At 41.7% G+C, this 121,896-nt stretch overlaps 1 protein-coding gene across 2 annotated transcripts; it reads left to right on the top strand.

The window, feature by feature from the left end:
• Nucleotides 1-9,399: 9,399 nt before the first annotated feature.
• On the top strand, nt 9,400-57,013 carry THBS2 (thrombospondin 2). Of its 2 annotated transcripts, XM_005303951.4 has the most exons (22): nt 9,400-9,926; nt 11,369-11,443; nt 12,348-12,904; nt 14,173-14,257; nt 25,947-26,143; nt 26,974-27,114; nt 27,509-27,605; nt 28,817-28,987; nt 29,841-30,017; nt 32,471-32,644; nt 33,113-33,240; nt 33,364-33,516; nt 34,817-35,035; nt 38,376-38,483; nt 40,444-40,603; nt 42,817-42,935; nt 45,346-45,580; nt 47,504-47,731; nt 48,859-49,130; nt 51,108-51,205; nt 52,663-52,802; nt 55,002-57,013. In XM_005303951.4, exons 1-22 carry the CDS (start codon nt 9,920-9,922, stop codon nt 55,007-55,009), a joined length of 3,549 nt encoding a protein of 1,182 aa, XP_005304008.1. In that variant the 5' UTR covers nt 9,400-9,919; the 3' UTR covers nt 55,010-57,013. The 2 variants fall into 2 exon arrangements, with proteins under 2 accessions (XP_005304008.1, XP_042704231.1); XM_042848297.2 differs by lacking the exon at nt 12,348-12,904 and having other exon boundaries at nt 9,623-9,926.
• The last annotated feature ends 64,883 nt before the right edge of the window (nt 57,014-121,896 follow it).

Below are 121,896 nucleotides of genomic sequence, written 5' to 3'. Positions count from 1 at the left end.
AAAGACTACAGTATAGTGATGGACACTGCCATCAACGGATATAATTGAATACAGCACACTGTCTTAATGGTAGAGTGAGGACCTATGTAGCAAAAGTATAATAAAAATATGAATTGGAATAATAAAACCACTCAAACTAATGGAAAATATGTTGTAGAATCCACAGCAACAATGTGGGATCCATTGAGCCTTTCCAATACGCATATGCATAGCATGCTCTCTCAGCGGGGGAGTATTCCTTATTGTATGCTGAAAATTTTTGGCATCCCTGCTGTGTTCTGTGGTGCAGACTTGGTGGAAAAAAAATCTGAAAAATCCAACAAAGAGGATAAGAAAATATTTAACTATTTGTTTGTGGGTAAATATTCATTATTATGTGTACTTTAAGGAAGGGAGACAGGATAGTCTGGAGGTTAAAGCATGGGACTTGGAGTCGGGTGTTCTGAGCTCTGTTCCTGGCTCCTCCAGTGACTTATTGTGTGGTCTTAGTCAAGTCACTTATGGCTAAATACCCAAAGGAGACTTAGGCGCCATGTTGCAACACCTAACATTTAGGTCCAGTGGAATTCACAGTGCTGAATTCCCTAAACAATGCATGGGGAAAGTTCGGTGCCTAAGAAAGGGATTCACAGAAACCAGCGAAGTGAGTAGAGAGCTGTTGAAGTTAGCCAGTAGGAAATTCTGAGGTGATAGGTGATGCCTCAAAGGAGCTTAGGCACCTAATTCTGGGCTAGAGGGTGCTGCTTATCTCTACTCCAGAGTCACAGCCATAAAATCTATGTTGGAGTTAGGTGCGTAAGCCAGGTCAGCCTTTCCTTGCGAAAAGCCAAGGTGCGCCCTCCTCTTAAAATACTTATTCATTGGGTCCGAGAGCGAATGAGAACGATAGCCTAGTGGTTAGCATATGTATCTGGGTGACCCAGATTCCAATTTCTGCTCTATTGGCTCATTAGGTATTTTATACAAAGTGGAACAGCTCCAACATGAGAGATTGAGAGAGGCTCATTGCAGAATACCCCATAAACTAGTGGTTAGGGCACTCAGGTGGGAGATGGGAAACCTATGTTATAATCTTTGCTTCAGCTCAGATAAAGTAAGGAATGGAACCTGGGTCTCCTACATCATCGGTGAGTGCTCTAGCCACTAGGTTATTGGGTATAACATAATAAGATGGAGTGTGGGTTAGACATGCTCAGAAAAGGCTTACTAGGTCGGGCTCTACAGGTGAGATAGGCAGGGGAGCGCCTCATTTGTGAATCCAGCCAAGACTTAAGCATAAGCTGGCTGCCAAGCAGTTTGGTGATGTCAGGACTTAGGTGGCTTTGTGTATGCCCACCAGCAGAAATTTAGGCATGGGGACTTTACTGGCAATTACCTTGGTGCCTAAGTGATTTATGTACCTACAGAGTTAGGCAGCAGCTGAGTAGGGGTTTTGAAGACTAGATTTTGGACTTAGGTGCCTAAAGTGACAATTAGGTGCCTACATCTTTTTGTGTCTAGCCTTTAGGCCCCCTCGGTCCAGCAAAGCACTCAGGCATATGCTTAATTTTAAGCACATGAGCAGTCTTGTTGACTTCAATGGCATTACTTATGCACTTAAGTGTTTGTTGGACTGAGGCCTTGATCTGTCTCTGACACAATTTTCTCATTTGTAAAACGGGGGGTAATATGATTTCTTGCTGACAAGGGTGTGGTTAGGATATGCTAGCTGATGTTTGTAAAGCACATTGTGATCCTCTGCTGGAAGGTGTTATACAAGTTCACAGAGTTACTATTTTAACTCATGGCTGGATACATTTAGCTTCCAGAAATAGTTTAGAGAGAGTTGGAAATGAAATACTTCTCTCTATGTGTCAAAGAAAGACAAACATGGAAATCTGTTTAGGTTTGTAACGTTTAGCCTCCCCCTGCTCCTCCGGTACCAGAGGGTAAATTAATCATATACCCCACTTTAGTAAAAACAACTTCCATCCTCATCAAGGGCAAAGACCCCTAGCATGTAAAATAATCTACTCCAGTAATCCAAAATCCACATTAATCTTTTAACTGGAGTAGTTGCAGAGGGACATCTGAAGAACACCTACCCTTCCCCTCAAATATTGCTGGATAGCAGCACAAACTCATTCAGAAACTGTATAGCTGTGTCACAGTCTGCTCTGTAGTCAGATATCTTAGTTTTGTGGCCCAGATTGACACTGGATTGTGGAAATTAAATCTCGCTTGACAATCCCCTCCTCCCACATTTTATCTAGTTTATTTGTTCTTATTTTGTAAAGCCAAACAAATTAACATTTTAACACCTAAGCCCCAGATCTGAAATGTGGCAGTGGTACTAAAGCATAAATCCTCAGCTGTTGCTGTACCATTTGGAGAGGATGTTTTTATATTAGTAGATTTTTAAAGCCAGAAGGGACCATTAGATCATCTAGTCTGACTTGACAGGCCATACAATTTTACTCAGTTACCAATATATTGAGTTCAGTCATTTGTTTTTTGAAATGACCAATAGCTCCGAAGACCATACTTCAATGACCTTTGATCTGGTGAAGATTAAATTGCATGAGCCAGATTAATTCTTGGTATAACAACACGGGATGTCAGCGGTATTACACTCTGGATTAATTTCATCCAGGCTGCAGAAGGTTCGTGTTTACCATACCGGGCAGCTCATGACCTTTAAGATCAATAGTAGGAGAGCTGGTGTAGAAGAAGCTCTTTTAAACCTGCTCAGAGCATATCTAGATGAGATGGTGGTAAAAACACCTCTGCCAAATCTAGAGTAATGCTGTTACTGTTGTTACCTATGGTAGAACTGCAATGGTGAGAGATTTCTCAAAAACCTGTGGTGCGGACAAGGCTAAAGTCTCAGCCAGTGGATGTTGTGAAGGCCAAGACTATACCACAGTTCAAAAAAGAACTATATAAGTTCATGGAGAATAGGTCCATCAATGGCTATTAGCCAGGTGGGGCAGGGATGGTGTCCCTAGCCTCTGTTTGCCAGAAGCTGGGAATAGGCAACAGGGGATGGATCACTTGATGATTACCTGTTCTGTTAATTCCCTCTGAAGCACCGGGCATTGGCCACTGTCAGAAGACAGGATACTGGGCTAGATGGACCGTTGGTCTGACCCAGTATGGCCATTCTTATGTTCTGTTAAATCGTCTCTTTGGGCATGTTATTGCATAATTGTCCTTTTTATGGAAGTTTTGCATCCTCCTTTGAAGCATGTGGTATGGACAAATGTTGGAGACTGATGTGGGACTGTGATATAAGATGAGGGAAGGCAATGTGGTGTAGTGAAGAGAGCATTGGACTGGGACTCAGGAAACCTGCATTCTATTCCTAGCACAGCCACAACTTTCTAGGTGACTTGGGCAAGCCGTTTTAACCTCTCTGTACCTCAGTTTCCCCATATGTAACATGGAGATAATGATTCTGGCTTCCTTTGTAAGCACTTTGAGTACTAAAGATGAAAAAAGGCTATATAAGAGCTAGGTTTTGTTGCTCTGTGGTTGTTTTTTGTTTATTATATGTCAGATCAATTGTGGCCAATTCCTATCGTCTATGTATTAAGCATGATGCTGAAAATCAAGTAAAGTAACCTTTGGACCTCAAGAACTCCTATGAAATGCATTGTTTCTGCTTAATACTGGGTCCAATTCTGCAACTTTTACTCAGAAAAGGAGTCCCACTGAAGCCAAAAGAATTACTTTGTGAGTAAGTCCTAATTCATATGAGTAAAGGTTGCAGAATCAGGCCCACCGTTATTATGAATTTGTAGTGGGCAGTAAAAAATAAGGTGGAGTGAGACCTGTTTATCCCCTTGGCATTCTAACCATAAGCATAATATCATTGACAGCTAATTAAAAATCTCTACTTGCATCCAGCGCACTAATGCCATTTCATAATACATTTCACAATGGGCGATATCCTGACTTCACTGAAGTCACTGGGAAAACTGCCATTGGCTTCAGTGGGCCAGGATCTTTATTCACTAACTTTCATGAGTATTTTCTGAGGTCGAGGAGGCTAGAATCTAGTCTTAAATGTGCACCTATAGCACCCAGTCCTGTAAGCCCTCCCTGTGTGTACCTCCCATATGTAACAGGTTTTCCCTTCACATTCTTAGGGCCTGATCCAATGATCATTGAAGTTAGTGCTGGAGCTGAAGCATTTTTCTATTCCATTTTCCACCAACCTTTCCATTTTATTTCTATGCTCACAAAACTACTAAATTGTAAAAAGACCTTTATTTTGTTGCACGTCACATTGTTCCTTGTGTTTTTATTTGTTGTAACCCTCTGCCATGTGTACTCTCATAGGATAACCTTATAAACATGATGAAGCAACTCAAGGGATCTGTCATGGAAAATATTTATTGACCAAATCATTATTAAAATTATCCCCAAAAGAGGAACAAAAATAGCCGAGACACAATAACCACCTGTGATCGGCGTCGGCCCACCTACCCGCTAGGGGGCGGTGGGGAGCTACGAGGTCACTGGCCGGCCTGGGTCACGCCTCCGTCAGCGGGGAATTAGCGGCAGGGCAGCCGCCAGCCAGAGTCTGTAGCGCACCCCTCAGGCAGGGGAGCGCCGGCTAAGGTCAGTAGCGCGCCCCTCAGGCAGGGGAGCGCCGGCTAAGGTCAGTAGCGCGCCCCTCAGGCAGGGGAGCGCCGGCTAAGGTCCCGGCGTGGCTCTGCCGGGTAGGGGAACGCAGGCCCACCCTACACCACTGCGCTCCAGCCCAGGGCCCTGACAGTGGCAGAACGAGGGTCCCACCACTGGGTCAGCGGGGTCGTCCCGCTACATAGACTCACCACTGTGCATCTCTGTCCCTGGGCTACTTCCTACCCAATTGCTCGCCCGAATCCCTCTGGTCCCGTGAGTGCGTCGGGGTAGTCCGCTGCTGGCAGCTCCGGCTCCCCCTCAGGCTCAGGCTCCTCCAGCTCCTCTGGGTACTCGGCTGCTGGCAGCTCCCGCTCCCCCTCCGGCTCCTCCAGTTCCTCTGGGTACTCGGCAGCAGGCAGTCCTGGCAGCCCCAGTCCGTCCTCCAGGTGAGGTTTCCACGGGTCCAGGGCCTCCCCTGGTGTGGCAGCAGGCTCTGAAGGGAGCAGCCCACGGTCTGTGTCTGCCTCCCTCCCTGGTGCTGCCCTCACTGAGCTAAGGGCCCCGCCCTTTATACTTCCTGTTCCACCCCTCCCCTTCTGGGGGGTGGAGCGAGCTTGGGCTGGCCCCGCCCACTCAGGCTGAGGGAAAGGCACTTTACCCTCAGGGTCGGAGGGAAGCCACCCTGGCTCCCTACACCACCCAAATGACCTTTAATTGTAATTCATTTTAGACTTGCATATTGATGAATTTATTCAATGACAATAATAGCTGATTCCATCTGGAAAGCAGGAAGACATCTAACATAGTGGGAGATACAGTTTTGCCCAAAAGAAAATACCATGTAATACTGAAATAGATTTAGGATGTTGAAATCAAAATTAGTAACTAAATTGGCAGGGCCTTGATTTTTAAAATTGACTAGTTATTTGGAGTGCCTCAATTCACATCTCAAAGGGATCTGATTTTCAGAGGGCAAGTGCTCAGTGCTCTTCTCTCCCTTTCTTGCTATGAGTATAGGGACTGCATTGTAGAGCCCTTGTACCTGACACACAAGGGGATTGGCTTCCTTTAGCACTCCTCCATGTGCACTTCCACATAAGTACCTGTCACAACATGGCCCATGATGAGCCAGCCTGAGCAGGGTCCAGAGTTTACTTGCTGTGCCTATAGCGCTAACTTCAGCACCGTTTTCCTACTCACCATCTTAAGCATTGTTTAATCTTCCATAATCTTTGTCCTTCTGAGTCAGTGCAGGACCAGGGCCCCAGCATAGCCCAGTGCATGTCTCTGTGATACCTTACAGTGATTTGCAGTAATCCATTCTGAATGTCATGATCCTCACCTGATCCAAAATGAAGATGCTCGAATTCTTGGCTGAGCAGAACAAACAAACATAAAACAGCCAATAGAAATAGATTGAAAGGGAGAGACGATGGCTAGTGCTTAGGTTAGAGTTATAAAGGGGAATTGCTGTGATGCGGTAGTTAAGGTTTAAAGCAACACACAAGGAAACCCCAAGGAAATCATTAATATGAGACCTGCTGTTAAATCTCTGATATTCCTAAATATTAGTAGATTTGATTTTGAATCCCTCTCATTGGCATTAGACACTTTCACAATTTACTCAGCAATTGTTTAACACAGACACCCTTTTAAGAAGGCAAGTGGAAAAGGTTTAGCTGTAATCCCTGGTTTTGTGTGCATGTGAGCAGCCAGCAGAGGGTTAGGAGTGTACTGTAGACCCTTTTCTCCAGGAAGAAGCTTCTTGGACTAAAGATGACATTTGCCATTTTGAAGTTGTCAAGCGGAGAATGAATAGTGAATATTTGCAAGGTTGTGGAATAGACAGGAGCCAATCTCTTTTAAATTTAAATAAATTTTCTCAAAGATCATCACCCTATATATAAATGGCTCAGTTTGAAAGAAGATTTTATTAATCCTTGAGTTCTACAAAGGCTACGGAGCCTACTTTGAAAGGAGGCTTTATTACATGGTACTTGGTAAGAAACAATCTGAATGGAATTTATTTCCTTTTTTACCCACCCACTAAAATGTAGTTTTTACACATTTGCAAATTTCTACTGAAAAAAAGTGTTACTATATAAAGGTACCAACAAACAGGCTGTATTATCCCATTTGCTACTAAGGATACTCTGAAGTCACTTGAAACCAATGCTTTTGTCTGTCCTTCGTTTGAAAAAACAGCAGCTTTCTCTCCTCTCCTCTCCCCTTCTCCCCACCCTCGGCTCCTGGGAGAAAAAGAAAGGGGAAGGTTCCCTGGTTTACACTTCTCGCATGGGTCAGTAGAGGGAGCCCAATCTGGGAAGAGGTTCCCTGGCAAAGGGAAAGGCAGGGATCCTTGCTTTGGGGTCTAATTTCAAACACAGATGTTCCTGATTTTTTTTTTAATTTTGAAATTTCAATTTTTTTTCACTGAAATTGAATTTCAACAAAAATAGCTGATGACATATTCATAATTTCTCTCCATATTTTGACCAGTTCTTACTTCTATCATACTATCTCCTATATCATGGTACAGACTGGTGGTTCTCCAACTTATTCATTTTGCACACCACTTTGGACCCGATCCCAGGCCCACTGAAGCCAACAGGAATCTTTCCACTGATTTCAGTGGGCTTTGGATCAGGTGCTCAGTGGCAGAGTCAGTGTCATGGACCCACCCCACCACCTGGCCTCCCCATCTTCCACTTCTTGGTTTTCAAAATGTTGTTCATATTGTTCCCTGGGAAGAGTGCTGAAGACCGCTGACTATTCACTCTATTGTTTGAGAATCAATGTGGATGGTGAGGTGTCTAATAAAAAACCTGTTGCTTAAAGCATGGGGTCTTCTAATCAAAGTGGAGTAGAATAATAGTCATTGTTTGGAGACCACTTTGAGTTGGTCTTTCAAAACAGAAGGTTGCCTAGGAAGGTAGATCTGTGTAGAGATTTCAACTTTCCTGTGAGAGACCCACTTTCAGGAGTGGGTTTCATTTAAAAGCAGATGATGCTTCCATAATGATAATAGGAGATTGGTTGTTGTTGACGTAAATGGGACCTGGAGCAGGGCAGCTATACTGGAGTTGGACTCAGGCTCACATAAGGCAGTGTAGACACTGGAGTGCCAGGTTGGGACTCAAGAGTTCAGCAGTTACAAATGAGTGTAGAGGCTGGGTCTGCTAATTGGAGTTCTACTAACCCATGGCTTACATTACATTACAGGACAGACATACCCTGGATAGCTTAGGGGGTTGTTGACTCAATGGTCTTCAGCAGTGGAGAAGATATCCAATGTCTTGAAAAGTATCACAATGCCTCTGGAAAGAGGAATCAATCGCCCGCAGCATCAAAGGTAAACAATGGCAAAAGGAAAGGTGAATTCCTCCGCCACATTATTCAAGGTACTCAGCTTCATAAAATCAACCCAAAATTGTTACTGGAGGTGGGGGGGAGGGAAAGTGAAGAATGTCCTACTTGTAGCTCCCCCCATGTCCTGGGAGCATGGCTGTGTTTGCACGTTGAGGTATTTTCCCTGGCTTTGTCTCCGCGCTGGATCATGAGCTCGCTGGTGTCACATTGCTCTGCAACTTCCCGGAACGTGCCAGTGTTTCCAGGAGTGAAACATCCATCCATCCCCCCCTTTCTTCGACCCCCATCCACAGCCTGACACTGGAGTTGGAGAGCTGCGGCTTTTGCTGGCTAGCCTCCAGCCATCCACCGACCCAGCTAATGAGGGCCAGGTTTATTCCGCTAGTACGGCTGCCAAGGAGCCAATGTAGCTAGGAGGAGGAAAAGAATTTCACGTCAGACACGACTTTCCCTTTCTTTTTTTAAAAAGTGCATACATTTGGTGTGTGTGTGTGTGTGTGTGTGTGTGTGTGTGTGTGTGTGTGTGTGTGTGTGTGTGTGTGTGTGTGTGTGTGTGAAAGAGAGAGATCTGCTGGGATACATACAATATATAATCATAAATAGCAGTGCAACCCATTAATAAGCACGTGCTACATAACCTCAGACCGGGCTCTCTAACACACACAGCTATATGAAGTGTGTGGATAATTACATTGCATGTACGCAGCTAATTCATATACTAGACAAAATACTTTGGCCATCTAACCGTTTGCTTTGGAAACACACAACCCACTGCTTCAGTCATTCATGCGTAGCGCTCATCTTCTCGTAGATCCGGAAAACAAAGGCTCCCACGTGTGCGGGGACAGGACTGAGGTGTGATAAAAATAAAACGCCGGGCAGCCGTCAATAGAAGTACAACCAGAAAGGACCCCTTAACTTCGCTCCCCCCGCTTTTTTTTTTCAAGGAGGCGAGAGCTGATTCAGTTGCGCGAGTTCTGTCTTTCTTGCCTTCTGTTTTCAAACAGTCCTTTCTCCAGATCAGTTTCAAGTTCGTTTTAAATGACTGAAGGGGCACCCAACTTTTGCAGTGCTCTAAGCCCCCCCCCCTTTAGAGACGTGTGTTTAAAAATGAATGTTCCGGGTAATGCAAAGAAAGGGGGTATTGGCTGGGTGGGAGAGAAGTGTGGTCATTGCACGGGGCGATTCGAGGGGCATTGCAGAGCCAGGCTCATTTCTGGCCGGACTGAGAAGGTTTGCGCTAACTGAGGGATGCTCTTTAGTGCAGGACTAAAGACGTTTAGGGGCGATCAGGGTGAAGGATGCTAGATAACAGGCTCAGCTGCCTTTTGGGGCAGGGCTTTGGGTTCTGGTGTCTTCCCCTGTTCATCACATGGAGCGCGGCTACTGCTACACTCCGTATTCATCACGTTCACACTCATCAGAGCCGGGGCTGGAGGCGCTGGACTCCTCTTCCCAGGAGAGGAGGGAAATGCAGGGCGCTTCTTGTCCTGACAGCAGACTAGGGAAAGTAAGAAAGTGACATCCCTTTTGCTTTGTCTTGCTCCTCCCATGCCCCAATTTAGGACCGTCCCTTGCAGAAAAAGGAGAGGGGCGGGGCGGGATGGTTCTGGGGGGCTGGAGTTGGGATCGCCTTCCAGGTAGACGAGAGCAAATTGTCAGATCAGAAACGGGAATTATGTCATTCCTGCGGAGGAATGAATTCAAAAGCGCTTCCTTGTGTGGCTGATTGACAGCAGTACACGCGATGGAGAGTATATAAAAGCAGAGAGCAGCCCCTCGCAAGCCACTGGAAGAAATCTCAGCCAGACTACAGCAGATTCCGCAGCCCCGAGGAAGCCTGGAGTTTGCACTTCGCTTTTTCAAATAACTCCCGCTCTCTTGCTTTTTGGATTTGATTTGGAGCGTTAACAATAAAAGAGCAGCAGCAGATCCTTTTATGCCGGGTAAGGGGGGACACCTTTTAAGATTTCACAATGCCGCGATTGACAGAAAACTGCTATTATGAGCTATGGGTGATGGATTTGTCTGTCTGCTTATCTGTCTGTCCTCCATCTCCTCTTAGGTCTGCTTAACTCAGTAGTAGAGCATCTGTTATTCAATCCATCTTTCTTTTGGACGACTATCTTTTCAGCTGTCATGATAGCTGGGAATTCTGTCTCCTAAATCCTTCGTGTTAACAAGTATTCATGAATAGTGCACATACAGTACAGATTTATTTTTTGCACAAACAGATTATAGGACATCTTTCCTGGTGATGGTTAGTTAGGTAAATAATATGATTACAGAAGCAGCATTTAGAAATGGGGTGTAAACACGTTTGTTATACTACTGGTCATTGCATCCTATCTACCATAATATGTACATTAGATAGAAAAGGAAATATTTGTAAATGGCTGGTGTTGCATCTGTCAAAAGGTACTTGAAGTAGGATTTTTAGCTAACTGCCCCAGATTTGCAGATAAATAGTTTTTTTAGTAATGTCCTGAGCAGAAAACACTTATAGTTTTATATTGAAAGTTTGACTTTGTGTAAAAGATAATGTCCCTGAAGTTGTTTGGATATTTAGGTTAGACATTTTTAAAGTATTAAGGTAGCATACTGGTATCTTGAAATGTGTGTATCTATACGGTGCAGTTGGCAAACTGGGTTTGCTCTATTTAACAGACATGCGTACACATACACAAGTTTAGATGAAAATGCAGATATACTGCTTACACATCTATATTACCATACAGGAATACCTAAAGGGAATGCTATCTACCTAAAAGTCAGCATTGAAATAAATATTGTGTGTGTAACTTTCTATAATGGCATGTTAAAAAGTTGAATAGAACTCAAGAAATTCCATTATCTTGCAAATAATTCAGCTATATGTTGTGATTCAAAGTGGAGTTAAGATGGAACAACTAGTATACTGTCTATCCTGTCACTTAAAGCCTTGATGATGTCTCATGGAAAAACCTTGAAGAAAATTCTGCTTACATGGTATAGATTTTTTGTATATCTTTTCTTTTTTATTATTAAGGATATGTGGATGAATACAGGATCTTTATTTTTAAGAATTCACTTGAAATCATCATGCTCTGCATTTGATGTCAAAAATCAAGTCCAGAGCATGCAATTGTGATGTCATAAATATAAGAGCATGACCACATATAAGGGATAAGCAGCAGAACTCTTAATCACAAATATCCTGTTTCATCTTAAAATGAACCAACAAGAAAACCACAAACAAACAGGAAGAAAAATACTGTGAATATGTGCTGTTGCATATAAACAGAATTGCTTATGGTCACAGTTTTTTTTTTCAGTACAGTCCATGAGGCATCTGAAGGTCTTATAGACAAAGACCATTTTCCTAACTGATTTTTTTGTTTATTCATAGGAGTTATGCTACAGAGGAGCAGGCTGTTGTGGCTAATTGTCTTGCTAACTTTGTGGGCTTCTTCAAATGCTCAGGGTAAGTCCTGAAACTTCTCAACTTCCTGAAGCTTGAGGCATTTGAAAGCAAGCAAAAATTACAGTAATTTGCAAAGCTAACTGTTGACTTTAAAATGAGATAGCTAAATGACTGGAGACAATACAGTAATAACATAATCTAAGGAAAACCTGATTAAAATAAACAAAGTAAGACAAAAACTTTAAGATAAGTCTTATTACTACTGGCACATTTGGATGATAACATTTATCTATTACTGACAAAATAAATATATAAAAATAGTTTTCCCCTACTGAACATTGACCTAAATTTACCTATTCTTAATTGCTAAGTGATTCCCTTCTGTAATGTGTATGTAATATGAGACTTAAATGGACTGGGTGGATGGGCGCTGCTTTGTCAGAAATTTAAAGAGAAGAAAATCTCTATAAATCGAATTCAGGCTGGGTGTAAAAGGGCACAATGCCAGATATTCATTTCCATGTGGCCTCCTGAGCCAAATTCATATCTGGTGTAACTCTACCCTCTTCTTGAGAGTTAACCTCTTGTAACATGGTGTTCATAATTTGATTCTTCTTTGCTGAGAGTTAGAGTAGGTAGCTTGAAATCCTGTCCTTGTAAAAATAAGCATGGTTATGTATATGGAATTTTGTTCACTTTCACTAAGGATTTTTTTTACATATAAAGTTCCCAAATAGATGAAAGTGCTAAATAGATGGAAATGCTGTTTATTGTGCCATGCCAAATATAGCACATGTGCTTCTATCTTCCAAGCAGATGGAAGTAATGGGCTTATTGTGCCAAACAGGTAGCAAACATGCTAGTGTCTATCAAATCATTAGAATTATTGGGTGTACTATGCATGCTGATTTTCCCTTATGCCCATTTTTGTATTCACATTGCTACATGCCATTGACTTTTGCAGATGGTAACAAGGAAGATGAGACTACGTTTGACTTATTTCAAATCAGTAACATAAGCCGAAAGACAATTGGAGCAAAATTATTTCGGGGTCCAAATCCCACCGTCCCGGCATATCGTTTCATCCGATTTGACCATATACCTCCATTTAATCCAGAGAAATTCAAACAGATTCTCAACCTCATCCGGAAAAATGAGGGCTTTATTCTTTCAGCCACCCTAAGGCAGGACAGGCAATCCAGAGGTACTATCATTGCTTTAGAGGGCCCTGGCATCTCTCAGAGACAGTTTGAGATTATTTCCAATGGCCGAGCCAATACCCTGGACCTTATCTATTGGGCAGATGGCTCCCAGAATGTAATTTCCTTGGAAGATGTGGACCTAGCAGACTCACATTGGAAGAACCTCACAGTGCAAGTAACAGGGGAGAACTACAGCCTCTATGTTGGTTGTGATCTTATTGACAGCTTCATCCTGGAGGAGCCTTTCTATGAGCAGCTGAAAGCAGAGAACAGTAGAATGTATGTGACAAAGGGGTCCATTCGAGAGAACCATTTCAGGGTAGGTAATGTGAAAGCATTAGGGTCTGTGATGAGGTAAATAATTTAGCTACATTTAATATTAGAAGACAATGGGCCCAATTATACTTCCACATGCACTCCAAAGTCAATGGGGAAGCATGGATGAAAGAACAGAATTTGCTCCAATGCGTCTTTTAGTTGATTGCTTGGGGTGAATTATATGAATCTTAGTGCTCATGAAAGTGAAGGACTGATATAGCACAGTCGAGAGCCATACAAAATGCACTCCATCTCTGAATAGGTTTCCGCATGCAACATGTTAATATTCAACAGCCCTTTTCCCCATTTGTGAGGCTTCCCATAGCAGCATGCCATATTTTGCAGTGAATTTTAGAGCTGGTCAAAAATTTTCCAAGAGACCTTTTTCTGTCAGAAAAAACCAGATCAGCGAAAGTGAAACGTTTCATGGAAATTTGTCAATTTTGATGAAATTTCATTTCAAAAGAAAATTAAAAAAAACCCAAACATTTAGACAAGGTTGAAACATTCCATTTCAAACTTTTCAGAACAGGACATTTTGATTTTTTAGTTTTAAGTGACTTTGTTTCCATTTTTAAAAATCTCTTTGATATAAAATAAAATTTTAAAAGTCGAAATTGGAATGAAATGTTTTGATTGACCCAAGATTTATTTGTGTGTGGGGGGCGGGATTTTGTTTCAAGGAAAATTCCAATTTTTTTTATTTTGTTCCATTTCAGAATGCAAAACATTCTGAAATTGTGGATTTTCCTGCAAAATGAAAAATCCAGCTCCTGTCCTGCTCTAGTGATTTGTACAAAGTCCTTTAGGGGCTAGGTTGAGCCACCCAATTCTTTATACCTGAAATCAAACATGAAATCTTGTCTCTGGAGTTGAAAAGCCAGTGCAACCCACTGTGCTACATAGCCTCTACTCTGATAATTGGATCTCTAATTGAATTGTGTGGAAATAGAGATTTGAACTCACAACAAGACAGCAGCATGAAAACAGCTAATCAAATATTACTTTATCATGACTCATTCTGAAAAAAAACCACTTGCTTTTGCACTTCATTAGTATAATAAATAATAATGTAACCAAGTTATCAAAGTTAACTTTTAGTATGTATTTCTCATGGCTTGTACCCTACGTTACTTTTGAGTATTTACCTGTGATTAAATCCAACCAATAAACTGGGGAGGTTGATAGGTGGAGAAGAATACATACAAAAACCCCAATGATATAAATTTAATGCTGAATTGATCTGAAAGTTGTTTTCTTTGATTACAGGGTCTAATTCAAAATATTCATTTAATTTTTGATACTTCAGTAGAGGATGTTTTGCGTAACAAAGGATGTCAGAGGAGCCAGACAAGTACGTATATTTTTTCACACTATCATTGTTCAATTGAGTCCGAAAATGAAGAAGCCCAAGGTCCATATATTAACCTCAAACCATGGCATAGGTTCCATTGAAGCTAGTGTGAATTGGGGCAGAGGTAGAACATGTATCTGGAAGGTTTGGAATTGTTGACAAGCTACTTATGAGCATTTTTTGGGAGTGACAAACAAAGCAAATTGTTGTAAACTTTGCTATGAAGTTGCTGAATAGATATAATAAAATATTGCTTCCGCCAGATAATCTGATCTTTTATCCCTGCTGCTCAGGTTTAGAATTTTGGTTCTTTATGTGTAGGTTGGGGAAAAGCTAATTACCAAGGAGAAAGTTACTGAAATTGGAAAGAAAATTTAATATATGTGAAAATATCCATGTACTTCCATGAAGGAATGTTCTCAAATGATTAAAGCAAGGGATTGGGGATATGTGTACACTACAAATTACTTCGGTGTAATTTACGTTACTCAGAGGTGTGAATAATTCATACCTCTGATTGACATAAATTATGCTGACCTAAGCGCTGGTGTGGACTGTGCTATGCGCTCCCACCAACATAGCTACCACCTCTCCTGGAGGCAGGAGTTGTTAAGCTGACAGGAGAGCTCTCGCTCATCAGCTTAGAGCAGGGATCAGCAACCTTTGGCATGTGGCCCGTCAGGGAAATCTATTGGTGGGCCAGGACGGTTTGTTTACCTGTCGCGTCCACAGGTTGGGCTCATCGCGGCTCCCACTGGCAATGGTTCGCCGCTCCAGGCCAATGGGGGCTGTGGGAAGCGGGGCGGGCCGAGGGATGTGCTGGCTGCCCTTCTTGCAGCCCCCATTGGCCTGGAGTGGCAAACTGCCGCCAGTGGGAGCTGCAATCGGCCGAACCTGCAGACGCTGCAGATAAACAAACCATCCTGGCCCGCCAGCGGATTTCTCTGACAGGCCACGTGCAAAGGTTGCCGTCCCTGGCTTAGAGCATCTTTGCGAATGGTGTAGCTGCATTGGTGCTGCTGTAGTACAGACGCAACCTAGCAGTCATGTGTCAGGGTTCTAATCCTGACTACTTGACTGGCTCATTGTGTGACCTTAGACAAGCTTTAAAAAAGTGAAATTATTAGGTGCCAAATCTATTAGAGATATCATTGAAAGGGGCTTTGTGGATGAATCCTCGTAGGTTATGATTCAAAAAAAGTATGAATTGGGCTGGAGAGTGAGTGTGAATAACACTTTAGCCCAGTCAGTAGGGCACTTAGTCTCTGTCCTGTCGTTATGTTGGTATAACTGTGTCGCTTAGGAGTGTCCCCTCACACCAATGAATATTTAGTTATTTATATGTGGTGGAACAGTTCCATCAAGAGAGGCTAAGAAAGTCCTGCCCTAGAATACCTAGTGGTTAAAGCATTGTATTGAGAGGGGAGAGACCCAAGTTCAAATCCCTATTCCATATGAGGCAGAGGTGGGAATTGAACCCATATGCTGGGTGAGTGCTCTAACCACTAGGCTTAAAGTTATAAAGTGGGCACCAACTCCTCCTGTAGCCACTTTGTGTGGGGTTAGGTATGTTCCTAGAATGCCTAGCTGATTGACCTTGCATGCACCTAGGGAATTTTTGAAACATTTTATTAAGGCAAACTTATGTTAAAACATTAACATAGTACATCATACATTACTTATTAAGGATTAGGTTAATAGTCAAAGAACCTGGCTAAAGATTTTGGCTTGCTGGCTGGGGAGACCTTCTCTACTGAGTACTCTAAAAAAGATGACCAAATGTCTAAAAACCTATCCTCTTTTGGCACTTCTCTTGTATATGAACTTGTTATGAAACTATTCTACTACAAAGACACTCCATATTTGATTAATTCCACAGGAGAAGTCAAAATTTTCCAATAATGTACAATTCAAAGTCTTCACGCTAACAATAAAAAATGAAATTAATTTGTCATTCTGTTTATAAGAGAGATCCTGTATTGGAGCATTAAGTAAGAAGCCCAGGGTATTTCTAGGAAGACAGCATTTTGTCATAAGATTAATCTTTTTAATAATTTCCTCCCTAAACTCTCTAATTCCTGGACATAACCACCATATGTACAAGTATGTTCCCCTTTTCCCAGAACCCCTCTAACAGAGCATCTCCCTAGCAGCAAAAATCTGATGGTTCTTAACTGGAGTCAAAATGCCATTTATACAATAATTTATTAAAATGTTCTTTATGAACCACACAAATTGAAGATATATATCCCCTTTCTCATACAGAGACCTGCTCATCCAGATCAATTTCTTTGTCCAAATCCCTCTCCCATCTTTTCTCTGGGTTGTTTTCTCATCAACATCTTTTTCAATCAGAATTGTATGTATCTTAGAAATTAAAGCTTTTGTTCCAATTTGCTTCTGCATCAACTCCTCAAATATGGTTGAAAGACTAGATAGAGTTGTCCTGTGTCCAGATTTACAATAAAATATTTGGTTTGTAAATAATGAAAATACCAACTGTTTATATTATTTACATCACATATCTGTTGGTATCATTCAAATCAGTACCCTGAAACAGCTGTCCAAATTGAGTAATCTCAGCTGTTACCCACAACAAATAGCCACTTTGAAATTTCCTAAGGATAAATTCCTGATTATTAATGAAAGTAGCTAAGGGAGAGGACCTCAGCAACAGGAATTTAAAAAAATCGTCCAAAGCTGCAGTGGTTTGGATGAACGGGTGATATTTCTTTTTAACCCAACAGTTACTATGAATAGCTATATTTGTCTGCCAGCTTGTTTGAGTTTTACCCAGTGTTTGGATGGTCTATTGTTAACCCAGTCAATCACATCTTTTAATTTCAATCCATAATGATAATTGAGGAATGCTAGTCCACCTCACTTTGTAGGCTTACACAGAACTATAGCACTCACCCTTTGTATTTTCCATTTCCATATACATTTTAATAGTGTATCCGCCCATGTTTTTAATGTCACGTCAGGGATACCAGTAGGGATGCACTGAAACAAAAATAGTAACTTTATGAGGATGTTAATTGTTACCTGTTTAGGTAAGAGATTTCATATTTGTTCCATTCCTCCAAGTCTTTTATTTCTGTATTCCACAGGGACGATAATTTGCCTTAAAAAGATTTTTATGTTTCTCCGCAATATTTATTCCTCAATATTTTAACAATTCCTTTGCCTGTTTACATTTATGTAGCTGACAACAGTTTGTTTTGACCCTCTGGGGAATATTAATTCCTAAAATTTCAGATTGATTGTAGATTATTCTGAAGCCTGATACCTGCCCAAATTCTGGAGTCAACTGTTCTATACATTTTAATGAGGCTTCTGGATCCTGCAAATACAACAAGGCATCATCAGCATACAAAGCTATTTTGTGTTCTAATTCAGAATGCGTTTTAATACCCTTTACCAAGGGGCTGTTTCTTTTCATATTTGTTGCAAATGGTTTCATTGCCAAAGCAAACAACAAGGGAATAAGGAGCAGCCCCCAAGGGAATTGTAATGGTGGAAATTTAGGTGCCTAGGGGCTTTGGCAATCTACAGAGCTAGGTGGCAGCTGAGCAGAGGTTTTGAGGACCTCAGTGGTGCCTAAAGTGTCAGCTAGGTACCTAAGTCCATTTGTGGATCTAGCTCTTAGATACTGTACTGATGGGTGTTTTAAACATTTGTAGACTTGATAGTTGAGTGTCTTACTTTAGGCAGCATAGGCATCAAGGCATACCCTTCTATGGTTTTGGCACATTTCATTTAAGCAGGTTCCTTTGCTCAGGTTAGGCAAGAACTCTACATAAGTCAGATCTATACTTCCCACCATTGCTGAATGGCAAAAGGGAGGAGGGAGTAGGAGGGGAAACATCTCATTGCTAATGTTTCCATTCTGAGTAGAGAGCAAATCCAAACATGTGATCAGTTTTATCCATGGCTCCCTTGTTAGTGGCAGGACGTGTGTGGGTGAAGGGACAGGTATGAGAAAGTGTAAATCTTGTTTTGGTTTATGTCACGGTGCATTCAGAGTAAAACAGAAGGGTGGCATCCAGGATGCCAAAGTTCAGGCATCCCTTCCCTCATTCCCCTGCAAAGAGTGAGCTTTGTAAATATTAAGCCCATGTAGACACCAAGGACCACATTAAACTATCTGATCCACAAGGCAGAGTTCTGAAATCTAGAGTAATTGATGTAATTAAAAGACTGACAGAACCCTCTTCACCTAGATGAGGATATAATGGCATGATCTGTTGTGCCAATACAGAGCAGATCTTCAGATCTTCTCTATTTGTGTTGGAAGATTACCAAGAAGGGAAATAGTGTCAGCAAAAGTAGATTGGATCATGCCAAAACCCATGGAACCATACTATAAAAAGAAAGTAGAAGGAAAATTATGACAGTACTGCCTGCTGATACTAACCTTAGCTAGAATACCTTGCATACTTCAGCATCTGCAGTTGTATAGTCAACTAGGGAGTTGTTTTGCTACAGGTGTTCCCTCCCAACCATGTCCATCAGCTATGTCTGGGGGTCCAAACACAAGAGCTACAAATCAGGTACATTACACAGATTTGGTTTTTTCACCCTCTCTGGAAGAAGGCTGGTCAATAGACCAATTAATAATGTTCTTATTTTTATCTTACAACACTAAATTGAACACAATGGAATGGAAATTCCTCATTCAAATACGTGAGGTGGAGTTGCATCATTTTTGTGGCATGCATGTGAGTAACATGAGACATGCCACACACATGGTTGCAGTTTGCAGCTTCATGGCGCTGCCCATGTAGCTTAATTACCACAGTAGAAAAGCCATTGGTGTTATACTACTAGCTTGGCTAACAAGTTTAACACATACCACACTGTGCTGCATTCCTTAATGCACTGCAACATATTGATGGGGGTGTGTGTGACATTCTGTATTTCAAATAACCTTAATGATCTGATGTTGAGTAAAGACATGAAAGGGAACACTGGATTGCTATTCAGGCCAAACCTGTATATGCCTCTTCCAGTTTAAGGTACATATTGCTGTTCTGGCCCTATTATTACATGGGCATAGGCCACCTTCCCCTTGTGAACTTTTGGCCCATATTTGTGACAGGAAGTGATTGTTTCTGCTGCAGTTCTGGGTTAGCACCTCTCATACTGGCAGGGAATTCTGCAAATGTGCAGGGAGCTGCCTGCAAGCTCAGCAGCACGGTTTCTGTCCAGGCTGGCTTGTGTTCCTGCCCTTCCCCTTGGCTGGATTTCACCCTTCCATGGGAGGTTTGTGAAAGAACAAGGCTAGGGCTTTAACTGAGCATGGTGATGCTAGACACTAGAAGTATTTGGTCAAGTTTGGCAGGTTCAAAACTTGTTTGGGGACAATTTAACCTTTTATTTGAAAACTATTTAAAATACAGGTGGGAGAACTGAGAGGGTTGGGAAGTGGGAAGGTTGAGGGATGTTTTCCTGGAGCCTGGAGAGAGGCAGGAGATGTAGGACATTGGACCAACATGTCCATGGGAACACTGAGCAGGCAGGAGTATAGAATGGCCCTGCTGCTTCCAGGGACTGTTCTGTGCACCCAGGGAGCCCTATATTAGTAGTTCTTGTTGCTTCTTGTGTGGAATTACCATGAAGATAGTCTCAACCTTTGTGACCTGTGATATTCTTGCAAAACACTTTCTGGGATCTATGAAAATCCATCATGGAGTAAACTTTCAGATTATACTTCAGGACCTTGGTATTTCAGCACAAATCTAAATAAGGCTATTCTCTATTTAGACAATTGCTGTACTTTCAGATAAGAAAACAATTACGGTAGTTAATCCTTGGTATGGTTTGATGCCAAGACAAATTACTTTAAATTAACAACACACACCTTGATCAAGCCCCAGATGCTTATCTGGCTGAACATTGACCAAATGTGACTGAAGTATGGATCTGCATTGGGTCTTTCTGGAATCTTAGTTGCCTCTAGATGTTCAGATATCAGTGGCCAAGGAATCTTTGTCCCATCTACACTTGATTAGCTTGCAACCTATTCTTTAGAATTTGGACCGCGAGTTGCCACAGTTATTCATGCCTGTTACTTCCAGATTGGATTACTGCAATCTACACTACTGGAAGCTATATCTAGTGAGCTCTAGCGAACTTCAGCTACTGCATGATGTGGCTGTCTACTTACTAGGAGGAGTTTCTTGCTGGGAGTGTGTGGCAATGTCTTCCACTTTATTCTTGGGTGCAATTCAAGGAGTTAGTTTTGATCTATGAAATATTTAATAGCTCGAGACCTCTATTTTTATTTTTATTATTATTTGTGTTATGGTGGCATCTAGGGAATCCAACCCAGTTCAGGTCTCTATTGTGCTAGGTGCTGTGTAAGCACATAGGAAGAGAGAATCCATGCTCCCATCTAAATAGACAAGACAGACAAAGGATAGGAGAAAGGGAATGTGATTATCCCCATTTTACAGGAAGGGAACTGAGTCACAAATAGATTAAATGATTTGCCCAAGAAAGTCTGTGGCAGGGCTAGGATTTTAATCCAGATCCCCCAAGCTTTAGGACAATGCGTGAAACACAAGGCTGTCCTTCCTTTCTCCTTTGCTGATTACATGGCAGCTGAGCTGAGGTGCGTGAGCTAACTGACTCCAGATTTAAATGTGAGGGGCTAGGGGTGGGGAGCAGGGCAGGCATAGTCAATGAAATGCCCTCAACTCTGGGGTTACTCCTGTTGCTTTTCTGACAGGGGCCTGAATTTGTTGACTTTCAGGGCACAGTGCAAAGCCTATATATTTTAAAACCCTTTCTGAGAGGTAGGCTGACTAGAGAGGTGGTCCAGGAGGGAGGTGTTGGGTTGATGGGTGGGGGAGCCTCACTATAATGTGATCATTGTGTGCATTTTAAAAATGATTTATACATGTGCACAGAGATTTGGAGAGGCATGTTTAAAAAAGCTAAATAAATACATAAAATAAAATCCCACCCATGGCCAGCTCAGAGGAATGAGAGCTGTGTTTGGGAAAAGATGCACATTTTTACCTTTATATCAACATTTATAGTTTCAGCGCCTTTTCCTTCCAAAGCGAGTCATCTAGCCCTTAAGAAATGAGCAGGAAGCCAGCCATATAGAACTGACTCCCCAGAAATACCCAGGTGTCTTCTTTCACCGATTGCCAAGGGGGAGTAGGGAGTATAGATGTAATCAGGGGCGGCTCTATGTTTTTTGCCACCCTAAGCATGGCAGTCATGCGGATTCAGTGGTGTTTCTGTGGGTGATCTGCCAGTCCCGCGGCTTCGGCGTACCCGCCGCTGAATTGCCGCCGAAACCACGTGCCTGACTGCTGCCCTCCCAGTGACCGGCACGCGGCTTGCCGCCCCAGGCATGCGCTTGCTGCGCTGGTGCCTGGAGCCGCCCCTGGATGTAATGCTTCTAACATAGTTTAGGACTGAACTTTGCTGAGATTACAGATTTAATAATGTTCTTAAAATGCTCAGGTCAAGTCAAATTTCTACATTGACTTGGCAGTATGAAATTAATGATCTGAAAAGTACCACATGGGGAATCATAGAAGCCTAATGTTTCCACATAGTAAGAACACGGCATTCATTTCAAGAAATCAAAAGGCAACTGAAGTAAAGGGAGTCACACCACAGATGATTCTGGCCCATGATGCCACATATGTAGTTTCTTTCTGTCCTAGATGCTAAGTTACCAATTTCTTTAAATTTGATAACTGGAAACAATTCAGTGTAGACTGTGGCACAGGGTATTCACAAACAATGGGGTAACTAAAAATAAAATCAGCCTCCCCTCCCCATTTTTTAAATTCCTTTCACCTCGTGTGGCTATTGAGCTGAGAGTGAGGAATGGTGCTGATACATTTGTGATGATATGCTGTATTGCAATCACTGGACGCATTTCTCCTTTGGAATGTTTAAGAAAGGGCAGAGTGGTCAAATCAGTCTCTCTAAGCTACGTTAGACTCTGGTTCACCTTAAGATTGAGGTACTATATTGACACTGAATATGTTGAATGAATCTTTACTGAAAGGCAGGGAAGTAAAGCTTCCCATATAGCTGAGATCAATATTGGGCTACATCCTGTGGCCGTTACTCACACAAAGCTCCCTTTGAAGTCCAAAGGAGCTTTACCTATGTAAGGAGCGACTAGACACTGAGTAAGGACCTCAATGGTGCAGAGAAGGATTTTAGTCCCCGTTTATTATCATTATTGTTTGTTTAAAAAAAACTAGTTTCATTAAATAAAATCTTTCGGCAGAAAGAGAATCCTCTTGCCTCAAAATGTTTGGAAGAATTATTGCTGCTGTTTTCTGTCATGCTGATCTCCAGCAATTTGCTATGTACAGGGAGAACTTTTAAACTGTGACCTCAGAACTCTTCCCAAGCATGTTCAATTATCCCTACATAATGCTCCATTGAGTGCATTTTGTAGAAAATCTGCCTTCTTGGGGGACATTTGAAGTGCCTGGAGCCAATTTATAGCCTGGCCTTAGCTGGGCTTACCTTTCACTCCAGCGTTTCCATGTCAATGTAACAGCTCCTATGAGGGCTGTCACCAGCCATTGCAACTTAGGCTATGGCTACTCTCCAGAGCTTACAGCAGCTCAGCTGCACTGATGCAGCTCTGCTGTTGTAATGCTGCTAGTGCAGATGCTCTAAGCCGACAGGAGAGAGCTCTTCCATCGACTTAATTACTCCAGCCCCCGTGAGTGGCAATAGCTATGTCAGTGGGAGAAGCTCTCCTGCCAACATAGCGCTGTCCATACTGGTGCTTAGGTTGGTGTAACTTATGTCGCTCAGGGTGGTGGTTTATTCACACCCCTGAGCGACGTAACTTATGCCGATGTAAGCTACAGTGTGTACATAGCCTTAGACTAGACTGGAGACTTCTATAAATTGCACTGGGGCCTGAACTAGACTCCAGAAGCACTAGGGCCTGAGGGACAGAAAGTTTGCAAAAGCTGCTTATACTCTCCTTGCCCTTAGAAGTGCATTGCTCTTAAACATCTAAGAGTCTGGCCCTAACCCTTTCAGTAATTTGGGAAGTAAACTGTAATTGGAAGATATCCTTGGGTTCCATTCAGTACGGGACCATGTTGTTCCCTCATTTACTCGGAGGGGGGGACAAAAAAGGCCTGATTCTATAGCCCTCACACTGGCAAAAACCCAGGTGACTTAAATGGGAATTTTGCTTGCACAAAGACTGCAGGATTATGCCAAAAGCCAGTTTTTGCTGTTAATTTTCAGTGATGATATTTAGCTGTCTCCTTTGTTTCTGCCACAATTTTCACTGCAGTTTAATAACCAAGCCTTGGGTTATTTAGACCTCACACTAAGGGCTATCTGTACACTAGCTAAGGGACCTCGGGATGCTCTGACTATCACTGGCGGAATAAGTAGAAGAACAGAGTTTTCACTGCCATCCGTTAGTTAATGTTGCAGCTCAGCTGGTGTCTTAGTGTTTTTGGCAGTTTCACTTTATGCCTGGTTTCACGGCTGAAACTTTGAATAAGCTTCTTGCTAGCGAAACAAAACCTCTCAGTCACACAAATACACAAAGCCGATTGCCATTACAGAGACTAAGGAGAAAAAGAATTAGGGTCAAATACTGCTCCAGCTGAAGATAATGAGAGTTCTGTCATTCTTTTCAACAGAAACAGGCAAGTACATCTACACTGTCGCCAGGAGCATGCTTCCTGGCACGGATAGATAGATGCACTAGCTCTGTGCTAGCTAGTGCATTAAAAGTAGCGGCTTGGGCTAGCGGCTTGATTGCAAACCCACTTGGGCTCCCTGGGTCTGTACTAGCCCAAGCTGCCACCCGTGTTATCCCAGCTACGCTGCTATTTTCAGTGGACTAGCTAGACTAGAGCTACTGCGTGTCGGTCTACCTGTGCTGGGAAACATGCTTCCAGCTGCAGTGTTGATGTGCCCTAAGTGTCCTTGCCTGTTTCTGTTGAAGAGAATGGCAAAACTTCTAACTTCAGCGGGAGCAGTGTTTGGCCTGAATTATTTTTCTCCATAGTCTTTGTAGTAAAGGAGTTTATTCTAAGTTTCACCCATACAATCAGCCACAAGGTGAAGCTGCAAAAACCGCAAAGATACTACATGAGCTGCAGCATTAACTAATGGATGGCGGTGAACACTCTCTGGTCTTCCACTTATTCCACCAGTGATAGTTGTGGTATCTGGACTCTCTTAGCTAGTTGGTGACTTAGGAGAACAGAGCATGGAAAAGAGAGTTTATTGGAGGATATCTATCTCAGGCTAGAGGTAGCCCATTTAATCAGCACTGTATCAAAGGAAGCTGCATGGTTTAAGGGATTTTTGATGGGTTACACAGCTACGTGCTGATTGTGACTGAAAGCTGCTGTATTCTGACAGCTCTCTGGTTGCCTATGTGGAATTGTTGTTGGTCTAAGTTTACTTCCAGTGGATAGTCAAACACCACAATTTCCACCTTTGTTTTCAGTCTCACCAGAGACTTTTTCAGCCTTAAGTAATGTCCTTCCAGATGATTACTGAAGAACATCGGCAGGTCAGTATGGGAGAAACACTCACCATATTGTAGGTATTCGGTAGATAAATAGAGGTTTGGTGCCACAAAGGGGCTGGAAAAGTTACCCAAGCAGAGAAACTATCCAAGTTATCTAAGCAATATTTCCTTGACGTTGGAGCTGGGATGAATTCCTGGCCAGTACAGCTGGCTATACTTCTCCTCTGGATGTAGAGGATTGTACCAGTGGGGAGAGAGGGTTGACTGGATCACTGTGCTTTTTGGTGATTCTGTGGTACAGAAGTGCCACTAAGGGTCTGTCTACACTGTAATTAAGCAGTTACAGCTAGTCCATGTCAGCTGACTCGGGCTTCCGGAACTTGGGCTATGGGGCTGTTTAATTGTAGTATAGACATTTCGGTTCAGGCTGGAGCCCGGGCTCTGGGACCCCCTGTGTGTGTATGTGTGTGTGTGGAGTGGGTCCCAGAGTCCAGAGCCCAAGTTCTAGCCTGGTCCTGACAGTCTACACTGCAATTAAACATCCTTGTAGCTCGAGCCCCTTGAGCCCAAGGCAGCTGACACCAGCCAGCTGCAGGTGTTTAGGTGCAGTGTACACATACCATAAGAAGCTGTTACCAGCTGGTTTAATTTAGAAGAGCCACAGGGCTGCTATGTGCATGGGGCTGAAGAAGGCCTTGGCCATCCCAGAAATTGGGGGAGCACAAAAGTGGCTTAAAAGCCACCTTGGCCTCTTAGTGGTGGCCTCATTAGTAGAAGAGTCCTGTCTCTGTGACCCAAATGAAAAGGATAGCCCTTGTCGTGTCATGAAAAATGCAAAACTTTTCATGGCCTTGAGAGGACTTAATGTGTATGTTTTTATGACGTTCTATGTTTTTATTATCTTTTCTTCATAAATGAGCATTTTACATTGCCAATAGTGCCTTTAAATGATGACTGTGTGAGATGGAGCTGGGCTCTTAATTTTGAAAGGGAATGTCTATAATTGGAAGCAGCTGACATTCAACCCCTCTCTTTTATTCTTGGGTATAATTTAGCATGAAGCTGTTCCAAAAGAGCTGCAGTTAAACCCTGCCTACAGGTGCCAGTCTATAATTCCAGCCGTAAGCTGTAATCAGCAGAAGACTGTTGTATACACAACTGTTTTTTCCCCTCTCTCCTTACCAGCTGAAGTGAACACTATCAATGAGAGTACTGAAATCCTTCACCTTAACCCTGCTGTCACCACGGAGTATGTTGGTGAACAGACAGAGAAGACGATGGAGTTCTGTGACCGCTCCTGTGAAGAGCTGGGAACTATGTTCACTGAGCTCACTGGGTTGCGCATTGTTGTTAACAATTTAGTGGATAACCTTCAAAAAGTGGTAGGTATCTCTGGACTTAAGAATCAAAAGATACAAAAAGTCAATTATAGAATGTTGTCTTCTCTGGCTCCCTCTGTCACTTTGCTTAAACATCTATCAAGATGGCTAGGTTGTTGGGGGAGGGGAATCCTACATTTTCAAAAGTGACTACAAATGATTTTGCGTGCCCGACTATGACACTTTACTTGGGCATGATTTTCAAAGGACAGGTTTAGAACAACATTTCTGAAAATCAGGCCCTTTAAAAATATTTCCGATATGGTAATCAAAATTCAAAGCACCCAAAATCACTAGTCAAATTTGGCCATATGTGTACTGTATACACATATGTCTATATGTGCATATCTATGCATGTGTGTATATAATTTATATGTTTATATTTATAATGACCACATATTATAGCTAAGAGGCAAATGAATGCATGTGAGTTTTATCTTTTTATCTTTCACCATTGCAGTATGATGAAGTGTGTAGTTACTAGTTATAACTCATGTTCATACTTTGTAAACAAAGTTTTAATAATTTACTGCATGTCACGGGATTAGAATTATTTTCCTTTCTGAAGAGGATGAACTACATTGGGAAAAAAAGCCTTTTACAGTAGATTTTATTGAGCACTGGGTAATTATGATCATAATATTAGCTGAAAGAATTGCACTCTGTGGTACAGTAACTGAGTTGTGTTTTTCTTCTTGGCTAATGTACATGAATGCATAAAAGTGTAAGTTTTCAATCATATATTAAAGTCAGGTGATTGAGCGATAGTTTCTCTGGTTTTTGATTTTAAGGCACTTTAGTTATATAATTAATTTATTTGTTTAATCTTTCAGTCTGAGGAGAACCAAATTATGTGGGAATTGATTGGGCCTAACAAAACTCTAAAGAACCAGTCGGTCTGCTGGCAGGATGGTCGTGCCTTTGCAGATAATGAAAACTGGGTTGTGGATAGCTGTACCAAATGTACCTGCGAGGTAAGACTATGGAAGGATTCCCCCTATTTCCAAAATGGACAATGGACTGAATCCAGCTTGGCTACTCAGTGCTGTTCCAGCATCCAACATTTATTCAGGGCTTGATCGAAAGCTCACTGAAATCAATAAAGAGACTCCCCATTGTCTTTGATGGGTTTTGAATTAGGTCCTCAGTTTCTAATGGACAATACTGCAGACTTATACTGGTAACTTGCTTGGTTTAAAAATATTTCCTTTTATAAAGATCCAACCTCACTAAACAAAATATTTTTGTCTTTTAAAATGATGACAAACAAAATCTCTTCGATATATGGGTAGAATTTTCCCTGGATACACAGATTTGCCTGTATTTGAACATAAACATGGGCCAATATGTTGCTTTCTTTGTATGTAGAATTCTAAAACCGTGTGCCATCAAATCACTTGCCCAGCAGTGTTTTGTGCCAATCCATCATTTATTGAAGGTGAATGCTGTCCTGTCTGCTTTCATTGTAAGTATTTAACAAAAGGAAAATCCACCTGTTTGTTAGTTTTTAAAAAAACCTACTTTATTTAAGGGGTGGTAAAGGAAGAGTTGAAAACCAACTGAACCAAAGAAAAATCATTATTTAAGCATCAGGATAATGAGGTTTAACTGCATTTTCCCTGGCTGCACATTCCAATTTCTCATTGTGTATTCTTTGCTTTTCTTTCTTTTTCTTACTATCTGGTTAAAGTAGACTGCAGTCAGAGTGGATTGGTGTGCCTGCCATTCCCCTATAGAATGTGTTTAGCTTCTAGAGACAAATGGGAATTTCCTGTGTTTCAGTATAATAATTGTTGGAAAGGCAAAAAGTCTCTCAAATTTTGTTTTGAATCTTACAATACTTCACTTATATGGAACAGAATAACAACAGGATTCTTCCAAGATAGCACTGCAGTTTGTGGCTTGCATTTGTAGTGAGAATAGTTTTGGAAATATATCTTGTTCTGGGCTGGACAGGCCTATTGCAGAAAAAAAAATTGCAAGACATTTTTAATAGTTTCAGTTTTCTGAAGTGTAATATTTGTTGCATCATATTCAGGTTTTGTGCCTATTCCGATTATATACAGCACATATTTTCATTGTGCTCTCGATCACATTTATGGTTATGTTGTGTTCAGAGATGGGTCCAAGCTTCACATTTTGTATCTGGGTCCCAAAGTATGTGGATGTCTGGAATCAGAGATTGGGTCAGCCCATTACAGCAGTCAGTCCCAGATCTAAATTTACAAAATGTGAGGGTGTTTCAGATCCAGGTATCTGAGTTGGGCCAATCTCTACCTATGTTTCCTTTTAAATAAAGTTCTCTATCTTTTCTGTGATGGATTAAAATAAAAATCAGAAATTGACACCTCCTCATCTATTATTGGGAGTGGACTACATCCACCCTGATTGAATTGGCTCTGTCAACACTGGTTCTCCACTTGTGAAGTAACTCCCTGCTCTCCATGTGTCAGTATATAATGCCTGCATCTGTAACTTTCACTCTATGCATCCGAAGAAGTGAGGTTTTTACTCACGAAAGCTTATGCCCAAATAAATCTGTTAGTCTTTAAGGTGCCACCAGACTCCTTGTTGTTTTTATTAGCACAGGATAAGTTCTAACAAAAAGACATGTGAGAACAAAAATCTTATGACAAAGGAATTGACAGTGTTAAGCAGTTTTTGCTTCTTCTGCAGCCAAAGACAGTGAAGATGGTTGGTCTCCATGGTCGGAGTGGACAGAGTGCTCAGTGACATGTGGCTCTGGAACACAGCAGAGAGGAAGGTCATGTGATGTCACCAGCAACACTTGTGTAGGCCCGTCCATCCAGACAAGAACGTGTAGTCTTGGCAGATGTGACAATCGCAGTGAGTGCTGACATCTCTCTCTCCTTATTAATGTTCTCTCTGCTTCTCCCTTTCTAACCATGAAGCAAACGGAATCCTAGCCTGGATTTCCTATGCACACTTTGATAGAACTGTATATATTTGAACACTAATTTCTGCATTAGTACACTAATTATCAAGACATACTGTATTTTTGTTCCTTTACTCACCCGTCTAATATTCCTCACCTTTATTGTCAATCTAATATGCATGTGTACTGGCCAGTCTAGTTTTTGCTCTGTAAAAGGAAAGATACTAAAAAGTAGGGCCTCTTGCCTTGAGTCAGCATATATGCAGCACTGGCTACTCTGCAGGAGCAACTAATTGCTTGAGTGTCATTGAACCATGATTCTCAGCACAGCCCTTAAGCACAGAAGTGTTTAGGACACGGGGAAGAAATACTGGCATTAAGTAGTTATAGAAAACTTTTGTAAAATACTAAGCGATCTTATATTTATTGTACCTACAAGTCAGACTAAAGGAACACTGGTCATGATCACTTTCAATGACTCCTGAACAACTGTTTAAGACAAATATTTTCTTATGTTCTTACAACACATTTTTTTCTAAATGATCTGTCCTCTAAACTGAGCTTCTCTAACATCCCCTTCAGTCCTGTGTTGGTGGTTGTGTTTCATAAGTAAGAGAGTCTCTGATGTCTGAACCCAAATGCTGGCTTTTGTAACAGATAGTAATAAAGGGTGGGTGGAACACCTATTGTAAAATGGAGAAAGCTTTGTTGCAGGGCTAGGTTCACAAGTTAATTGCTATTATGCCCCCAGATGGGACAAGCACTTCCTTATGTTGTGTGGGTTTTTTTTTCTCCCTCTGTCAGTACGTCAAGATGGTGGCTGGAGTCACTGGTCTCCTTGGTCTTCCTGTTCTGTGACCTGTGGAGTAGGCAATATCACTCGCATCCGTCTCTGCAATTCCCCCATCCCGCAGATGGGTGGGAAAATTTGTAAAGGAAGTGGCCGTGAAACAAAAGAATGTGAGGGAGTCCCATGTCCAGGTAAGTTTGTGGGCTTTACCTCAAATTGAAAGTCAAATAGAACTGTATTGCGTGTTCCAAGAAGGCAGGCTCTAAATGGGGGAACGGGGGAAGAGGTAGCTCAGTGGTTTGAGCATTGGTCTGTTAAACCCAGGGTTGTGAGTTCAATCCTTGAGGGGGCCACTTGGGGATCTGGGGCAAAATCAGTACTTGGTCCTGCTAGTGAAGGCAGGGGGCTGGACTCAATGACCTTTCAAGGTCCCTTCCAGTTCTAGGAGATAGGATATCTCCTTTAAAAAATAAATAAATAAATAAATCAGGGGTTCTCAACCTTTTTCTTTCTGAAGTCCCACAACATGCTATAAAAACTCTATGGCCCACCTGTGCCACAACAACTGTTTTTCTGCATATAAAACCAGGACCAGTGTTAGGGGGTAGCAAGCAGGCTGGGGCCCCAGCCATAGGGGCCCACATGAAGCTACATTGTTCAGGCTTCGGCTTCAGCCCCAGGTGGCAGGACTCAGGGCCTCGGGCTTCAGCCCCGTGCAGTGGGGCTTCGGCTTTCTACCCTGGGCCCCGGTGCGTATAATGTTGGCCCTACTTGGAGGCCCCCTGAAACCTGCTCGCAGCCCCCCAGGGGGCCCTGGGCCCCTCGTTGAGAACCACTGCTCTAAATTATCATGATAGTGATACAGGATCTAACACGTAGCCTTGGAGATGGACTAGTATAAGCCTATGTTATGTGGTCACTTGGCTCTGTTCCCTTGCTTTGATTTTTGTGACTGTGGCATTGGATTCAGAAAAGAAAGTTCAGAAGCAGTATGGTCTTGTGGGTTGATCAGGGGAATGGAAATCAGACATCCAGGGTTCTACTTGTGCCCTTGTATGTAACCTTTTGCAAATCTCAGTGCCTTGGTTTCCTTATTATCATGCTTACCTAGCTCACAGGGATATTTTAAGAAGAGATGGGTGACAATGGTGTTGTGTGAGGCTTTGCAAGCTTCTTAAATTGTTATTTGGGTTTAAAACTTAGAGTTTGGGAACCTTTCCTTCCTGTAACTTAAAGACATATTTTCCAAGGATAATTCAAATATACAACAACAAACAAATAAACATGTTTTCTATCTAAAGGGAAACCTGTGCTATGTATTAGGAACTGAAGTAGAATCCCCCTAAAGCTGGCATAATTATATACCCTATATATAGTATACACATATAATTTATATTTAAAAAAATATATTTCTCCCCCATTGCTTTCTTTTCTCAGAGTCAGTTTAGATTTGTTTTTCATTCTGCCCACTTCCTGCTCAATTTCATCTTATTTTTTACGGTATTTTCTTTCTCTCTGTTTCTCTGTTCGCAATCTCTCCAGTCTATCATGGAATGTGAACCCAAGTATGTTAAAGTGAAAGTTGAACTTCCGAATCCACTGTATATTTGAGTGGATTAAAAAACAGGCAAAATTAATTTACTCATCTCTACCTGTGAGGCCAAGTTACTATAAGTTCCAGTTGTTTTTTATTTATTGAGAGCCATCGGTGTGCTTGATGCTGTACAAAGCATATGGGAAAACACAGTCTGTATTCTGGGAAGTTAGGTCCTGATTCTGTTCTTATACTAATGTAATTCTGGAATAACTATACTGAAATCAGTAAAGTTACACTAGCATAAAATGTGCATGAAATCAAATTAAGGCCCTTATAGTCTGAGTTAGCTAAGCAGTGCAGTTTGGAATACGAAACGAGGGGGAAATCTGCAGGTGGTGTATATGTCACTTTTTGTAAAAATGTCATGTAAGTTAGCAGACTTACTTTCAAGTTTTGATAGAAGTAGTTTCCTTAAGAAGGGATTTGAATGTAAAAAACTGAGGTCATTTGCTACCTATAGAAGGAGATCCCAGAATGCAGTTAATTGCATTGATCTAGATCTTCATCACCAAATATAAACAAAAGAGTCTCAGCACCAAGTGCAAGCTGAGGGTTTTTTCAGCTGTAAATTCTGATTAGAAACAGCTGGTTCAGAATTGGCTACTAACAAAATGACTTCTCAGGACACCTTTATCATGGAAGAAGTCACAGAGCTCAGAGTTGGCGTGCAGGTCATATGCTTGGTGTTCTCCCATATTTCCATAATAGAAGTTGTTTTAATAACAATATCATCAGTGAACTTTGAAAATCCAGGTGCATCAGCCAACATAAACTGCTTCCGATCACTTTAATTGGAAATATACCATATGAAAAGGCATTGCATGCTGTTATGAGTTGTCAACAATAACTAAAATGGCTGAAAAATCCATGTATTTATCTGGAAATATTGTAATCTCAGTTTTCAGTTGTTCAATTTCATTTCTTCCTCTGGGTACAGTTACAAATGGTTTATAGAGCTATCAGAAGGAGGAGTTACCTTTATAGTACTGAATGTTGTCTACAGTATGTTGCTCACACTAATTTTCCCCTTTGTCCTGCATGTTCCAGTTAATGGTAGATGGGGTCCTTGGTCTCCATGGTCCACATGCTCTGTCACCTGTGGAGGAGGGATACGTGAGAGGTCTCGTCTCTGTAACAGCCCAGAGCCACAGTATGGAGGAAAGAAATGTGTGGGAGATGTCATGCAACATGATATATGCAACAAGAATGATTGCCCAATTGGTGTGTATGCACTGAGTGACCAGCAGTGAGCTATGCAGCTTGCAAACTTTGTTATTGCTAGTTATTTATCTCCTGTCACATGGATAGCAACACTAATTGATATTAGAGAGTCTACATGTATGAAATACACTAATTCAGTCCCTGTTTCAGAAAAGCACTTACGTAAATGCTTAAGTCTAATTCACTTCAATGAAACTTTATGCATGTGTGGATTGTTAAGTGTTATCTGGAATAAGAAGATTTCCTGCATCGGGGTCTCAGAATACTATTAAAATAGTCAACTGTTTGTAGCAGTCCACAAACCAAAAAAGAAATGCTTTCATATATAGTTGAAAATTCAAATATTTTTAATTGTCAGTATTCCATCATTTTTATCTATTTCAATGAATGTTTTTCTTTAATAAGGGTTACAGTTCTTTACTTTCTACACTACTACCCTTATTTACATTTTTGCTTGTGTTTTGATAGATGGGTGTTTGTCAAATCCGTGCTTTCCTGGAGCAGAATGCAGCAGTTACCCTGATGGGTCTTGGTCATGTGGCCCATGTCCAGCTGGGTACCTTGGTAATGGAACAGTGTGTGAGGATCTTGATGAGGTATGCGTTGTTTCAGTTGTCAATCAACATGAAACATTTCCTTGAGGCTATTTATAAAGATTTATGGTGATTATACAACAGGCTAACTTGGTTCTTTCATTTTGCTTCTGTGTTTCTCCATAGTGTATAGCTGTGCCAGACGTTTGTTTTAAGGTGAATCAGGTCCATCGCTGTGTGAACGCAAATCCAGGGTTCCACTGCCTGCCCTGCCCTCCACGCTACAAAGGAAATCAGCCTTTCGGGGTGGGCCTGGAGGCTGCCAAGACAGAAAAGCAAGTAAGTGATCTTGAAGAGGGGTCAATGGTTAGGAATGTGATGGAAACTGAAACCTATCTAAGCATTCTCCATAAAAAACAAATTGTGAAAGAATATTTCATAAATTTGGGCAACAAACAAATATAGCCACAAATAGCTAAGCACCAGATTTTCAAATGTATTTAAGCAGCTACAGATATAGATGGACACCTAGTAGGATTTTCACAAGCTCCTAGGTGACTAACTCTCGTTGAAATCAATGGGAGTTAGGTGCCAGAGTGCTTTTGAAAAATCACAGTAGGCATCTATCTGTTTCATAGGTGCCTAAAATACCTTTAAAAATACGGTCCTAAATGTGGATGCAACTTTTCTATTAATACGGTGATGCATTGGGCCTGATTATTCACTGCTTGTCACCTTGTGTAGTCATTTCTACCTGTGCAAAATGAGTGTAAAATGCTACAAGGCTAGAATGGTAGCCTTTTACACCCAGAGTTTGCAATCCCTGTTCACAGGTGTAAAAGACTACATAAGAGGCAATGCAGTGGTGAGCTAGGATGATTATCTTGATAAATACACCAAAGTAAGTCATCAAACATCTGTTTGAAGATCTCACTTTTCTAAATGCCAGTAGGTCAAGATGTATGTGTATGGGGAGGGGTGGGGGAAAGGAGAGGAAATGACACAGAGGAATGTTATCTCATAGAAAATTAAGGCAACTTCTTTAAAACAGCTGCCATGAGACTTCATCAGTCTCTTCTTTTTGAGCCTTGCTGTAGTTAGCTCAACATGTGAAGTCTAAATGTACAACACCTGTTAAAATTAAGCCACTCAGAACTTACCAGGAAAAACAAAAGAAATAAGAGGAACGTGACAGTAAACTTGCTGACAGGATATTAAAATCCATTTGTTTGTCTCTCTGGTTTAAGAAAAAAATGACTACATACCAGCTGGTAGACTAAGACCATTATATCTGGAAGACCAGTACTCTAAAGGAAATGGGTGTGTGCAGTCTTTCCTGTCCATAATGAGAATTAATGGCTCCTAGGGGAATGCACACATAATTCCCCAAAAATTTAACTAATTGTTTAAATTTATTTATTGAGTAATGTCTATTTTTACTAGTGGTTATGCTTTTTTTTTTTATTGCCAGTTATCTACAATTGTGAACTGACAAAATAAAATGTCTTAGACCAACATTTTTTTTAGAAGTGCCTAAATTGAGACATCTAAATAACTGGCCTGGGTTTCAAAAGTGCTGAGGACCTAGAAGCTCCTACTGATGTCATTAAATTTGAATGAGTATGATCTGTTCTTGTAGGTGTGTGAACCTGAAAATCCATGCCTAGATATGACACACAGCTGCCACAAATCTGCAGAGTGCATCTACCTAGGCCATTTCAGTGACCCTATGTACAAGTGTGAATGTAGAACAGGATATGCTGGTGATGGACGCATCTGCGGTGAAGATTCTGACCTGGATGGTTGGCCCAATAGCAACCTGGTCTGTGCTGCCAATGCTACTTACCATTGCATGAAGGTAAGCAAGAAAGGGCAATAAAAAGTTCTTATGTCACAACCAGTTTTCTTTTTTTTAATAGCTAAGGATATTTCTTTTCATTATAAAACTGGTGATGCTTTCTATGCAGACTTGAACTGTTAAGGTATCCACTCTTCCTATGAGATAGTATAGAATGTATATTCACTTACACTTTAATGGAATCCTGTATTTCACTGGCTCACAATTATGCTATTCTGTAAAACACTTCATAGGAAAAAGAGGGATCACTCCTGGATCACTTCTTATCCTAAACTGTCAGTCCCCTCCCTTTTGTAGCAGAATTCCTTTTCTGTTCTGTGAGGTCTTCTGGGGACCACTAGGAAGAGTTCCATGGACCATCATTTGAGAATCACTCAAACATTACTTGCATGAAAAGTTCTTCTCTAAAGAGTTATCTAAGAAGGCTGAAACTATGCAGTCACCAAGATTCAGCAGGAGCTTGTGTATTGGTAGCCAGATATTAATAATGTTCTAAGACAGAATGCTGGTTCTGTGGGGTATTATGCCAAAAGTGTGCAGCCCCATGCAACTTCATCCCCACTTGTGTCCTAGTACACCTCACTCAACAACAAAGGAGGCAATAGGATTACAATGCTCTGGTATTTCTGATTGAGGGGCAGATGGAGCAAGGCTGCTGAGATAGTAGAGAAAGGGTAGATGGTGATTAGGATAGGTGTGTCTGGGACCATGGGTCCTTAAGTGTGTACTCAACTTTAAGCACTTGAGCAGTCCCACTGAAATCACTGCACTATTGACATGCTTACAGTTAAGCATGTGCTTAAGCACTTTGCTGAGTTAGTCTTTATGCAATGACATTGGCTGCATAGGCCTACAGAGGGCACTGTTTTCTTTTGATTGCTCTTTTTCAGTTCTAAATGTGCCCTTCTTAGATTTCTGCTCCTGCTCCATATTAAAAAAAAACATAGGTCCTTAATTTACTTGAGAATGCAACCAACCTGTCCTGAGCGATGGCATCCTCTTCTAGCACTCTCGCAACAAAACCAAAAGAACCTTGTCAAGTTCTGAACTAGCGTAATGGGCAAACAAATGAGAAACTTTACACAGAGACTAACAGTGTTTGAGCTAAGAGTGTTAAATGGAGCAAAAAGTCATCCAGGTGTAATTACATTGAAGTCAATCGCATTACACTAGGAATGAATTTGGGCCAATGCCTTATTAACAGAAAGGGTGTATTAGATAGACCCTTGCTGAACACTAGTCTCAGATGCTGAACTTTCTCACGCTGCCTGCTGTCGGCTCATTGTAGATCTGGCCAACTCAGCATTTGCAGTTCATATATTCTTTTTGGCTCCTGTCATCAGGACATGCAACATATTGACTCAAGATGCAACACAAAAGATCCGCTTTCATTAAGAACATAACATGTTGAACACATTTAGAGGAGACTGTTCCCAAAGGTTCAGTCTTGTCTTTCTGTAAGACATACATTAATTTTATAGAAACAAATGTTTGATTTAAAAGGTCTATTTAAAAAATAGAAAATATTCTCAGGCAGTAGCACTCATTAGAAATTATTCTAGTTTAGTAATTTTCTAAAAAAAAAAAAAAAAAAAAAAAAAAGATATCCTTCTCCTACCCTGTGAAAGTGATTGAAAAATAACTTGTCTAAATAAATTTAATATATTGAATTTAAATTTACTTTTAGTTCTCTCAAAGTTTTCATGTATAGACATTTTTTCCTCCAGAATTCCTGTACTGAAAAATGAAACATTAGCCTAAATATGATACTTTGAAGGCTAACATTGGGTCAGGCATTAAGGAATCATCTGTATATACAAAAAAGGAGTCCTAAAAGTTTGGAGGTTCATTTTGATTTTGATAATTATCTAAAAACTATAATGCTTTTTCCTCAGCTTATCTAGATGAACAGAATCTCTTGAGCTTGAAAATTTGGGCTGGAAATGTCATGAGAATAGATCTTTCCCTGAGATTTCAACATTTTCTTTGCTGATCCTGGACTCAAATATATGTGCTATAAGAAGAATATTTCTGCAGTGGTTTGGCATGTCCAGTCTTGGTTTCAAGCAGAAGTGGAAAGGTGAAAATAAGTGAAAACAGCAATGAGAACAATTTATAACCTCAGAAAAGGTTTTGGTGTAGGAAATAGACAATGGTTTGAGTGGCTTTTTAGATTTTCACCCATTCTTTATCCCAAGGCAGAATGATGACCCAAGGTAAGGCATAAATTTGTAACAGTGAGAGTAATTAACCATTGGAACAATTTACCAAGTATTGTGGTGGATTCTCCATCATTGACAATTAGATGTTTTTCTAAAAGATCTGCTCTAATAATTATTCTGGGGAAGTTCTATGGCCTGTGTTATACCGGAGGTCTGACTAGATCATCACAGTGGTCCCTTCTGGCCTTGGAATCTATGAATCTATTTCTCCACTAGCTATACTATTTTAAAAGAAAATAGCAGTTAAAATGCTGGCTCATTGTTTCACTTTTTTATATTTATATTTCCAATTTAGAAAGCCTATGTAGTTATTGTAAGAAATATTAGGTCCTTCAGTCACCAAATCCTGCTCTTTTTTGCACTATTGTGATGCCATTGGGGTACATTCATGCAACCCCACTGAATTAAATAGGATTCAATGATTGTAAATGAGAACAGAATTTGCCTCCATGTGTTAATCAGAGTGATTGCTTTCTTGAAGTTTTTGAAAATCTGTACTTATTTTTTTGCCTAATCCAGAAAATTGTTCACTTGGAATAATCACCCTTTTCTCAGTTCTGATCTTCAAGGCGAAATAAAAAAGGATACATTTGTCTTTTATTTTCAAAAGTCTTGGAAATCTAACAGTGCAAAAGGACACATGTCTCAAAAATACAGCCCCATGTCTATGTCTCCGTTGCATTAACTTTCCGTATGACAGATTACATCTGAAGATCATCCTTTTAGCTTTCATCTTCATTCTTCTGCTTAAAGGCAGCCAAAGCCAGCCACGTTACGTTGCAGTCTTCAAAGTTCCTTCATGAGCTGTCCATAAGGAGCTGACACTGTGTATGTGTGTTTTTTCCTATCAGATGCTCTCAGTTAAAATACACTCCAAACATTTCTTCTAACAGAAGGAAGTTGGGGAATGTGATTTGCAACTTCATTTAATTTATTTTACAGCATGAAAACTGGATGAACTAATATTTTTGGCAACAAACACAAAGTCTTTAAAATGTACTTGTGACCGATTTTCTCAGCTATGTGTTTTATAGCCTCTTGTGGGCTATATAGTCTTCAAGCCCATGTTACGAGCCTGTGACGTAACAGAAATATAATGTACTGATTTTTCTGGACAGGATAACTGCCCCCATCTGCCTAATTCTGGACAGGAAGACTTTGATAAGGATGGCAAAGGTGATGCCTGTGATGAAGATGATGACAATGATGGGGTAGAGGATGACAAAGTATGAGATTTTATTTAATGGTTGATTTTTTAAAAAATGTCTTTTATCATTTTAATGCAACTCCCTGTGATGGGGTGGGGGGTCCCTGTCCAGTGCGGGGGGAGTACACCCTGTCTCTCAAGCCGCCTTCTGCCTTTAGGCAGTGCGGCCTAAGAGTTTAAGTCCACCACTGGCTCTTTGCTGTAGGGCTGTGTGACCTAGGAGTCAGGGTCTATAGCAGTCCCCTGACTCCCCGGGCTGTAAGGCCTAGTGGCCAGAGTCACTAGCACTACCTTGACCCTGGGGGCAGTGAGGCCCAGAGACCAGCGTCAATAGCACTACCCTGACTCATAGGGCAGTGAGGCATAGTGGCCAGAGTCAATAGGGTTGGGCTGCCTCCCAGGGCGGTAGAGGCTAGGGTAGGGAGTCCCGGGTCCTCCCGGCTCCATCGGGTCTCAGCCCAAGGCCCTGGTAGTGATGAATAGACTTGCCACTTAGTGAGGATCCGCCTGAAACATGCTGACTGCTGTAGGGACAATGACTAGTCCCTCCCTGGGCTACTTCCTACTGTGACTCCTGCAGTCCTGGCCTATGTGTCTTTGGGGTCTCTGTCCTCGGGTTGTGCTGATCCCAGGGGTGCCGACCTCCGAGTGGCGTCCTCAGGTACCTGGGCGCCTGCCTGAGTCTCTGCGTCTCCAGCTCCCACAGTCTGGGGCTCCAGCAGCTCCTGGGCTGGAGCCTGCAGCATGCATCCTTCTTCTCCGGCAGCTAGCCCAGACTGAGCTGGGCTCCTCCCTCTTATACTGGTGTTACACTTCGAGCATGCCCAGGAGGGACATGGGGGCATGGCTTCTCAGCTCACAGTCAGGAGTTAACCCTTCCCTGTCCAGTGAGGGGTAAATGCACCCTGTCACACTCCCTTACAAGAAATAATTAAGGACTGTGTGGATCAGGTCCTCAGTTGCATTAGGGCAGCTTTGAACTGCCCAGTCTTATCTCAATTACCCTTGAAGGTACAGCCTAGTGCAGAGCAGAGTAGGATTTCAGGAGTGCAAAGAGGACCTAATGCCCTTTTTTAAGCCTCCATCCTATCCCGTGCTGTGCTGAGTGCTCTGTAGCGTCACTTAGGGTTTTGGTATATTGACTAGAAGAGGAGCTGGTCCTCTGGTTTAAATAAAAAATGACATTTGATTGCTTTGTCTGCACTGGGTAGAATGTAACAACCAAAGGGAAAAATGAGGTGTATTCTACTGTGTGCCTTCATGTTCTGGATCTGACTCATACAGTCTGTATTTGGAAACTTAAAAAAAAAAGTCAAACAAGCATTTGATCAATAACATTTATGTTGCATGTGCAGTTACAGAAATTATTGCCTTCAGTTACATTGTCCAGTTAGGTGACACTGAAGAGAGTATTCTTCTCTCAGGCACATTTATTTTTTTGTTACCATATGGCAGTATTTGATAAAATAGGACATATTTTGCCTTTCCATGATATCTTTTCCTAGAACGTCCAAAATAGTGAAGTCTGGCTGTTGCATTAAGAAAGTAATTTGTCTTCATGGAAAATGCTTGCACAACAACAAAATAGTGAAAAATATTCTCCAGAGACTTCTCTTAAGGTTCTAGAGACCTAGTTTCCTCTCCACACACATATTTCGGGCCTGCTCCTCCACTGCCTTGCACATTAGGTAGTCATTTACATTTGTACAAAATGGGTATAATATGCCTACCAATCTGCCTTAGTAATTTGCACCCGCTTTGCAGAGGTGTAAATAGCTACACAAGGGAAAGGGCTAAGCTCATCAGTGGAAGGCACACTTGTACATCAATTTATATGACTTAGTTTCATTTTCACTTTCATTTCTTCCTAAGTGGAACATGAGGGATGGGAGAGTGGGGAAATACTTCTTGATAAATGAAATAATGCCTCGAACCAAGCTGTGATTTATATTCTTAAATCCTTTGCTTCTGCTCGCTAGGACAATTGCCCTCTTCTGTTCAACCCCCGTCAGTTTGATTATGACAAGGATGAAGTTGGTGACCGCTGTGATAATTGCCCGTATGTGCACAACCCTGCTCAGATTGACACTGATAATAACGGAGAGGGTGACTCATGTGCTGTGGATATTGATGGTGATGGTATGTTCTTATTCGCTAAACCAAACAGCAACTGGTTACTATTCCAGACCTAATACTTATGGACACTGGGTGGGCTGGTTGCATTTGTATGTAAGATACAATCAGTTCCATTTTATATTTTACAGTCAGAAATATAGAAAAAGAAAGGGAAGACCAAGGTCCACCAATCCCCAAGCTCTGCATTGAACACAGGACATTGATTATAGACTCATAGACTTTAAAGACAGAAGGGACCATCATGATCATCTTGTCTGACCTCCTGCACATTGCAGGCCACAGGTCCTCACCCACCATTCCCGTAATAGGCCCATAACTTTGGCTTTGTATTGCTGAAGTCCTCAAATCTTATGTGAAAATAATGTGAAATGTACCCACATGAATGTAATAGATCACCCATGCCCAATGTTCTAGATAATCACACTTCCCCACCCCATTCTAAGGCCCTTGCAAATACCCCTCAGAGGAGGAGAAGAATTTCTTCCTGACTCCAAAATAATCAGGATGCAATATGCTACTTTTGTTTCCTGTTTGGATACTAGAGGGAAATAAAAGATATCGGTTAAGGCTTTATCTAGAGGATATTAATCGGGGCCAGGTAAAATCAGAATTGACCTGGATAATCATACAAAGCTCAAGCCAATCCAAACTCAAACATCCTCTGAGTTTTGAAAAAGTTTTATTTTGTTTATTTGTACACACCTCTCTAGTCTTGGTTTTGGCCAGAAATGGAAGCAAAAACATTGAAATATCTTTAGAAAGCTTGTTCTTGAAGCATTTCTAGCATGGTTGAAACCCAGAAGTGTTAGAAATTGTAGAAAAAAGTCTGGTCTTGGATTTGCTTCAGTAATCATGCAACTTTTGGACACTTATCTGAATTGAACCTCTGAACCTTTTGAAGTTCTCCCATCACTCACAACATCAGATTCTTACTAGAGCTCGTGGGACTTCTGCATGTGCAATGAGTAGAAAACATAACCCTGTATCTTTGGCTGAGACTCTGTATTTCAAAGTTTATATAAAGCTCCAGAAACCATATAATTGAAGAGATGATCCTAGTGTCATCTTCTGGCACTTGTGCCAACATTGTCTTAACTTTTTTTTGTCACCATGATATAATTTTGGAAGGAGAGGACAATTTGTTGCAAAATGAGAAGGAAGGGTGTCTGAATATTTGGCAACACTGTACAATTAATTATATATATGTTATAATAAGATGAGCTTATTTAGCACTAAAGCATGCGGTCATGCAATGCATTGCTATATAGAATTCCTCAGGAATTCCATTGTGATATAGTATTTATTGCAGAGTATTACTCAAAAATTCTGGGTAGGTAGTTCCAACTCTAAGCAATGAAAATCCAAGTAATTTAAAATGAAAAACTTTTTTTTCTACTTTTTTAGCAATACACATTTTCTTTAGGCTCACAAATATAAAAGGCCAAATTCTTCAAAGCCCATGCAGTCCTTACATAAGCAAAACTTCCATTGAAATATATCTGGGAGTTTTTACATTAGTAAGGAAAGCAGGATTTGGCCCACAGTATGAAATTACAGTAGAACCTCAGAGTTACGAACACATTAGGAATGGAAGTTGTTCGTATGAACAAAACATCATAGTTGTTCTTTCAAAAGTTTACAGCTGAACATTGACTTACTACAGCTTTGAAACTTTACTATGCAGAAGAAAAATGCTACTGTTAATCATCTTAATTTAAACGAAACAAGCATAGAAACAGTTTCCTTACCTGTCAGATCTTTTTTAACTTTCCCTTTATTTTTTTAGTAGTTTATGTTTAACAGAGTACAGTACTGTATTTGCTTTTTTATTTTTTGGTCTCTGCTGCTGCCTGATTGCGTACTTCTGATTCCAAATGAGGTGTGTGGTTGACCGGTCAGTTTGTAACTCTGGGGTTTGTAACTCTGAGGTTCTACTGTGCACCCATTCCTCAGTGGCTCTTTCATTTCTTATTGTGATGTGGTAGTACAATAAAACTGAAGCAGCTTTAATGGAATGGCAAATAAAACGTACCACTTCTGACAGAGGATCAGCATAGGGCTATGAACCTCTTAAGAGCCACTTAAACCCTCAAAATAGGGCTTCAATGGAATTTAAGTGGGGGCCTGACCTCTGCAATGGTATATCTTACTGTATGTGAACCAGCTGTGCTAGATTTCTTATCTGCTTCAGTCACATTATTTTTTTACCCTCACAGACATTTTTAATGAACGAGATAACTGTCCATACGTTTACAACACTGACCAGAGAGATACAGATGGGGATGGAGTAGGTGATCATTGTGATAACTGTCCATTGGTGCACAATCCCGATCAGGTAAACACTAAGCCCATTTGTGTGAGGAGCGATGGGTGGGAGGATTTGCTCTTGATGTGGGAAATCTGAAAGCAACCTTCTAACTGCTTGTATTAATGCTGACCTCAGAGTAGGAGAGAAAGAGAGAGAAAATGTTTAAGGAACTAAACTAAATTATTATTATTATTGTTATGATGATTTGCATTGGAGTCAAGCACAGAGACCTCTACCAAGATCAGGACCCCATTGAGCTAGGCACTGTACAGACACATAGTAAAGGGCAATCCCTGCCTCAGAGAACATATCGCTTAAATAGACAAGAGGTGGAAGGGGAAAGAGTGACAGAGAAGCTAATTAATTCGCCCAAGGACTCAGATCAGCAACAGAACCAGAAATGGAGTCCAGGTCTCCTGACTCTCAGTCCAGTGCCCTGCCCATTAGACCATCTTGCCCTCCTTTATGATCTTTAGCTAGCTGATTGCTCTGTGGGGGTGTGGGAGATACAGTACAGACTCATTGGGTAAAAGGCCAGGAAGCTCTTCTATTATCACAGGATACAGAATAATTTGAATGATGTAATTTTAAAAGTTTGATATCTCACAAGCCACCAGTGCAAAATGCACTAAATTCACTTCTGAACTGGAGAGGCCCATTTCTCCTATCACAGGACATCAGTAACTGCGATTGATTTCAGTGACAGTTACTCAGACCTGTGGTAGGAGAATCATGCCCCTTCCTTCACAGAAGAGACATATCAATGCATGGAAAAGAAAAGGCCGTATTTTGCCCATTTTTCATTTCCACATAAAACATAAAGGCCAATTATGGCAATGATACACTCTCTTTAGTGACAATTCTCTTCTGCCTGCAATCCATCCACTTTACATAAAAAGAAAACTGCCCTGATCGGCAACATAATATATGAACAACTCTTTTATGATATTCATGGTAAATTGCAGGTTCTGGTATGAACTGAAAGCAAAAGTTATGCAAAATAGTTTTGCAAGTTTTCAATGATTTAACACTGAATATTGCCTTGATTCAGGTGAATGCCTTGGAATTTATAATTATGCAAAGTTATTGCACTTAGCTTCACCTCAGGGCTTATAATAACTAAACTTCATTGAGACCAATAGCAGCCACTCATACCTTAAGAACCTTGTCTGGGCAAGACAGTTCATATGAGCACTACACAGCTTGCACAGACTTCAATAATATGCGGTAACACACTCTCATGAGGGACTATCGGGCCAGCTGAAATGCATGATATCATATATGCATCTATTTTGTGCTTGCAATGCTAATTATGTTCCAGGGAAGAATTTTATCATATTGCACTATGTTTTATTAAATGATTACATCTGATTTTTGTCCTGCAATGTATCTAATGAATACTCTAGTGTCCAGCCCAGATTTTTAAATTGTTATAACTGTTGCAGTCAAACCCCAAACAGCTGGCTTTAAGACTGAAAAGTTAGATCTGAATTGTCCATCCTTCTTTTGGACCTTTAACATTTTATATATATAAAAAACCCTCCTCTTCAATGTAGGCATTAAACTTCCTTATATGTGAAAAACAACAGGCCAAGTGCCGCTCCGTGCAGAGCCTGAGGGGTTTGGGGCAAAGATGTCGTTAATCCCACCTTTGCACTCCCTGTATTCCTATGCCATTTGGAGAACAATTTGGCTCCCACTGCAAGTTAGAGAAACCTTAGGTCTGCTTTGAACTTCACTTGGCTCTCCATGGCTCCAAGAGTCCACATGGCAACAAAAATTGCCAGAATGCAGTGGCACTCCAGGCAAACCTCCTATCCTGGCCACACCCCTGGCATGACCCTTATGATGCAGGCAGTGAAGACTCTATGGGCATGTCTACACTGCAGTTAAAACTCCTCAGCTGGCCCATGCCCTGTGAGGGTTCTTGAACCCGGACTCCAGCCTGAACCCAAACATCTACACTGCAGTTAAACAGCCCCTTAGCCCAAGCCCTGCAAGCCTGAGTCAGCATGGCATGGGCTAGTCATGGGTTTTTAATTGCAGTGTAGACATATCCTATGATGCACAGAGAACTCCTTTGCATCAGGGTTATTTCCTGTGGGCTAGATCTGACCAAGGTACAGCAGTGTAAAGGGGATGTATCAGACCTGTGAATTAAGACCAGTAGGTTCCAACCAACAAATTTAAACTAAGAGCCATGTAGGAAAATGTTTGCCCAAGTATTGGTAAGATCTTCATTGACATTCTTCATATTAGAGTGAAAAAAATTGAAATTTTATTACATTTCTACTTCATAGAAATTTGTCACCACAATATAGGAGCTCTTCAGGAAGTTACTGAAAGAGAAATGTAGAGAATAAGGAAACATGTCATCTCAATTCTGTGCTTTGTAACAATCAAGATGCCAATGTTGTTGCCTGTTTTTTTTCTGTAGACTGACATAGATAATGACCTGGTTGGTGACCAGTGTGACAACAATGAGGACATAGATGAAGATGGTCACCAGAACAACCAAGATAACTGCCCCTACATCCCCAATTCTAACCAGGCTGACCACGATAAGGATGGCAAAGGGGATGCATGTGATTCTGACGATGACAATGATGGTGTTCCTGATGACAGGGACAATTGTCGGCTCATGTTCAACCCTGACCAAAAGGACTCTGATGGTAAGAACCAAGTAGCGTGGGTTTGATTCAGTTCTAAGTACATGAAGAACTGGTGCATGTATAGACCAATGCGAAGGATATTTTTTTCCATGGATAAAAGAAATAAGACATTTCAGACCAAATTGAGCCCCGAGGTAACAGGCCTGACATCACTGACCTCAGTGAAGTTTCTCCTGCTTATGCCATGTCTGAACTTGGAACATTGTATTAATGTATTAAAGGGCATCAAACTAGAACTGGTCAAACATATAATATAGTTTTGATTAAAAAATTGACTGTTATTTAAAAAAACAAATTTTCTGGGACAATTTTTCTTTCCTTTTCAAATGTTAATTTTTTGATGAAATATTAAACTAGAATTTTTTTAATTAAAAAAACTGTTTTGGTTTTTGAAAACCAGCACAACCGACAATTTTGGTATTCAACTTCAGTTTTTTATTGAAAGAACCAAAATATTCCATAACATTTAAAAATTAGAAATATTCATTTATTTGTAAATATACATGGAAAATATTTGCCATTTTTCAACCAACTCTACTAAAAATTGTTTCACAGAGGAAATACTTTAGGTATGTGTTGATCATGTACATTAGACAGTTACATAAATGGATGCAGTATTTTCCTTCATTTCTTGTCCTGAATTGTTGCGCTGTAGTCCTGGTCACTGTTAAACAGCTGTAATGGTCTACCACATAGATGGTTGCAGTTCAGTGGTTAATGAACTGTTACCAATATATATATAATATATAAAATATTTTGTGATCCTTTAGGATTAAAAACTGCTATATACGTTTGATATATTTATCAGTAATGATCCACAAAATAAATAAATATGAGTAATTTCTTAGTTACACAAGTGTAAATGAAATTGCTGGAGTTATTCCACATTGATGCTGGTGTAACTGAAAGCAAAATTTAGTTCATATGTTCATAGTGACGATACATTTACAGTGGACCAGTTCTCGATTGCTGCTCTGGTTACTTTGGAAATCCTTGGGTGATATAGAACAGTGATAGCAGTTCCCACACCTCCTCTACTCCCAGTATCCTGGTATAAGGGGGACATGGCTAGGATAAAGAGGGAATGACTTACACAACTCTGTGCCCTGCCAATCTCTAAAAAAAACAGGAGTACTCGTGGCACCTTAGAGACTAACACATTTATTAGAGCATAAGCTTTCGTGGGCTACAGCCCACTTCTTCAGATGCTGTGGCCCACGAAAGCTTATGCTCTAATAAATGTGTTAGTCTCTAAGGTGCCACAAGTACTCCTGTTCTTTTTGCGGATACAGACTAACACGGCTGCTACTCTGAAACCTGCCAATCTCTGTTGCAAACCTGGACAGAGTTTGTGGATGACATGGCTGGTTGGACAAATGCTTTCAATATCTTTTGAAACAAAATCAACTCTGTCAGCAGTCAGGACCACTGGGAACTTCAGCAACATATGCATTGAATAATTAAAATTCTTGTATGGATTCAAGAATTGCTTCTTTGATATTGGCAAAGGGGATAAAGTTGGAAATGCATAGTTTTTATCTTAAGTGTTAAGATAAACAAGTGCGGGAGTGCACAGCTGGTCAGAATTTGGAGTTCTACTTGGCTGTCAGACAGTGGAATGTGGAACCATTTTCCCACCAAGCTGAACTGCAGAAAGTCTTTGAGGTTCCTAAGGTTCATTCTCCTTCTTTCCGTCAGAAAGCCCGTGCTTGAAGAATACAATGGTGATCAAGTGCACTAAAGATATTTTACATCTGCCTCTGATATAAGTCCTTGTTGGTGGCAGGATGGTACACTACATAGACTACTGGTCTCTTCCAGTGTAGTAATTCCTATGTGAACAGCTGTTGACTTATATAAATAGAGAAGGAGAGAGGTACAAAATGCTAACAATTTTTGCCTGTATATGTGTTCTGCTTGTAGGTGATGGCAGAGGTGATATCTGCAAAGACGATTTTGACAACGACAGTGTCCCAGATATTTATGACGTGTGCCCCGAAAATATTGACATCAGTGAAACTGACTTCAGAAAGTTTCAGATGGTCCCCCTGGATCCAAAGGGAACAGCTCAAATTGACCCCAACTGGGTTATTCGCCACCAGGGAAAAGAACTGGTGCAGACTGCCAACTCTGATCCTGGCATAGCAGTAGGTGAGTATCAAAAGAGAAAAGAATTATCTGGATTCTCTGGAACAGTGCTGGCTGAAACACATACAGAATAATACACAGCCCCAGACCTTAGGACAGAGATAGTGCTGTTTATCTTCAAAGCACTTTACTTTAACTACAACACTTTCTTCAACAAATTATTCCCATTTTACAGATAGGGGAAATGAGACAGACGGTTTAAAATACACAGAGTCACTGTCAGAGCTGGGATTAGGACTCTGAATTTTTCATAGTGACCTGAGTGTTCAAGCTGCTAGACCACACTTCTATTATACTTTGGGTAGCACATCAAACAACTTCATAGTCTTGTTTCTCTTTTCATATAGAAGCCCAACATAGCATGGATTTGTTCATTTACTCAAATGGGAGTATATATCCTGAGTGTCTGAGAGTGCCTGTGTGTATATACTTGTCAGAGTTTTTTCCTATTGCTGTTGGCACAACTCTCTGCTCAACTAATGAAGAAAAAGCATTCTGTATTGAGGTTGTATATGAGAAAAAAGCCTATTGAGCTACTTGATTCCATTTCATTTTGGAATGTCAGCTGCTATATGTTAGACCTACCCACATGCATTTTTATAGAGTTAATTCTGATAGGTAAGAGGGAACATAGTTGTTTCACTGATCTGAATAAATCAGGACTGAGGAAGGCTTGCAAACATACATCACATTTGTTGTTCTTCCTGCCAAATGCCTCCTCCTTGCTCCCAATTGGTATTGTAAGGGATCTTAATGTAAGACACTATCAATCTTAGTTTTTTTCTTTAAAAGGGCTATCAAGTCATGTTGTTTCTGTAACAGCAGTATTACAAGAGGGAAAGGGACAGAAAAATGCAAAGACTACACAGAAACAAAGGTAAAAAGAGAGGATGATATCATCTTATCCTCATCCTGGTTTAAGGAATGAGACAGAACAGATATATAAGTACTATATAAACAGTACATATGACTTCATTCTCTCTCTCTCAACCCCTTCCCCCCCACCCACCCCCAAAAAAACTCCTAGAAAGCCCAAAGCAACAAAAATGGTATAACAGTCTGCTTTCAAGCATTCTGAATTTGCACCACATGGAGGAACTGAATATCTTGCACATTTAATCCTCTACCAGGTTTCGATGAGTTCACCTCTGTTGACTTCAGTGGCACATTCTATGTTAACACAGACCGTGATGACGATTATGCCGGGTTTGTGTTTGGTTATCAGTCCAGCAGTCGATTTTATGTCCTGATGTGGAAGCAAGTCACACAAACCTACTGGGAGGACAAGCCCACCAGGGCTTATGGTTATTCAGGGGTATCACTCAAAGTAGTGAACTCCACGACTGGCACTGGTGAGCACTTGAGAAATGCTCTCTGGCACACTGGAAACACACCTGGACAGGTAAGAGAATCAAGTCTTCATACAATTGAGGGGTTACCAATATTGTAAAAAAGAGGCTGACACAAAAACCGGTTACCAATTAAAAAAGGGCACTGAGGCTCAGTATGCCAATAAGAGTAAGGAAAATAGTAAATGACTTTTCAATGTTATTTTAATTTTTGGATAAAATTGCCAGTCTTTTTAGATGCTTTTGTTGTTATTTATTTGTACTGTTTACAAAGTAATGCAAAATGTACATAGATAAAAGAGAATGTACAAAGTAGTTAAAAAGAACCTGCAAAATCAAAGGACAAGGTGTACAGGTAATTCTTCCAGCTTGGAGATAGTATTGGTGTTACAATGGGCTTTATTCTCTTCAGATGGGTGTTCAAACACCCACCTTTGGGGCATCACATATATTTGATGTTTATATTTCTGAACGTGGCTGTGTTCAGAACGTTTGCTGCAAACTCCCAAGTCTTGTAATAACTTCACACGGTGGCCCTTGTGACCCTACGGAAGCCTATTGAAGTCAGTGGGGCACCACACAAGCACAGGGATCCAACTGCATACAGTTCATTCCAGGGTCTGGGCCTTCCTGAAGAGTTTTATTGTGCCAGAGATTTGAAACAATATACAATAAATATTGGGCCAGTCTTGCAGTAGCGCTTACTCGGCTGATTAGTCCCATTTCTTTCAATGTAGCTACTCACATAGGTATGTGTAGCAGGATCAGTTCTGTAGAGTGAATGTTGTGTGAGTGTGTGTGTATATCTGAACATGTACAGAACTCAAAGACAAAATATATTCCCAGGTCTCCACTCCCCTTTACTTTCCTTGCACTTTTTCATCAATTATCAACATTTTCATCAAGTGGTCTGGAAATAAATATAAAATTACTGCTGATAAAATTTTTGGATGACACAAAGCTTACCAGAGTGGTAAATAATGATGACGACATGCCAGTCATATAGCGTGATCTGGATCGCTTGATAAGCTGGGCCCATTCAAAAAAGAAATGTAGGCCATACTTACAGAATGGCAACTATATTCTGGAAAGCAGTGATTCTGAAAAGGATCTAGGGCTCAGAGTGGATGAGCAACTGAACATGAGCTCTTAGTGTGATGCTGTGACAAAAAGAGCTCATGTGCTCCTTGGATGTATAAACAGGGAAATAGTGAATAGGAGGAGGGAGGTTACATCTGTATGCAGCATTGGTGAGACCTGTTCTGGAATGCTGCATCAAGTTCTAGTGCCCATATTTTAAAAAGGATACTAAAAAATTAGAGGGTGAAGTAAAGAGCCAAAAAATGCTTTGAGTAATAAATAAAATGCCTTGGAGGGAGAGACTTAAAGAGCTCAATCTGTTTAATTTATCCAAGAGAAGACTAAGAGATGACTTGATTACAGTATCTAATACCTTCATGGGGAAGGTTGGAGGGAATACTATGCACTAAAGGATTCTTTAATCTAGCAGAGAAAGGCCTAACAAGAACCAATGGCTAGAAGTTGAAGCCAGACAAATTCAAATTAGAAATTAGGTATAATTTTTTGACAGTGAGGGTGGAACAAACTAGCAAGGGAAATGGTGGATTCTCCATCTCTAATATCTTCACATCTTTCTGGGAAGATATTCTTTACCACAAGATATTCTTTAACACAAGTTATTGGGCTCAATACAGTGGTAACTGGGTGAAATTTTATGGCCTGTGATATACAGGAGGTCAAACTAGAAGATCTAATTGTCCCTTCTGGCCTTAAAGTCTATGAATCTAAGAATTAAACTACTTGTTTGAAAGTAACTGATGTATAATTGAAGATGGCAATTTTCATGTTACTTAATATAGGTGACCAGAGTGTGGGGGGAATGGCGTTCAGTATCACTAAATTTTAAAGTGATTTTTAGTTTGGTGATACAAAGAAAATAGGCTGTGATCAGATATCCAGTTGCTGTAGTACAAACTGTTTCTAATGAAGCATTTGTATTCCTACTGTAGGTACGTACCTTGTGGCATGACCCCAAGAATGTTGGCTGGAAAGATTATACTGCCTATAGGTGGCAGTTGATTCACAGGCCTAAAACAGGATTAATAAAGTAAGCGGTATTTCAATGCCTACAAATTTCCTAATAATATAGCTTTCGTTTCTAATGAAGTAGTGGCTTTTAATGGTTTGTTTGTTAATTCCAGTGCTGATGATTCATTCATGGCAGACTGTTTCTCTATTTTTGGAACATTTTATTAGATTTTAAATAACTTCTCTCTCTCCTCACACACACACATCAGATGTGTGCAGTTTCATTAGGACTGTTCAGTATTTACATAAACTAAATATTATTAAATAAAAATATATTGAATTCTTACTAAATAACTGTTTTGTAAAGTAGCCAAGAAAGAGAAATTCCAAAACAATACTCAAAGTAAGATTAAAACTTGACATTTTTTTCCCTATCTAGTTCAGCATTCTGTCTCTGACAGTGGCTTACACCAGGTACTCCAGAAACATCTGTAAACACCTCTGTAATGCACACAAAAATGCACTGCTATGTATTACGTTATGAAGGATATCTTTTCCTAACCCTAATTGGTTATCTTATGCCTTTTAAACATGAGGATTGACAGTGCAGATAATTTTTAACCTGCAGTAAATACTGTAACTGTATATTACATTTTTATTGGGGAAATTATCTCTTGCCTCTTTAGACCTGAATAGCCCAGGACTCATCAGGACTAATACAGTTTTGTTCTGTTGCATGATGTGGGGAGTAGAAAGGATTTGGGGACCACATGGGTCATCCATTACATTAGAAAGAATAAAAGACAGTTTATCTATGTAATATAAGCCATCCTGCTTTAGAGCATAGGCCAGCGATTAATTGACAAAGGATAGAAAGATACTCCTGTTATGGGCAGGTTATTTCACAGTTGTGCACTCACTATGGTGTTTCTTGCACTTTCCTCTGAAGCAGCTGGTACTGGCCACTGTCAGACAGGATACTGCTCTAGTGGGCCCATTGCCCTAATCTAATGTGGCAGGTCCTATGGTCCTTGTACATGAAGCTCCTTCATCCTACTGAGAATTCTAATAGAAAAAGAAAAATTAACTAGGTTTTTGAATAGTCATTAAAATGTATTTATTTGTGAGGAGGTAACAGACTTACTGTGAGTCAATTAAATTATGTGTATATTTCTCAAGCTAACTTCTAAGCATAAAGAGGCATGTGGCTAATCAACATTAAGAACATGACACCACTTCTTGACACTCCAGAAGACTTAGCTGTAATAACACAAGGATTTTGGAAATTCTTTGCAGATGATGTTCATAAAATTACTCATGGAACAGCGCCAGGGCTTCCAATAAATGGGCTATGACTACCAGACAGACTCGGGGAGGTATAACAGAGGAATGACCCATGTAATAAACTTGTACTACATGGCACCTAGTGTTAGAATTCAACATCATATCATCACCTGACAGCTGCTATTACATGTTTCAACCTTGGAATGTTCTGTTGATTCACTATACTAATCTAAAACATGTCTTTCTTTACAGAGTTTTAGTATATGAAGGAAAACAGGTCATGGTAGACTCTGGACCAATCTATGATACGACCTATGCTGGTGGACGATTAGGTCTTTTTGTCTTCTCTCAAGAAATGGTCTACTTTTCTGACCTCAAATATGAATGCAGAGGTTAGTTTTTCAGTGAACTAGGCAATTATGAAAGTTTTATTTATGCCACGATTACTTCAATCTCCCAGCTAAACACGAGGGCAGTGGTTTCAAACTGTGGGTCACGACCCAGAAGTGGGATGCAGAATGTAAGGCACTGGATTGTGGCGGCTCTGGTCAGCACCACTGACCGGGCCATTAGAAGTCCCATCAGTTGTGCTGCCCGGCTAAGGCAAGCTAGTCCCTACCTGTTCTGATACTGCGCTGCACCCCGGAAGTCGCGAGCAGCAGGTCTGAGAACCGGCCAATGGGAGCTGAGGGGGTGGTGACTGCGGGTGAGAGCTGCGCAGAACTGCTTGCATGCCTCTGCTTAGGAGCCGGACCTGCTGCTGGCTACTTCCGGGGTGCAGCAAGGTCCCAATGCCAGGACAGGCAGGAAGCCTGCCTCTGCACCCCTCTTGCACCGCTGACTGGGAGCCGCCCAAGATAAGCCCATGCCCCAATCCCCTGCCCCAGCCCTGAGCCCCCACAAATTTGGAGCCCCTTCCTGCACCCCAAGCTCTTCATCTCTGGCCCCACCCCAGAGCCTGTACCCCCAGCCCAGAGCCCTGACCCCCTCCCACACCTCAACCCCCTGCTACAGTCCTGAGCCCCCTGCATCCCAAACCCCTCATCCCCAGCCCCACCCCAGAGCCTGCACCGCCAGACCAGAGCCCTGACCCCCTCCTGCATTCCAATCCCTTGCCCCAGCCCAGATCCACCTCCCACACCCTGAACCCCTCATTTCCAGCCCCACCCCACATCCCTCACCCCCACACCCCAACCCTCTACCGCAGCTCTGTGCTCCTCCCACACCCCAAACCCCTCATCCCCAGCCCCACCCCAGAGCCTGCACAGCCAGACCAGAGCCCTGACCCCCTCCTGCATTCCAATCCCTTGCCCCAGCCCAGATCCACCTCCCAACCTTGAACCCCTCATTTCCAGCCCCACCCCACAGCCCTCACCCCCACACCCCAAACCTCTACCCCAGCTCTGTGCTCTTCCCACACCCCAAACCCCTCATCCCCAGCTCCATTGCGTCACGGGCATCAACAATTTTCTTCAACTGGGTCGCCAGAAAAAAAGGTTGAAAACCACTGCACTAGGGAGAAAAGATAGAAATAGAAAGTATCTTCCAGTTGTTGAATGGAATCCTTAATCTTTCAATCATTCTGAAATAACTCAATCAATTCTTAACTATGAATGAAACAAGAGGGAGTTTATTCTGAGTTGATCAACATGCTGTCCTGAAACAAGTGGACTTAAGCATGTGCTTAACTGCTTTCCTGAATGAGGGCATGACTGTATAACATACAGCAATAATCCTGATAAATTTCAGCCAGAAGGCATGTTCCAAAGCCATAAGGGACCACAGCATAATTTAGGCACTGATTCATTAAAATAGCTTGGATCCCACTAGTCTTAATGTAAATCTGAATAACCACAAACACATGTTTAATACAATCTGCCTGGAAAAAGAAGATGGAATTATCTGAGGGAGATATTTGTTTGGAACTGTATGTGTATATCCAGCGCATTAGTGTGTGTTGCATGTGTGATGGTCACCTTCATGCCCGACACACTGGGAGTGAAGCAGGGAATCTCTAGAGCTAAAAGTGTGAACTGCTATAGCTTGAGCTAAAGAGCCAATGTTACCTAGCTGGGAGATGTAACAACTCATATCCTCTAATGATCAGAGCAGGACTTGTAACATGTATTCAGTAGTGGGTTACTCATGCACTTGCAGACTTATGGATAGCCCTTCTTTAAGGAGGCATTAAGGATTCAGTGGATATTTTCAATTCCCATTTTATAGAAGTGTAGGACTGGAAGGGACCTCAATAGGTCATCTTGTCCAGTCCTCTGGACTCAAGGCAGGACTAAGTAATAACTAGATCATTCCTCACAGGTGTTTGCCTAACCTATTCTTAAAAACCTCCAAATATGGTGATTCATGCAGTCTCCATTTAAAAAAATATAATGAAACCATCCACAATGTTATAAATGTGAAAATATAGTACTATTAAAAAGAAAATGAACTCAGAACAGGAAAAGTAATCTTTGTATTACGCAGGCTGCTTCCCTTTTACTATAGCACATTTGAGCTCTTGTTCCATTTTTACTGTATTCCAAACCAAATATGCCTCTGCACCAATTAATATCTGTTTTCTTTTACTTTAGATTTCTGAGCTATGGTTGCTACATTACCAGCAAAGTACTGTAGATGCTGTGCAACCTAGACACCTCAGTACATCCTGGTACTCCCAACTTCTCTTTCTGTGTACCTCCTCCTCCTCCGGCCTTCTGTTCAACTAACCTTGTACCTCCCTGCTGCCAAGAGTGGCTTAGCCAATCCTGCGCTCAAGTGCCTTCTGAAAACTAAGACTAATGGGACCTAAATGTGAGCGTCCAACCCACCACTGAAGCAAAAGCAGATTGATACATTAGAACATTTTTGTAGAGTGAAAACTTAGCAAGACTTGTTTGTTTGTTTTTTTACAAAGGAATGACGTTTACATATAAAGTGTAATTACTTAATGTATTTATATATATATGGAGAAAAAGGGGATGCGTATCATCCATTGTCTTAAACTAAGTGGGAAAAAAAGTGTTAAAACCACTTTTTTATGCGTAGGGTTGACACTTCCCTTGCTCCGATCAGGGCTGGACCTCAGTAACACAAAACCTCTGAGCCTAATTTCAGTAAAATAACAAAGGGACCACACCAACAATATCTAGCCTAATAATGAAGAAGCCATTGGAGAATAAAGTGAAGGCCACATAATATGAAGATGGCTTGATGCAAAAAGATCTTTCAGCTGATAAGGATGCTTTTACTAACTCTTCAAAAATACCTTTTAAGATTAGAAGTTGCTGAAACTTCAGATTTTTAGTTTCAAATAATGTCTAACTAGAAATAACAATGCATGTTATTTGTATGGACTTAAATCAGGACAAATACAATTGAACCAGCTCTTAAACTTCAACATAAGAAAGCATAGCAATTCAGTTAAGCACATAAGGCCATCCACTGTGGCTTTTATAAAATGGTTTCCAGTTGGCCAGTGTACATCTTTTTTTGCATTCCCTCTTGCTAAACATATTTCATGACCATCTGGAACAAGTTGAACCTGAACCACTTTTCCATCTCTGCTGCAAAAAGCACTTTGACATCCTGAATCCTGATCTAGGATTTTGAAAAGGTAGCCACACTACCATTACCTAATTTGGAAATTCGGAAATTAAGGTTCCAGTTATAAATATTTTGTTAATATTTATCATGATTACACATACTGCTACCTTCTCTGATAATTTATTTTTAAAGCCTGTCATACAGTGCATTAGTAATGCATTATTAACAAATAATGCTAGAACAATCTGTTAAAAAAGCATATCACAACATGAAGATATCATTGAAGCAATGTACACCCTTGTTTAAACATGCGGTTTTATGTCATTACAATCCAGCATGCTCTAAAGTAGCACATGATTAAATAAATAATAATGAGGAATTTATAAATGGAACCTTAATATATATATACGGTTATCCTAATTTTAGTATTTTGTATTGTTACCTATGTCTGCTGTATATAGAACTGTTTTATTTTTTAAATAATGCTGAAGGGATACCAGTGTTTATTCTAACCAGATACAACAGTTATTCAGTTATACAATAGTATGCAAGTATTTAACACTTTTTTGTTTTGTTTAAGATGTATGAGCTTTGTTCACAAAAAAAACCTCTTGCTGGTGTAATTTTAATCACAGATGAGGTTTACTAAGGGAATACAGTATCTCTTGCCTTATCATAGGGCATGGTGAGCCAAATGTTGACTCAGCTCATTTTTTCCTTTTAAATAGATTTTACTGCTATATTCATTAGAAAGAATTCACAGTTTGGGGCTTTATCGCACATTTTACAGTCTCTTTATATTAACAAACCCTTTTTTTTAAAAAAAATCCTCCTTATGAGGTTTTTTGAGTTTGTTGCAATTCATACTTTTGTTGTTTCAAATTGTATCCCCAAGTCCCAATGAGAAAGTGGGGAGATTTCATTAAATGTAATGATTGTGATGGACGTGTAGGGTTTTTTGGTTTGGTTTTGTGAAAGCATGACATCAGTGTGGGGATGAAGATGTTAATATTTAGATTGTACCATAATTTTCCTATTCTATGTAAATTATTTATGAAGATTTTCTTTTTTCTTTTTCTTTTTTTCTTTGCAAGGGTGTGTGTGCATGTGAGAGAAAAAAGGAGGGAGAGAATGAGATCAATGAAACTTCACTTTGTTTTGCCAAAGATTGTAAATAATTATTTATTTGTTTACACAGACAAAATTCACCATTTAACATCCTGCTTCATTTAGTCAGATCATCATTTTTTATATTTTAACAATTAATGATAGGAAATAAACTGTAAAAAGGTTTTATAAAAAAAAATCTCTTTACCTTTTTTATAGTTAAAAATGTTTCTTAAAAAAGAAAAAAAGAAAGAGCTACCAGGCCCTGAAACTCTCTGGTAACTAAACAAACCTGTTGCTTGGTTATAAATCATTTCATGTCAAACGGATCTGTTGGTTAGTTACAAATCATTGAGTATATTTTAAGGATGTAACAGCAGGCTTCCTGGTCTCATTGAAAAGAGCCATAATTCCACTTGAGCCACTTAATCTCTTGATGAACCACCCAAAATTGTTTTATTTCTGACACTATAATTGAGAAATTCACTCCTGCTTCTTGTCATTGCCAGACAAATGCACAGGTTTCTGCACTGGATCTTGGCCAGCGTAACTGAACAGATGTATAGTTTGCTCCTGTAATCCTTACTCCCACACATCCTATTGAAGTCAATGGGATATATTAGTGTGAATAAAGATTACCCACACAATCAAGGGTTTCAGGAATGAGCGCTTTGGGATGGTTCACACAGAACAAGAAATGAGAAAAAAAATCTCAAAACAACATGATGATAAGATGGTGGTAGATGATAAACTGCAATCATTTGGAGAGGGGGCAGGTGAATTGGTTTAGAAAAAACAAGAACACCCATCATGCCAAAACTTTGCACACTTTGCAAAATGAACCTGAACCAAACATTTCTTTAAATGTCTGAATAGGCCTGCACACCCCCAACTTTAATTTTCATGTGCCTTTCCAATTTGGTGTTCCAATGGGGATTGGAAACAAAAGTTTGTTCAGGTGACACTTCTAGATATGATCTGAAGTATGAGAAACGTCACACAAGAAAGCCATAGAATCTTTTGATAAAACCCCAAAATCTTTCGAAAGCATATCTGAACTGATTCCGATCTCCAGGCTTGTGGAGAGTTATCCATCACTAGCTTTGACTGCCATTTGGGCTGCAGAGGCAAAGGCTGTTTTGACATACTGTGGCAGATAGTCTCAGAGAAAGGAAAAGTCTAATAATAACAGCATGACAAAAATACAGGGTGTCTGAAGAAAATAGGGATGAAAATGCCTGAAAAGAAGGTACTGCTACGAGTTAATGCATTCATATAAAACAATAACATACTCTGACCTTCCTTCATATTTCTAGCTAAATTAGAACTGATGACCTTGAAGAAGTTCAGAAATATTTGGTTAATATTTGAAAAAAAAACATTTTTTTTTGCAGCCTCTGAACTTCTTTTTTCAAGATGGAAATGAAAAGAAAAGTGTTGAAAGAGACCAAAAAGCAGACTATTTCTTCAGTGTGGTGGGAGCAGTGGGCCAGTGACTAGACTTGAGTTCTGGTTCTGACACTGATTTGTTTTGTCCACTGTCACACATCACTTACAGTCTCTGGGCCTCAGTTGCCCTGTGTATAGAACAGGAATGATAAAATTTGCCCTCCATTGCAAAGTGCTTTGAGATCTGTGGGTGAAAAGTGCTATGTAAGTGCCATGTATTATTATTTCTGGACCAACCAAACCAATCAGTACTGAAAATCCCATGAAAGCAAGTTGTGACTAGATTTCCAGTCCAATTTTGCAGCAGTTTAGCTATTTTAGATAAGCTTCAGCTAGGCCTCTGAATTTTAGAGTGTTTATCTGAACTGAGCTACTGAATCTTTAAAGGTTTGTTCAGCACCAGGTTAAAATATCTACAAGGGTTTTCATCCATGAGGAAGACAAAAGCAAGAGTCAGACCTGTGACCTCTCATGTTAAACAGCCTGAAAAGTAGCATAAGTAATGTTAACATCTGTGTCTACAATAGGTGTTGGAAGTAGGAGTGCTGGAGGTGCTGCCGCACCCCCTGGCTTGAAGTGGTTTCCCTCATATACAGCGTTTACAATTTGGTTCAATGGTTCTCAGCACTATATAAATTGTTCCAGCACCCCTGATGTCTACTGCTTGCTAGTTTCATTCTGGGACAGCAGTTGAACAGAATGTAAGTCAGTGAGCCAAATTCTGATCTTGGTGAACTCGGTGGGAGTTTTGCCATTGACTTCAATGGGATCTGGGTTAGGTTCAGTGTTCAATTTTCACAGCAAAAGTCAGTAAAAGAAAAGCTAATGCTCACATGGGAACATCTGCTGTACAAAGCCATTTGAAAAATAAATAACTATGTAATAACTTGGCAGAGATTTGTTCCCAACACGGAGGGGACCACCCCTGTAGAGCAGGAAGGGAGACCTTGAAACAAAAGGAACATAGAACCACTCAAACCAAAGGGCCATCTGATTCAGTATCCTGTCTCTTGACAGGGGCCAAAATCAAATGCTTCAGCGGAAGGTGTAGAACCCATATGATTAAAAATAATACATTAACATGCCTATGGGGGAAGTGTTCTTCCTAGCCCCATGCATTAAAGGCTAGTAGTTGGCTTATGTCCTGAAGCATGAGTGTTGTTTACTTTAGCAAGCTAATATAATTGCAGATAATCTTATTATTCCTGTTTGTGTCTAATTTATTTGAATGCCACTTCTTGGCCTCAGTAAACTCCAACAGTGAGTCCCACAGTTTGATCATGCATGACATAAAATATATATTTCCTCTTATCAGTTGTAAATGTATTACCTTTTCCTTTCATTGGATGGCCTTTTTTTCTTGCCTTATGAGAGAGGGTAAATAATATATACCTCTATCATGTCAGTTCTGAATCGTTTCCTTCCCAAACCAATTTGTTCTTTGTAAAGCTATGTAACTGGGAGGAGATGCTATCATTCTGTGTGTGTGTGTGTGTGTGTGTGGTGTGTGTGTGTGTGTGTGTGTGTGTGTGTATATTGTGTGTGTGTGGGGGCACCCTGCCTGCTGATGGGGGAAAGCTTTACAACAGCTGCCATTTTGGATTTCAGTACAGATACAGAGACACTCACTGTAGTCACTCTCTCTCTCTCACATGGAGACTCTGTAGTTTGTTGTTTTTCTTAATCTGAAATAAATCATCTAGACTGAAAAATACTTGTTTTATCTGCCCCAACATTGTCTCCTCCTAATTTCTAACTGGTAGCGATTGGTTTAAACCCTGAAACATGAGGCTTAATATCCCTTCCATAGTTTATTGGCATTAACTATAGCAGTGTTAGACATTCTTGTTATTTATATAAATGTCCAATCCCTTGAATCTTGCCAAATGTTTGGCCTCAATGACATTTTGTAGTAGTGAGTTCAACACTAATTATACGTTGTCTGGAAAAATTATTTCCCATCAGTTTTGAATTTGCCACCTTTTAATTTAATTGACTGCCCATTTGTTTTTGTATTGTGAGACACAGAGAACAGAAGGTTTCAATCTACCTTTGCTATCCCATTCAGTATTTTATAAACTTTTATCGTGTCCCTGCTTATTTTTCTCCTTTCTTCCTACAAGAACTTTTCTATGCCCCTAATCGTTTACAATATTCTTTTGGGGGGTTGGAGCATATAATATTCTAGATGAGACAGTATTATTGATATATATAATGGTAATATAATATTTACCATGTTATTTTCCATCCTGTCCCTTATACATTGTACCTTCTTGTTTGCTTTCCAGACTGCAGCCACACATTGAGCAGACATCTTCATTCAGTCATGTACAATTTTACCCTTTCCTGAGTTGATACAGTTAATTTAGAACCCTGTAAGGTGTATGAGTCATACATATGTTTCTTTCCAATGTATATTGCATGTGGGAGTGGGGTCACAGTGCAGGGGTGGGGCCACAGGGGCAGAGTCACATGGGGCCTTATGTCACACTATGCATAAGGAACTGGATTGCCTTACTTCACCCTTGAAATATCTGTTCTAATGAGATCCTTTTCTATTGCTGGGAATTCAAGCTCAGCTATTTTTGCCTTTAATCTTTTTGTACTAGCACATAGACATGTGTAGACTTTATTCCTGGGTGTACTTTCTTAATATAACATGCTTATCGGCACTGTTATCATTTTGGATTGTACCTCAATGACTTCAACTTCTGCTTCCTGCAGTGCTGTTGTAATTCTTTCCTCTACTGCTAGATGCATAGTTTCTTGTGTTACTGACATCACTAGCAGATGTCTTTGTCTAACCTAAATGTTTCTAAGAACCCGTCAGTCTTTCCCTTACCACCTATTTAAATAATCCCCCAAATCTTCCCAATTTTCTGTGCCAGCAATCTGGCTCCACTTTGTTTAAAACGGAGTCAATTCTTTCTGTAAAGAATCTTCCTCAAAGGAGTCCCCAGTGCAGAGGTGAAAGTTAGCCGGTATGCCCCGGTATGGCATAGCGGCAAGAGCCGGTGCGCCATACTGGGGCAGCCCGGCTTCCCAGTCAACAATTTAAAGGGCCTGGGGCTCCCAGCAGCGGCTGGAGCCCCAGGCCCTTTAAATTGCTGCCAGAGCCCTGCTGCTGGAGCCCTGGCATAGCCCAGTGAGGCTCCAGGGGTTATTTAAAGGGCCGAGTTCCTGCTGCCTCTACTGCCCTGAGCCCTTTAAATAGCTGCTGGAGCCCTGCTGCTGCTACCCCAGGGCTCCGGGGGCTATTTAAAGGGCTGGGGCAGTAGAAGCAGGGGGTTCCTGGGCCCTTTAAATAGCCCCCAGAGCCCTGGAGTAGCGGCGGGGCTCCAGGGGCTATTTAAAGGGCCTGGGGCTCCTGTTGCCTCTACGGCCCTGGGCCCTTTAAATAGCCCCCTGAGCCCTGCTGCCAGAGCCCTGGGGTAGCAGTGGCAGCCGGGGGCTCTGGCAGCGGTCTAAAGGGCCCTGGGCAGTAGCAGCGGCTGAGCCCTGGGCCCTTTAAATTGCTGCCGGAGCCCCCGGCTGCCGCTGCTATCCGGGCAAGGGAGGGTACAGGGCAGGCCAGGGCTGGCTCTGACCTCCCCCATCCCCGCCCGAGGCCCCACTCCTTCCGGGGGCCAGAGCCGGCCCCAACCCAGCCCCGTACTGGAAGTACCTATTTCTACTTTCACCCCTGCCCCAGTGCCTCATAAATTTGCATCCCTCCCTCCTAAACCATCTTCTTATCCATAGATTGAAACCCTGTAGTTGCACCTGTTCTCTGCATGAAGCCAGAAGCATTTCAGGGAAAGCGACCCAAGAAAAAGAAAGGGACAACTAGAACGTGATACATAAGAATGGGAGAGATGAATGCTATAATTTCCCTGTATTAAAGTGGTGATATGCAACAGGCAGAAACAACCACTTCTCAGGAACACCGTCCTTTGCATTTGCATGGTCTCTGCTAAGCCTACTTAGTGCAAAGTTTCTCTCTTACAAGAACTTTTCCCCCCAGCATGCCTTTCTTTAGCTGTTCCTTTAAATTTGGCAGAGCCAAACAGCTGCATCCTAATACGACCATTCTTCAACTGGCTGCTGCTTGTGGCATCTTTCTCCCTTCCAGCTGCTAAATATTCTTAACTCCTATAATGTTTTACCTTTTTTTCCCTATGGAAAAAAATCAAATTTCTTCAAAAATTTGTGGCTCAAATGACAAATATTGTTACTGTAAGCCTGTCTGGAATAGGATTTTTTGCTTTGGTGAAAAATCCTCCCCCTGCTAATTAAATAAGATGAGCTCAAAGAATGGGATACTTGAGTCCCGCTACCTGGGGGCATATTATCCCTGGCCCTTGAGTGGGTACGCTGAAAACCAAAAGAAAGGGAGTCTTCAATGCTGCTAAGCAGCCTGCTCAACAACCAGGGACAATGCTGTAGCCGCTACCCACCGGGGAGCATGGGAAGCTGAGGGTCATATGGCGCCTCAAAAGGTGGAGGGGAAGAGAGTAGTCAGGACCATGGTCCACTCCTGTCCTGTCCTCCTTTCACTGGCCTACAGAGTGACTGGCATACACAGTGCAGAGCAGGCTGGATTATCCTAGTAAGATGGACTAATGTGTGTGTACCCTTCTCATAGACTCATAGACTCTAAGGTCAGAAGGGACCATTATGATCATCTAGTCTGACCTCCCGCATGATGAGGGCCACAAAAGCTGACCCACCCACTTCTCTACAATCCCTCAACAAACCCTTCCAGAAGAAATGCAGTTCCTAACTTCCCCTCTGCCCCCCTTTTCAAGGCTGTGATTGATACTACACAGCCAAACCCCCAATGTGGGTGACGACACAGGTTAACTTAAATGAGGTGTAAAACTAAACAGTTGTACAGCTTTTCCCTTGAAATTGGGTGGGTTGGCAGTTTGAATTAAATAAATAAAAGCTGTGAAACTTACAGCAGATGGAGACACAGTTAGGAATACATTCTTGTAAAGTCTCTCCCTCCCCCCAAAAGTTGCTTAAATGTGTGCTGGTTTATTACATGAGTGCCATTTTTCTTAACTGTCCTTTTTTCTCCTTCTCATAATTTTTGGATTTATATCCTCCATAGCTAAGGAAGAACTACATGCTGCAATGCATCCACATAGAAAGTATGTAAACCCAGAAAACCCCACACCTTATGGGCCAGACTCTGTCTGAATAAGTCCCATGAAATCCCAAGGAACTCCAGTGATTTCAATGGACTCAGACGATGACCATATCAGCGCAACTAAGATCAGAATCTGGCTCATAAAATCCAGAAGTTTCTGCTTTACTGTATAAAATCAAACCATCCATGTTGGTACATGGTATATTGTGGAGCAGTATCCAGGCAATACTTTTTAGTTGTCATGGGGCTTCTGTAATGCCTTTTCTTCTTCAGTGAGAAAAAGGAGAGAAGTTTTTATCTACCATAGCTGTATGTTCTCTGTAGCTGCCCTGTTCTCCAAGGATGCTTCTCTCTGCCTATCAAACCAGCGCCTGCTATTTTATTAAGTGAAGTGGGGTGGGTACTGTATAATGTATCAGGAACTAGTGCTCATATTTGCTACATCAGTGTGTTGCAATCACAAATAATCTGGGTGGAAAGTGGTTTTCCTTCCCCTAGCCCCCCCCCCCCCCCAATGTCAAGATTTTGAAAAATGTTCCTCTCTGCAATCAGGACAAAAAGTTAAAAATCTCAAAGATTTTCACAAATAAAAAGACAGGGGTGGGGAAGGAAGGTGAGGAAAGAAAGAAAAGACAGGTTTGGGTCACTCACACATTTCATTTAGATAATTGTGAAATGTTTCATTTCAATTTTGACCTTATGTTTACATGTGTTTTTTTAACTATTAATTAACTTACATTTCACAACAAAAAGTCATTTTGAACCAATTTCAAAAAGTGTCTTTAAACAATTTTCAAGGCAGGAAATTTGTCTAAACTGACCCTTCCCTACAAAAAAGTTTTGGTTTTGACAAATTGGCATTTTCTGCTCAAAGTTTTGTTGAAAAATTCCCACCCATCTCTAATTAGAAACACATAACAAAGCCATTATTAGGTTTTATCAAAATCTGCTGTGACATACTTCGACTTTGTAATAATAGCCTACTGCATGGTGGGTGACTCCATTTAGGTGAAGAAGAACTAAGTCTTTAGAAATATTTACAGCTTAAGCTACAGTCCACTTTTCAGCCAGCCAACCAACCAACCAACCAACCAATCTATCTACTTGTATATATCCCTGTAGCAGCCATAAACAAAAAAGATGATCTTCTCTTTATAAACACATTAGTCCCTTTCCAACATCTGTGGCGTATTCTTCAGCTATCTTCATCTTTGCTGAACCTATCCGTGTCAGAATAGGATACTGGAGATTCACACACTGCAAATCACACTTTAAATCTTAGCAATGGCTGTAACTGTGTGTCTTGGAAATTGTTTATAGTCATTTAGATTATGTACTCACTGAGTAACTTCTAATAGATACATTCTGAGAACTCCCTTTGTGAGTCAATTTCCGCTCTTTAAATCATACTGACATAAAGAAAAATTAAGATGGCTTGTGTGGGAGGCAGAAACCAGCAGTCACATCAGTTCCTGACATGGATATTTTGACCAAATGTCTTTTTCAAATCTTTGGAGAAAACAAAGTGAAATATTTTCCTGAACTGAGGACTGTTATTCATAACATCATCTGTCTTCAGAGGGCTTCCATTTCAGTTGTAGGCCATGGAGCTCACTGAGCCCATCTCCTAACTGTGTAGTGAACACAATTGTCTGTCCAGTCAGTGTCTTTGCTATTGCAGTCTTTAAGGAGGCATCAAACATCAATCAAGATGGAGAGGGTGGAGAAGAATCTTCCTATCATTAATAAAGAATAATTTTTAGAAAGGAAAACAACAGACTCAGAATGCTTTCATGTAACATTCTAGAACTCACTAATCATTCATTCATGTGTATAAAGAGCTAGGTATCTAACTTCTTATAAAATGATTAGGCAAAGAGGAAAACAACACATGATTTATTTTGATAACAACTAGCTTTGAGATGGGCAGGTAAGCAAAGAGCCTGAAGGAAACACTAAAAAGAAAAGGACTTATAACTATAGAAGAGAATGATTTTTAGTGTGGAAAAATGAGAAAAATCAAGACAACATTTAATCTCTATTCAATATTTATCATCAATATATCACAACAGAGTTCACACCTACCTTGCTAGGAAGTTTCATCTATATAAATGGAGGATACTCTAACAGGATTGTTATTTACACAGGCCACAACCCATTATTTATTCAACATAGTCAAATTTCTTGACTTCATTTACAGATGTTATTTATACTTTTCTGGATTGCTTCAAGAATATTAAAACACTCAAGTGTAAAAACAATCCTTATTCTCTCAGGCAAGTCATCTGATATCCTCTCTCCCATTGAAAGTGATGCCTGTCACTTAAAATATACATGATACCAAAATTGTTAATTAAATGGGAGGAAACAAGGTCATTCTCACTTACAGCCAAGAGGACTAAAGTTCTCTATTCTATCTAGACCCGTAGGCCTGGTCCACACTAACCCCCCACTTCGAACTAAGGTACGCAAATTCAGCTACGTTAATAACGTAGCTGAATTCGAAGTACCTTAGTTCGAACTTACCGCGGGTCCAGACGCGGCAGGCAGGCTCCTCCGTCGATGCCGCGTACTCCTCTCGCCGAGCTGGAGTACCGGCGTCGACGGCGAGCACTTCCGGGATCAATCCGGGATCGATTTATCGCATCTAGACAAGACGCGATAAATCGATCCCAGAAGATCGATTGCTTACCGCCGGACCCGGAGGTAAGTGTAGACCTACCCTTATATATGCCCCATCAGTGTAGGATGTGAAAACCTTACAGTCACTCAGGTATTTATTCTCACTATAGGAAAGTGCTATTATTGCCAGTTTACACCTGGGAACTGCAGCAGAGCAAGACTCAATCACTTGCCCCAGGTTACAGAGCAAATCAGTGGTTGACAGGAATTGAAAAAGGCTTCCTGAACTCCAGGCCAGTGTCTTTATTACAAGGCCATCCTTTCAAAGCAAAGAGCCACAAGACCTCTCACTGGGTATGACAGAGTACTGAGAGATGGAGCTTGAGCCAGCACTCTGGTCACTATTAGCAACCATTAGGTTCCCTCAGAGAAGGCCTAATTGGTCACGGGATGTGCCTGGCTTAGGAAGTTAATGAGCTAATTAGTGCATTAATGGACAAGTGGTTAAAAAGAACACAGGTAGGAGCGGGGAGAGAAAAAAGAGGGGCTAAGAGTGTCTGACAAGGGGTGGGTCTGTGAGCAGAGACTCATCAACTCACTTTCTTCCTCCCAGGAGAAGGGACAAGAAAGCTGGAAAACAGTGCAATGGTGTGGATGCAGTGATATGTATTTGTGGAGGGACCGAGACACTGCAAATAAAGTACATGCTGGTGTTCTCAAGTAAGAGCTGTATGTGTGCGTGTAAGCAATGACGGAATGTTAGGTGTGCCCTTTCACACTGGGGTAATATGAAAGGTTTATTTCCCCTATCTTTCCCCCCCTAGAAATGAATTCAATCCTCATGAAATGATTGCTGATGGATACTCAGTCTCAAAAGTGATCTTCTTTGAGCACCTCTAGGTTTCCTTAATCTCATATTGGGTTAGTCAGCCAACCACAGAGGCCTCATGTAATGTTAGGTCAAAAGGACAACATGTTGGACTCTGTTCCTCTCCCAGTGAAGTTAATGGCAAAGCTCCTATTAACTTCAATAAGAGCAGGACTGTACCCAATACAATTTGTATGGCCCAGCCTTTCAAAATCAGTCTCTAATTTTGGGACACCCTGAATTAGAGACATCCCCAAATTAGAGACTACTTTAAAAAAAAATCTGCCTGCATACATCCTACATTATCTGTGATTATCACTAAGAAAAATACTCTCGTTTTTATCTTATTTTGCTAAAGCAGGTGGTGGGGGGAGTACATTACATTTACTATATTTCATGTTACAATAAAGATGGGTGAATAGTGGGGGAAATTATGCAGAATAAATTGACAAATATAGGAAAATCTGTCAAATTATTTGGTGACTATTATTCATCTACCTCCAGTAGTAATAGTTAATTTAACGAAATTTCCAGCAATAATCTCCCCTCCTGTGTCATTGACTTAACAATATTCCATATAAAATCATTTTATCTATATTTTTGCTTTATTTCCTTTCCTGGTAATAAATTTTCTACATTAAAAGCTGAAATTATTCTAAATTGGATGGAGGAGCTAAAGCATTCCCTTGTTTTTATGATAGTCATGTAGCTTATGAGTGAAGGTACTAAACTGACCCTGATTTTTTTTTTCTTTTTCTTTTAGAGTATTAACAAAAATGGTCATCACTTTGACGTAGTGCTGTTTTGTATCTACCTACCATTTTCCTCAGCAAACTTCTGTAGACAAACTCCCTTCACAGTTTCTCACTAGCCCATCCTTTGTCCTGCATCATTAACATTTGCTTTCTTTTTGGTATTTGATTATGATTCTGACCACCCCAGCTCAGTTCCACTCACAAAGGATTTAAAAAAATGAAATCAAAAGCCAAAAAAAACCTCACTGCACTATCTCAATCAGCAAAAATACAGCCTCTGACATTTCATTTTATTCAAAAGTTCGGTGCAAAAACTCAGTACACCATTCATTAGTCCATCTGCAATACATGGCTAATAGGCTGTCATGGGCTACAGCTCTGAAGGCCATTCACCCTTTGTTGTGCAATATAGAATAGAAAATATCAATGTTAGCATTATTTTGCTGGAGCTATTGGAAAGCCAGGCAGCAATCTATCCCATGGTGTCATGTAACATACTATATGTGGACTAGCGGAACTACTGTATTAAAAAACAAACCAAACCATAGCAATCTTGCTCAAAGTTCATTCCAAGGCTCAGTCTTTGCTAAAACTTAGAGCCTAATTGTATGCAGAGATCATCAACCATGATCAGAGCTACCTAAGATGCCTGGCACACTCCTCTACAGGGCTTCTGTTCAATGCATCAGATTCCAGGTGTTAGCCTTTCATTTTTACTGCATATTCTTAAATTAGATGGAAAAACCAGACCAAGTTCCTGTTTCATTGTGCAGAGGCTTTAGTGTCAGGCTGCAAAGGCCACACACACACACACACACACACACACACACACACACACACATTACATAAGTGCAGACATGGGAGGAAGCTTTTATAAGAGCAGTTCTCGTTTTCCTGCTTTTCTTGGTATGTTTTATTTTATATGATCATCTCATTGGAAACAAACCAGGGAACGGGTGTATTTTCAAACTTTTGAAATTCCATGGGCTCTGCTACGGTACAGAGACCTGCTGCTGTGGCAGGTCATTGGAAGGCATTGCCTGCTCACTGCAGGCAGCTGAGTTGGTTTCTGGAAAAGGAGGGTTTTGTCAGCTCCTTGCTTCTCTGGCCTTCCGCTGTTAATGAATGCTGCAGTTGGCTCCTCTGATATTCTGCTTTCAATAACTTGCCACGGAATAAAGCATGGAAAGGTGGCTACTGCTCTGCTTAATAGCATCAGAGGTCCCTTCTACAATGATTAATACCTCAATTTGTGGCAGTTAGATAGGCTCTATGAAGAGAAAGGGGATACCACTAAGTGTGTAGAGTGTGCAGACAGAGCTATGCAACATATGCAATAATCACACTGTGTTGGCTGTGGTGGAAGAAAGTTTGGCCTGAGATCTCACTACTACTTTCCCCCAATAGCTCCAAACTCAGATTCAGCCTGATTTTTATGGTTACCCTCCCCTATCTCTCTAAATGGATCAAGCTGTAACCTTGGAGCTTGACATCCCAATGTGTCAACATGTGACATATACACATTTTTCAACCCAGGCACATCTCTCTGATGATTATTATTACTGATCATTTGTATAGAGCAGGTGATGTGTGTGATACCTATAATAAATTGTGGGTGCAAAAGTATGGGCCCATTTTACAGTTGGTGCCAAATTACCCCTGCAAAAAAGGAGTCTGGCACTGAAAAAGTGACTCTATGTAACCATCCTGGGTCCTGCTGGACTTTCTGAAACACACATAGACTCTGGAGTTAAGAAGCTGGGGCATGCACTGTCAAGGTGTTCTTCAGCACTTTTATGCATATCTTATGAGTCCTCTACCACACATACCTGCACAAACAAAATCCAGATTTTTGTGGAGTCTGGAGTTCCTAAGCCTCACAGGGCCTCCTTCAGAGTCTTGGCAGAACCAGCTGGGTTCAAGGATTTTCAGGAGTCCACACACTTCGTTTCCATAGATTTTCTTCAAGTCACAAGATGAACCAATTATACTGAAAGATTAAGAAGTCTGACTTTGAAGAAATTTTGGTGCAGTCAGGAAACGAAGATAAGATAACTAGCACACCTGCAATATGGGATGTAATCTAATCCACATATTTGGTGGAGAATAAATAGTTCCATACAGCACTAAGGAAATTTCTAGACAATGGAGTCATAGATGCAAACTTACTGGAAAAAGAAAAGCTGACAGAGAAACTTGGGTGTCACCTGGATATTTCTGGTCCAAAGATACACAAAGTTCTGTGCCAAAAGCTTGACTTCCTCACAGCTGTGAAACAGAATGCATTTTATGAGAGGCCCCCTTCCATGAGGGATGGACATGGTGAGGAGCCAGGCTGCTGCCAAACACAAGGTGGGATGGTGCGGCAAGGAAAGACTATATAAGTCCCCTGCCTTTTCCCCTCAGGAAGCAGCAATAAGGCATCCTCCCTCCACAATCCCTGGGAGGGTGGAAATGGCTGAGAACACATCACCAGACAATTTTGGCATTCCCCCCCTCCCCCCACCCAATTCTTACAACTAGAATGTGGCTGCATGTTTTCATGTTGGAGTGGGTAAGGTGGAAGGAAGGCACTTGGTGGGAATAAGGGCTGTGAAGGAAATTGACTGGCGGGTGGAGATAGGAGAGGGAGCTGCTTGTTACGGGAGTGAAAAGTGGAGAGAAATTGTACTGTCTGTATCTGTTTGTTTATCTTGTCTTTAGCTTTAATCTCTTCTGGGCAGAGGCTATCATTGTGCCTAGCATAATGGGGCCTTGGCCCTGGTTGAGGCATTTAGGATGTGTCTATTGGTATATTGCTACCGAAATACAAATATCAATTAATAATAATAATAATAATAATTAATAATAAATAATAACTTTAGGGATGCTTCCTTCAACTCCAGGAAGGAAGGAGGGACATAAAGTTGTCAAGCTTTGACCCAGGCAGCAAGAAGGAATGGGGAAACTTACCATCTTGCTATACAGATATTTTGTAACTTAAGGATTGTATCGACACAAGCAATCCTTTGTTTTTCTTTCTTTCTTTCTTTCTTTCTTTCTTTCTTTCTTTCTTTCTTTCTTTCTTTTGATCAGGCTAAAGAAAGCTGTGATTACAACTCACTGCATGCTGGACCAGAAAGGAGAAATGTGAAGTGCAGAGGTTTAGATGCCTTAAAATGTCAGGATGTTGTTTTTTTTAAGAGGCAAACAGAGAGGGGAAGTGACTTTCCTATGCTCATACATCAGGTCAATGCATAGCCAAGAATAGAATCCAGGTCTCCTGACTTCTAGTTCAGTGTCCTATCAAATTAGAATCTCAATTAAGCTCTCAAGCAGGATATGAAAAGGCAAAAGGAGGAATAAGTTTACATATTCAGTCTATCAACATGTAAGCTCCTTGAAACTTGGACTTTATCTTCTTCTATGTTTTTGTACCATTGAAACTGATGATTTACTCACTAACTAATATTGCTGATAGAGCTAACAATATTGAAATTGGGAAACAAAGTAAAAATAGGCTTCTAAAGAGGACTGGCTTTAGAAATGTGTGTTACCTTTTATATCCACTTTCTTATATACTCCATTAAGGGCCGGATTAATCAATTGACTTGAAATAACCAAGACAGGGAGGGTTTTAAAAATATTTTGTGACTGTTTGGCATCACCTATCCCTAACCCTAATCCATCCCCTGCCATAATGCAGGCTTTTTTCCAATTGCATATTCTCAATGGCTTTGCCATGTCTCATTTGAAATTATTTAAACAAAAGGATTTCTATCACTTACTGTGGGAGATGATTACAAAGTCTACTAGAGCTCATTTTTAGGACTTTCCCACTGCTATTTAGCCTTAACTTTCTTTGGTTCATGTTCATCCCATTACTTCTATTTTCATCACCTTGAACCACCCTAATATTTTATTTCCCTCTTTGGTGTTTAAACTCAGAAAAGGAGACTCTGGAAAAAAAAACCCAGAAAATTGTTGATGATTTTGAAATTATATAACTGTCTATGATTTCTGGGGTTTTTTCCACTTTACTGGTAGGAAAAGATTTTAAATTTGAAGCAAAGAAATTATTCTATTTCTGGAGAGTTTGGACTTATCTGGAGTCCTGTTTTTGGAACAGATTTACCTAAAAAAATTATAAAAAGCTGACAAGGGAGAGACTGTCTACTTGATACATATCTGTTGATCCTACCCTGGCATTTAAATAGACTGGAATTTAATCTCTGAGAAATACTCTCTGATATTGGGTAAAAGGCTAGTTGTGTCACAAATTAGCACTTGTTATGGCTGAAAGGCATAATGGAATTTCTCAGATATTGACACATGGGTGGCTAAAGAGTAAAAGTGCCCCCTTTTGTTTCATAACATTATTGCCAAGAAGATGATGATGCATTCTGGAGTCTCATTTTATATAATTGTTTTAGTCTTCCATGGTGGTTTGTCTTCGACTGTAATTAGGGTTGGGTTTGAACCAAAGCCCTGGATCTGAACATTCCACTGTTCAAACACATTCAGAAATATTGACGCTCATCTTGTTAGTGCCAACATTTTAGTTGGGATTTTTGTTATTGATGGGGAAAGGAAGTCAGAGGTCTGGTTTGTAAAAACTTCCCATTGGAAAGGACTGAGTTTTGTAGACTTGATAGAAGTATATTTTACAGAAGAGATTTAAAGGAAGAGATGGTTGAGGCATGGTGGACAGGATTGAGGAAGTGGTCCCAAACGCAGAAGACTCTGTGGAAGAAGGCATTGAGGTCGGAGAGGGAAAAGGTCCTGATGGTTGCAGAGAAGCAGGTTGTTTGGGCAGAGTGATGTGCGCAAGCAGGGGAGCAGAGATAAGCAAGACAGAGGGAAGTGAGGCCAGGTTGTACAGAACCATTGAAGTGAGGACAAAGACCTTGAACTGGATGTGGTAAATGCAAGGAGGTCAATAAAGGGATTTTGAGTGAGGATGTCAAGTCAACTTTAATATAATGGAGTAAAAAAATGAAATAATAGCCTCTGGGTGTTTTTATAAAGAATAGTTGTTCAGTGAAGATATCTCTGGGGCATGATGAACCTAGTCTTGTACCTCTGAGCCCTTTTTCTACTGAATCAAGTCCAGTACTGCTGATGAAATGTGGTTGAAGGGAATTGTTTAGGAAAAAAGCAATGGGATTTGTATTCACTGTATGAATTTGAGGCCTAAATGCATCAGGTTCTATCACTACTATTAACTATCTTATTTTAATGTGACAACCCTCAGGAATATACTTCTCACAGCCTGTAATAACAGGCGTAGGGAAGGCTTCGGGAAATTGAGGAGATATGCCTAAGAATACATAGTCCATGCTACAGAGAAAAATCATGCGGGGCCTGAGGTATTCCACAGCTAAAAACAAATGTTTCAGGATTCACACTCCATAACATTAGTGAGAATCAAAGCTTCATATTTATGACTTTTCAATCTGTGGGAAATACTTGAAATCTTTAATAGTCCCTGAGCCTAATCATGCAAGGTACTGAGTGCTCTCAACTCCTACTAAAATCAACTGGAGTTGAGAGGACCCAGCACCTTGTAACCTTATGGTCCTACATTGGCAGCCTCCCTACTATGTGCTTAAAGTTCAAGTCAAGCATAATTGTCACTAAGCAAATGATAAATAAATTGAGTTGGAGTTCCAGCTATGTTAGGGATGTCACTGTGAATTCCCCATCTTAGTATCTGATAAATCTATTCCTGATTATGAGTGAAAAACAATGTGTTGGATCTGTGACTAGAGAGCATTATTTCCCCTGCCCTCTTCCACTGTCCTCCCATTCTTTTCACATCTCATTGGACTGCATCTTCTACTGCCTGGGGTATGGAGTAGTCCAATTCTGATGCTGTCAATAGGAATCCATTGAGCAGGCGATGTGTCACTGAAGTACTTTTACTCAGAAGGGAAACTTTCTGGACTGGAGCTTAGAATTAGTGCTGTCTGCCAACCTCGGAGGAAAAAGTTCTGCTAATAAGCTCGGCTGAGTGGCACTGGCAGTCTGTCCATCTTTTCATCAAATCAATCAGGCACCAAGAAACAGTTCCAGCAAAATGATCCAAAGTAAACATTATGATTTTAAGAGGGATAAATGACACAAAAAGCCAAAGAAGTTCTTGAAGAAACAGAGCTGCTATACAGACCACCTACTGTACCAATTAAACAGCTGCATTATGTACAAGCTGAAGGTGATGATGTCATGAAGAGTAGAAGAGCCCAGCAGGAAATGTGTTGCCATATTCTTAAACCTGACTTCAAAAAGAAATGAAATGGGACTTCAGAAATTTTGGCCCATATAATATACAAAAAAATGCTTAGGCAAAATTACCAAAAGAGGATTTTTTAAAAAGGATTCTTTTATTGTGATGTATATTGAATCTGATCTATTTTCATTGTATAACAAACAAGTATTCCTGTACTGCATGCAGAACTGAGGTTTAGTATATGTTTCATAATGTGTATAGAGAAAGTCAGATAAATAAATATGGCTCATTAGTGTAGTATACTTTAAGTTTAGTGAAATCTACCATGTTGTTTAAATTTGTATCCAAATCACCCGCTAAAGTGAAGGTTAGGTTTTTAATGTTCCTCTTCTCTCTCTCTCTCTCTCTCTCACACACACACACACACACACACACACACACACGCACATGCACATGCACACACGGGATTTCATTGGATTCAGGAAAGTCTCGTCAAGTTCAGGGCTGTCCTGCAAATTTCTTTCTCACCTCTAAGCTATGTGGATCTCAGGCGATCTGCAGCTTCTTTATTTTTAAGATTTCATATTAATTTTTAAAGAAAAAATGCACAGTAAAGCAAACAAAATACAAGACAATGAGCAAGACATTTAAATGAATACAACAATTGTTATTACTGACAGCAGGAGTAAGGTGCAGTCCTGCAGTTGCCAGGTGACCCCTCTGCGTCCCCTTTCACAGTTGCTTTTGCTGGATCTAAAAAAGGAAGGAGGAACAAGGAGGAGGAAGCAGAGGTGAGGCCAGAAGGTGAAGGGGAGGGCCAGTACTGTCCCCAGTCAGCCCTCTCCCACACTACTATATAGCAACCTCAAGGTCCTTTCAGGACCAAACTACCCCCAGACAGCACCTACCCATTCTAGACACCCCAGCATTCTCAGACACCTTCCATTATCTCCCCCCTATGCCAGAGGCCTCTAGCACCTACCATTCCAAGAGCCTGGACAAACCCTAGCACCCACCCATTTACCCCAGACATCCCGGTATCCATATACCCCAGCAAACCTATACACCAGTATATGTCAGGTGGTTGCCCACCATGGCTATACAGCCTCTAGCACACACCTACCACAGCACAGCTGCCAAGTTTTGTGCAGCTCTGTGTCTTGTTGTGACAACTAAGCCTACACATTCACCCAAATTGTGAGCTCAACTGTAAAAAGTATGTAAACCCACATAAGATGTTATAATAACCTACCATAATAAATGTTGACGGGAAAAGATATGAAAGGGAGATGAGTAACTAAATTAGTCTAAACAAAAAAAGGCCAACTTGATATGATTCAAGGACTGTGTTGAAATTATGCTTGTTAAAAACAGGAGATGTGCAGCTGGAAGCTAGTGAGCCAAAATTGGTATGTTGGATATTTGGCCTAATTGGTGGACAAAATAATGAAGGGATGGGCTAGTGCAGTGGTTCTCAAACTAGGGCCGCCGCTTGTTCAGGGAAAGCCCCTGGCGGCCCAAGTTTGAGAACACTGGGCTAGTCCACCTGTCACTCCCTTTTTGGGTCCTTAAGCGTTTTTTGTGGGGAAAGTACGAAAGAATGAAAAGATGAACACACAGAAAGAACAGACAGAGGCTACTCGAAGGATCTTCACCATCTTGGCTGCCAACCCCCACCATTTCATGGGACCCCAGGCTTTCACCATCCTGATCCTGAGAGATGTCCTGACCAGAACGAGGCAGAGAGACAGGGACCAAGTTGACATTGCCACCTCTGCTGGCAGGGCCGGCTCTGGCTTTTTTGCTGCCCCAGGCAAAAAAGCCTCCCACCGCCCCCTGCCCCCCCCCCCCCCCCCGGCGGGAAGCACGGCGGGGAGGGCGCTGAGCCCGGCCGGGGCCCCGCTCTCCCCAACCGGCCGGAGCGCCAGGGGGAGGGTGGCGAGCCTGGCCGGAGCCCCGCTCTCCCCGGGTGAGTGCCGCCCCCTTCCAGGTGCCGCCCCAAGCACATGCTTGGAGGGCTGGTGCCTGGAGCTGGCCCTGTCTGCTGGCTCCAATTGAATCCCAAACACCAGACAGTTATTACCATCTAAGAGACTTGCAAACAAGAGGGCTTCTCCTTCTAAGATTGGACTTAACTACAGCAGCAATGACATCTTCCAGAGCTTGGGATCCAGCACGTCTACACAGCAATTAAACAGCCTTGTAGCCTGCGCCCAGCCAGCCTGAGTCAGCTGACATGGGCCAGCCATGGGTGTTTAACTGCAGAGCAGACATAACTCATATGTAGCACAAGCCCTCTCTATTAAGTCCTCATACTTGAAGAAGGAGATAATCGCTTGGGGTTCCTCATGGGAATTATACTAGCATAAATGAAAAAGGTTGCAGACCAGTTCTCAAGAGTTTGAGGCATCTTTGGTCTGCGGGGTTTGGCCTCCTCTTTTTTGTCCTTTTCTGCCCCTTCCTTTGTCTGCTTTCCCCTGAACAACAAGATAAATAAATCCACAATTTCCCCTTTCAACAGATGTTTCCTGAATATGTGATTGGATCCCATATAAGCTCTAGTGGCATTAGTTGTCATGTCTCCAGACTGAGTTTTGGTAGGAATGCTGCCACTTGGAGATGGGGTGTGTGTGTATTTCCCTAATTGTGCCATATTCCATAGCAGGATATCAACCTTATACTAAACCTGTGACCCAAGCGTTATTCCCTTGTCTGACGGAGCCATTCCTGCCCAACCTATGTGTCACTGATTTTTCCAGATCACTCCGTATCTCTTGAGGGGGGTGTCACAGGGAGGTGTGACCTTGGGCCACGACCCTTGCGTGTCAACATTCGCAATCCCTCGCTTCATTATCTGCGCACTGCTAGCAAATCCCCTACCCACCAGCATGCCCACTATTGGAGTAGGAGTCCCCTTAGGGAGAGGGGCTCTGGAATCCTTAGTTGTTCAATTCCTTTGTGTCTTGACAACCTGGTCTGGTGTGGGAAGCTGTGAGTAACTCTGCTGGAACAGAGCCAAAAGATAGTCCACATGGGCTCTCCCCCTTCCAGGTTAAATCCTAGGACCTGGGGAATGCCAGCCAATTAGCATCCCATACCCCCCAGCTGGCCAATGGGTGCCAGAGACTCCAATGTGGGAGGAGCTACTTGATATCCCTAGTGTTCCCACACTCAGGGCCAGCTCCAGGCACCAGCCTGGCAAGCAGGTGCTTGGGGCGGCCGCTCCAGAGAGGGGCGGCAGGTCCAGCTATTCGGCGGCAATTCGGCGGATGGTCCCTCACTCCCACTCGGAGTGATGGACCTTCCGCCGAATTGTCGCCGCAGATCGCTTGGGGCGGCCAAAACCCTGGAGCCGGCCCTGCCCACACTTGCTGCTGGGACTTATCACCGGCCCCATCAAGTTTCCCCACCCATTGAGGTAGGTGGGTGGCATACCTAAAGAAACTCAATTGGCCAATCATAATAGATTAAAAAAAAGTCTACTACTGAAACGAAATCAACCCAAGATTCACACTACTCTTGTCTAAATAAACACTGAACCTCAAAATGTTTGGCAGCTAGGTTCAGAATTTGCCCAAACCTTACTCTGAATACCTTTGTTTCAGGAAATCGTGCATGAAGTAACTGTTAGGATTTCTGGTATTTCATGGTTTCAGCTATGTTATATTGTTTGATGGTATTATAGCACAGTACAGCATTTTGGGCAAACCCAGGATGCTCAGAGCAGCATGGATGATGTGAAATTTTTAAGACACTTCAAATCTCAGAGATCAGTTCAAGGCAAGAATGAAGATTCACATCAGTGCTTATCAGCAGTTTGAACCAACTAGGTTCTCCTAACTCTGAGTTTAAGACAGAAGAACCTCGCTATTCTCTAAAATCACCTCTTTTCCTACCCTGGCTCAATACTATGAATTATTTTCTAGCTAGAGAAAAAGAGTTTCTACTACTTATTGGCCAGGTATTAAACTGACCCACACCATGCTGAAGTTCAGCTTTAACTCTGCTGACTTCCACTGGAAAGAGCTTTAGATCCTTTAAGACTGACTGCTAATCAAACATGCCAATTCCTGCAAGTTCCCATTCCTTTTCTTTTTTGGTAGTTCAGTTCTCTCATGTAGAAATACCAACTTTTCATTTAACCAGTCATTACTAATTCCCTTTCCTCCGGCTCCTTTAAACCTTACTGTCTCCCAAGTGCACAGCATCAGCAAATAAAGGCTTTGATCCTGCAACTACATCTGCATGCACAGACCCCAATACACCTGTGCTGAACTCTCTTCAGGGAGAACCTGCCCTGGAGATGGTGGGTTGGGAACCCATCGGCCACCTGTGATGTTCCTGGCTTCCCATGCCCCAGCCAGGTGGAGCAGTAGAGAAGCCTAGAGGAGCACCACAGTGACTGAAAGCAGCAGCCACCTCCATTGACAAGAGCTGCCTGCAGCACTGGGCATACTAGCCCATGTGTCTCCAGAGGTGCTGCCGGGAGTCCCTGAAGAGACTGCACAGTGCAGTGCACCAATCCCTGCTGGCAGTGCCAGCACAAACACCAAGGCAGTGCATGTTGCTGCCCTTGGTAACAGCTATTCAGGAGCAACAGCTGGGTGCTGCAGAGAGGAGCCGCTGCTTTGTCCCCCCACAATCTCTGCCCATGCTTTGGAGACTGTCGTGGCCACAAAAAAACGCTGGCCTAATTTAACCATGTAAGTGAAAATGTTTCTGAAATAGTAGTGGACAAAAATGTATATTTCACTTGGTATGTATTTTTCACATATTTCAATAAATTCTCAGGTAACCGATGACATAATAAGTCTTTTCTATCTCTAACTTTTATGGTTCTGGTCTTAATTATTAATAATTACATTTATTACTTTACAAAGCTTTTCAACCCTATTGCTTGTATTGCTTCCTCTTGATATAGCAGTGAAGGCATAATTTTCAATATGGAACTTTGCAATCATTTCCAAGACATGAGGCTGTGATGTCAGAAAGATAGGGTTATGCCATTACTGAAGAATTAGGGAGAAGGAGAAGCTAGTTTGCAAGAGAGGAAAATCTTGTGAAACAACAGATATAAATAGTTAAATAACAAACACGTGAAAGGTGAATTCAATGACAGCAATGGAAAATGTAAAATTACTATCCAGTAGTATATTGCATTCTGGGAGGCACTCATTTTTCCCACCCCTGGGTCATTATATTTTAAACTAATGTTATAGGCAAAAAATGAATCTTCAGAATGACAATTGTGGCCTTCCACATGGCTCATCTTAGTAACTTTCATATCAAATCAGTTTAAATACAAACCAAAAGATCGTTTTTTATTTGCCTTCAAGTTCTAGCTCAACCTCTTTTTGGAAAATTAACCTAAGTTCTTAACCATAGTTTGCATTTTACAGCTTTAAGTATACAGCACAAACATTAGGCAAGTAGTCTTTAAACACCCCATGAGATAGGTAGGTAGGTATTTATTATTATCCACATTCTTAGAGATGGGGAAAAGGTAAGTCAATTATCAAAAAATGTTTCATTAGCAGAGTCAAGATTAGAAATCAGGTGTTCTTGATTAGTTGGTTCTCAGTCAGTTTAGTAGGAAGCTACACTATATCACTGTAATGAATGTTCAGTAATCAAAAATATTGATTTCTTGTAATTTGATTTAAGTGGCTATCCCATCCCTCGGATGCTTATACAAAAGCTTAAGAATATATACAAATAAAATTCCAAAATACAGAATGCGAAGTACAGGCACTTTTGGACACTGTCATTAAATAACATCAACCTAATCCCAATAATGCTATCACCATCTGTTCTCCATCCCTCAGCCCTTCCTCTTTTCAAATGCTTGCCAAAAATGGCACATGATGCAATCACCCATGATGGAGTTCGTAGTACTTAGCGTGGTCACGTCAATGTTACAAGGAAGCTCGGGCCAGCCGGGAGTCCAAGAGCTGTATCAACTCTGCAGTGCTAATAATAATAAACATTTAATTTTGTCAGTAAAGTAAGCAGAGGTAATGCAAAGACACACAAGAAACTGGTATGTTGCACAGGAGAGGTATGCATTGTAAACACATTTTAAATTGTGTTCTCTATCAAGCAAATAGCAAAATGGTTCTGTTTTCCACAGGTCCCTGATCTAGTTAGTGTAAGCTTTAACCTTGGTCCCATTTTCTTATCATAGAAAAGGTAGCCTATCTTATTTCAGCAAGGCATGCATCTGCATTCTCTCCTGTGTTAGAAATGTGCTTGGCACAGTGATGCCAGGGAGCCAGGTTTGCACCCAGTAGCACTTAAAGTAACTGTTGTATAAGATCTTTAATAGACCCTATGCAGAGTGGAGGATTTGTGTAGCAGAATTCTTTCTGCCACCACCCCTCCAACTCCCAACATGGGAGGCACAGAGCTCTGCTGGGCAGCTGCTCCAGCAGGGAGTTCCCTTCTGACAGAAAATTCTCTGAGGGGGATTTGTGGCCAGATTATGGGCCCTTTATACCGCCTCAGTGTGTCAAAGAGTCTATAACTGTATGGAGAATCTGGACCATACCCTTCATGGGAATAATGATGAAGAAAATAACAGCACTGACCATTAATTAATTTCAAGGCCACGTTAAATGAAGCACATAGCTATATTTTTTATCTTTGTTATCTTAGGAATTGTACACAATATGATCCTTTTAAGATTCCAAAGCTATATTAATTCATGACAAAAGAGGGTCAGGTAATCTACAGTCAGACTGTTGTTGTATCTATCATTTGTTTTATTTACTTATTTTTGAATTCACTTCTGATGAACCTTTCAGAATGAAATAGTATTGTTTTTTTTTTTTTAAATGCAAGGGTGAGGAAAGAGGCAAGAATGTTTATAGCTCATATATTTCTGTAATTGTTTTGTCTGGGTCAAAATGATCCGCCAAAGAGTGGGAGAAAAATTCCTTAGCAATGAAAACTGTAATGAAAGTTTTGAGTTAGGTGTGATTGTGTTTTTGCAAGATTGCATGGAAGAGATGAAGATAAAGATCTTGATTCCCCAATCTGATATATCAGTTTTAATGACTGATTATTATTACTTGTATAGCAGTAGCACCTAGAGGCTCCGGTCAAGATCGGGATTACACTGACAGAGGCATAGCATGCAAGTCGCTGGAAGTGATAGTACCATGCTACTCAGTGCTGGTTAGGCCTCAGCTGGCGTACTGTGTCCAGTTTTGATCACCAATGTATAGAAAGGATGTAGAGAAACCGGAAAGGATCCAGCAGCGAGTGACAAAGATGATCAAAGGGATGGAATGCAAGTCATATGAGCAAAGCCTGAAGGAACTGGATAAGTTTAGTTTATAAAAAAGGAAATTAAGGGGAGACATGATAGCAGTCTTCAAATACTTGAAAGGCTGCCATAAAAATGATGGAGAAAAGTTGTTCTCTCCTGCCACAGAGCACAGGACAAGAGGCAATGGGTTCAAACTACAGCATAGCAGATTTAGATTAAATCTCAGGGAAAATGTCCTAACTGTAAGAACTGTAGGCCAATGGAACAAATTGCCTAGGGAAGCTGTGGAGGCTCCTTCACTAGAGGTTTTCAAAAAGAGGCTGGAGCCATCTATCCATTGGATGGTTTAGACACCACAAATCCTGTATCGTGGCAGAGGGTTAGACCAGATGATCCTTGTGGTCCCTTCTAACTCTATGACTCTATGATTTCATGATTGCATAAGGGCCCATATAAACACATAGCAAGAGCCAACCCTTGCTGTGAAGAGTCTGCAATTTAAATGCACAAGACAGACATAGGGAACAGGAAAGGAATACAACACACAATCAGAGTTATGGTTTGCAAGCATCATGTTATTTCCAAATGTTTTGGGGGTGATTTGGGCTTTTCTTTCTTTCTTTCTTTCTTTCTTTCTTTCTATTTTGGGTGGGTTACTTACTTTATATATCTTTATAGATATTAAATGTAGCATAGGGCAAAAGTGGGTGAGGAGGGAAGATAGGAAGAGATTAGCTAAAAGGAAGGGATAGGAGACAACTGAGGCAAGGATGGAGAGGAACATGGCAAGGAGGTAGAATGAGGCTGAAATGAAGAGACTGAGGAAAGAGGTAGGAAGGGGCTGGAACCAGCAGCCAATCAGCAGAGGGGAAAGAATATTTACAGCAAACACTGTAGAATGCATAGTGTGATGACATCACCTGTTTCTGAAGATACCTGTTGAAGCCCCTTCTGCAGTATTTCTGGCCAGGTTGAATCTTTAGCTGGTTCCATCCTGGAGTTTCTCTTTTCCCCAAGCCCATATAGGTGAAGGGAGTGGTGGGGCCACATAGGTCTCTGTGTTCACAAAGGGAGTCAGTCTTGTCTGCATGGTTCTGAGTCTGAATGGTGCTGGGCTGGGTGGAGGGATAACTCTTGCTGGGTGTCATTTTCCCATCCATAGTGCTGCAGTACCTCCTAAAACTGCTCCTGCAGGATGGGCACCTAACCACTAGGTAATGGACTTAGATAACCAAATCACTTCATTCTAGCAAACATCTAGCCTTTAGCTTCCACTTACTCCTTTGCATTGGTGAAATTGTTCTGTTTAAAAACTTAAACCTCTATTTGTTTTCTTAGGTTTGAAAAATAACTAACTTGTTGGAGTTTCTCCTTTGATTTTTGGAGATGAGGGCTCCTTCCCCACCCACATTTTACTCTTCCTCATTTCTATACCTTTATTCTTTAGGACAGATCTTCAGTTGGTATAAATGTCCATAGCTGAACTGACTTCAATGGACACATGCTGATTTACATAAGCAAAGGATTTGGCCTTCCTCCATTTTTTCCATGCCTTTATATTTCCCCGTTTTGGAAGTTAAAATACTGATATACTATATAAACATTATAATTATCGCGGTGACCATCACCATTCCTGTCATATTTCCAACTTAGCTAGCACCTAGAACTAAAGAAGTCTCACAAGGAAGTATGTTCATAATAGCTTTCAAGTCCAACATTTAAACAAAAATATTCAAATCAGCTTCATGGGTAAATTCTTGTCCCCATTGAAGTTGATAGCAAAAGTCCCATTGGCTTCAGTGAGGCCAGAATTTCATCCCAGATCCTTATCTGAATTGATCTTTTAAAGCTTTGGGGTTTTACCTATCTCTAATCTATTGATCCAATAATTTGTCTGGTTTTTCACTCTTAGGTATTGTAATGACTCTTTCTATCCCCCCTAAGGCTATAAAGAGGATTTGGGAGAGCTGAGAATCCCTCCATACTCATAACTATAACTATCAGTATGAGAGAAATCCTGTATGTTTAGGAAAGCTCTTGGACGACAAACAAAACTGTCCCTACCATCTTGCTCAACTGGAAAAAAAGATGCTTTCTGTGACAGACCCAGACTGATGGAGTACAGGAGTCTGGTAGAGGACAAATATGCTGGTCACTGGATGAGTAGTTTTCTGTTCTCTGAGTGATCAGACCTATTGGGATCCAGGAAGTGGGTGGGCTGAGTGATCAGAGCAGGGGCTGCATTAGAGTAATCAGGAACCTGCTAGAACCAGTTAAGGCAGGCAGGCTAATTAGGACACCTGGAGTTAATTAAGAAGAAGCTTCTAGAATCAATTAAGGCAGGCTAACCAGGCACCTGGGTTTTAAAAAGGAGCTCACAGTGGTTTGTGGTAGGAGTGTGAGGAGCTGGGAGCAAGAAGTGCAAGGAGAAGCTGTGCTACTGGAGGACTGAAGAGCACAAGTGTTAGCAGACACCAGGAGGAAGGTCCTGTGGTGAGAATAAGGAAGGTGTTTGGAGGAGGCCATGGGGAAGTAGCCCAGGGAGTTGTAGCTGTCATGCAGCTACAATTATAGGCACTATAGATGGCTGCAGTCCACAGGGCCCTGGGCTGGAACCTGGAGTAGAGGGTGTGCCCAGGTTCCCCCCCCAAACCTCCCAATTGACCTGGACTGTGGGTTCTCCCAGAGGGGAAGGTCTCTGGGCTGTTCCCTATCCCACATGGTGAATCTCTGAGGCAAGAAAATCTGTCAATAAGTGCGGGACCCACCAAGATAGAGGAGGGACTTTGTCACATTTCTTGTAAATGTCCATTTTAGCAAGGGAGTTGAGTGATTTCTATTATGTGCACTGAGAGATTTTTGTACAAGCTACAGTAGTAACTAAATATAAAATGGATTACTGTTTTATCCTATTGTGCCAAAATACTTTGGCCCAAACCCTTTGAGCAGGGCTCAAATGGTAAATACTGAACATGTGAAATTTCCCTTATTCTTCTGTTCCTCTTTCTCCCCTTTGGTAAGTGTGGGTGCTTAGTCTGCTTAAATCAAATCTTAGGTGGTAAGTTATTGTTTTCAGTGCAGTACTTATCTATTTTATTAATCAAGAAAGATTTTTGTTTTGGGTTTGGTCAAACCTGGGAAAACACAGTAATCTATTTTTTTTTTTTTAAGGAAACCTGTCAAAAGCACTTACTTAGATTACATTTATATATTTACTGAAGCTCACAAAATTTAAATCAAAATATAAAATTATTAGCTAGTTGTGGAATTTGGTTATTTACACTATACTTGATTATTTAAACTACACTATCAAGAAAACTGGAAACCCTTAAAAAGGGTGGGGGGCAAATCAGACCTGGTGTAGGAGGTCTACAACTCTATTAACTTAAAAAGAAATGCAGGTGCTGAGGCCTAAATTGTCCCTACCATTCTTAAACAAAACCAATCAGCCACCAATCTACCATATACCTCACCCACAGTGGCCACTCCACTAGCCTTGCCTGGGGTGATACCAAAATGTAATACTATGGGAAGGCTAAGATGGACTGTTCATCCTAAAATATAATCTTCTAGGGTCTTTATTTAACAGAATTCACATTTTGGAAATAGGTGGGTGCAGTAATGAGGTAAAGGAGCCTCATAGGGTTGAAATCTAATGCTCAAGAAGATCTAGGCTAATGCCTTGATACTACACTTACAGTTCTATCATTGCCAAAAAAAGAGCATGGTCTCCTGGTTGGAGGGCATGGGCAAGCCCCAACCACCTGTCACAAATGCTGTGGTGTACAGCACATTCTAGGCAGGGTCTTAACAGGCAGCTCCTTTCTGAAGCAGCTAAGATGTCTCCTGCCATTCATTTCTTGGCCCACCTGAGGCTTCCTGGGTCTTGAACTGTGAGACTGGCAGTTTTCCACTTTCCTTGCCCGCTCCCACCACTCAGAGAATGTAAGGTTGACACCCCCCCCCCCCGCCCTTCAGTTCACTTATTTTCCCCTATAAGGAAACTAATAAATGTGAAGGTGAACAAAAACAGTATTTACAAATCCCCCTCCCTAAAAAATCATAATTAAAATCATAATCCTGTAAGGAGTCATTAAAGCAAACCTTTAGTTTATCTTTAATTTTAAATTGGCAGCCCCCTGAAATTGCTGCTGCACTGGAAGCTGCTAGCATGCCTGGGACTGGTGGCAGCTATAACAATGAAGAGCAGAACACGACACCCGTCCAATAAATGATTTACTTTCCAACTAGATTTCAAAGTAGTACACATTTCTGCACCTGTCAAATACATGTACCCATCTCAAGGGGCGGCTCATGCCAACCAGGGAAAAAGTGCACATGACCTTGGCTTTGTACGCTTTAAATTTCTGGATCTGAAATGCATGTAAAAGAAAAGTCTTGTGAGGACTCTGTTCCTCACTGGGTGGGATTCTACTGCAGTTGACTCCTACTTTGTTCAGGAGAGAGCTGACTTCAAATCCTAACAAGGGATACCTTATTTCATTATGGTAAGTTTATTTAAATAAGTATAGCACAGATAATAGAATATCAGGGTTGGAAGGGATCTTAGATGGTCACCTAGTCCAACCGCCTGCTCAAGGCAGGACCAAGCCCCAGACAGATTTTTGCCTCAGATCCTTAAATGGCTCCCTCAAGGATTGAACTCATAACTGTGGGTTTAGCAGGCCAATGCTCAAACCACTGAGCTATCCCACCCCCCCATCTTTCCTTATAGAATTGGAGTTCAGATGCTGTGTGGCACCATGTTTCTTATGTAGGCCTTGTTATGTGATCCAGGGCCAGGCTAGGGGTGGGGTAGGAGACAAGATATGCTAGAGAGAGGAGGGGGTTGGTCAACTGCCATGTTTGGGGGTGGTGGTCAGGAAATGGAATATTGATTCTTTTTGTCCTCATGGAAATTAGTGAGAGAAGTCAACATATCATGGAACCAACCTGAGTAGCTATATGATTTTTATGTATAAATGTTTTTCTGTCCTAATCTTTAATTCATAGATGCTGGAACTAGGGGTGCAGGGGGTGTGGCAGCTTCCCCTGGCTTGAAGTGGTTTCCATTATATACAGGGTTTGCAGTTTTATTCAATGCCTTTCAACACCCCCACTACAAAAAAGGTTCCAGCACCCCTGCTTTAACTACCATGTTGCTTCCATTTCTATAGTGGAAACTCTCCACATCAAACTCAGATGATCTTATGGGTCTTTCTGCTGCCACGCACTCTGCAAGAGTTGGCAAGAAAGTCCTGAATCCCCAGTCTGCTGGCTTGTGTCCCACAGCTGCAGGAAGTCTCAGATTTTTACACAGATGAGAATTTTTGACTGAAATGATTTCCAGGAGCTACAGTATAGGAACTGTGTAACAGAGGAAAAAATCAAAGGGGATAAGTTAAACCAGCTACACTGTACATGGTCACAGTCAGTGTTGCAACAGAGAAACAAGTATTTTCTTTCCTAGCACTGGTTACTCCAGGTATGGAGACAGGAAATCATTCCCTCCTCTGTAAAACTTCGTGTAACTTAACACCATTTTCCTTGGTGAAGACTTGGCCTTTCTGAAAGGTTCTACAGCAGCAACCTGAAGCAAGCAAGGCAGGGAGCTGTTCGTAGCTTCACACTTTCGGGAGGTCTAATACTAGGCTAAAAGTACTAGTCCACAGAGCATCAGCAACACATGGCCTGATTCTTGGGTTTGCCAGTGGTAAAGGATGGAAGGTAATTCACTGCACACACATACCACATAAACAAAACGATACATTTTAGGGCATAGGTCCAAGGCTTTAGCCTCCAACATGTACTTATTATTTTTTCAGCATTTGACCTAAATTCTTGTTTGAAGCCCCTCCTATTATAGGGATGGCTCTGCAGAGTTGTCAGTGAGTCCAGGAGAGCCAGTAGCAACCCCCAGAGCAGCTATTACTATTGTCCATCTAGAAGCACTGCCTTTTTTGGTTGGTGGGATTTTTGGGGGAAGTTATCCAAGTCTCTCTTGAAATTCAGAGGATCCCTTATTTTTTCTCCTTTTGCTCTCTCTGCCCAAGGAGGCCTGGACATAGCACCTGATAGGGACCATGAATTATTCCTTGTGGCAGTCAGAGGAAGTGGCTACAGACCGGGGATGAGAACTGGAGTTCAAAAACTAGTGCAGAGCCTCCAGGATGGCAATAGGGAAATTCTCATAATATGGGGATAATATGTCTATTAATGTTCCATGTTCAAAAGCCCATGGGTGTCATAATAAAAATAGAACTAAAAACAAGTCCTGAAAAGCCAAATGCAGCATAATGAAATAAACAGCAAAACTAACGGAATCAAGTGCCAAAATACCCCACACAATGCACCCTCAAGTATACAATCAATAACATTCTATTGTATGTTCCCACTACCACCCATGCAACTCAGATCCAAATTTGGCAACACATATCTTCCCCTTATTCCTATTGTAACATTTCTCAGTGACTCCTAGCTTAAATCTCATAATGTTTAAGTCAATACATGTCTCACTGGTCTCTGAGACAAGCAAAACTGATGGATTTAATAAATGTTCAAAACACAGAGCGAGAGATCCATCTTTAGGAAGAAAGAGAAATAAGGAAGAATTCTGAGGTATGACATGACTGAATAAGTAAATGAGAAACAGTTCAAAGAAAGTGTGAGATGCATACAGTTAGACATATACAGAGAAGCAAATGGAGAATTTAGTGTGGAACAATACTACAATCCATTACTCCAGAAACATAATGTGCTAGATCTTTCTAATGACCAGTGAGTGCAGGCACGTAGAATGTACTGTACTCCTTATAATTGTAAAATGCTGGCATGCTGTACCTGGGGATATTAAAGTGCTTCCAGGTGAAATTGACTGCTGTACACACAAGCGGGATGTTGCGAATGGATAAATGGCACTGTGGCATAATCTCCCTATGATATGCATCCTTTAGCGGTGTCAGGGTCCTATATTAAAGCAACTATAGGAAGCTTGAAAGAATACACTCAGTGCAAACAGCAGATACAATGCGAGGCAGGGACATGGGAGGCAAGAGGGGACGTCCCTTCATCTACTGTGTGCTCATTTGCATTCAGTTTCTCATTCTAGTGGTGTTAGTGACCTGATCGCAAGAGTGAAATATCAGGACACATTGGCGGGGGGGGGGGGGGAGACAGACAGACACAGGTGCACAGTCCCGACCGGAAGCAGAGGCAAACTGGTCTGCCTGGCCCTGTGCTACCAGCGTCTCCCTTCCTGTTGGGGATGGGCCCATGCTGCACCACACAGTGCCCCTGCCCAGTGCCCCCTGGATCCACGATGCCCAGAACCCCCCTACAACCCTTCCACCACAAATGCACAGTGCTGTGCACGCACACCCTGCCCAGTGCCCTCCTGCCCACAGCCCCACCACAGCTGCCCAGCACCCCACACAGAACCCCCCCACTCGCTGGTTTTCCAATACACACATTTCCCCTCCCTCCCTTCCTTCCTCCCTCCCAGTGCCCTTTCCCACAGCCCCCCCACCACAACTACACAATGCCCCACACAGACCTGCACTCCCTGGTGCCTTGACACACACAGGTCTAGCACCCCAAAACACACAAACCTCCCCCACTGCCCAGCACCCTCCACACCCTCACAGCCCAGCACCCTACACACACCTCCCAGACACTCACTCCATCATGTCCTGCCCCCTTCCCTGGCCGCACTCACCAGCCCTGCTGGAAGGTCTCTGGCTCCTAGGGTGAGAGCGGCGAGGGGAGTCTCCAGACTCTCCACGTGCTGCACCCGCCACAAGCGCGGGCTCCGTGGCTCCTATAGGCCAGGAAAAGCACCAGTGGGAGCTGCCAGAGCTGCAGAGCGGGGCTTGCAGGTGCCGACAGCATGCAGAGCGCACCCCCCCCCCCCCAAGAGCCAGAGGGCGAGGTGGGGAGTCCCGGTGGTGCTCGCCTTGGTCGGCGCCCATCCCGGAAAGCATCCGGCAGGCTGGTCCCTCTGGCTCCTAGGGTCGCAGGTTGGGTCGGGTCGGGTCTGGTGCGGGGGGGCGGAGGGCTCTTTGCCTGCTCCCGGTGACTGCAAGCCCTGCCCCTGCAGCACGCGGCACTCCTGCCAGCGGGCAGGTGCCGGGAGCTGCCCCAGGAAGCGGTGAGCAGCGGTGCTGTGGCTGCAGTCCGAACAGTCCCCGATATCGGATCAAAGGGCGTCCCGACCGATGTAAGGCCGGGATGCGGGACAAGTCCCCTAAAATCAGGACTGTCCCGATAATATTGGGATGTCTGGTCACCCTAAGTGGTGTTCTGTGTGTGCTGTGCAACTAAATTGGTTACTCCCTAATGGAAAACTCCTATATAATTTAACAGAGGTGAAACCATTAGAGCGCTATACACATAATATAGAAGCAAATATAATTCAAGAGAATATCCTTTGAATAGTATCAGAGGGGTAGCCATGTTAGTCTGAATCTGTAAAAAGCAACAGAGGGTCCTGTGGCACCTTTAAGACTAACAGAAGTATTGGGAGCATAAGCTTTCGTGGGTAAGAACCTCACTTCTTCAGAAGTGAGGTTTGTTCTGAAGAAGTGAGGTTCTTGCCCATGAAAGCTTATGCTCCCAATACTTCTGTTAGTCTCAAAGGTGCCACAGGACCCTCTGATCCTTTGAATAGTTTTTTTAACCATCCTGTACATATAAGAGGATAAAACTCTGTTAAATTATATAGGATGGATCAAAAAACCTAGAGAAAGGCTATTATTTTTTATTAAGTTGTACATGACTTTTCCATAAAGGTTGTATGGGTTCTTCCTATGCACATCTCATGGGAGCCCTTGTTCATGTATTAATATATTTGGCAGCAATTGTGACAGTCACTAATGTGCTCATCTACTATCTCTGTGGAAAAACCTGGGTACTCCAATCTGCTGAACAAATAGCCTTTTATTTTCTAATTTAATTCATGATTTGTGGTCTCCATACTCATTTCCTTTGTGTGTATGACACTGTACTACAATGTGAGTGCCATGCGTATTGTCTTTAGTTGGCTCTTGTCTCAAGTTTGGTAAATAGATGCTGACCCAGCAATACATATATTTCATATTCTAACTCCATAATCTTTCTGTTACTTGCTACTTTACCTATGTGGTAGCTAGCCATGTGCAGTGTGGACTAGTTCTCTGTGTCAGATGTTCTATTTACACATCTCTTTACTGTAACCTAGGTATTGCGTGGCTCATTGCAGGCTGCTCCATCTATTCAATCCTTTATCAGGCATAATGGACAAAGACAGTACATGAGATGGGGTGCATCCCATGGCTGCCATTCAACTGTTGGAACTCCCTGCTGGGTCAGGCATAAACACTACCAACTGGCTGTCCTGGTAACCAGGGTAGCCTAAAATCGTTACCCCTATTAGCCAAAATAGGAGTAGCCAAAATACGAGGTCCTGCAGGTTGTTTCTGTTAGGAGAATAAAATGATGAAGCCAAGTATCTTCGATGCAACCCTGTCTATTTATAAAGAATGCACAAAGTGCTGTCTCCCTGAACACAGCAGGAATGAAACAGCGGGAGACTGTTGCTTTGCTCACTGCTTCAAGCTCCTTTTTAGCCAGCACTCAGCCCCAGAGTTCTCTCTCAGTGGTTTTCTTTCAGGGCCAGTGTGTCTGCATCTGTGTCTGGTGCTTCTTTCCGGCCATTTCTCCCAACGTCTCTCTCTCTCTCACACACACATACCCCTCCACAAAACAAAACCAAGTGAAACTTCTCCACCTACAGGTGTCTTAGTCTGGGTGGTGACATGTGCCTGTGTTGTGGGTGGAGGCTGCTACTGTTTCAGTTACCTGGTTCCATAAAGGAGAGTAACCATTTCTTACGTTTATCCATAATGAAGGGTGATTGTTACACTCACTGGTTTCAATGAGGCTTAACTCACCCCATCTTAGCTCCACCCATCATCCTAATAGAGCCAAAATGCTGACACCCTAATCAACCAGTCCCAGACAGAAAGGAAAGAAAATTTAACTGCTCACATGCTGAGCCACTGCCTCATTAGATATGTCCACACTTCAAGCTGGGGGGTGTAATTTCCAGCTTGAGGAGGAAATTGCATTATTTATCAAATTTACTATTTGCCAAAAAAAAAAAAAATCACCCATCTCTAGTCCTTGTCCCAAGGAGCTTACAATCTAAGTATGAGACAAGAGACAACAGATGGATACAGACAGATTGATGGGGGAGTACAAGGAAACAATGACTATGTTTACATCTAGAGCTGGGAGTGTAAAGACCTGCACATTTATGAAACAGGGTGTATGTCATAATGAAATCCCAACCTATTATTAGCTCACCCACTAGCTTGGCTATACAGAATAATTCCCAATATCTAATTTTCAAACCCAATTTTCCAATGGGTGAAAGTTCCTCAGGGCTGGTCCCCACTTAGTCCGGACTTCGGACTAAGGTACGCAAATTCAGCTACGTTAATAACGTAGCTGAATTCGAAGTACCTTAGTCCGGACTTACCGGGGTCCAGACGCGGCCGGAAGTCTCCCCCCGTCGACGCTGCGTACTCCTCTCGGAGAGCTGGAGTACCGGCGCCGATTGTGGGCACTTCCGGGATCGATCCGGGATCGATTTATCGCGTCTTAACCAGACGCGATAAATCGATCACAGAACATCGATTGCGTGCCTCCGGACCAGCCGGTAAGTGAAGACTAGGCCTTAGTCACTGTTTCCATTTGAGATCAGTTAGGATTCCCTACTCCTTTTTAGCATATCTGGTCTAATAACTGTAATGTCTGAGTCAGTAGCTAGTATTCTTGTGCGAGTCACAGATCCTATTACATGTTCAATAGCTAACCCACCATTATTATTGTTTAACAGCCCCATACCTATTCAAAAACTTTGGGGCTGATCCTTGTACCTCTGAGCTTTGCCCCTTCAACTCCTGACCTGGGAGAGGGACTTTCATTATGCATTTATGATGCTTTGTGCTGGCCAGCCTTATATTTATAATAATCCTTCTTTTAGTGGCCATTTTTTTCACAGTACCAGCATTTCCTGGACTGCTTCCCTTAATTTTTGAATTATTGCCAATTTCCCTTTTTTGCAAACTGAATTTATCACTTTTTCTAATTGTTTCAAAATATCATGTGCCCAATTAGAATCCCTTCTATCATACTGTCTCCTAGTCCCAGTCTTACTTCCTAGGTGCCTCATCCAAACTCAGTGGCCCACCACCTGACTCCTTGTCCTAGTCTCTTTGCCCAGCCAGTCCCAGTTTTCCTCCCACACACTGGCTCCTCATCAGGTCTGTCTTATCACACCCCACCTCACCTCTATCCCACCACCACACTGGTTCTCAGTCCCAGTCTTCTTCTCCTGCCAGTTCCAGTCTCCCTCAGCCCCTCATCTACAGGCTTCCACTCCTCTCCATCTCACTTCTCTCCCTGACTTACAGTACCAGGCTCCACCACATCCCAATTCCCAGTCCCAGTTTCCCTCTCCCTCCCTGCCGGGTGCCAGTTCAATTTTTTTGTATAGGTACATACCCAGGTTCCTAATCCTAATCTATTCTCTTCTCCACATTCAAGTGTGCCTCTTTTCTCCTCTGCATTCAAATCGGGTAGCTTCCACCTCCAGGCTGCGTAGGCCCAGCAAGGGTGTAACTGACAGCAAATAGAGACTGGCTCTCTGCTCTCAGTTCAGGTGCCTGGATCTAGCATGGCCCACAGCAGCCCAGATCTGCAATTGCAGGGAAAGTCCTGCTCCACCCCAGGCTGCAGCCTGCTGTGTGAAGACAGAATCTTTGGAGAATTTAGCTGCTAAAATCTAAGATGTCTCTATTGAGCATGTGTGAACTTTTAAAGGGCATATAACTTGGCCGAATTTGGGTGGAGTTTCATGGGGATGACAAAAGGCGTAATGCCACATCCCTGGCATAAAGGTGACTCATACCCCTGCCAAATTTCAAGTCCTTGCTCCAAAGTATGGTGGTGCTAGATCTTTTTAAAGAAAAAGTCACCAGAATTTTTTAACATGGGGGAAAAACAACATATTTTCCCCTAGCCTCATTCTCAGAAATAGTTGAACTGTTTTGGCTGAAATTTTCCAGAAAAATTCAGCCTGAGGCAGATACCCAGAGTGGAAAGTTTCAGCCTGAGTGGTTAAAGTCTGGAAAAGTTATAAGCAACTGAAACCAGAATCTTATAATGGGCAATGTCAGGAAACTTTAATAATAGGCAGCTCTGCCAGCCCCACCCATAATCTGGGGAGCCTGAACAATGAACTGGACTTGAACTCCTTCTGGACTATAGAATTGAAGATCATGCCATAGGTCTTTGGAAAGTTAATTTTCTCTGTATCGATAAGCTAGTCTTTCTTTCATTAGTAACTCAGATAGGTTCGAATACCACTGCTCTATTCTGGGCATAAGACTACTTTTCCATTTTTGTAAAATCATGCACTTGGTAATCATTACAGCCCTCAAGAACCGGATCTACATGGTAGAGTTAAGTCCAACGTAGTAGGTACTTTACCTAGGATATAATATTTTGCACATCTCTATTAATTGCCTTCCTCAAGGTTTTAAAATACAATAATCATTGGGGCATGTTGTATTCTTTTAATTTTTCCAAATTTCATTACAATTTTAACAATCAATAGCGTTGCCATTATGGTTTTAATATCTCATTATCTGTGCCCTTCTGCGTTGATAGAAATGCACGAGGAGGTAATGGAAGGCAATCGGAAGTATACAAGTAGACTCAGTAGCTAGTAAAACTAACTTTGTACTCACTCTAAGCGGCATTTGTCACTGAAACCACATGAAAGCCGAAAGTGATAGCTCTACAGTTCATCCAGTACACACTGGGTGAAAGTTCTGTTGTTCTGCACAATCAGTGCATCCCTTGTAAGCGAAAGTTATAAACTATAGACTAGGGATCAAAGACAGAAAGCTTGGAAAAGAATCCAGTGCAACAGGGCTGCTCAGCAGCATATTTCTCTTTATCATTGTTTACAAACTCACTTCTTGCACTCTCACTGTTATTTGAGAGGCACAAAACGTTTCTCCTTCGACACTAGATTACATATGAAGCAGGAATTATAAATAAAAGAGCGGAATAGACTCACTGCTGCCAATTGCATTACTCACTGCATGCTCTAACCACAATCTCCAGGGCTCCAATAACAGGCCTCAGTCCTGCAGCCCTTATGCAGGAAATATCCCACAAAAATCACTAGGCTTTTTTCCTGTAGGACGGTTGGTCCCTTAAAGGTGAATCTCCCCGCCTCTCTTCCAAAAATACATGTGTCTCTCAATAGTTAAGGCTGGAACCAGCTTTCTCTTCCACAATGTATTAGTCCCTTTTATATTCCTCTAAGAGATCCTTTGCACTTAAAATGTGGGATATGCAGTCTTACACGGTGGTTTTTGAATCTTCAGGGTGCACTCAGGTCACATTTTCAAGCTTTACTCTGCAACCATGAAGGCTAGAAACTTTAGTTTGTTTTTAATGAAAGCTGAGATTCTCACAAAATGACAGGACGCCAGGAGTTGAAGCTTTGAGAAAAAGACCAAATATCAGGAGCCTGGAGACTAAATCATGAGAGCTGGCAACACTGCTCAATCAGTATTTGTAAAGAATGCTGAGGTCCTTTGATAAAAGACTCTATACAATGTGTATTTTAGTAGGTTTAATTAAAAGCAATATAACTTTTGTATTTGCCACCCAACTTGCAAATAGCATGTTGGGTGAGATTTTCAAAAGCACCTCAGGAAATAGATGGTCAGTTATCACTGAAGTTAGTGACACTTTCAATTCCCTCAAGCAGTTTAAAAAATCCTCTCAACTTCTCATAGGAAATATGTACTTACACTGTATCATTTCATTGACAAGACACACAAGAATTAAATACAAACTTCAAACATGTTATGAACAACAATATTTCTAAGCCAGTTGTGTGCTTTGGCAGAAATATTTAAGGGGAGCCTGAGTTACAGTATTATGGGAATGGTGCTGTTGAACAATGAATGACTACAAAATAATGTGTCCAAATGCTTTCTTTGAAAATACTCTAGTGTTAAAGGAGTAAGATCTGCAGCATTTATAAAAATTAAAGGTCTTTTTAAATTCCTGCATCAGCACTGTATTGCTCTTTATTATTATTGAGTTATTTCAATATGTACATAAAGCACAAAAATACTTTCCCCAGTGTTCCGGGTATCCTTGACAAAATCTTTAAAAATATGAGTCTTATAAATTATATATCCAGCAAATGTGCATTGGCAGGCTGTCAGCCTCATTACTTGAGAATTTAATTACATTTCTGTTACATAAGTACTTTCCTCTGTCTTTCTTCCTAGGCTTTTTGTTGAGGATTCCTCTGCACATATGTGTATCCATCTGCCCAACCGCATCCTAAGGGACCCAGCGAGAGTGAGAGTGAGACTGTTTTATGTCTGTGTAAGCAGTTGTTCCACATCTACTCGTCTCTGAACCACAGTGTAACTAAAAACCTATTAATTTAAGTTTTAAAGTATGTATTTCATTAGGAATGCATTCCACCCTCCCCTTTTGACCACATACTTATAGGGCTATTGAAGCTTGAGCACAAAGTTCAATTTTTGGCAGTTCACCCCCTCTCCGAGGCCTGTGTACTCTATACATTTGGGTTCTTTTGTGCTGATCCACGCAGAGTCTGCTGGGATGTTCGCAAAAGGACAGATAAGCCCTAACATTACTGAGGACAGTCTCCATTTCAAAGCTTAAAGGTGACAAAAAGTGTAAAGATGAAATTGGTCCAGAAAGATTTTAAGGAGCAAACTATAAATGGTACATTTTTTTCCATTCCCTCCCCTCCACGCCCACCCCCCCCCCCCCAAAAGGGAGAAGAAGTTTCTAGTAAAAGCTAAATTTGGCTCTAGAAATTGGCTTCTTTCTTTTCATATTTTTAAAACTCTTGAATGCTTCACTGCTAAATAGGACCCCTAGTGTTCTTGTCAGATTTCATCTCTTTCTGGCGTATGTATCATATATTAGCAGTATAGGGCCAAATTCGCCCCTGCTGATGCAATGACTTGCATTCTGCACCCACCCCGTGCTGCGGGTGGGGGTGAGGGGGTAGTATTGCAGGAGATAATTATTCCTGGGAAGTCATCTTTGAAATCTAGTCAAGATTCCACAAAAACCCTACCACTAAAGACTACCCAGGACAAAATGCAAATACAATGCAATGCAAATCTGGTACCAATTGTACAATACTGCATTCTGACTGGGTACTTTCGGTGATGTTACAGTTCTATGCCATCTCACATGAATGCACGGCTGGAACACACACACACAAAATCCCTCTGCATGTTCTGCTCAATGATGGGACAACATTCATGTGAGGGACACAGATAAGGCACCCTGGGGTACAAGGTGTAAAGAGAGGCAGTCATGAGGAGTAGGGAGTGAGGGGAGGGAAGAGCTGAAGGGAAAAAATAGACATTTTAAACTGTCCCTTCCTTCAAAATGTCAACAGCAATATTTGGCCCTTTCAGGTTTTTTTTTCCACCCACTTTCCAATGTAAAAGCTAAACTGAGATCTGTTCAACAGTCCAAAATATTTTTTTAATAAAAGAAGATCAGTTGAAAGTGACTGTTAGGCTATAAATTGCTGTAGAAAGGGAACCTTCATCAAAGAGAAAAAGGGTTAGAAAAAATAGCAAGGAATAAATATATTCAAAATATCTGAGAAAAAGGGTTTAGAATCTTTTTGCTACTATTCCCCCTCACTGTTTTACTATAAATGTTTTGTGCTGGTTTACATTATCAATCCTTCCCCTAAGAAAAGTATTTCATTTTAATTATTATTTTATTTAATTATAATTTAAAATTTTATAGCCATACTCTGATATAAACCACTCCAGTCCATTGGCAATGTAGCCTATAGAGATGATGCTTGCTTATGTTATATAGAAATGTGTTGAAATGTAAGTAGGCCCAAAATTTTATTGCCTAAAAATAGGTCAGACAATAGTGAAGTGAGACGATTCAGAGGCAAGTTAGAGATAAGTTATGTCATAACCCCAGGTCACGTTGTAAACATGTTTTAGTTAACTGGTTTTTACAAATGTTTTAGATAAAATGTTAATGTTTTGGGAAATGCTGTTGCTATTCATAGTTATTGGTGTGGCATTTATGCAGATATTTATTAATGTGATGCTTTATAGTACATTGCCTTTGAGAAAATATTTAATTATGATAGTGGAAATATAGAGAAGGTAAAAGGTGGATTTAATGTTATTTAGTTAATGGATTTTATTATAATTGACTATACCACGGGTAGCATGCTAAATTTAGATTAGGAGTGCCCATCCACCATCAAGGTACTGCTAGAGAAAGGATTATACCTTTTCTACCATCAAGGGGCTGATCACCCCTGGATGCAACATTTCATCTTAGAATGTGAGTATCAAGGCAATGTATGGTTATGTTGCAATGCCAGTTTGCTTTAACCACTTTATTTTAAATAAAGTCTTTAATTTTATTATTCGTTGGATCATTCACAGTCCTCCATTAAATTAAATTATCTGTAACTGCCCTGGAGGCTCAAACCATAAAGAATTCAGTTTAGTTTTATTCCCTGTCTTTAAAGTACTAATTGGGAATACATAAACCAAAGGTTACAGTGAGCTATCAGTGCACTTCTTGCATGGCTGTAGAGCTTTGCAACTGCAACTGAGGGACATTTTTCATGTGAAGCCTTTTTCACAAAAAAATGCAGATTTGGGTTGACTGAAAATTCGTGGATTTTGGTGAATTGTTTCAGAGATTTTTTTTTCAGAAATCTCAAAACGGTTTTATTTTTTCAAATGGTTCAATTTTACTGAAAAAAACAAACACTTGAAATGTTTTTAAAATCTCAAAGTTGAAACAAAACATTTTGTTTCATGTCAACCAAAACTTTTTTGAATTTCACCGAGAGCACAGGACTGCACTAAGGGGGCAAGGTGTAGGTATAACTTGGGCCATGTCCCCGTCCAGAGTTTAGGAACTTAAACTCATCTCAGTCAAATTGAAATATTTAATATTTCAAGATATATTCTTAGCATATGAGGCCTCATCCTCCCCCTTTGAAGTTAATGACAACTTTGCTTTTGACATCAATAAGAGAAGAATTGGGCCCTTCACAGTTTGTGCTAGTAATTTCATGTATCAAATGCAAACGAGAGTCAAATTTCATTGTAACTCCAGTGTAACTCCACTGATATCAATAGGGTAACATCAAGAATAAATTTAACTCACTACCGTATATTTCACCTCCTACTGTTTGCTATCAAGGTGATGTGAGAGGTTTGGCTCTCTCATTTAAAAAAACTGGAGGATTATATAAATTCTCCACTTTAATTTAATAAATAAAAAGTTAAACATATATAGGAAACTTAAAATACATAATAAACTGTTACTGCCCAGTTTTTACAAGTTAGCTGCTAATTTTCACCACACACAAGCATTAAAAATCCCATCTTGGAGCTCATTTCTAAAGCTCTCCTAAAACAGGCCTCTCTGATTGCACAGATCAGACTTCTTTATAGTGTGGTAGGAGATAATCCAACATTTCCTTGCCTAAAATAATGAAATTGTTCCTCTCCATTCAAAACGTTAACAGTTAACTAACACCTGCTGTGAAAGAAGAGGGGAGTTGGCTAAATTCTTTAATACAAAAATTCCCTTAGTAAAAGCACGTGGTTTTGTTTAACCAATCACAAACCATCTAGTTACTAACCTATTTTTTCCCCAAAATGACAGGCCTAAGGTCAAATTTCACAATACCCTCCATGGTGTAAGACACTTTGGTTTTGGGGCCTGCTTCTACTTTTAGAAATTCCATGCTGCAAGTATTCCCATTAAGTAGCAGCTCCTTAACACACTAACCATATCATTTCACAAGCAAACGCCCAACAACAATAAACAAACAATAAGACAAGGTAGCTGTAACAATGGATCAGCCATTGCAATATCAGCCAGTTTGCTCTTTGGGTAGTGTCCTGCATTATTCAGTTACTCTTCTTCAAAAAGAACAAACCATTCCTTCTAAGCTCTTTAAGAACCAGATCCTTGTACACATCCCTTTTACTCAAAAGTCTTTGTCGGAGCATAAGACTTGCACATTTCAGGATTAGTGTAGGACATAACAAACAAAGAAAAAAAGTCTTTTGGCCTAGCAAAAGCAATGAACAAAAACCTTTCACATATGGCTTTGTATTTGCCACACATGTATTTACAATGACCTGCCTTTTCTAGCACGTGAATTTTTACAGCTCCCTCTCGCACTTGACAGACTGATCACAATATTTAAAGCCAGTATTGAAAGCAGAAACACTTGACATCTGGCTACAGTTGCTGGATAGAGTTCCTATGCCTCAGAGGTAATTAACTCATTATTAATTTATCTTTATTCAGACTGTAGTAAGTAAATTGAGTGTCTTAAATTTTAGCAAATTCAGGACGTAGTTGAACTGAATTTCTTATTGAGATGAATGGTGTTCACATCCTACAAAAAATTGTGGTGAACATTTGATTTATCACTCTATTAACCTTTCAGTATTATTATTATTGCCTAAATTGAATAGTGCAGTTGGGAAATGCAAAATGTAATTGAGTAGTAACACAATTACTGACCCACATTCAACCTTTTACCAGGGCCCCGCTTTGTCATTCACCCTCAAAGACTCATGTTTTGGGCTTCAGTAGGATTGGGACCAGCCGTTATGTACTAGTCCAAAAATATAAAGTAAGATGAGTGCCGTTCACCACAGAACTATATTAAAGGCATTGATAATGTTTTTAAACAGGTTCATGGGATGTGTTTTATAAATTTGGTTTGGATTTTTTCTTATTTTAACATACCATTTTGGTCTTGATATTTGAGGTTCAGTGCAGCATTTTTCTAGTGAGCATTAAGGCTGAGCTGAAGCTAACTTGTAGTTCTCAATTGGGCTTAATGGCAACTCACCTTTCCTCTTTCTATTGGAATTATTTTCCTGCTAACAACAACAACAACTACAAAAAGTGATGGACATCTGGTAAAATAACAGGGACAAATCTGCTGTGGGTTTTTATTATGTAATATATTAAAGACTCTTCAGTGAGCTCTGTGGAGATGTCAGGACATCAAGCTTACTACGAAGCTGGTTATACCAACTCTATTGTACTGCAGAGAAATGTGGGTGCCGAGGAAGGCTGAAAAACAGCAGATTGACATTTTTTTGTTCTCACTATCTTCATGAGAGGCTCCCTATTAAGTGGCAGGGCAAGATCAACAATGAGGATATTGATAGCCTAAGCTACTAACTTTATCTGTCCGCACTGGTTTGGTTTTGGTGGATTTCTTGGTACGGCCATATCATTAGAATGGAAGATAAATGAATTGTAAAGCATGTTTACCAAGGTGGGCAATCGCATGGACACCAAAATCTTTGGTAGTCCAATAAGATTGTCCATCATTGGCACAGATTGAACATCTAGCCAGGGCATCTTAAAGACCTAGATGGAGATTGAGCCAGGCGGCAATGTAAAGATGCTGTGTCCCTTTGAGAATTGCCTTGATGATGACGCTGATGATGATATTAAAGGAAAACTAAAATTACACATAAATATTTCAGTTATTTGAGCCACTGTTAAATTTCTTTTACCATGTCTCTGATTCAGCAAAGCACTTATGAACATGCTTGATTGAAGTCATATGATGCAAGCATATGCTTAAAGTTAAGCACATGATTGTTTTCCAGAATAGAGGCCTAAATCACTGAAAAGAGGTTACTGTTGTTGTTGATTCTTTCAAATTTACGTAACTGTGTATATACAGTATAAAAACCCTTGAGATATGAATTAAAGCAGGAAGTCATATTGTAAGCCTGATACTATGTATCAAGGCAAAGATCTGACACAGGAAGCTGCATGAGAGCTCTGGAGAACAGTAAGAGATTTTCAAAGATCTTGATTAAAATACAGAATGTAGCTAAGCATACAGTGCAAATCTGCTACTGTTCAGTACCAGCTGCAGCTCTAATCCTCCTGTTTTCAGATATGTCATCTGGCTGCACATCCTGCTGGAATTACCATCTAAACGGCCACCACCAAGGATTATACAGCTTCCTGATTCAACAGAATTGAGTATTTGAACCATTGTTAGGTATTTTTAAAATACCTTTTTTTTTTTTTTTTTTTTAAGTTTCCTTGTGAATGTTTCTTTCATCATCCACAACGCTATAGTAAAAATCACTGCTGGTTTTCTTTAAATGTGAACCACCACAGAGGTAGTCTTATGTCTGAGACATGAGTTCCTCCATTTAATCTGGCAAGAATGGCACTATAAAGCTATGTGAGATGTGGATAATCAACACCTACCTCACCGAGAATTAATTAGTTTGTGTAGTGCTCAGTGAAAATATACCACATGTGCTAAACTTTAATAAAGAGACCACATCGTGGGTGAAATTTCACCCATGTGAGGGAGCCTGGCCAAGACTCTCCTCACCACTTACATCCCACATTCTCTGTGAGTGGAGGGATGATGGGTGAGAAGTAGCTCTGCACACTGCCTTCATGCCACGAAGTGGATCTCTGCACTATCTTTAAACACAATGGAGCGACGAGGGCACATTTCTATGGATCCAGTGCCCTGAACCCAGGCACAGAAGTATTGAAGCAACTATTCCTGCTCTATGTAATGTGGTATGGCGGCATAGGCACAACCTCAGGAGTCAGGAGCCCTATATTCTAATCCTAGCACTGCCAGTGACTTAGTATATCCTCGGGTAATTCATTGCATCTTTCTGTCTTGGCTTTCTTAATCTGTAAAGTATCTGTAAAATATGGATAATATTTACTCACCTATCTCACATGGCGTTGAAGATTATTTAGTGTCTGAACAGTGTTTTGAACACACAAATAGAAAAATACTAAGTATTGTTATAACAATGTAGCCAGAAGAGAATTTCACTCTTAAGGCCAGATTTTCAAAGGTATTTAAGCACATAAAGATACATTTAAGTGCTTAGTGGAATTTTCAAAAGCACCTCAGCAGGCTAGGCAACAAACTGCCATTGATTTTGCTGAGAGATATCACTCATATCTGGGTTGAGATGCCTAACTCATCTAGGTGCTTTTGGAAATCCCATTAGGCACCTATCTGCAGATTTAAGCTCCTAAATACCTTTGAAAATATGGCCCTTTTGTCTTGGTTTTTATTCTGTTTTTCATTATTGGCTACATGAATGTCAAAATACAAATTTTTATAGGTCTGGGCTGAGGAAAAGTAGCCTATTCATCCCTGGATACTAGCTGGCAGATAGGGAGGCAATGATTTAATTTGCTTATCAGATGCTTGATTGCTTATATGCTATGGAACTGCAAAGAGATTGAATAATTTTTGACCAGTACTATTAGTAGCAACACCATGCCTAACTAGGAATGAAGAGTATTCATATTTCAGGGCATAAAATCTATGCTTCAGGAATCAGGAAATAATTTTACCCCATTATTATTAATGGTTGTGTGCCAACAATGTGTGGAAAGCTGTGAAGGTTATAGATGAATTTCCTGTCCCAGTCTGAAAGAGATAGATGCCTTATGGGTATTTTTAGCTTACTCCAAAATAATAGGTAATAACTATTGTTAGAGGCATGGCTCCAGATTTGATGGACAAATTATCAGATCTGGTGTGGCAAATTCTATGTTCCTAACTAATTTCTTTTAGCATGTTTCATCTGAACTGTTGGACAGTTTGGTTTCAATTACTGTGTCACATTTCCTTTTCCCTTTTCTTTGTTCAAAAGTCAGATCCGTTAACCATTTGATCTGTTTTCCATAAAACTTCCTTAACTTTAAGCATGGGTATTCTTTCTGACATTTATGGGGTTACACTGCACTGGAAACTATGGAACTGGTACTGTAGCTTTGCAAACATACCTTAAGCCCCCTACAGTATTTGAAGATATATTTAGTGAGAGGAGAGAAAATGGTACTTTGTGAAGTGCTGTCATACGCAGTAATATTTTCAGCTGGCAGAACAAGACATAGCCTGATGAAAACACATCATTCCATGAACCTTGCCCAGACCACAGAAAGGATCAACTTCAGACAGCAAAGCCTGAAATTTAAAACCTGAAACAGTAATATAAATGATCTGAAAAAGACACGGCATAAAAGCAAACATCTTTTATTTTCAGACTAGTCAGTCCATGGTTTTGGACAGATTAAAATGTTTCAAATCTTTCCTGGAATGCAAGGGAGAGAGTGGACAGGGAGAGGGTGAAGCGGAACAGAAGCTGCTATCAATATAATGAACATTTGCCGATCAAAACATTGCGTAATTTATAAAATTAATGTCATATGGTTTTTGTCCTTTGCCTACAGTGTGCATGGTTTTTCAATGTGATCACTAAGTTCCCATTTTTGAAAACCCAAATGCTTTCTCTGTGTTTTTCACATTAACTCATTTTACTTTCCACTGACACTTTGCGATTTCTATGAATTATTTTCCAGTCAGATTTTTTTTCTGTAAGCAACTTCTTTCTGAATTTTGAAGCCCCTTTTACATTTCATCCCATAGGAGCTTAAGATTTCCAGATGTCAGAGATTTTAAAATGTACAGTGACCTGATCAATGTTTTAGTAGTAGTGTAGAAATGTATAGTATACATTACATACTATGTAATGTATACAGTATGTGTATAGAGAGAATACAGGATGGCATGTGGAGATACAAAGATTTTATTGGCATTAGGTTGTGCTGGCTGCATTACCCACATGTGCTGAAGCAATGAGTGTGTTATCATTATTTATTATTAACGTAGTACCAAGAATGTGCTTGGCACCTTGTTATGAATACAAATAAACCTTTATATAATACACGTTATCATTTATTTACATTAGGACTCATTTTGAGATGATATTTCAGAACATATTTTGGAGTTTTATAGTTGTATTTGTTTTATTTTTAAGTACCCTACATTCTAGTTGCCTTATTTACAAAGCACTGCCTTCAGTTTTGCAATTTTAAGCTCCAGGATCTTGTGATTTCCCAGGGGTGCTCAGGGATGCTATACCTCTCTGGAAAGCTGGAATTCCTAGACATCCAATAGGATGTAGTAAGTGTTTCTAGCCCTTAAACACATCATTAGTCCAGAACTGAATTTTCTAGTCCTGGACATCAGAGCTGTGTGTAATTTTCATTCCCTACTTTTAGCTAATCTGGAAAGAAGGAAAAGACATTGTGGCACTCAGGTTATCTTTTTCAAAGCATATGTCCTTTGCTCTAGGTACATGATCACACATTTGTCTCAGACTGTCATGGTTTGCATGATTAGTGCTTGAAAATGTACTGTTTATATGGTTCTTAGTAGCACTGTACTGGAACGGCTCATGGGAGATGAGGCAAGAAGTAAAGGACATCCCTTAAAATACAGGATGAATAATCACCTTAGCCTAGGTTTGTTTGTGATTTCAGAATCAATTCCCAGTTGTACAGATTTGGAAACTCATCCCTGAAAAAAAATTCCTTACATGTATTATCGTAAATAGATTTATTTTAAAAAGGAAAGTGTTAGGGTGGGGTGGGTTTTTTTAGCTTTAAACAAACAAACAAAAACAAAATGAAAAAACCCAACAGCAACCCAAAAAACATAATATGCAGGCATTTTTCTCTTCAAATAGTCAGGATTAAGCTGCCAGTGCCTAAAATTAATAATTTAAAAAATACCCCCACAAGACCTATTGACATGTGTGTATATATGCATTTGCACACACAGTTCAAAGGCCAAATTGCCCCTTTCCATGGGAAGGAGCTAATGGGAAGGAGATGTCCACAGAGGTCCGCTCTGGGAATTCTCCCCCCTATTGTTCTACCTCAAGATTAAGTGAGATTTGTCCCCTGAAGTCTGGGCCATTAGAGCTACTCCCAAACCTGGAGAATCCCCAGGGCTCAGCACAAAGCCAAGACCATCTCACATAGGATCTGCTATGCACTGTTCCGGCCTCTGGCTGCCCCAGGCTGCAATGCCTGGTACCGGTGTGCTACCTGGGACTTCCCCCTGGCTCCAACTGCTCCTGGAATGAGGGACTCCACAGAAAAAAGTAGCAGCTCCAGGCTGCTTTTCCTGGGATCCTCTGCATGATTGGAAGGAAGATGATATAAAACCCCCAGGGCCCCAATACCAGTCTGTCCACCTCTTCCACCAATGTAAACACCAGACCGAAAGAAAAATGGTGCTGCAGAGTTGGCTGAGTTCCACTTTCTTGCGAGAGAGAGGAGAGCCACACAGAGCTCCCACTGGGGAGAGTGACAGGGTGGTCTCACCATTGGTAATTAGGAATGTAAGTGCATGTTTTGCATAGAAGTGCCACCTTCCTCACACATGTGCAGTTATTCTAGACACAATTTTTGCAGGTGCTATTTAGGCAGCCAATTTTGAAATAATGTCCCTCATTGTACCTTTCTGATAGCTATACACTGGACTTCATTTTTTATATTGTTTCATAGCAATGTTAAGGGAGAAGTTGATGCTATTAACTATACCAATATTTATCACGCAACTATATCAGCTTGAAGCAATATCTGAAAATAGTGATTTATAATTAAAGTGCGATCTTAGCTTTCACTCCAGAAGCCATATCCTGTCTATGATGCAGCAGCAGCTGCCATAAGCATTAGTTGATATGGAGATGCCACAACTACTAAGCAAGCACACTCCAACAGTAGCCACTGGCATAAGGGATCAGGCTCCTCTACACCTCCAATGATTCCTGGCTGCTGGGCTAGCCCCTGGGGTTGTGGTGGCAGGTGTAGCGTAGAGTGGCGGGAGTGTCCCAGAATTAGGAGAAAGGACGGGTATCTTAATGCGACCTTTCTCCAACCCCAATGTGGAGGAATGTGGGTGTGGCTACAAAGATCAAAGACCATTTTGGAAAGCAAGATTCTGGAGTACAAGGAGCTATAGGCTACTGCCAACACCAAGCTGTGTCTGCTGTTGGTAGGGTTACATAATGTTTAAATAAAAATAATGTAAGTGTTAAGTACAAGCTCTCTGTGCCCTAAAAAGAAGAACAGTACATGGAACCAGGACTGGTAGAATTTTCACAGTAATTCCAGATGCCTGAATTATACCTACACAGCCACACAGCCGGTAAGTGTGGAGGGTCTGAGACCACTACCTGAATTAAGGTTTGGGGACAATGTGGAGAAAACAAGGAAGTGGTTCAAACAAGTTTTTGTTGTATACAACTCCAGTGGATGCAGACACAATTAGTGGTACCAGGAAAGTGACCTTACTATTAAGGTGGAGTTCCTCAAGAATCAGGCTCGGGACCAATCTTATTCAATATTTTTATTAATGACCTTGGCACAAGAAGCAGGAGCATGCTAATGAAATTTGCTGCTGATACAAAGTTGGGAGGCATCATCAATACATAGGAGGATCAGAATATTAGACAAGAAATTCTGGGTGGTCTTGAAGACTGGAGTGACAGAAATGGGATGAAAAATCAATAGTACAAAATGCAAGATCATGCACTTAGGATATAATAATAATAATTTCTGCTAGAAGCTGGGAGTTCATCAGTTGCAAGCAACAGAGAAAGAGAGAAACCAAGGTGTGTGGATTGATCACAGGATGACTATGAGCCAGCAATGCAATGCATCTGTGAAAAAGACGAGTGAAATCCTAAAACGTATTAGGTGAAGATTTGCCAGTAAAGAGAGAGAATTAATGCCATTGTACAACACACTCAAAAGACCTCATCTGGAATATTGTGTACAATTCTAGTCACCCAAGTTCAAGAAAGACTAATTTAAACTGGAACGGGTGCAGAGAAGAGCTACTAGGATGATCAGGGGAACAACTTAACTAGTTTTAAAAGAGAGCTGGACAAATGTATGAGTGCAATTGTATGATGGGATTACTTGTGACTGTTGGGGACAGGACTCAACAGCCCTGGGGCTCGCTTCTGATTTATGTCTTATGTTCCTAAAAATTCATGCTTCAGCATTTCAGCTGGCCACCTGCAGGAGTCAGGAAAGGATGCTTCCCCCCACAATACATCGTGGGATGGTTTTTTTTAATCTCATTCCTCTGAAGCATCAGGGATGGCCACAGCTGGAGATGGAACATTGGATGAGGTGAGCCAGGGCTCTGAGGTGGCACCAAGCAGTCTCTCTCATGGTTCTTGCTCACATCCTTAGGGTCTAACTGATCACCATATGTGGGATCAGGAAGGATGGGCACTGACCTGGGATTTTTTTTGCCTTCCTCTGCAGTGTGTGGGTGTGAGTCACTTGCCAGGATTATCTGATTATATCTCACTTAATCATTTCACTGACATGGCAGGGGCCTCAGGCATATAATAATCTAGTCTTCTGTTGTCTGTAATACTTTGGTCTAATTTCAGTGTGTGGATGCTAGATGGTGTTGGTGCCCTGTGATATATAGAAGGCCAGACTAAATGATATAGTGGACCCTCTTGGCCTTAAACTCTATGACTCTGTGGCTACACTTGCAGATGTACAGTGCTGTGAGTTAAACCTGACTTCGTGCATCTGAGTAGGGAAAGCGCTGCAGTCTGTCCACACTGACAGCTGCCCAGCGCACTGTCGTGGCCACATTTGCGGCAATTGCAGCGCTATTGGGAGCGGTGCATTATGGGCATCTATCCCACAGAGCACCTTTTCCCATTCTGGCGCCGTGGGTTGTGGGAAGGGGGCGTGGGTGCGGGGGATTCTGGGTCCTGTCCCAATGCCCTGTGATGCATCGCTTCGCATCCCAGAAATCCCTTTGTTTCCGTCCACCTTTGGCACCATCTTTCAACGGAATTTTTGCAGCGCGATCTGTCTGCGGGAAATGGAGTCCGAACTGCTGAGGCGTATGCCGATGAGTCTCACCAGCACATCACGTTTGGCTGTCGAACTATTCCTTAAGATCCAAAGTGACAGTGAGGGTGAGGAGTCCGACGATGCTATCGAGCCGCGTAACGCGTACGACATGAAATTGCTTGTGGCATTCATGGACATGCTCAGCACTGTGGAACACCACTTTTGGGCTCGGGAAACAAGCACCGAATGGTGGGATCACATCGTCATGGAAGTCTGGGATGACTAGCAATGGCTGCAGAACTTTCGGATGAGAAAAGCCACTTTCATGGGACTGTGTGAGGAGCTTGCCCTCACCCTGCGGCGCAAGGACACGAGATTGAGAGCTGCCTTGCCAGTGGAGAAGCGGGTGGCTATTGCAATCTGGAAGCTGGCAACTCCAGACAGCTACCGGTCGGTTGCAAACCAGTTTGGAGTGGGAAAGTCAACCGCTGGAATCGTGTTGATGCAAGTTTGCAAGGCCATTAATCGCATCCTACTCAGAAGAACCGTGACTCTGGGTAACGTGCAGGAAATAGTGGATGGCTTTGCACAAATGGGGTTCCCTAACTGTGGAGGGGCGATAGATGGGACGCACATTCCTATTCTGGCACCACCCCACCTAGGATCCGAGTACGTTAATCGGAAGGTGTATTTCTCTATGGTTCTCCAGGCGCTTGTGGATCACCGTAGGCGTTTCATTGACATTAACACAGGCTGGCCCAGAAAGGTGCATGACGCACGCATCTTTCGGAATACTTGGCTGTTCAGGAAGATGCAGGCCGGGACTTTTTTCCCAGAGCGGAAGATCATGGTAGGGGAAGTTGAAATGCCCATTGTGATCCGTGGAGATCCCGCTTACCCGTTAATGCCGTGGCTCATGAAAACCTACACAGGGAGCCTTGACAGCAGCAAGGAACGGTTCAACTACAGGCTGAGCCAGTGCCGAATGACTGTGGAGTGTGCCTTTGGCCGTTTAAAAGGCCGCTGGAGATCTCTGTATGGGAAGTTGGACTTGGCCGAAAACAGCATCCCCGCGGTTATATCCGCGTGCTGTGCCCTCCATAATATTTGTGAAGGGAAGGGTGAAAGGTTCACTCAGGCATGGACCTCCGAGGTTCAACACCTGGAGGCTGAATTTGCACAGCCAGAGAGCAGGGCTATTACAGGGGCCCAGCGCGGGGCTGCAAGGATTAGGGATGCCTTGAGGGAGCAATTTGAGGCTGAAAACCAGCAGTGATATCTGGTGCCCTGCACGGGAGTGAAGTGTGGTAGTTCCAATCTTTAGGAATTAGTGTCTGCTAAGCATACAAACAGACTTGCAGTGCCTGTTTATTTCCTGGGCTAAAGAGACTTTTACTTTATGCAATAATAAAGAATGTTTTCAAAGCCAAAGAATCCATTTATTGAAAAGAAAAAAAAATTATTGAAAAGAAACAAGGGGGTGGAGTAGGGAACAGTACAATCACAGATTCGCGTATGTCCTGTCTGATGTGCTGTGCAGTGAGTGCTGCACTTCAGGACAGCTATAGTGCATACTGCATGGTGATGGGGATTGAGTGCAGAGGGTAAGGGTCGTGGTTTTCGGGGCTGGGTGGTGAAGATACTGGTGTTGGAGGCAGCAGGTGGCGTGAAGAACACAGAAGTTGGGGAAAGTGGGTTGGAGGTGACAGTGGGGCACAACGGAAAGAGTTTTGGGACAAAGGCTGTGTGGGGGGGTGGCGTTTGCGGTACTGCTCCTCTTTCTGCATGGCTACGAGCTCCTGGATAGCGTCTGCTTGGCGCTCCAGGATGCTTATGAGCCTATCAGTGCTTTGCTGCCGGTGCGCGGTGCTTTGCCGCCAGTGCGCTGCGTTTTCTTGGCGGATCCTGCTTTCTCTCCCTCCAGTCCTGTGCTTTCTCATTCTCTTTAATAGATTGCCGCATCACTTCTTGCAGCATGTCTTCTTTGCTTTTTCGCGGTCTCTTCCTGAGTCTTTGCAGTCTCTGAGCAGGCGATAAGAGGGATGGCTGAGGTCTCAAGGTTGATGCAGCTGTATAGGCAAAATGCAACATTTAACAGAGGCAGTATTGTTTATACCAGACAGAGTAATGATTCTCCCCGCACTTAAGGAGTAGAAAACACACAGGGTCTACACAATAGTATAATTTCCCCGTCTGAAACAGAGCACACATATCCCACGGGAGCCTCAAAATGGTGAGTAAAGGGGACTGATTGTTTCAGGGCTGCACTGTCCTCTGGGTTTCTGTGCCTTGGGGAGAGCCAACAGCTTCAGGGGGCACCTACACTGAACACTGTCCCAACATTTTCCACAGGAGTTCATCCTGGACGATATCTCGCTGCTGAGGGTGACCTGGGAAGCAAGGGAGGGTCTTCTACTGAAATGCGGCTTCCGCCCTGGCCCATATGCAGCTTGCCTGTGTGCAGCAATGGTCCCCCTGCCCCTCGCGGCACAGTGGTGTGGAGACGTTAGCCTGGCTGGGACAAGGACCACGGTGGCTCTCCTGATAAACCTGCACAAGCGCATTGCACACGTTCTGGATGAGACATTCGAGGAGATTACCAAGGCCGATTACCGCGATGTGATAAACCACATCAATGCACTATTCCGCATCTAGGCATGCATGCCTAACCCTCCTCTCCCAAAGAGTCCACACCGAAAAAATTCCTTCCCGAAAAAAAACCCGCTTACCGGGAACCTGCTCTTCTGTTTGTTCTCCACCAAATACCGGCCGCTGCAACTGGCTACCTTCCTCCTGGCTTGAGAAGAGCTCCTGGCTGCACGGCTCCAGGGATTCCGGGGTGTCTCCATCCGGCCCACCACCATCACTCCCGTTTTCCTCCTCCTCCTCCTCCCCCCCCCCCCCCCGGCTCTGAAGTGTCCATGGTGGTGCTCGGAGTGGAGGTGGGGTTAACCCCAAGTATCGCATCCAGCTCTTTGTAGAATCGGCAGGTCGCGGGGGGAGCACCCGAGCGGCCGTTTGCGTCGCGGGCTTTGTGGTAGGCACTCCGCAGCTCCTTCACTTTAATCCTGCACTGCAGGGCGTCCCGGTCATGGCCCCTTTCCATCATGTCCTTTGATACCTTCCCGAAGGTATTGTAATTCCTACGGCTGGAGCGCAGCTGGGACTGTACAGCTTCCTCCCCCCCCCCAAACACTGATGAGGTCCAGCAAATCACCATTGCTCCATGCTGGGGCTCGCTTGGCGCATGGAGGCACGGTCACCTGGAAAGATTTGCTGATAGCACTCCACGCCATGCTGGGCTGAGCAAACAGGAAGGGGATTTTTAAAATTCCCGGGGAATGTAAAGGGTGGGCCACATGGTTGGTTACCTGAGGCCAGGGCAGTAGAGTTTGAACTGATGACCAGAGTGGCTAGAACAGGCATTGTGGGATACTGCCGAATAATTCTGGAGGCCATTCACAGCGCATTGGGCGGCCACACTGGCGCCGCAGCTCTGCAGCGGCAGCGCAATACTTGCTATTCCTCTCGGAGAGGTGGAGTACATGCAGCGCTGCAACCACGGAGATACAGTGCTGCAAATGCCTTGCCAGTGTGGACGGGGAGTGAGTTACAGCGCTCGGGGAGCCTTTACAGCGCTGTAACTCGCAAGTGTAGCCAAGGCCTATGACTAACTGTAGCTGATGCAGAGGCCCTAGATATTTTTAATAGTTTCCAGCTAACAGCCTTTCACAACACTAATTTTTGATAAGGGTCTTAGTACCGTTTGAAGTTTTGGTTATCTAAAAAAAGAATAAAACCTACAAAAGATTCCTCTTCCACACAAGAATGTAAAAGCCAAGGAAAAGTATTGTGAAATGTTATAGACTTGAAGTTCAAGAGCCAGTATTTCAATTTTGGCCCCATAAGAGATCCTTTGATTCAAGATTGGCTGGTGGTGGGCTGCCAGCATGGAAAGCTATGTGGCCATTTGCTGAGATATTGTGAGTGGACTTTTTTTTTTTTTTTTTTTAGAAAAAGACAGAAATTTGCAAACCAGCAGAACAGGCAAAATTGCAAGTTCAGACCCTAAGTAAGGAGAGTCAAAAAACCTACACGAGGTTATCATGCAGTGAAATTTGAATGACGGGTATGAGGAGAAAACATACAAGGAAATTAGGCAGCGCAAGAAAAGGTGCCTATCATTGCATCAAACAGCCAGGGCTAGTCTACTCTAGAAGCGCTACAATGGCATATCTGCATCAATACAGCTGTGCTGCTGTAGCATGTCTGGTGAAGATGCTCTCTGCTGATGGGAGAGAGCTCTCCTGTCGGTATAATAAAACCACTTCCACAAGAGGTGGTAGCTATGTTGCTGGGAGAAGCTCTCTCACCAACACAGAGCTGTCCACACCCGCATTTAGGTCAGTGTAACTTATGTCACTCGGGTGTGTGTGTGTGTATGTGGCTTATTTCACACCCCTGAGTGACATAAATTATAATGACATAAGTGGTAGTGTGTACAAGCCCCCAGATGACTGTGTGGGAGATGGGGATGAGAACATGAATATAGAGATTATTCAATATGTGGGCAAAAGTCTGCCTTAAGTACATCTATTTTGCTAGGCAATGCTGGCAAAAGAAAACTGTGGATACAGTGATAGCTCTGTTTATGAGCCATTGTACATTGATTCCATAGAGCAACTGTCAGAGGTCCTGGTAAATGGGGAGGAAATGACAGCACCCTCAGCTGTGCAGAATGTAGATAATGGCTGTCCAGACTCCAGTGAACTGAGTGCCACAGAGTCTACAGGTAACTTCTGAATTTGAGCTTGAAGGAGACATATAAAGCTCATCAGTAGTTGGTAATGAAGTCCTTTCCAAGAGATAAATTTAAATTCTTATCACAAAATGAGGCAGATGGTAGCAGAAAGAGGAGGAACATCATACTAAATAATATCCTGCTATTACTGAGGGAACTGATACAGAGTGACTAGAGATCATTCACCAGACAGTTGGGAACAGACTCAAGACTGATATAAGAAGGAGCTTCAGGAGAAGCAATAATGACTATTAAAGGATTCTCTAAGTTATCTCATACCAACCAAACTTCCAGCACTATTTCAATCAACAGTCATATTTTTAGGTTTTCTGCATGATGAAGAAAATTTCTATGGGTGCCTCTAAAGGTGGACTTGGTGGACTACAGTTGGAAAGAACACACTGCAGCTGGAGAGAATTGCAGGATACATGGCCAGAGCCTTCACAAACACAAGTTTAAATTTGATTTTTAGAGAGAGAGAGAATGTGTGGTGTACTGGTCTCTGTGGAAGGATCATTGTGTAAGGGCAGTTATCATCCATTTTGGAAGGTGGGGTTCTAGATGGCAGAGAACGGTGGGCTGCGGTCAAATCCAGGCTCAGGTTTCTTTTGTGTTATTCTTAAGCAAATGTTAAATAATAAAAAAAAAGTTTTAAATATAGGCTCTTCATGCCTTAATAAGAGCAACACCTCTCCTTCCCCCATCTTCAGCTGTGCGGAGCACTCCACAGCTGTAATTGAAGTCTTGGGCCTCAGTGTTCAAATGGTAAAAAGTCTGAAGAACAGGCCTATAATAAGCATCCCCATCTTCCTGCTTTTAACCCCACTGATTTGCCAGTGATTCTGCCTTTTTAGCCACACCGTAATCTGTCAGAAGTCTCTGCTAAGCATACCCCAAATGACTCCCAAAGCCCTCTACGTACAAAATACCTACTTACTTCAGTGGGAGTTCAGAATATGAGGGGCTTTCAGGATAAGGCCATAATATCTGTAAAGATCCTGCCATTGGCAATTTTCTGCTTCATTAATGCAGTAGCTTTTTAATATGGCTTGGCAAGTTGTTTGACGCTTTGGGGGTAATTTAGGATACATTGAACAAAGGCGCCTGACAGCTATGGTATGGCAAAAGTACAGCTACTCAGAAAAAGTACTCCTTGTCAGCAAAGCTGTGTTTTTTTGTTTTTCTTTTTAAATTTGCTTTTCACCAGCAAAGTGACCTTTGCAAACCCATTTAACGTATTCGCTTCCATTTGTCAAACCTTTTTAGCTATATTGCCAAACAGAGACAAACCACCTTTCATCTTCATGAATACCCCTTCCCCATTCCAAGTGCTTTTGGTTGGTGAAAGTGGATCTGATTAAAAAGGATCTGATTAAATTAATTTTAAAATTTCATTAAAAATATAAATATAAAAAATCATTGCATTTGACATTGGCCAAAATGTTCTTTATTTTAATGAGGAAAAAAAAAAGATTGGCCTCATCTGAGTGATGCTTCTCCAGTGATTTTGTGATATGAACAAAATACATGATAATATGTTCTCTTTCACTCTTCGACTACATGAATATTCCTAAGCCCCTGTCAATATTATAAGTAAAAGATGAGGTAGTGCTCAGTGGTGCAGGTCACTTGTCTAGCTAATTTTGGCACTTGATTGTATTTCAAATATTAGCAGCAGTGGCCACTTATGAAATATTGGGTAAGTGCTGACCCACTGTTTTTTAAATTGTGTGCGCCCATGAGGCATACTAATTACAATAATAAGCCATTCGGCGCTGCTAACTGTGCCTGTGGTGCTCATCTCTAGAGGAGCCCGGACAGAATGCATCATCTGAAAGGACTCACACTGTTTATTGACTTCTATTTTGCTGGTTGAGGTTCCAGTTAAGCAAGCTGGAAATCGTTCTTATTGGATTACAAAAAAATATTGCACAGTGTGATTCATGTGTGGAAAATATGCTTGTTCTCTCAGTTGCTTCACTTCTTCGTTGTTATAAAACAAGCATCTGTGCAGTTGATTGATAAGCCTGTCTGCTCAAGGTCTGCCTGTTTCTTAGAATTGCTCAGGAATGTGCTTCGTGGTCATATTTATTGATAGGATGGAATACAGTACTTTTGGCAATACATTGCATTTGTTTGTTTGTGTTTGTTCATTTTTGAAATACAGTGCATGTCTGACGGTCTGAAAGATGCTCTGTTTTGCAGCCCCTTCTGCTAAAAGGCCACCTCACTTGAGGCCTACAGACACGGTAGAGGGCAGATCCCTTTGCTGGGCTTTAAATAAGTCCCAAGGAAAGAGAATACAAACAAAACCAAGCATGCCATTCCAGGTTGGAACTTCCATGGTGCACTAAACAGCATTTAAAGAAAGTCTGTCAATCACATTGGACCTTTTCATTGCTGTAATATATCCATAGTATCACTTGACAATGGATAGTACTTTAATTTCTTGAGTTAGTTTACAGCATCAGGCAAAAGGATTAAAGGCAGGCCCGAAATGGAATGCTGGATGTGGACCACAGCCAACAAACTTTGAGGAAGTTTGGAAGTAGATCTATATTAGCACTGAGGTCAATTTACCAGCTTGAGTCTATTTCTAAAATAGGCCATACTGGAAACCCCAACACTCCGTCACCCCCATGCACACCCATTTTAAACTATGGGGAAATTCAGATTTTGATTTGAATCAAGATATGAACTTTGCAAACTGGATCCATGTCTATTAAAGGCAAAGTGCCTTTAACTACCTGAGAAGTGTGGTTACAGTATTGGCATTTTTTTAAAAGTGTGTTGCTTACTGCTAATAAAATGTTATTACATTTTTATAATAACTGGCTAATAAATACCTTGCAATACCATGTACTTATATTTTCATCCGTCAGACCATTAATCAGAACCTTTCTGATCTGGAGTCAAGGGGGTCAAGGTTGAATCCAGGGTACACTTTCGGAACCATCTAACTTGAATAGAATAATCAAAAATACTCTCATCTTATTTCTGGTCATTATTTCTTCATTCTGGCTCTTAATTCTGCTGAAGTTCATTATCATCCCCCTAGATTAAGCAATGTCATTAACAATAGTTAACAATAGTTTCAAGGTCTATTGGACAATTAAATGCTTATGAAAGCCAGGGGGCTGATTGGGTTAAGGGACTATATCAAAGCTGCATTTTTTTGAAACACTAATGATGATGGTTGCAAAGCAAGGCTCTATAAACTGTTCTGCCAATGTACTTAGCTCTTACCAAACCGACCAACCCTTCTTTGTATGCTAGCTAGCTTGTGTCCTGCTGCCTCAGAGAATCACTGGTAGAAATCCACAGCTCAATTCTTAGGAGATGGGGAATCATCAGTAAGTTTGCCTAGAGTTGATTCACTTGGGGTTGAATGCAAAGATTGTCTTTGTCAGCAAGGGAATAGTTTCATCTCAGCAGGCTGGGAGATAATTAAAAGCAAGTCCCAATGCATTGAGTGTAGCAGATATATTTGTAATGATGATGTAGGTGTGGAAATGGTGGAGAGTGGGGTCTGAAAAGGGTGGAAATGTATGCGCAATCATATTTATATGTGGAGTGGAAAACTTGAAAAAGTCAACATTTGCCAATGGTTAGCCCATATTCTCCACAGGTACCTCTGATTTTGTGTACTCTGTGGTGGTGTGTCAAATTCATCATTGTGGCAATCATTGACAGATTATGACTGTTCATGTTGACTATTACAGATACATAATAGCAATAAAATTCTGAAGGCCTTACTCAATTTTTACTCCATTCTTACTCTAACAAGTTTCCTTTGACGTTAGTAAGAGATTGCCTAGGACTAAATAAAAAGGACTTCAGAACCTGGCCAGTGGCGTGGGAACAGAGGACCCTCACACTTTTTGAAAGTTCTGAAAGTCCTGATTCTGAAAGTCCACTTTTCGCTGGGGTGGACCCTGCTCCCTTCCCCTCCTCTTCCCCCCCGAGGCCCACCCCCTGGCCAAGCCAGCATGGAGCCCAGCCGGGAAGGGGAGCCCGGGAAGTTGTGGAGGCAGCCCCCAGCCTGTGTCCCTGCTCCCCGGGTTCCCTGCCTAGCCCAGAGCAGGTGGAGGTGGAAGGTCTGCGACTCTGCGCCGGCTCCCCGCAGCTGCCCGTGTGGCTCTGTCCCCGAACTGGCTCCGGCCTCAGAGCCACAGTCAGGCCTTGATAAGAGCTGCGCAGGCAGATGCGGGGAGCCTTGGACCCTCCACCTGCTCTGGGCTGGCGGTCTGGGGGGCAGGGACATGGGCCAGGGGCTGCTTTGAGGGGGGGCACCTCCTGGGTGAGGGGAACCACCTTCCGGGTGGGGAGGTCAGCTTTGGGCTTGGCTGGGGGCGAGGCCTTGGTGGGGAAAAGAGGGGTGGGGTGGGATCTCAAGGGGGGCAGAGGCCCCTGCCCATCCCACTTTTGGGAAGGTTCCGACGCTCTCGAATCTGGCCCCCATATTTGGTAAACTGGGGTTCTGTAGTGTGTGGATAAAGGTTTTGTTTTTCTTGTAAACATATTTTTCAGTGTTTCTAGTGCAAAATGTCACCTTCAGTGTCTCCATTATTAATAGCAAACCATTCTTTCCAGTAATTTCCTGCTGGTTTGGCAATGCCTCTGTTATAGATCATAAGTGCTTTAACTGACTTGGCTTTTACTGAAACAATTATTCTTCTGTGCTAACTTAGTTGTTTTTATTGTGGGGAAGAAATAAACACTGACTAATAAAATGCATGAGACAAGGTAGGTGAGGTAATGCTGTTTATTGGACCAACATCTGTTGGTGAGAGAGACAAGCTTTCGAGCCACACAAAGATAAAGCACTTCTTCAGGTCTGGGGAAGGTTCTCCGAGCATCACAGTTAAATACAAGGTGGAACAGATTGTTTAGCATAAGTAGTTAGCGAATATTGTAAGAGTCCATTCAAGGTAGAGTGGTCCGTCAACACCTCTGCAGTCACAGGACAAAAAGGGGGTTAGTGGGTTACAAATTGTTGTAATAAGCATAACAGTGTCTCTGTTCAGTCCATGATTTTAGTGTCTGGCAGAATTATGAATTTAAGCATCCAGGCTTGTCTTTTGAAGGTGTTGTGTTAGGTTGCCTTTGAGGATAAGGACTGAGAGTCAAATATAGCGTGATTGCAGGTAATCTGGTATTTTTTTCTTTTATCATTTTCCTGTGTGAATTTATTCAAGAATGTAGTGATTGCCTGGCTTCACCCACATAGTTGTTGGGGCACTCAGTGCCCTGGCTGAGCTGTACCACATGTTGTGATAGGCATGTGTAGGATCCTTGGAAAATTGTGTTGTGGAGGGTACATAAGAATGGCCATACTGGGTCAGACCAAAGGTCCATCCAGCCCAGTATCCTGTCTACCAACAGTGACCAATGCCAGGGGTCCCAGAGGGAGTGAACCTAACAGGTAATGATCAAGTGATCTCTCTCTTGCCGTCCATCTCCATCCTCTGACAAACAGAGGCTAGGGACACCATTCCTTACCCATCCTGGCTAATAGCCATTAATAGACTTAACCTCCATGAATTTATCTAGTTCTCTTTTAAACCTTGTTATAGTCCTAGCCTTCACAACCTCCTCAGGCAAGGAGTTTCACAGGTTGACTGTGCACTGTGTGAAGAAGAACTTCCTTTTATTTGTTTTAAACCTGCTGCCCATCAATTTAATTTGGTGGCTCCTAGTTCTTATATTATGGGAACAAGTAAATAACTTTTCCTTATTCACTTTCTCCACACTACTCATGATTGTATATGCCTCTATCATATCCCCCCTTAGTCTCCTCTTTTCCAAGCTGAAAAGTCCTAGCCTCTTTAATCTCTCCTCATATGGTACCCATTTCAACCCCCTGATCATTTTAGTTGCCCTTCTCTGAACCTTTTCCAATGCCAGTATATCTTTTTTTGAGATGAGGAGACCACATCTGTATGCAGTATTCAAGATGTGGGCATACCATGGATTTATATAAGGGCAATAAGATATTCTCCATCTTAGTCTCTATCTGATCATTGTAGCAGTGGAGATATGTCTGCAGGTTTTGCATCTGTTGGTCTGGCAGGGTCTGGTTCACTTTGAGTTGGTGTGACTTGATCTATGGTGAGCTTGCTGCAAATGATGAGCTTGGAGAGGTGTGTGTGGGGGGGTGTTTGAGGGCCAGAAGTGGGGGTCCAGGAAAGATTTTTTTTTTTTTTTTTTTTGGAATGGCATCCCCATTGAGTATTCATTGTAGTTTTTTGATTATACCCGTTAATGGGCAACTATATCTTGAATGTTCCCTTAGAATATGTTCTAACCACTTAGCTAAATGCAAGATGGAAGAGATTGTTTAGCTATGTCGCTGGGAGTACCTTTCCTAGACCTGACGAAGATCTCTGTGTGGTTCAAAAGTATGTCTGTCTCATCAACAGAAATTGGTCTAATAAACAATATTCCCTCACCTACCTTGTCTCTCTAATACCCTGGGACTGACACAACTACAGATAATAAAATTCATATCTATCTTTTCATTTACTGATGTGTAAGCACATTGTTAAATCCTCTTGCTAGTTAATATTTGTGAGAAAGTTACAATCTGTATTCCAGTTTCTTCATTTTGGACTCCAATTTCTCCTTTACATCATCACTTTTGTGTGCATTCTTCTTTCACATGAACATATTTGGAGTAAGGTTTTCAGAGAAATCCTTCATCCAGTTCTGCTTTCAGGGCCTGAGCTCTAGTGAAATGAGCTCTAATGTGGCTTGGTGGATCTAACTTAGCTCGTTCATAAAATGTTCTTTCACAGTTTTATACCCAATTTGATAAACTCCATGAGGATATTACCTAACCCAAAACCCTATTGGCAAAGACCATGAAATATAGGTGTGTTCCTGAATTATTTTTTTCCTATTAAGGTAATATGACAATGCACTTACTACATCAAGTGTATGAAGATTAGGTTCCTCTGGGGTTTGGTGAGACACGAGGAAGAACTCTGGCAGATGAATGGATTGGGTTCACATGGAGTTCTGAAACACCTTTAGGCAGGAACTTGGGATGAGTTTTGAGGCTGACGCAGTCCTTATGAAACACTGTATAAGATGGATGTGCTCTGAGGGCCTGAATCTGCCCTATTCTTTGAGCTGATGTGATGGCTACTAACAAGGCAGGCTTCATCGATAGGTGGTATAGGGAACAGGTTGCTAAGAGCTCAAAGAGGGTGGCCATTAATCCAGTTAATACTGTATTGAGGTTGAGGAAGTCAGTTGTATGACCTTTCTTGCACTACTTCCAGAAGGATGTCAATGGTCTTGGCCATAATTTTCATCAAGTCTTGGAAAGCTGTTAAATCCTCTGTCAGACAAGGAGTATAGAGGGATTGACTGCCTCGTTGGGGAGGATGATGAAACTGCCATCAGGATTGATTGTTCTTCTACCTCTGCCTGTTGACTATCCTCATATTTATGGGGAAGGGATCTAACGCTAGAAGTGGAGGGTGGTGGCGGGGAGGATCAAGACTTATGGCATATCACTGCATACCCCACAATGCTCAATAGGGCCATGACTGGTAAGCATATGGATACTGGACTAGTGGCCCTTCTTCCTGCAAGACTTCAAACCTTGTCCTGCTCAAATAGCAGTCTCTCTCTGACTTGCAGCTGGTATCCATGTTAGCTCTTTGGCTGCCCATTGGCTGCCGAATTTGAGATTAGTCTAACATGTAAACTCCTTTATCCCAATTCCAAGGGTCTCTGAGAAGAGGATCAATGTCATGTCTCATCTCTGGAGTGATGCTCCTTCCTACCCCTTCTTCAAGAAGTTGACACATGGATTGAAATTAACAACTGGGGTCTCTTAGATGTGTTATCCATGGAGCTCAGGCTGGAATCATGGTTTATAGGGTCACAAGGCAAGAGGGACTGAAGGATAGACTGAGCCTTGGCTACTTCCTTCTTTGTGTCCAAAGAGGCTTTCAGGAAGCATTCCACAAGAAATAACTTTAGGCAGACTTTGCTAGCCTTCTGAGTCTGCTTGGATAAAAACCAGCAATGGAGCAATAGTCAGGGATATGCCCTTTACCTAAACAAAAAAGGCACCCATTGTTAGATGGCATAGAATCATTACAGAAAGGGCATATTGTAAACCCTGGTGATTTAGCATCTGCCATAACAACATGAGGCCCAGTACCATGGGGGCACTAAAAGTTAACTAACTCCCTAACAACTATATTAACTAACTAATTCCTAGTACTAACGTCAACAGAGTTGCAGAGAAGCAGATGGATACTGCAGGGGTTCTATCTTGCTGCCACAAGGTGTTAGGTAGGAACTGAGGGATGGTTGGGTTCACTCTGTCCTTTGTGCATTAGGCAGGGTTGCGTGAGGACATCTAGGATGGAGGCACAGCCCCATTTGACACTACTAGCCAAAAGAACCCAGTCTCACATGCCTGTGCACCAACCACTTGAAGAAGGGTGGTTTTGGCCTGAGTACATTTTATATACAATCGGAACCAGTATGTGAGTAGCAATGAAAGTCAGAGAGAAAAGATATGGGAACTTGAACTTCCTGATATCCTTGCTCAGATTTTTACCCAGGCTGAATCATAGCAAACACGCACCAAAATCAGATTAACCAAGGCAAGACTTCAGGATTCAGACTACTGTGAATAAAACGGACCAAGAAGCATATCCAGCATATCCACCCATTTTTCCTCCATCAAGGAATGAACCCACCCAGGTGTCTGATTCTCCTTTCATTTACACTGGTGTAAGTCCCAAGTAACCTAGCTGAAGTTAATGGGATTACGTTAGTGTCAGTAAAATCAGAATAAAGTTCCATATGTCAAAATCTTTCTTTAATAGCTCAGAACGTGGGACAGGATGTTA

The sequence above is a fragment of the Chrysemys picta genome, chromosome 3 (genome assembly GCF_011386835.1).
Source record: "Chrysemys picta bellii isolate R12L10 chromosome 3, ASM1138683v2, whole genome shotgun sequence".
Classification (NCBI taxonomy): Eukaryota; Metazoa; Chordata; order Testudines; family Emydidae; genus Chrysemys; species Chrysemys picta.
This window is presented reverse-complemented; position numbering and strand designations above follow the sequence as displayed.

What these genes read in the sequence shown, in the direction of transcription:
- THBS2 (XM_005303951.4), top strand. An exon ending in CAAGAATGATTGCCCAATTG is followed by an intron (nt 32,645 to 33,112) that starts GTGTGTATGCAC and finishes GTGTTTTGATAG; the next exon opens with ATGGGTGTTTGTCAAATCCG. An exon ending in TGACCAAAAGGACTCTGATG is followed by an intron (nt 45,581 to 47,503) that starts GTAAGAACCAAG and finishes TTCTGCTTGTAG; the next exon opens with GTGATGGCAGAGGTGATATC.